The sequence below is a fragment of the Lontra canadensis genome, unplaced genomic scaffold (assembly GCF_010015895.1).
Source record: "Lontra canadensis isolate GAN:19392208 unplaced genomic scaffold, GSC_riverotter_1.0 scaffold19, whole genome shotgun sequence".
In the NCBI taxonomy this organism is placed as follows: domain Eukaryota; kingdom Metazoa; phylum Chordata; class Mammalia; order Carnivora; family Mustelidae; genus Lontra; species Lontra canadensis.
Genome location: NW_022631013.1, coordinates 1397185 through 1522652, shown reverse-complemented (window position 1 = coordinate 1522652; position 125468 = coordinate 1397185). Strand labels below are relative to the sequence as shown.

The 125468-nt window shown below is 39.0% G+C and overlaps 1 long non-coding RNA gene, 1 other non-coding gene and 1 pseudogene across 2 annotated transcripts; all 3 read left to right on the top strand.

The window, feature by feature from the left end:
• Nucleotides 1-13620: 13620 nt before the first annotated feature.
• On the top strand, nucleotides 13621-13727 carry LOC116869590. Its single transcript, XR_004383062.1, has one exon. It is a non-coding gene; the product is annotated as a U6 spliceosomal RNA (small nuclear RNA).
• Nucleotides 13728-32728: 19001 nt separating this feature from the next.
• Nucleotides 32729-32987, top strand: LOC116869554 (annotated as a pseudogene).
• Nucleotides 32988-52677: 19690 nt separating this feature from the next.
• LOC116869282 lies at nucleotides 52678-117475 on the top strand. Its single transcript, XR_004383020.1, has 3 exons — nucleotides 52678-52804; nucleotides 74427-74949; nucleotides 117424-117475. It is a non-coding gene; the product is annotated as an uncharacterized LOC116869282 (long non-coding RNA).
• Nucleotides 117476-125468: the final 7993 nt, after the last annotated feature.

Genomic DNA, 125468 nt, shown 5'->3' with positions numbered 1-125468 from the left:
GGGAACCTCTCCAGTGTAAATTCTGTAATATTCTTCAGCAGTTGTTTTTTGAGAATCTACAATAGATGATTTATGTGTGTTATTTCTAAACTTCATGTCATTGAAGGAATCCAGATTTGCATGTTAGGAAACAGTGGGGCATGTAAGGCTAAGTGATGGCATGTTGTATGTTGAAACCAATGCTGTTCCTCCTATGTCTTTGCACTCTCACAAGGAACACTAATTCTATGCAGGTCAGGCTCATCTTTCTCCACTAAAGGATTTTTCTCCTTTAACTATTTAAAAAATTGATCTGTAGTTCACATACCATAAAATTTACCCTTTTAAAGTGTTTAATTCGGTGGTTTTTATTATCTTTGTAAGGTTGTGCAGCTAATACTGTTACCTAATTTGAGGACATTTTTATTGTCCCCCAAAAGAAATCTTGGACTCACGAGCAGTTCATTCTACAACCCAACCACCTCCCATCTCCCATCCCCCAGCCCCTGGCTGTCCTTGATTTGTTCACCCATGTGGTAGTCTATATCCACATTCCATTCCTTTTCATGACTAAATAATATTCCCTTGTATGGATATACCACACTTTTGTTCCTTGATTCATCAGTTGATGGATATTTGAGTTGTTTCCACTTTTTGTCTGTTTTGAATCAGGCTGCTATCTCTTCATGGGTTTAGGCTGCACTGGGTGATGGTGTGTTTCCTAGTATGTGTCACATTATTTTATAATTATGATGTATTTCTATTATATTGTCTCTTTCCCCTGCCGTTCTGCACATTCTGCATGTACGAAGCATATTTGTCTTGCTAGCTGTTCTATCAAGCATAGCACACCCATGTAAGAAACATGTGAGTGAATAAATTAAAGAAGGCAGCTCTAGCTCTAGGTGGGAACTTTGAACTGCTCATCTAGCCTGCCTTCTGTCACTTCACCAAAGGGCTGTGTCCCTCACTCTGTTTAGAGTGTGCATTAATGGCTGAAGATCCTGCTCTAGATTTTTCCTGACATTTTTTATCATTGGGCGAGGAGAGGTTACATTGATACAGCAGCCTTACAATTTGTTTGGTTGAGTTGAGTGTTACCACCTATCTGCAAAAGTCAGAGGAAAGCTAGATTTGTTCTGACAGTTTGTGCTGGGAGCACTTGGGACATTTATTAGCAAGGGAAGTAGACCATGATCCCAAGTTTGTCTGTTGTCTTGCCAATTAAAACTGCCTGCCTGGGCATGTGTCATGGCCCCACCATGGGATTCCTCCCACTGGGGACACTGGGAAAGCCCATCGGTGTTAAACTTATTGTTTCCTTTGCTTTTATCCCTCTTTGTCTAACTCTTCCTTGATCATGTCAGAACTCATTCTGGCAGATTTTCTGTGGCTAGTAGAAAATGTTGCCTCCCTCCCAATTCTCTTTTTTCAAAGGTAATAGAACTTAATCAGGGCAAAGCCCTCTCATTTATTTCTTGCTTCAAATAAAGCCCTGGGTTTTGGGAGCCTTCCTTGTCGCTGGGACATTTTGCTTGGGTACTTAGCCCTATTTCTCGGTCTTGAACCCGCCAAGAGATCCCAAGGAACGCCAGGCACTTGGGGGGCCCTGTAGTGGCAAGTCTGAATGTGGCAAGTGCTCTAGCCGCCTCTGCTTTCCCCCTCCCTCCTGCATCTGCCTGCTCCTTAGCCTAGTGAGAATGACAGGAAGGGAGAAGGAAGCTGCCAGGTTTCCTGTATGCGTGTCTGTGGGAGGGAGACGAAGAGGGCTGGCAGCCATGAACTAAGTGGGCTCCATTCCATGTATCTTTTCTGATGAAAGTGAAGCAGATTCAGGCTGCTGCTTGTGAGCTGTGTTGGGAGCCATAGCTCAGAGACAATTCCTGGAATGACTGTTCTAGACATTGCACCCATTTCCACCCTGGAGCAACTTACAGGCTGAGGGGGTTGAGAAGTCTAAAGCTGTCGGTAGTGTGTGGTTGGTATTTGGATGAAAATCTCCATGTGCTATTATATAAACTTCAGAGAAAATACTGTGAAAATATAAATAAAGATGTCCTTAAAAGTATGTGTTTTTGGTGTAGCATCTCGTGGCTTCAATCTTTATGCTATTTTACGGCTGTCAATCTCTCCCATTTGGGGTAAGATGGGTTTGGCTTCCAAGTAGTTGTCATAAAAGGTTAAGGTTTAGAGACCCAGTGTATCCATTGTTTCATCAAGATCCAGTGAATACGTTGTTTTATTTCAACGTTTGTGCCTGGTTACTGCAACAGATTCCAGATCCTTCTGGATGGTTCTATAAACATTTATCCATTTTTGCATGAATTCGTAATTTCTCAGACCAGTCTAGGGGAGGACTGTCAAGAATGTGGGTAGCAATCGCAGGACGATAAAATCCCATCTTGGGCCTCCCTGCTGGAGTGTCAGGGACGTAAGGCCCCTTTCTCCTTCCTCCCATGCAGTATCCCATGTACAGACCTGGCACAGTTCATCAGGTCTTCCTGGGGAAAATAACATTCTTCTGTGGGCTCTGGGGTTAATCTCTACTCTGGCCATAGAATGTGTTAACAGCTGACACCTTCCTGTAGCTCATTTCCTAAAGATGTCACTTCTGTGCACGTGAGAACCATTGCTCTTCGTCTTGCTGTGGGCGACGGACCTTCTGTGTGCCCCTGTCTCTGCTGTTGCTTCCACAGTCACTTTAGGAACTGCCGAAGTCGCACAGGATGCAGCAGTCATATTGTTCTGCTCTCCTTTTCTTCTCCCCTTCTCAGAGGGCCTCTAGTGCTCTGACTATTTTTTTTTTTAATTGAACTGTTAGGTTAGTGTCCCACTCTTTGGAGAAACTTGAAATAAATTCCCTTGGGATGTATCAGAGGATACGTGGAGGCATTATGTGTAGCACTTCGAAGTGATCTTCTCAGTAATAGGGGTCCTGGGGTAGTTACCGTGCACTTCAACTCTTTCATATCAGCGTAAATCCCTTCATCATTTAAAAATGTCTTCATTTCTCATTAGACACAGCAGATGCCCTAGTACTATGTTTCCGGCCAGGGTGGGGCAGGGGAGAGAAACTACCAGGTGCTGAAAATGGGATTTATTGTGGCTTTACTCCAGATAAAATACATCTTGCTATGGTAACAAGCAGCCCTAAAATCTAGTGGCTGAGAACATTGTTTGCTTATACTCCATGTCTAAAGATAAGTAGTATCAGTGTAGTCGTTTAGAAGCTCAAGCTGATAGAGACTTCAGCATTAGGATGCCTCCATCTCCCCATGACATTTGGGGTTTGCAACAGCAGGGAAGAGAACAAGTAAATACAGCTCTTAGATGTGTTCCCTGGGAAATGATACGTGTCACTTCTGTTCACTTCGATTGGCCAAAGAAAGTCATTGAATAGGAATCTTGGTGAATTCTGGAAGTAAGGGGATGGGCTTGAGCCAGCAAATAGCTTGGGAAGAGGTTTGAGTGGGTTGGAAGGTATACATGCTAAGCCCAGTGCTCCCACAACTGATTTTCTGCTGATAGCATTTATCATTTCTTTCCAGGGAGCCTAAAGAAGAGGAAATCAATTGGCACGGATTCTGCAACTAAATGATGCTTTCGCAGGGGTAAAGCTCTTTGGAACTGCACTGCTTACTAAGAGCGTGAAATGCCACAGGAGTGGCTGAAGCATTGGTGGAAGTCAGCCTGTGGGGCCATTCTGCCACGCATCCTCTGTACTCTGCCACCATCAGGGGATTACTGGAGAGCGTGAGGGTCATTGAGTGCATGTGAGGTCCCACTTGCTGCCCCTCCCTGGTGAGCATGTACCATTTGCCCAGAGGAAGGACAACACTGTCTGTGGGTTTGAAGCGAGAGTCACTTACACAGGTAGTTTGTGAGAGGCATATGACACAGCAGAACTTGCTTTGAGTAAAATCAAAAACATCAGAAGAATGCAACTGTTTAAATGGTATAATAGAGTTTTCAACCATTGCCTTGTACTTTTCTAAGCCCTTTTATGACAGTATCTCATTCGGTTCTTTAAAAGAATAGAAATCAGGGGCACCTGGGTGGCTCAGTGGGTTACACATCTGCCTTGAGCTGAGGTCATGATCCCTGGGTCCTGGGATCGAGTGCCGCATCAGGCTCCTTGTCAGGCAGGAAGCCTGCTTCTCCCTCTCTCTCTGCCTCTCTCCCTGCTCATGCTCACTCTCTCTCAAATAAATAAAATCTTTAAAAATATATATAGAAATCAGCCTCCTTAACTCCTTCACACCTATCACCACCCAGCATTCTAAATATTTACCTATTTGTTTTATTTGTCTGGTGGCTGCTTTCTGCCTTGCCTGGGTGTAGGGAGGGACAAATTTCGACACACTATGGAATCACCAGTCACTTCCATGACCAGACTCCTCTCTGATATACTGGGTACCTCCTGTGCAGAGACCCTGCCTCTCTTCTTAGCACTTCACGGCCCCTTGCACCTCCTTTCATACCAAACAGCAGCACTTATTGAAGGATTGTGACTTGAAATTCATTTGCATTTTCAGCCTTTACTACTTGAATTAATATAAAATGTGTGCTCTTTCCTTTTTGAGAAACTTTAGGCATCACTAGCAGGAAAGGAGGGTTGTAGTCTTAGAGCCCAACTGTTCTGCATTTTATCAACAAATACATCTTATCTTTTAAGTTTGGACCCTCGAGTCACAACAGCTGCTCCATAGGTGAACCTGGAAGCATTCCTGATAGTGTCTGTTTGGTGTCTTGGGAGAAGGGTTAGAAGGGTGAGCCTAGGGGTGCCCTGTGTTTGGGGGAAGGGGACCTGGACAAGGCCAGTTTGAGGCTAGATGTTCGTTGCTCTCTGGACCTTTCCCGTCAACCTGTTTACATCTCCACCCCCCACACTCCTTTCCCTTCTTCTGTCTTCTTTCTTTTCACTCACCAGGTAAAAAAAAACAAACACAAAAAAAAACCACAAAAAAATGCAAACCTTTCTAATTGTCTCATGTCTAGCACATTAATTCTCTCGAATACCTTTGAGGTCCTACTTCTTTGGAAGTAGGTATTTTTCTCTGGCAAAGGTAGTTTCCTCACAAAAAAAGAATTCTGATGCCAGGCATTATCATAGTAGTTTTTGTAATCTTATTACATCTGTCACCTAAATAATCTCTTCTTTTCTTGTGTGTGTGTGCGTGTGTGCGTTTGGTGGGGGGTAAGTGATGACTCAGAAATTAAGAGTCTTAACTAAGTTCATAAAATTGTTTAGTAGCAGAGTTGAGATGATCAAAGTCCTTTCTCCATTCATGTTCCTTCTTTATTAGAATGGGCTATCTACAACGTTGAAGATCTATAAGTCTCCTTTGTGGGGCACAGTCCGGTTATTCTAAAATTAAGACAGGAAATGTTGGCAGTCTGAAGGTGTGTTGTTGAGGTAGAAAGAGACATGGAGACTTTAATTACTAGATACTCCATGTTGGGACATGGGTCTCACTTCTAAGTGCTATCTTTTTTTTTTCTTTTTTTTAAGGATTTTATTTATGAGAGAGAGAGGGAGTGCACGCACAAGTAAGGGGAGCAGCAGGCAGAGGGAGAACAGATTCCCCGCTGAGCAAGGAGCCTGATGCAGGACTCCGGGATCATGACAGGAGCTGAAGGCAAATTCTTAACTGACTGAGCCACCCAGGTGCCCCTAAGTGCTATTTCTTTTATGCAGCACTTCTCATTTGGCAAAATTGAATGGGACCAAATACAAATTTCCAGGTATGTTACATATTGTGATAAAATCACTTCACACTCCTGTCTGCTTTGTGCACAGACGGACCTGATTTTTCTTGTGACTCCTGTAAAAAAATTACATCGGCTTCAGTTGCATAAAACAATGATAATCTCAAAGGTTCAGGAGTCAGTATTCTGTAACCCAGGTGTCATCAGGACTGGGGGGCAGTCTGGAGGCTGTGGGGGAGAATCTGTAACTTGGCCTCTCCAGCTTCTCGTGGCTGCTAGCAACCCGTGGTGTTCGCCAGTTTGTGACACGGTCCAAACTCCAAACTCTGCCTCTGTCTTCACATTACCTTCTCGTGTGTGTGTGTGTAATCTCCCCTACCTGTCTCTTATAGATACTTGTGACCGCATTTAGGGCCCACCCAGATCTTTTAGGATCATCTGCTTATGTCAAAACCCTCAATTTAATCACGTCTTCAGACACCCTTTTTCCAGACGAGGTAGCATGTACAGGTCCCTGGGATGAGGGCCTTATTCTCTGTGGTGCTGTCACTTAGCCCACTGCCAGCCTCTACTTCAGTGCTGTCTTCTCATCTCTTCACAAGTTTTAAAAACATGTAGTACATTATATTCTATCACAATTCACCTTATTTACATAAATCTGTACTTTTTAAAACTTACATAGGATTTTTCTTTTTTCTTTTTTTAAAGATTTTATTTATTTATTTGACAGAGACACAGGGAAAGAGGGAACACAAGCAAGGGGAGTGGGAGAGGGAAAGCAGACTTCCCATGAAGGAGAGAGCCTGACGCAGGGCTCAATTCAAGGACCCTGGGATCATGACCTGAGCCTAAGGCAGATGCTTAACGACTGAGCCACCCAGGTGCCCTATTTTATTTTTCTAAAGTGGGGTAGGTAAGCTCTTCAAGCCCTCTAGGCTGGTGCGCCCTCCAGTTTCCATTGCAACTCCCCTTCTCTGCCCCAGAGTGTAGGGCAGGCAGAGCCAATAGTCAAAGAATGGGTGTGCTGTGTTCTAGTAAAATCAAAACCAGATTTGGCACACTGGCCTCAGCTTGCTCCAAAAACCTCTCTGCATCTCTTTTATTATTTCTACCTCTAAATTTGAAGTTTTTGATGTTTTACTTTAGTCTTCTTTGCTCTTAGAGATAGTACCAACCACTTATTTGTTTTTTTTTCCTACTGCCAGACTAAGACATTTGCACAGAAATGCAGTGCATTGCAGTTTGGTACTGCCTGGATGCATTTAAAAATGTTCCTTTTCTTTTGGCTCTGTCCTCTCACATCTCCTGTTTCATTATGCACTCACTAATACAACGAGTGTTCATTGTGAATGTACCAGATGCCAAGCATTGTGTCCAGCACTGAGAGCCACGTGACCTCAAGTATATTATGAAGGAATTTCAGAGCGGGAATTGTTTGGGAGATTTAGGGGACAAAGTCCTCGAGATTTAGTAGTGGGTGTGATTTGGACACACGAGGGAGAAAGATCTCAAAGATGACTCCTGTGCTTCTGACTTGACAATGGCTGGAGGGTGTTATCACTCACGGAGATGAACAATGCTGAAAGAAGTAGTTTTGGTGAGCTTGTAATTTGATATTGGAGGGGCTGACTTTGAGACATCTTTGGGGTCTGTTTGTCCCAGAGGCTTTTGCTCACTACCTACCTATGTAAGCATATCTTACTCTTAATTTACTGTAACCATTTTCCATGTATGTAAATAAATGTATGTGTGTATGTGTACATAAATATGTGTATATACAAAGGTAGATGTGTGTGTACACAAACACACCTATTACTACCAGTAATCCATCATGATCTTGACCCACTTCACACAGAAATAATGGTAAGAGATAGGATAGCTATTCTCACACCAATGTATGCAAAAGGAAAGAACTAAACTAACAAGTATTTCCTGAGCACCAGCTATAGATACATTTTTTATTTCATTCTTGCAATGAATTTATGATATATTTACTAATGTTTTTTCTGTTATGCTTTTATGTAAAGGGAGGCTTTGAAAGGTTAATAATTTACTCCACCTCTGAGTTAGGATTTGAACCCAGTCAGTTGTTTATTCCTGACTGGGCTGATAGACTTGTAAACAATTTGCTTATAATTTCACACATTAAATGAGACTACCTGGGAGGTCTTTAAAGAATACCTCCTCCCCAGCCCTGGAATTACAGTCTAGATGCCCCTCCTATAGACTCCCCAAATGTTATCTTTTTTTTTTCCATAGCATTTATTGCATGACCTTTTTAAAGACAAAGTTTTTCAGGGGCGTAGACTCTCTTATTTTTTATATTATCTCCTTTCCTACAACACTCATCCGAAAATCAGTGTTCAGCACATGTTTTCTGATTAAGAATTTCTTCTCTGATGAAGGGTTATTAAACCGATATGGTTTACCTTTTGTAGGGTCTTGACTACACACCACCACTGAATGGTTTGTTAGTTTGGGACATCCCTATTCCAGTGTTAAAGAGATTTTGTTGAGATCGCTTGCCTAAAAAAAGAGAAAAGCAAGCAGAGCAAAACAAAACAAAATGTAATAAAATAGCAAAACCCTAAGGAATGAACCTCAAATTCCATAAAGTCTGATAGGAGAAACGTTTTGAGGTAGTTGGTCCTTCATCTAAAGGAAAGCCAGCTCTTAAGTAAAAGACTGTACGTGACACAAAGTTGCCTTCATCAGCTTCAGGTATTGGCTGAAGCTGAGCTCGGTGGGCATTTGACAAAAAAGGAGCTTTCAAAGCCTCTTCTCAGACTTTGAATCTATGACTTCAAATACCTACCAACTGCGGCCCAGTTTTAGGTTACATGTTTTAGATCCATTGTCTCAGTTAGTCCTCAAAGATTTGTGATAAAGGTTTTATTATTATTTTATTAAACCTGGGAGGAAATGAGAGCCAGAGATGTTATATAATTTGCCCAGTGACACACAGCTGCTGGGTGGTGAGCCCAGGAGCAGCTGGCTGAAGCCCATGCTTTATGATGCCACTCTAAGTAATGACATTCCCAGGTGATCTGTAGATTGAGAAAAGGGGACAACCCTTCAGATTTCCCTAGAGCACTTCTCAAACTTTAATGTGCATCAAACTCACTTGGGGTTCTTATTAAAATGCAGCTTTTGAGTCAGTGTGAGGACTGCTTTTCTACATTTTTAACAAGTTCCCAGGTGATGGCAACACTGCTGGCCCTCGGCCCCACACTTCAACGCCCAAGAGACCGCCGACGTGAATCTCCACTGTGAGAGGGGAAATAGGGTACAAACTATACCCAGACAGCCACCAGTGCCGAACCGTAGGTGGAGGGAAAGTCGCTGTGGGAGTGAATCTCGGAAGCTTGTCATGCTTGGTGCTGCTCCTTAAGACAGGCTGGCTTACAGGTAAAGGGGAGATTGATGACACCGTGGAAGAAGAACAGAATAGAAATAAAATGAAGATTTGTCTGTCATATCCCCCTTCAGCAGTAACTGCCTGTGGCACGCTGGGTTCATTCCTCAGTGCAGGTTCACTGAGTTAGCTGGGTCTGTGAGAAGACGGTCATTTTAAATTCTCCTTTCATTGTGGTCGTTCCTGGAGATGTAGTCTTTTGTCAAAGCTTTTCCTCAACACAAGACTCTGGTGAGTTAGAGATGGAAGAGATGAGATTATGACCTCCCTTCTCCTGAAGTCTTTCTTCCCCATTCAAAATATGAGAGAGACTGGGGAATCTTAGCAGTCTCAGGGCTGGAGCGGAACCCCAAAGAAAAATGGATGCGAGAGATGGCCCAGAGAGTCGCACAGCTTCTCACTCTCCCGAATGCTTACTGATACGTGCTGGCTCTTTCCTTATGGATCAGGAAGTAGTGGCACAGCTGAGATTTCCCATCGTCTCCCGATAATGGATTTGGGGGATTGGGAAACTGAGCATCTCCCATGGAGCAGTGAATGTTTACTGACAAGGGAGAGGGGAGGAAAGTGAGGAAGGGGAAAAGGAAGGAAGAAAGAACAAAAGTAACAGAAAAAGCTTATTTATCATTTATCTTTGCCATTTCAATTGCTATGCAATAGTCTATTCTGTAGCAGGTGTTTGAAGGGATCTTAGGTACTTAAAAGCAAGTTTCAGTTTAAAGGGTGTTCCCTCCTCTTTTCCCTATCCTATCCATCTCTTTTGTTCTATGACAGTTATGTTTTATATAGCCTGTTAGAATGGATATAAATAGGAAATAGAATTGAGAGGCAGCATGAAATCGTGGTGCAAAAACTGACCTAGGGTCTGGAGCATGGGATTTTGGGTTTTTCTCTGCCATTAGGTGTTTCCCGTGGAAGTCAGCTGGGAGTCCATAGAATTTTCAGATTGACTGAAGCCTTGTTCCAAGAATTGCAGAATTGCAGAAGGCTGGCATCCTGGAGCCCTTCCCAAGATTTCCTTCATTTCCCTAGGAGCCAATGCTTTGGTCACCTTCGCCCCCATTTTCTGCTGCCGCTGAACGTGTGTTTTCTTTGCTCAATCTTTTATGTCCAACTAAATGAGGGCCCCTCACAGCAGTCACAGACGCAAGGCTGGTGCAGATTGCATATCCTTTGCCTGTCTGTCCATCATATCCCACACGGCTACCCACGGCTATGCCTGACCACCGCAGCATCACTGGCGATCTCTCCTGGACACTGCTTCTCCTCTCCGTTAATCCCGGAGCTTCTTGCCGCCGTGCTGCTTCCCTGTTCTTCCTCTTCCCTTCCTTTCTTTTCTTGCCTTGTAACTCACATGCACAAAAACAAGAATGAAAACTCGACTTTTCTTACAGAGAGCACTTTACCTCTAATACTGTTAAGGTCTTTTCTACCACAGTGAAGTACTTTTTATAAAGCAAAGAAGGATTCTAATGCCTGGTATTACTGTAATACAGTTTTGATCACATTACACATGTCACTTAACATGAAGTAATCTTTTACATTTTTCTTGTAGATGACGGACCAGGAATTAAGTGACTTAATTAAGTGGATGGAATTGCAGAATTGAGATGCCACAGAATCCTGTGGTTTTTGTTTTGTTTTGTTTTAAGAACAGATGTTCTATAAAGCCTAAGATTTGCAAATCTTATTCGTAGAGCATGTAGATGAATATGATCACAAGGGGTAGTGTCTGGGATTTGAAGGTGTGTGGTTAAGAGTGGAAAAGGCATGATAACTTCTGAATCCTTCTCCGTGAGGCTCAGGAACTAGGATTCCTTCCCAAGTGCTATTTCTTATGCAACAGCTTTTTTATTGGGCAAAACTGAATATGACCAAATAACAAAGTTCCAGGTACTTTAAATATTGTGATAAAATAGTTTTATTGAAATCAAATGGCAGTTAGAAATTCATGAACGAGTGAGAGAGCTTAAAAAAATGCATAGGTTCTTCAAATTATTGGAGCGATATATCAGTACTGGAGAAAATGTAAGGATAAGAGAAACAAAAAAGTAATTTGGAATTTCAATATCTAGAGAGAACAAGCACTGTTATTTTATACTTTCTTGTGGTCCTGATATGCAGCTAGTTTTGTACCTTGATTTATTTCATAAGCATTTTCTGAGTCCCATGTCGTTTTCATGTCACTGTTTCAGATGGTTATAAAACAGAATATTCGATCATTCTCTGTGGTTTACAATAAAGTTGTGTGTAATTTTGATTATTAAAAATAATTATGTGAAAGATGATCTATAAATAGATAGAATATATTTTCTTAGAATAAATTCCCAAAGGTTGAATTACCAAGCCAAAGCCTCCTACTAATACTTTATGCTTCTGCTCTGTGAGAATGGGCTTTCATATACCTTTATCACATAGAATATTCTAACTTTAAAATGGCTGATAACTGAAAAATAGTATCCAGTTTTTTTAATTTGTCCTTGACTATTAGTGAGTAGAACATGTCTATTTTTACTTTTTTCCTTTGAATTTAGTATTTCCATCCTGAGCATGTTTCTCTGTTGTCCTTTTATTGTTTCCTTGCCCATTTGTGGCTATCGAGAGGCTTTTTAGGATGACTAAGCTAAGCAACGCTTTGTTTAAAGCACTAGACTATTTCGGACGAGAGTTTTTTGCTACTAAAAGCAAAGGGGTGTGGAATTCCATTCCATCCTGGCATGTGCTGACTTTTTTGGCAGATTTCAAAGCTGTCTCTGGGCTTCATGTCAGTGTGACCTAGAAAGGAATGAAAGCTCAGCCAGCCCAGGTCACTGTCAGAGCTGTAACCTTCACTCTGATTTCCTGTTTCCCTGAGGTTGGCCTCAATATAGATTCTACGTTCTCCAGCAAAGTGCAGCATTAGATTTATTTTCTTTTTGCTTTGTCAAGGTGGATTAATGCACATTGAGGTTAGAGGCTGCCCAAGAATAAATGGTAAACAGACAAAACTCAGTTTGGGGGACACCCACCACCTCACTGACCAGTGATCTCATGCTGCCCCTAGAAGCTCCAGGATCTGCTTGCTGTTACCACATGTTCTGGACCATTTAAAGGCTTCTCCTGACCATTGAAACCTCCCTGTCAATTACCTGATTTCCTCTGAATCCTGTTGTCTGGCTGCCGTTTGCAGCACTGTTCTTAGGTGAAGTTGAATCCATTTTGGACTGCCCGTTTTGAAAGAAATGTATAAACAAAGGAGAGGTCTCTCTACTTGCATGTGTGTGCCTGTCTGATTTGTATGCTCTGTCACTATTTCCTCCATTAAAAATCCATCTTGTAAGATTCTTTGCACATATACTTTTGTCTAAGATTTTTCCCAGTTGCTTTTCCAATTGATTTTCCCATTTGGGTTCTATCTCTTTCAGCTTTGATCCTCCCTAGTATATTGCTCGCTCTCTTCTGTGGGCACATACTGAATTAGAGTAATTTCCATATGTATCCTTTCCCACAGTGGGTTATATGTGCTATAAAATAGAGATTGTGTCTATTTTTCTTTCTTACTTTCTCAATCAATGTATTTTCCTTATATAGCGAGTTGTTCATAGTTTTTTACTTGAATAATTTGAGTCGTATTAATGGCTAGAAGTTCAGGCACTATGGCAGGCTGAAGCAAAAGGAGACGTTTTTTACCTCATGTTATTTAATATAGTTGAATGCTAAACGTGGCTAGTGGGAAGGGCAGCCATTAGTTAAGTAAGGCAGTTCCTCAAGGAAAGCTAAAGTCAAGCTTTAGGTTGGTTTGGTGATCCTCACTCAGCAATATCCTTAAACATCCGTCTTCTATTTGTAGGTTGTAGGAGACAAAATTGTCTGTCAAAATGAGTAGGGAAAGATGAATACTTCCCTAACCACTAGGATGTAATTGTTCAGAAATTCACTGAGTAAAACGCTGTGTTCTTCTGCCACAGGTTTTTCTTTATGTCACTTGGTGTTACCAGGACAAGCAGTGATGCTGTGGGGATAGCATAGGAATTCTGATTTGTTCTTTGGGCTCTTGGCCATTGTGAGAGTAAAGAGCTGTCAAGCCAGAGCTCCAGTGTTGGCTCTTGGGGGAGACCCCGCTTGACTTACACAGGTAGGTCTCAGTATGCTCATATACGAAACTTGATTTCTGGAAGTGACCCTTTCTGCCAGAATTGCTACAATGCTAATGTGTCTTGATTTTTCACTGTAATAAATACATGACTATTTCACAACCTTTACTCTGGCAGTCCTCGTTTTTTAGTGGGCAAAGGATGAAACATTAAGGAGTTAAAACTTCTGCTTTAACATATTTCAAAGAAACTTTCTAGATTCATCCCTTCTCTATATTGTTCAATAGAGCACACTATAAACAATTTGAGTGTATTCGACCGTTTTTCAAACCAAGCAATTGTTTTTCAATAAATCTAGATTAATAACTATTAGCACTATTCCAAGCCCTAGGGAATGCTGGGACGATAAGGAGATATTGTCCTTCTTTAAGATACGTTTTGACTGTGCTCACTTCAGCGGCACATAGACTCAAATTGGAATGATACAGAGAAGATTAGCATGGCCCCCGTGCAAGGATGACACGCAAATTCGTGAAGCGTTCCATATTTTTGTGAATTGCATAAGACTTATGAGTCACAGACTTATATCCCTGAAACAAATAATACGTTATATGTTAATAAAAAAAAAAGTTTAGACCTTATTCTTCATAGTACAGGCCAGTCTGTGAAAAGCCACGTCCTAGAGGTCATGCTCCTAGGAGGTTTGTTAGCAGATGAAGAGAGGCGGGACAGAGACCCTACCTTGCCTCTCGCCTGCTGGCCTGTTGAACTTACTTTTCAGTGAAACCTTTAGGTCTTAGTTCACTTTTTAATCTTTGGGATTCTCTTAGAGGTAGACATGACATTTGGAGCAATGAACATAGCTGATTTTCCTCACTTTGGGTCAATAAAACAAAGGCCTAAGGCATATTTTTCTAGTTTTCTCAACTTCCAGAAAAATATCGTCTTCATTGTGATTGGTGCTTTTGACTTGTCAGCACTATAAAATATCATTTCTAGTTCCTACATCACCCAGCCAGTAGACCGTGGCAACCTCTCCCAAGTTTGTCCTCCCCTGCTCCTAGTTTCATTTTTGTGGTCTGACACACCCAATTGCTTCTGAGTTTTCAGTTACCATGAAGGCTGATGGTTATGGGAAGCTGGCAATCATATGATAAAACCTTTTAGACCCAACAAAATTCAGATGCCTCTGTTTACCTTGTTTTCTAATTCCTCTTTTCCCTCTCTTCTTTTTCTTATATTGAGATCCTTGCAGCTCAAAGCGGCAGAATCTTTTGCAGAAAGAAGGACACAATGACTGAATTTGAACCAAAGTACATTAAGGATACAAGGTCAGACTGACATTTAAGTTTTATTGGGTTCAAACTATAAAAAAATCTTCATTTTTGTTTGGGAGGTCCTGCCTTCTCCTAAGTGACTAAAAGATAGTGTCTGTAGTCTAAGCCAGGCATAATTTACACAATTGACCTTGACAATTACTGGGTTAGGAAGGAGTGTATGAACTTATTCTGGCCAGTGACAGAGGAGAAGATTGCTGGCAAGCAATTATCAAATGTTTTGTCTCTGATTATATATCATACATACATTATGACATATATATGACACAATATTTGCTGTATGTATATTTGCTATGTATATATAAATACAGGACACACATATATATAGATTTGTCTCTCTATCTGGGACACAATATTTGCTTTTCTTCTGGACATAGTTGTGTCTTTGTGGGATGCCTCTAACTAGGGTTGGCATCTTGGCAACATAAGAAAGGTTACGGAACAAGTTGGGGGACAGGCTGAGTTGGACATGCAGAGATAGGACAGCCTTGTGCCTATTTAGTGCTTGAGAGAGTGCTTTATGTGAGATAATAAATACGCTTATTGTCTTGACCATTCAAATCAGAGATTAAATTACTGGCAGTCAAACCCACCCTCACTGATAAAGTGTGGTTTGTTGGAGTTAGGCTGAAAGACATGACTTTACAGCTCATTTTCTTCCCGTACAGCCGTTTTTCCTAAAATTCTACCAACAGGCTCTTCTGTGAGTAAAACCATCGAGGCCTCTGTTAACTATAATTCTGCCTTTTGGAGGGTGTAACACATTCACATTTTATCTCAGTATTGGGTAAAGCTCTCTCATTTATCACCGATTTCCTGAGAAAGTAGCCAACGAAACAGCAAGGTTTGGTGAGAAAGGAGCCAGGAAAGACAGGGAGCATAGGATAATGCTAGGAAAAGCAGTTTGAGAGGATGCGCTACAAAGCGGGTGATCTGGGAACAGCGTTGAGAGATCACGGGGGAAGCAGTGGGGAGGCACCATGTGAAGAGCGGGGGCCAGAATGAGCACTAGGGACAAATACGGCTTATATCCCAAATGGAGTTCTACCATCCAGGGCCGCCCCAAATGGCGTAGTTCTGAGGACACCAAAAACTGCAGGGTTTCTCACTTAAACTTGCAGATTCTATGGTTCCTGCATCTCCCAGTGTACAGAGATGCTATCAGGTTTTACCTGTCTCGGTTTTTCCGGTTGGCTGAAGAAACTCAGCCTCTGCGACATAATGGAATTTAATCCTAGGGCAAAATATTTATTCCTAACAAGTAGACTCTGGGTCTAATGACTTTGGTGTATACAATTTGATTTGGGTTTGATAAGACATTGATTTCAAGTCTTGAAAAGAACATTCTCTTCTCGCCTTTCTCCCCTCCCTCCAACTATCTGCCATCCTCTTAAAAAGATAGAATCTTTTCTCCTGTGTGTTTCAGAGTAATAGAAAGTTGTATTTTTTTTTTCTTCTTCTTCTCTTGGTGGACATGGAATGGAAAAAACCCAACTTAAATAGACTCCGCATGAAGAAATATATTCTGTGGAGGCCGAGGACAGGTGCAGCTTCTGCAGTCATTCTAGATCTCATTTTCTAAGCAGAAACTTCCCAACTCTGCATTTTAGTCTGAAGCTGTTGTACTCACCCCCCCCCCCCGCCCAGGTGCTGCCCACACGAGCAGACCATATGGTTCTGCTAATGTGCAATAAAACTTGAGAGAAACCATTGAAGCCTGCTCTCTTCTGGGAACAGAGGATATTTCCAATCAATTCTCCAATGATCTACCCATGTCCTCTTGGCACCTCCCTTCTGGGTCCTGCCAAGCATTAGCTCCTGGCTGCATTTCATGTCTGCCTATTTGCTCCTAAGAGACTAATCCCATGTATTCCATTTGCTGCTTTTAGAAAGGGGAGGAGGAGGAGGTAAATCAAGAGAGTAAGTTGTTTTGGAGATCACCTTAAAGCAATTTCAATAATAAATGACTGCAGGGCTGAGTTTCACATCCTAATTATAAATGCCTACTTGAGTGGATGGGCTCCTCTACAAAGTGCTTGGAGTTATGGTTTTGCTCTTAGCTTGGTCCTATTTCAAAAATATGCCTTTGCTTTATTATTCAGCCCACAGAGTGACCAGTATAATTAAGTTGCCAAACAGCTCCCCCCACCTCTTTATCACCTTCTCTTTTCAATTACGGTAAAGTTTCTGAAAAATTCAGATTAGTGCCTTCAATTTCCTACTTGATCCAAGCAGACGAGGCCAGAGTAAACAGATGGTACCGCCGCATTCAGGCAGGCAAGAGGCCCCAGATGCCGCTGGACAAAGACACGCATGGACTGGGCTTCGGGCTCCATGCTGTGGACATCTCTTCCTCCACAGTTCAGAATCGAAAGTCTTACGGTCTGAGCAATGGGAGCATCTAGCTGAGCTCTGTGAGAGCGAGTGCCCAGAAGTAATGTTTAAGGGCGTCAACAGTGGGATTCAAAATTTTAATGAATAATTACACATTTATTAAGGTGAAAATTAGTTAATCTGGCACTCTATCCACTGAACTCTCAATTAAGTAGCAATTTTGCCCAATTATAGTAAAATACAATTAGTGGCTATAATGAGGGCCCTGAGTCCCTGCAATTATTGGAATGCCTTCTGAATCCTCCAAGAGGGATGCCACTGTTATCAGCACAGTTAGTGTGACTTTTATTATGCATTCCATTTTTTAAAGCATGGGGTTCTGTCCCTGACCTAAATGGTAACTCACAATCCACTGAAACTCTTCTGTCGAGGTGTGGTTGAAGGAACCCTCGTGTGTTACAAGGAACCCTGGTTATGAGGATTATAGGAGAAATTGTTTTAGATCTTGCTGATTATCTGACTTAATTAACTTGTGTAAATCATCATGTTTCTTGCTTTGCTTTGGCCTCTTGGAAGCTTGTGGGCTCTGGGCTATTATTGCATGCTTGAGATGGGATGCTAATCCTAATCCTTGAGTTTGTTCTCTTACCTATTTGTCTTTATTCTCTTGTTCCCCGAACCATTTCTTTTATCTTTATCTTTTTTTTTTTTTTGGGGGGGTATGTATTTTGGTTTGATGTTTCTCTTGTTTGGAGAATGACTGGAAATAGAAATGCTGTTTTCCCTTTCCTGGGTCGTGATTAGTTACATAGGGAATGGATTATCACCTAATTTTAAACAGTAAATGTCTGCTAAAAGTAAGATTTTATGAGTAAACTCTGAAATGGGACTTTTTTTCTTCATCCAGTTTCATGAGTAGGTATGTGCTGGTTTTTCTGGATGTATGTCTTTAAACATGTGGGAATGATTTACAGCTCATGAATGGACACCGGTCACTGCAAAGCTGGGAGATTCGAACTCAGTTTTCGTAGGACTTCTCTGTTCCATAACGTAAACCATTATGTGGCCCTTATGTCATAGCACTCTGATTCCAACACATGGAGTCGGATTTTCATAAGGCGTTGTAAGACATTCTATAAATAACAGAATAAATTATGCAGCTTTTTAAACCTTGAGTGTCCTGTCTTGGTTACAGTCTCATTATCTACTTTTCATGGAGCATTATACAGTATTAATACTCATTTTTCAAGTCTGTATCCTTTCTGTAAAATACGTTTATGCAAAAGGCTGAGGAAGACATTTTTTTTTCCCTATTTAAACTGATGATGACTAAGTGGGTCATACACTTGTGGTGGTGTGTTTTGGGGTGAGAGAGAGTGAGAACAGGGTGAGAATAACAGGGGTGTTCGGGTGAAGGCTGGAGCCCTCCCACTTTCCCATGTCTCCCTGGAGCAGTAATCCCCGTCCATTAGTACAGAATGAGAGGCCATTTGGGTAAATATAGTCACATAAATATATCATTAGGCAGTTTTGTAAAATTCACATTATTTACTCAAGCAAATATGTAATTAGAACATTTTTTAAAACACAGATTATCTACCAAAGAGACTCAAACTGTTCCTTTGGAGCATTTAAGCCTATTGGGTAAAACTGTAATTAGGCCATTAATTAAACCCAAATCATATTATTTATTAAAAGGTGCTTTGCTGATCTGATAAGCATTTTCTTTGCTCTTTTAAGGCATTTTAATAATTGATTATTGTAAACCCCTTGGCTATCACTTGCCCTTCATTCATTCCTTTCTGATTTGCTTCTTGTTTCATTTTATGATGATGGTTATAGATTTAGATTTCCCTGTGGATAATATGTGCAAAAATGCCTGATCTAGCATTGCCACCCTCTTTCCCTGTACACCCCTTCAAAGATGTGAGGATGAAAAATCAGCTTACTGTTTTTTTAAGCTATATCCCTTTTGAATTTTTTTTCCCCCCAGGGAAGTGGTTAGTAGTAATTGTCCTTTTATTTTTTCCTCATTGTCACACATGGACTTGATAAGATAAAAGTGTTTTCAAGTTCTGAAACATTGAGATTGTCTGAACTTTCTGGAAATGAATTTGTTCTGAACCACGTCCGCTTCCCTTGTTGGGCCAAAGCGTGTATATTTGTAAAACGCTTAATTCAATGTACTTTTCTGTTTGCTGTCTTGAAAAGCAGTGGTGACCCACATAGGGAGCAAACCTTCATTCCGTCTCAGGTTTGTAGAGAGCAGTATTGGCTTATGGTCTTCCAAGGAGCTCGTGTCCCAGAGGATTGTAATGGTGGATGTGTGGAAAGGGTAATGTGCTTTTTGCCTTGCCTTGTTCCAAATCCAGTCTCCATCTTATAGAGAGTGATATTTTTCTTTCGTTCTTTCTTTAAAAATGCAGTCTGATCAATTAGTTTCTGAAAAGTCTAGAGTTCTTTTCTGCTCAGTCTTTGTTTTTCTCTACCTTTTGTCTGGAACTCTGCCTGTCTCTTGAGTCTCTTTTGCTGAGGCAACTCAGAAACAGTACAGTGTGAGTTAAGAACACGGAAGTAGGAGCCAGACTGTCTAGGTTTGAATCCAGCTCCCCTTCTAACTAGCCGAGTACACTTGGCAAGTCACATATGTTCTTTGCTCCTCAGCTTCCTTCTTTACTTCCTCTTAGGTGGAGATCAGTGTGAGTTAATACATAATACATTAATGTGTAACATGATACATTAACACAAACATTAATACATAAAGTGCCTACATAGCTATCACTATTATTTAGGCCTTTTGTTCTGGGAAGCCTTCTTTAACCCCCCACAGGTTGGTTTTCCCTGGAACCTCTCCTGTTTTCACCCCGACTGCACATTGCTTTGTACACACTGATGGATTGCCTTTCTCTTACACTAGGCTAGAAGCTCTATCAGCAAAGAGACACCATCCATCTTCTTTAATGTTCTATCAACAGCACCTAGCACACCACTGGTAAAAGGGCTCCCTGTCCAGGAGCACCCACATTATTCAAGGTGCTGTGTTAGCTGCAAAAGATGGAGTAGGGAACAGAAAGAACATCGCTCCCCCTTGTGTAGCTTACAGTCTAGTAGGGAGGATAGATATTGAGCCAATAATTATGTAGAAAATATAAAACTACAAGTAAGGCATACTACAGAAGATAGATATATCATTTCATGGCAGTCTAAAATAGATCTCTCTGAAGGAGTGATACTTGGATACAATCTTAGGGATGAGTGGCTACTCAGTAGAAGAGAAAGGGAGAGAAACACATTCCAGGCAGAGCAAATGGCTTGTGCCAGTGTCCAAGATATGAACCCAGCAAGTGGGTAAATTGCAAAACGTTCACATCTTCCAAGTGAAGACATTGAGGACAAAAAGAATTACTGCATGAAGCCAGGGAAATAGATCAGGATGACGCATGGAAAACATTGGAGACCACCTTAAGAGGGTTTTCTCTATCACAAGTTTAATTAGAGACCACTAATCTGTTTTAAGTGGAAAGGGGACGTGATTCTATTGGCATTTAAAAAATACCACTGATCTGGACATGTTGTCTCTAAGGTGGAGAAGAGGTGAGATGAGCATCGCTGATGGAGAGGAGAAGTTCACAAAACCAAGTTCTATGTTGCTTCCAAGAGTCTAAGAGAAAGATGTTCATGACGTGGAACTAAGCTTGTAGTTTGTATAAAAAAAAAAAAAAAAAAGGCATGGGTATGAGAGGCATTTAGCTCCAAAGTCAGCAGGATCTGATGATGATTGGTTATGGGTGCTAAGGGAGAGGGAGTCACAAAATGAGGTCCTGGTATTGGTAAGCAAATGAATGGTTTTTTTCTACCATCTCCTGAAAGCAGACTGTATGAAAAGGATGATGTTTGGGAGGAAGATAACAAGCTTTTCTTTGGACATGTTGAACTTAAGAAGACTTTAGAACCCTGTAGATAGGATTTCAAATAGGAAGTTGGAAAAACAGTTCTGGAACTTGGAGATGAAGTCTGGGAAATTGACCTAAATCTAGGCATTGTTGGCAAATAGGTGGATAGTGAAGCAATGGATGTAAATGCCATCACCTAGGTAGAAACTCTCAAGGAAGATGAGGAAGGAGCCAGGGAATGAGTCCTAACAAGTCCCGAGAGTTGTGGACTGGCAGGTGGTTGATGAACTGGTAAATGAGTAATGAGAAACACACAGAAGGAGACAAAGAGCTTTATATTGCAGAAGCCCCTCAAAGAGCATGTTTCAAAAGGAGGGCAAAGTCTCTCCTGTCTAGAACTGCTAAGAAGTCCTTGGGGTTTAGTGACCCAGAGGTCATTGCTGACCTTAGCAAGGATGAAGCAATGAGTGAATTCACTGATGGAATAAATTTAGTAGAATCTGGATAATGAAAGAGAGAAAGTTTTCTTTAATGAGTACATTCTCAGAGCCTGTAATATATGATGTGTCATGACTTTCACAAAGTACTATATTCGTATGTAGGTTTTTAAACTTCATGGTCCTTGGAACCCTTCTTTTTTTCTGGTGCATCTTATACGACAGGATGTCCTATGGAATCCCAGTTTGGGAAATGTTAGACTAGAAGTAATATTTGGGTGACAATTCATGATCCTGCCAGTTTCTCATTTCACAGGGGATGGATTTTTATCTTACTTTCCTTGTCTAATGTTAGACTAGAGTGCTAGAATTTTGTGGTGATAAGAGAGAGATCTCTGAAGCTAGACATTTAAAGTTTAAAACCTCTAGCATACTGGGTGAACTTGAGCAATGTGGTCCTTAATTTTATGTGTCCACTTGACTGAGCTAAGGGATGCCCAGATAGCTGGTAGAATGTTATTTTGGGTGTTTCCAGTAGAAATTAGCATTTGAATCAAGAGACTGACTAAGGAAGGTTTGCCCTCACCAATGTGGGCAGGCACCATTCAATTGATTAAGGGCCCAAATGGAACAAAAATGCAAAGAAAGGGCCAAGAAACTAGTTATGTCATTCCTCGTTACAGTAAGAAGAACTGATGGCTCTTCTGATATTCTAACCATCACCATTAACGGTTTTAAATTGCTCCTTAGTGTTAGACTTCTAAATACTTTATACACATTAACTCTTTTAATTTTGCATAACTGTCACCATCTCCATTTAATAGGTAAGGAAACTGAGTCACAGAGCACTTAAGTAACTCACTTGAATTAGTATTCTCCAGAGAAACTGAACTAGGAGATTATATATATATATATATATTATTATATTTTATATATGTATATTATATATTTTTTATATATACCTTTGCACCCCTCCACTTCAGCTTTTTTTTTTTTTTTCCACTTTTGCTTTTTAAAGCAAATGTTTATTGGGTCTTTCTGGGAGAGTCTAGAATCAGCTTGACTCTGTGCCTGTATTTGTTTGGCATCTATTCGGGTGCAAATTGGGTAGGCCCCTTAAATTTCACAAAAGGGACTGGCCCTCTCTTCCATTCATTTGATTAACGAAGTCTGCAGCTTCCTCATTCACTTGTAATCCTTGTTTTTGCCAGGGAATATTAATTGTCTGCTGCTCAACTTTTCTCAAAACCTTTGTGAAAAAAAAAGTGACTGATATTCTTGGAGAATTACATAAAAGATAATCAGTTTGACATTTCCTTCAAGTTCCTTAAAATTGACTCCTAGATCATCAGGCTGGGAGACTAGTAGGTAGACCCCATCACTTGGGGCCTTGTAGAATTGTTCTCCACAGTTCTGTGTCCTGAGCCCTGGGTGTACCTGCAGGCATGCCACCAGAGGAAGTCCCTGAAAGTCACTCTCTGCCATTACCGTGAGAGATTTTTATCTCAGGCCTCTGTGCCTTTTCAGAAACCCCTGATACACTATTAATGATAAATGCTCTGAGGTTTGGAACTAATTATGTTTCTAAGTTTGTTCTGGCCGGTTGCTAATATGTCTAAAATGGAATATACAAGTTGATGCTGTGTGTTGAATGTCTTCTTACCCCTACCTTCTGCACGTGGCTCGGGGCTCCGGAACCTGACCCGTATGGACTGTATCAAGGGGATTCTCTGCCCTCAGGCTTCCATTGGATTTGGGCCATGAGAAGTGTCAGAAGGAGATCTAAAGGCAAGGAGAGAATGAAACTAGGTACTTATTCCCTGAGCTCTCTGCAGCCCAGCACCACCGGTTGGCTCCTTCCTTTTGTAGGTCCATAGTCCTATGGAGCATCCCCTCCCTGCGGAGCTCTTTCTCTTTGTATGGGTAACCACTCCCTCACCTTGCCCTTCAGGTCTAGATTAGTAAAAAAATTCCTGGTGGAGGTTTTTTGGTTATTTTCCCAGAGGCACTCCACTTACCCACTTTTTTCGTTTCTTAAATCCTTCCAGCACTTTTACAAATAGTCCCTTTATTAAACTCTCCTTAATGGATTCAGTTTGAATGTGCCACAGATTCCTGTGGAGACCCTGACTGATAGACTCTAGCAACTGCTGGGCACCGACTAATCACCTCTTATTTTTATTATGCCCTATTTCATTTATGGATTTATCTTTTATTCCTCTGAGATAAACCCCTCTGTTCTATAAAGCACCTCAAAATATTCTTTAGCAAAGAGTCAAACTGTAAATTTAAAAAAAAAAATGCATCTGCAAATAAATATGCTACGTCCTCTACTTTATGCTGGGATGAAAAGACAATTAAGGCTTAGTCCTTGAGGAGATCACTGTCTGTGAGGAAGATATTCAAGGAAGCAAATAATCGCAGTGCATTGTGCTGAGTTATAAAGAAGATGTAGGCAAAGTCCTCTGGAGACCTGCTGTGTTCCTTACTGAGCTCAGAGAAAGGGACAGAAACTGGTCAGAGGGACCAGAAGCACAATGGCCGAGGTGCTCACAAAAGGTGGGGTTGTTAAAAATCTCTCACTAGAATGGTGACAGGCACCCAACATGGAGGGCCAGTTATTTATCTCTCCAAAACATCCATGATCTTGCTTGATGTGTTGGGAGTTCCCATTCATGTCCTGTGGGATGGATTATTTATTATTTTTAAAGTCTGTTAACTTTTCATGCCTGTTAACTTTTCATGCCTTGATTTAGGAAAAAAAAAAAAACTTGGAAGATGCAAAATAATTGTTATCCTCCAAAGATTTATGTTTAACTCAAATGTGACTAATGAGCCTCACAATATGTGTCTAATTCCTTCCCCCTTTCATGTACTATAAGCCTTACATAAATCACATGCCGGCTTCATCAAAAGTATTTCTAAAAAGTAAGATAGATTATGACTGGGAATATGAGCAGCAGGTAAGTCATGTCTAAGTAGCAGAATACACATATTTCGGTTTCAATTAGAGGTGAACATTGTAACAGTGCTTTAAAAGGAAATTGTGATTTACTATCTGATCTTGGAATAAGCCTAAGAATGGTCCATCAAGAGCCTGCAGGCAGACACAATGTGTCCTGCTATGTGTACTAGAGCTGGCTATTTATTATCTGTCACATATGTTTAAAAAAAGAGACTGAGTGATCAAAATCTCTGAATTGTTTAATTTTGGATTAATCAGAAGATGAAACACGGGCTCTAGGTCTTTCATCAGCCTTCAAAATGAGTCCTGACCTAGTCTGCTAACTTAAAAATAAAACCGAATGCAAACCTTCCCTGCTGTGTGAAAAGGTTTGGCTAGCGGGCCTCCTGGACTTTTTTGTCTGTTGGGTTTTTAATGAGGACCAAAGTCTGGGTTCTGGAACATTGTGAATTTTGATTACAGTGGGGTTCCAGCCTGGTTGGAATGGGGGAAATGTCAGAAACCTCGTGAGCTCACCAGCCAGCTTCTAGATGAAAGGCATGGGAGAAAGCTGCTCAAATGCTTCTCAACTCTTGGTTTTTATCCAAACCCAAACTCTAAACCCACAAAGGTTCAGTAAGCACAAAACTCCAGCCAATCATTGGCTTTGTAAAATGCCAATTCCTCTTTTAGCAAACAATTATAAGGCATAATTGCTAGTAGAGAAAAATCAATCGACCTTCATAGATTTTTAATTGCCCCATTTTATTTTGCTTCCTCAGAAGTATCAAGAAGATGACATTGGATTTAGTGCAATATTATGTTTCTGTTAAAATCTTGACATCTCGAAAGCGAGGAGGAGCCTTAATGGTCTCCCATGATCAAAGTGCCTGTTGACAGCTCTGATCTCCAGGGAAAGCATGCTTCAAGAGTATACTGAAGCTAGAAAGTGCTCAGTTTCTTAGCTTTTCTCCGGAGACTTCTGCAGATCATGCCAATTAGTGACTTGATGGTTGGTTTGCATATATTGCTAGACATCGAGACATAAGGATCATTCCAGGTAGTGATCACTGAGCCACTCAACTATAAGATGTCTGTAATTAATCCTAACCCTCATCCAATTTAGAGTAGATAACCCTTGGTCAAAGTAAATAGCTAGATGTTACTATTGTGATCATGTATGTTGATGCTGCTGTGATAGGGCAATGGATCTCAGAATCTTAAATTTTTCAACCTATGTGGTGAGACAGAAGTTCTCTGGGCCAGTTTGGTTTTATTTGTCCCGACAAGGTGAGGAGACAGGTATATCAGCAGTGTGTCAGGGGCGGGGGGAGGGGGAGGAAGTAAATATTCTTTTTTTTATTTGAGTATAGTGGATGCACAATGTTACATTAGTTTCAGGCATAAAACTTAGTGATTGGACACTAAGGACACTAAGGATTGGATTTCACCTTCCACATGCTGTGCTCATTGAGAGGGTAGCTCCCATCTGTGACTATACGACACTGTTACAATATCATCGACTGCATTCTCTATGCTGTGTCTTTCATCCCCAGGACGTAGTCAGTCCATATCTGGAAGCTTGTACCTCCCACTCCCCTTCATCCATTTTGCCCATATCGCCACCACCACCCCTTCTCTGGCAACCGTCAGTTTGTGCTCTTTATTTATGGGTCTGTTTCTGCTTTTTTCATTACTCTTTTTTTTTTTTAAAGATTTTATTTATTTATTTGACAGAGAGAGATCACAAGTAGACAGAGAGGCAGACAGAGAGAGAGAGAGAGAGAGAGAGAGAGGGAAGCAGGCTCCCTCCCGAGCAGAGAGCCCGATATGGGACTCGATCCCAGGACCCTGAGATCATGACCTGAGCCGAAGGCAGCGGCTTAACCCACTGAGCCACCCAGGCGCCCTCATTACTCTTTATTAGAAGATAAATGATAAGGCATTAGAAAAGACAAACTGAATTGATAGCTAATTTTTATTAAATATAAATTAGCCACTTACTGTTCCTTCATTTTTTGAATACTTATTGACCTTTTAAGCCCTTTGCCAGATTCTGTTAACAAAGGTTAGCTCTTGTTCTTAATATAAATACCCTGAATGGTAAGCACAAAGTACTAGGGGAGTTCCCAAAGGAGCTGCGAACAGAGATCAGAGAGAGGGAGTATTCCCTATATCTCCTTACATTTGGCCGGCTGTGTTCCATCATAATCCTGGCTTAGCTGACTAGGTTTTGTTTTGTTTTGTTTTGTTTTAAGAATTTTATTTATTTATTTGAGAGAGAGAGTGAGACAGCACAAATGGGGGAGCCACAGGGAGAGAAGAGGGAGAAGCAGGCTCCCCATTGAGCAGGGAGCCCCACCTGGGACTTGATCCCAGGACCCCAGGATCATGACCCAAGCAGATATCCAATGCACTGAGCCACCCAGGCACCCCAGCTGCACAGATTTGAGTATGACCCTGGGATACCCAAATTCCCAGACAATGATTGAGAAAAGATAGCAAAACAGATTCAAAAATAGGAAAAAAGTATGAAGTTGTGTTTTCATAATTCCCCTTCCCCCACTTTCTTAAAGCACTGAGGTTTACTTCGGTTAAAGTGCATTTTAAATAGGGAGGAAGACACATTGTAAACTGTGACACACCTCGGTTTCACCCCTAGCCTCTGAGGCCTGAAATCTGCTTTTTAGAAAAACACACAATTCTGTTACTATGAAACTTTGTTTTTCAAACTGGCATGTAGGGTGAATTCTTTTTTTGTTATTTATTTATTTATTTATTGTTTAAGATTTTTATTAATTTATTTGACAGAGAGAATGAGAGACAACGAAAAAGGGAATACAAGCAGGGGATTGGGAGAGGGAGAAGCAGGCTTCCTGCTGAGCAGAGAGCCCAACGTGGGGCTCGATCCTAGCACCCTGGGATCATGACCTGAGCCCAAATGACTGAACCACCTAAGTGCCCCTAGGGAGACTTCTTTCCTAGGAGTCCACCAAGGCTTTGAGGACTGAAAGTTTTATGATTAAATTTTCAAAATCATTTTAAAAATTAGTAAAATATATCCTGCCTTATTTGGGTGGCTCTTTTTTTTCACCTTCCACTTGATTTGTGACCCAGTTTGCAATTGTCTTTGCAATCGTCTGTTGTGATTGCCGAAAGAGACAGCCTTTTACTTTTAGTACCGTGTTGTTTTTTTAACAAGTGCTCAGGTGGCCACTGATGTATTTCAGTTCACCCATGGTTTTCCCCAGCCCCCTCTTTTAAATGGTGGGGGAGTACTTCTTGGTTTTGAGAACGACTGCTGTAAAACATTTTGGAGTTGGTATAATGGAATTTGGGATCTATGCAACTGAGTCCTGTGAAGATTGACTGAGAGGGCACATTTCAAGTCATAAGGTAACAAGAGATGCTTATTTTCTATTTTCCTCAAGTGAAAGGTGGACGTGTGAGTATAGATATTGAGCACTGAATGTCTGCCAGCCTATATGCCAAGAATTCTACATACTTCCCTTGCTGAATCCCCAAACCTTATGAGACAGCTATTAACCCTATTGTGATGAGGAGGAGTTCAAGTTCAGAGAGTTTAAGTCTCTTGCACAATGTTACATTGTCAGGATTAAAATCCAGCCTCTTTGACCCAAAGGGCACGGTTGTTTGCCATATGGAAGTGATAGAGACAAAGGACAGAAAGTGAAGGGAGGGCAAATAGGTCTTTTAGATTTCAAATATTAAGTTAACTTTGCATTATCATCTAATTCTTTGTGATCTAAATAATACCTATATTTCAAAGAACTATGCTTGTTCATTGCTATAGTAGGCAATGAAAACTATACTGTCCCACATCAGTGGGTCTGCTTATTTCCCTACTGCCAACCTCTTAGATGCTTTCCAGTGTAGCTAAGAATGTTATTTCCCCATTTTTACATTGTTAATTCTTAAAGAGATAGTGTATTAAAAGGTTGCTAAGAACTAGATTTTTTTTATGTCTCTGAGACATCTTAAACATTTCATGGCTCAGCTGCATTTCAATAAATTTGGCCTATTTTCCCAGCTTCTTAAAATTCTGCAAATGTTTAGATAATTAATTCCTGCCACGATAAGACTGCTACTGTTCTCTGGATAGCATTTCTGTGATCTAGTGTCATACGGTCTCCCAAACTTTAGGTTGATTTAATTTTGCTTGGGACTAAATAGGAGAAAATGTTTTTGAGAAAACTCTAGACGTGGATGTAGTGCAATATTCTTATTAATTACTATAATAAAATGAGGAAAAAGAATATAACTTTATTATTTAACTGCAAAGCTCAGAGTTTTACAATGAGGGTGACTTTGAGTACGAGAAGCCCTCCAGAACAGGGACCAAAACCCTTATCAGTAGTCGGTGGATGTCTCTGTATTTACTTTTGGCATATCCAGAACACTCGACGGTCTTATTTATTTGACAGCTTGTTTTGGATTTGGCCATATGACAACTATCCCCTGAGGTATGAGTTTTACCAATTAGGAATTTTGAGAGCAGAGGATTCCACAGAGAAGTGCAAACCCGTGTAGCCATCTTGAGTTCAGTGTGGGAGAAAAATACTCACTGCTAGGAGATACAGAAAGTGAAAACTAGCTTGCCGTGGAGAGGCAGAAGAAAGAAGAAAAATCGAAATGCAAAAGAAGATGAGACATTTCTGTAAAATCAGGAAAGAGATAATCAGAAGCTTCCACAAACTATTTGGGTCTTATTTGTTAAGTAATTGCTTATGTGTATAATTGTTCACTCACCCTAAACCCCCAAAGCAAATTAAGTGGGTGTTTTCATCTCTCTTTGTATATGTTATGCTTTGTTCCGATTTTATACTTTCTTTGAATTGAATACCCTGGAAATTTGTCTAAATAAGTAATTCTAGGTTTTCACACAATAGTTTTGAAGTAGAAGAGACTTATGGCATGAAGAAAGAAACTGAAGAGAAATGTGTTGAATCCACATGTAACGGGGGCATCAACGTGAAGACTTGGGGAAAATTAAGGTGATTGTGGGGTTTAGAATGAATAGTAACATGGGGACACACAGGAATTAACATTTATTGAGCATCTTCTAGATGTCAGGTACTATACTGAGCTGTATGGACATAGGAGAAAACAGAGTTGGACCCTGTCCTCCTTATGAGGATATTAAGAAAGAGAGACAATGGCCAAGTAATTACAATTAGAGAGTTTTGGAAGAAAAGTACAGGGTGCTAAGAAAATACATACAGAGGGAATTTAGCCTCATCTAGGAATTCTGGGCGGTGTCACTAAAAAAAAGGATGAATGCTAATTAGTCAAAACAGTGGGGTTGTGAGGAGGTAAAGGAGCAGTGGAGTTGTGTGTCTAGGTAGGCATATCCTCCACCTCCGTGAAGGAGAGAGGTAATAAGAAACATAAATACCTAAGTACAAACTGAAAAGAGCTATAAAGAACCAACGGATCCTTGAGTAGAGGACCTATTTGATAAAGGGGTCTGTGAAGACCTCCTTGAGGAAGTGACAGTCCAGATGAAATCTGAAGAATGTGGAAAAAATCAGCTATGGAAAGAGCAGGGAGCAAGGTGATTCAGGTGGAAAAGACAAGACGTGGGGAGACCTTGAGAGGAGACAGTCCTTGGTATATTTAGGGAACAGAAATTAGGTCAGAATCCCTGAGCATGGTGTGTTAACGGAAGAGAGTAGCTTGAGATAGAATTAAAGAGGAAGGCAGGGACCAGATTTAGCAGGATTGGTCGACTCTGTATAGTTTAGAGGGGGAGTGTTTGGGGAGTTGTTGACAGGTGGCTTGACAACATGCATAGAGACCTCACAGTAACTGAAAGATGAGGAAATGGAGGCTGTGAAAAATTAAATAGGTCTCTAAATGTTTTTGCACACTGTAAACGACAGAGATGGCTTTTGAACCTAAGCTTACTTAACCACAAAGCTCCTGCCCATTGGGAAGTTATATGTGAGTGAGTCACTTAGACTAATAATTGGCAAGGAAGTGCCCTGAGAGAAAACTGTTCAGAAAGAACTTTGGGATTTTTCACAATCCCCACTCCCTAGAGAAGGACCCCATAAGTGGACACTCTTAGATGTTTTGGAACTGGCTGCACCCAGATCAAATGCTAAAGGAAGAACAAACTCTATTAAAAAAAAAAAAAAAAAACAAACCTAAAAACCCTTCAAAAAGTCCATACACAGAAGAATCCCTTTAAGGTCTCTTTATTTATTTAAATATGTGAAGGCAAAAAAGACATTTTTTTTTTGGACTGTGCAATGTTCTCATATTTTAGAAATGCAAATGAAATAGATTCTTCCCTCCTTTCTTACTTCTTTGTAGTCCACTTGTCACTTGTTTCTTTTTAAGTGTTGTGTCTTGGCTTTTGGAGTTACCCTAAAATTATGTTGTGTCCTTTATTGATGGTGACAGTCCAGTACATAGGAACTGGCACCTGCTTCCCAGTTCCCCATCTCTGTTGGCACAAAAGTGTGTCTTCCACGGGGCGCCTTGGAATAGTGATCAGGCATGGAGTGGGGTCATGGCCAATGAAGAGCTCAATTCCTCTAAGGTGGTTTTGGCTGTTTTCTCAGTTGTCTTCTTGAAGAATCTCCCTGCTTAAGAAAATACCACTGACCATTTCCCAGAGTCTTTAAAGAAAGAAGAATGAATTAAATCATTCAGTAGGGGCAAAGAGCTTGAACTAAAAACACAGCCTAATCATTGTGGTGAACACCGTCTGTTCACTGGTGATCTGGGCAAGTGAGGGAGTCCTGGAGACCTGACAGCTGGCTGGCAGATTTCTGAATGAGTGAGGAAATTTTCCAGTTCATCTGTGTAGAATTTAGTCCGACATTACAACATTAGGCTACCCATCTGTAGCCTGCAATTGGTATAGACAAGAGAATCACTATGACTTTGTGGAGACAAGCCACAAATCTGGAACGAGGCAGACTGGCATGCCTGTTTGGGGTTGGCAGGGCTGAGGTTTAGTCTATTGTTGTGGGCCTGCTTGCCAAAGGAGAGTGAGAGTCCGATTGTATCAGGCACTCATCGCACACAGTGTCTTCGAATGGACAGAATGTGGGGAATGAACTGAGAAACTGACTTTATGAAGGCGGCTGTTGACACTCGCTCGCCGTTTGAGCCCTTCCTAATGGGCTGGTGTCTTTTCACTCCAAAGGCCGTTCGTTACTGGAGTTGGATAGCTCTGTTTGGATGCTGATATCAGTTTATGGGTTATTATATCCATTTGCAAATCATGACTCAAAAGAGGAAACTCTGGGATGCGAAACACTCCATATGCCCATAAATCACAAATTGAATCAAAGTTGGCATCATGAAAGTGATTGTGTTGGGAGTTGGAAAGCCTCAGTCAGCCAACCTTTATTGAACCTCTGATATTATAGGCTACAGTACTTGGGGGACTGCAAAGGAAATAAAGAATATGGAAGGGTATGTGCAGAAAGGAACTTGGAGGTCATACAGTACAAATGCTTATCTCAAATAGAAGACTTAGTTCTTTGCCATCGGGCTTGTTTTTTAAATGGGAGGATAACTTTAAAAAAAAAAAAAAGACCTGTGTGTTGGCTCAAATAGAACAAATAGAATCTTCTTTTTTTTGCATTTCAGCAAAGCTGATGGGTTGATTCTAAAATGGTTATACTATTAGTAATATTAGAGGAAAAATAGTAGAAGCAGTTGCAATTTATAAAGCTCTTACCAAGTGTCAGTCACTAAATTTATAAGCATTGTGTTATGAATCTTCACAAAACTCCGAGGTAAAAATTAGCATTCGTTTCCATTAAAATGTGCAAGGGTTTTGAAGTGCACCTAGATTTTGTGACTTGCGCAAGGTCAGAGAGGAGAGCAGTGGACAGAGCCAGCACTTAAATCAGATGGAGAGCCTCAGCTTATCTCTACAGTGGGAGGGGAAAGTCAACGTGGAGGCATAAAAAGGAGATGAATACCTTTTCCAGCACTTCTGAGCAGTGTAAGCTAGGACAAACCTTTTTGACTCTGAGTCTCCGTTTACTCATTTTAAGTGGAAAAATAGTGGCCTTTAAACCCATACAGTGGTTGGAGGCACGTACAGAATAATGTATGTGAACTTGTTTAAAAATGCAAAAGCATTAGTAACATGAGCTTTGATTTAGGCGATACACAGGAGTTGAGTGCCTCCATTGTGGTCAGCACTTGCTAGCGCAGCATTAGAATAATGAGATGTGGTGCAGGCCACGGAGAACTCAGCTTAGTGTGGGAAGAGGTAAGCACATGATTCCACTGTGGTAATTGCCCTGGCATCAAGCACAGAAACTAGAACACTGTCTGGAGAGGTTGAAGATGACTTTATAGAGGAAATCTTAGCGTTTTGACAGATGGAGAAGTAGGCTTATGTCTGGCCAAGAAAACATCATAACGAGAAGGAGAGATAAAAGCAACATAATGTTAGCATAAAAGTGACGCTGAAAAAAATATATATATATATTGAATTGAAGTATAGTTAACATACAGTGTTATATTAGTTTCAGGTGTACCCCATAATGATTCAACTAAAATACATTTTTAAACAGGTTTTTTATTTTAGACTTACAGAAGAATTGTGAAAATAATATAGAAAGCCTGTCTCACGCTAGTGCAGTGAGAGGCGCTGCGGCCATGTCTGCCCAGCAATGGATGGTTATGAGGAACTGCTCCAGCTTCCTGACTGAGAGAAGCCGACAGACATACAGCGCTGAGCCGAGTAACCCGAAGTCTCACATCTCCTTCTTCTATAAGGGGCTGATTCACTGCAAGACTGTGGGTATGGAGCCTGGTGGGCAGAGGGAAAGGTGTAGTGGCGATCTTGAAGTGCAGATCCCTCCAGTGAAAGCCTGCCACCTCCTCCATGCAAACCGCCATTAACAAGACTGCTCGGGTCACCGTCAGCAACGTCAGACACGTGATCTACAAGAACAGTTAAAGCCCAGACCTGTGCGTGGCAGTTTACAGAGCCAGTGCCATCCCGTGCAGCCAGAAGCCTGTGAAGTGAAGTGAGGCCCACCCCACCAAGGGCTCTGGAGCTCCTGCCCACCCTCCCCACCTTCAAAGCAATAAATATGTCAACCACCTAAAAAAAAAATAGTACAGAGATTCCACATGGACTCCATTCCCAGATTCCCAGATTCCCCAGATTATTATCTTACATTAGTATGATAAAATTACTGTAGTTAATGAAGCAGTATTGACACCTTATTAACTGAAGTCAAATCAACCCTTTATTCCAGTTTCCATAATTTTTACCTTATGTCTTTTCTGCTCTGGGAACCAATCCAGGATACTACTTTGCATTCAGTCATAATGCCTCCTTAGGTTCCTTTTGGCTGTGACAGTGTTTTTTGTTGTTTTTGATGACCTTAAAAGTTTTGAAGCATACTTGTCAGGTAATCTGTAGAACGTCCCTTGGGTAGAATTGGTCTGTTTTCTTCAATAGATGTTTGATGATTTATCTATCACTTTTGATGTTAACCTTTATTCCCTGGCTTACACAATGTTTGTCAGATTTCTCTACTATACTGCTACTGTTTTTCCCCCTCTCTTCATCCTGTTTTGGATGTTTTTGGAAGAAAGTGGCCATTCACAGACCTCGTCAAAGGGTGGGGCGTTATACTCCACCTCCTTGAGCATAAGGTAGCTACATAAATAAGTGGCAATTCTCCTGCATGAGCAATTTGTTTATTGTCACGATTTATTTATTCAGTTATTTATATATATATTAGTATGGACCCATGGATCTTTATTTTATAGTTCGTATTATAACCCAGTACTCCTTTGTTCTATTGCTTAAATTATTCCAGCCTTGGCCATTGAGAGCTTCTTCGGTTGATTCGTCTGTCCCTTTGACTTACTCCTTTCATTATTATTTCCACTCCACCTTACTTTCTCGTACACTGAATGCTTCAGATTCATCCTGTATCTTTTGTCTTTTTTATTTTACTGAATGCTTCAGGTTCATCCTTTTTTTTTTTTTTAAGATTTTTAAAAATTTATTTATTTGACAGATAGAGATCACAAGTAGGCAGAGAGACAGGCAGGGTGGGGGGAAGCCGGCTCCCCACTGAGCAGAGAGCCCGATGTGGGGCTCGATTCCAGGACCCTGGGATCATGACCTGAGCTGAAGGCAGAGGCTTTAACTCACTGAGCCACCCAGGCACCCCCATCCTGTATATTTTGTCTTTTTTATTTTGTCCTAGAATCTGTCCTTTCTCCAAAGATTCCTGGTTCCTTGTTTTGGAGAATGGTATTAGAAATCAAGATCTGGAGGCTAGGTGTACTTGTTTCTGCTGCAGTGTCATTGCTTGCAGGCTTGATGGAGAAAGGAAATATGTATGTATAAACTAGACAGTATAGATGCATATATATATATATATAAAACTACCTGTATCAATATTGAGCTAAACATGACTTTGTACTCACATGGCCAACTTCAGTGCCATTATACCATGAATCATTCTATATTTCTTCTCTTGCAGATTCTTTGGGATTTTAGACATGGTAATTATGTCAAATAATAGTTGCATTTCTTCCTTTTCACCATGTATAGCTTTTATATTCAGGTTATGTGGTACTAGCTAGGGCTTCCATTAGGTATTGAATAGGAATGATGAGAGAAGACATCCTTGACTTCTTCCTGATCTTAGGGAAGAAACATTCAGCTTCTCTCCATTAAAAATGATGCAGAATGTAGGTTTTTGTTAGTTGTTCATTGTCGAGTTGAGAAAGTTCTCTTCTATTCCTGGTGGGTTTTTTTTTTTTTTAATCATAAATAAATGTTAGATTTTGTCAAATGCTGTTTGGGTGTTGATTGATAATATCATATAATTTTTCTTTAACCTTTTGACATGATGGATTACATTAACTGATTTTTGAATGTTAAATCTTTCTTGCATACTTGGAATGAATTTCATTGGTAGCATTTAGTTGTTTTTAAACATTAGCAAACAGAATCCAATAATATTTAATTGAGGATTTATGTCTATGTTTATGTGAATTATTCTCTGTAGTTGTTATTATTATTTTTTGGTAATGCTTTTACCTGATTTTGTTAATAGGGCAATGTTGTCTTTATAGGATGAGTTAGGAAGTCTTCCCTCTGCTTTTATTTTCTGAACCTGATTATGAAGAATCAGTATTATTTCTTCCTTAAATGTTTTGTAGAATTCACCAGTAAAACCATTTGGGCTTGGTACTTTCCTTTTGGGGAAGTTTATTAATTGAGACAATTTATTTAATAGAATTTTTTCAAGTTATTTATTTCTACACAGGGGTTTTAGTATTTTGTATCTTCCAAGAAATTGGTCCATTTCATCTAAGTTATCCCATTTGTGGACACAAAGTTGTTCATGATATTCTTTCATTATCCTTTTATGTCTTTGAGATAAAGAGTAATGAAAATTCCTTTCTTATATTGTTAATTTGTGTCTTCTTTTTTTTCTTTGTCTTTAAAAAACAGCTTTTCTATATTGTTTGCCTAAATTTCATTGATTTCTGCTCTAATTTTTATTATTTTTTTCAGCTTGCTTTACGCTTAAATTACTCTGATTTCCTAAAAAGGAAGATTATATTATTGATTTTGTACCTTTATTCTATTCTAATATATGTATTCAATGTTATAAATTTCCTTTTAGGCACTGCTTTTGCTACATCCCACATATTTTGATAAATTTTATTTTTATTTTCATCTAGTTCAAATATTTAAAAATTTTTCTCAAGAATTCTTTGAGTCATGTATTATCTAGAAGTCTGTTGTTTATTTTCCAAATATTTGGGGGTTTTTCCTGCTATCTTTCTATTGTTAATTTCTAGTTTAATTCCATTGTGGTCTGAGATTATATTTTGTATGGTTTCTATGCTCTTTTTGTGGAGTGTTTTATGGCCCAGAGTGTGGTCTGTACTTACAGGTATGAGTGGAGAAGAGTATTCTCTTGTTTTTGGATGGAATATTCTATAAATGTCAATTAGAGCAAGTCAAATGATAGTGATGTTAAGGTCAACTATATGCTTACTGATATTCTGGCAGCTTGATCTGTCTATTACTGACAAAAGTATGTTGAAGTCTCTGACTATAATAGTGGATTTATCTATTTCTCCTTGCAGTTCTATTGATTTTTGCCTCGTACATTTTGATGCTTTCTTGTTAGATGCATACATGGTTAAGATTGTTGTATCTTCTTAGAGAACTGATGACTTTATCATTACGTAATGCATTTTCTTTATCCCTGATAATCTTTTTTTCTGAATGTAGATTTGACAGATTTGTTAGTATACCTACTCCAACTTTTTCAATTAGTGTTAGCATGGTATGTCTTTTCTCAATCTTTTTTACCTGTAACTTATCTCTGTCTTTATATATACATTTCTAAAGATTTTATTTATTTCTTTGATACAGAGAGAGAGATCACAAGTAGGGAGAGAGGCAGGCAGAGAGAGGAGAGGAAGCAGCCTCCCTGCTGAGCAAAGAGCCCGATGCGGGGCTCGATCCCAGGACCCTGAGATCACGACCTGAGCTAAAGGTAGAGGCTCAACTCACTGAGCCACCCAGGCGCCCCTCTCTGTCTTTATATTTTATGTGGGTTTCTTTAGGCAACATAAAGTTGGGTTTTGTGTTGTTTATCCACTTTGACAATCTTGGTTTTTAATTGGTGTATTTAGGTCATTCACATTTAAGGTGATCATTGATATAGTCACATTAATATCTACCGTGTTTGTATCGGTCTTCTATTCATTACCCTTACCATTTTTTTTCCCCTTTGTTCCCTTTTTTCTCTGGTCTTAACTGAGCAATTTTAATGATTCCATTCTATCTTCTCTCAGCATTACAATTATACTTCTTTTTTGTTTATTAAAGATTTTATTTATTTATTTGTCAGAGAGAGAGAGCACAGAAAGGCAGAAGAAGCAGGCTCCCCGCTGAGCAAGGAGCCAGATGCGGGACTCGATCCCAGGACCCTGGGATCATGACCTGAGCCTAAGTTAGACACTTAACCAACTGAGCTACCCAGGAATCCCTATACTTGTTTTTAAATTGTTTTTTGCCCTAGGGATGCCTGGGTGGCTCAGTCCTGAAGCATCTGCCCTTGATTCAGGTCATGATCTCAGCATCCTGGGATCTAGCCCCACATTAGGCTCTCTGATCTGCAGGCAGTCTGCTTCTCCATCTCCAGCTCCCCATGCTTGTGTTCCCTCTCTCACTCTCTCTCTCTTTCTGTCAAATAAATGCATAAAATCTAAATAAATAATGGTTTATTGACCTAGAGTTTACATATACAGGTCCAGGAAGTTCAACAAACACAAAGCAAAATAAGTTCAACAAACACAAAACAAACACATCCCCCCATATGTGCGTGTGTGCATGCACGCATAAACCCTAGGCATATCATATTAAAACTGATGATTTTTTTTTTTAATTTCTTCAGACTGTTTTTTTTTTCTCTTGGATGCCTTAATTTTTGGCTGCTGTTGTGTTGTTGTTGAAAGCCAAATGTATTTTTTCAGAAATAGTATATAGGGGGCACCTGGGTGGCTCAGTGGGTTAAAGCCTCTGCCTTCGGCTCGGGTCATGATCCCAGGGTCCGGGGATTGAGCCCCATGTCGGGCGCTCTGCTCAGCAGCGAGCCTGCTTCCTCCTCTCTGCCTGCTTGTGATCTCTCTATCAAATAAATAAACAAAATCTTTAAAAAAAAAAAGAAATAGTATATAGTATATAGTATATATATAGTATATAGTATATATTTAGTATAAGGATTTATGTAAGCTGGCTAGGAATTTGGTCGGGTTTAATATTTGCTTTAGCTATAGGTGCTAGAGGTTTCAAATCTCTCTAGTGTCTGTGTTTTTGTCTCATTTGACCTTGGACTTCCCTAAGTACTTTTCCTTGTGGAGTTGGTGTCTTGTTGCTCTTTCAGCTGCAGTCCATTGTTACTATCCTGGAGTCTTGGTCTGGTGATATGTTATGGGGAGGGGGAACACTCTATAATTCTTTGATTAAATCTCTGTTTTATACAGCCTGTGTCTTGGGGGTGTAACTTTGGTGTCTTTCCAGTAGTATAGCTTTCCCCCAGGCCTCCACCTTCTACTTCTTTGCCTGGCTGCAGTGTTCCCTGTCTATTTACTTGAGATCTGGAACCCTGTTCACTATGTTTTCATCTTCTTAGATGAGACCAGAAGGCTAGAGGAAGCTGTAGTGGGAGAATGCCCTTTCCCAGTAGGGAAAAGTTCTGAAAAACCCGTTTTTATGAAGAAATCTCTGCTCATATTTCACAATAATTACTCTTTCCCTCCCCCGACCAGGACCCTTGAGGGGATCTTTCTTAGATCTTCACCGTGAGAACCTGGTGAGTTTCTTAGTGGTAAAACCCATGAAAGTGTGTCCCCCAACTCCCAAGACTGCAGCCTTCAGGAATTTCTCCCTCTCCAGTTAGCCTGCCCTCCATCTCCAGCAGCTCATCAAAATTACCATTTACTATTATTGCCATTTAAGTATTCCTACTGGTTTATGGCTCCAGTGGGCTTCTTTTCCAGATAATAAGATCTTGGTCGTGTTTTTCTATTTCTCCACCTTTCCACATTATAGCTTGCCCTGAGTAGTACCTCAGTTCTCAGATGATTCCAAGAATAGTAATTTTCAGTTTTTTTCAGGTTTTACTTGTTATAAGGACAGGAATGGTGACTTTAAGGCTCTTTGCTCTGTTAGGAGTTGAAATTGGAAGTCCAAGGAGATAATTTTCCTGTCCCTCGCACATAGGACGTATGAAGAGGGGGAGGGAAGCAAGACTGGGGAAATAGGTCTGGTCTCACTTTTCCAAAGCCTTTTGTGCCAGGTTCAAGGTTTGGACTATTTGCTGCAGGTCAGAAATGGGCAACTGTGGAAGAATTTTAGTTGGGCAGTGACACGGCCAAAGGCTCACACTGGTGGCAGCATAGGCGTTCTTTCCTGGGGACTGAAGGCCAGGGACAGACATGATCTGGTCAGCCTGAGACAATTGTATTACGCATTCTTTTTTTTTTTTTTTTTTAAAGATTTTATTTATTTATTTGACAGACAGAGATCACAAGTAGGCAGAGGGGCAGTCAGAGAGAGGAGGAAGCAGGCTCCCTGCTGAGCAGAGAGCCCGATGTGGGGCTCGATCCCAGGACCCTGGGACCATGACCCGAGCTGAAAGCAGAGGCTTTAACCCACTGAGCCACCCAGGCGCCCCTGTATTACGCATTCTTTTCCCATTTGGGTATCTGGGGTGGATTTAATGCTATTGTTCAATTGTGATTTCAAGAGGGCACATGTCACTGTTTACTTTAATTGAACTAGAAAGAAAGCCTTTCATGTTATCTTGTTGCATGCTGCCTTCCAATGAACTGGGCATAGCACATGCTGAAATAGTAATTAAACTGAGTGAACTGAATCATTCAGGAATTTTAGTGCAATTTCAGCCCAGGCTACCTCCAGCAGCTATGTTGGTGGAAATACAGGTTAGAGGTGAATTGATATATTATTTTCTATAAGCCTTACAAAGTCATTTTAATTTTACACTTATGGATGAAAGGGAGGCGACAAGAGATAGTCCCTGTCCTGCTACCTTTTTTCAGGGATTATTATGTGCAAAATTCTAAAAATAACAATATATAGCACCGTATATATTTATATGGTTAAAGTAACTCATGTTTTGGTGCCTTTGAGTCAACAGTTGTGATACAGTGGACATTCTCTCAGCAAAGCTCAGGAAATTATTGCATCAGATGCTGGTGGACTTCTTTCTACTCAATGAGCAATACATTGGCAGCATCGGTGAGTCAGGTTCTGTGCTCGGCACCATGGACCGCGATATGAAGCTCACTGGGCTGCCTTTAGGGACTGAAAACCTTGTGGGTTAGGCAGGCATTCCATGACCTATACTATCAGTCAGATTGTGGTAAATGAGCAAGTGATGATAAAAGTAAATACCTTCCTTCGAGTTTTTACTATAATGGAGCCAGGACCTATGCACAGCATTTTGTAAATGTAATCACAGTTCATTTTTGTAGGGACCCTGATATATTATTATTACTATTATACCCACTTCATAGATGAGAAATATGAGGCTCAGAGATCTTCAGTGTTTTGCCCAAGGTCACAGCGGGCAGAGGAATCAGGAATGGAAATGAGATCTTTCTGCCTCTAAAGCTTTCCCTTCCATCTGTTCACTCCACATTAAGGTATAGAACCCAGAAAGTGTGATTTAATTCTATCTGGATGAGTCAAGAAAAGCTTCACAGATAAGGTGGCATTTAAACTAGATTTTGATAGGAGTTGGATCCTGCCAGGATGGAAAGGAAGAAAGGAGCGTATTTAACCGAAGAAAGAGTAAGAGCAAAGGTATGCAAGGGTTCGGGACTGGGGAACCCTGCAGAACGGTAGGAGGATGGTACACAGATGGGATCTGGGGGGAAAGGACATGAAGGAACAGTGTTTGAATTCCATTGGAAGGCATGAGTCCCGAGCCACGAAGGGATTCTGGAATAGAAGAGTCAGTGACCTAATCAGATCTGAGTTTTAGCAAGGATATGCTGCAGGTGTGTGGAAGTTGAAGTGCAGAGAATCAAGGCTGGAGGCAGGGAGATCATGTTGAAAGCTGTTATGAAGTACGGGGAAAAGAAGTTAAAGACCTAATTCTTAATACCAAGTTAAAAATTTTTTATACAGAGGGTCAGAATATTTTAAGTTCCTTTACAAGAGAAAACTTTGATTCCCCCGAGATTTCTAGACATTTGATCTTGACGGTTGTCTTCAGACTCCTATTATTGCTTTCCTTAAACAACGCCAGGGCTCAGGAACCTGAACTTTGAAAGTTAAAACACGCCTGCTCATCGTATCTGTTACACCTGTTTTTGTGAAAACTTAAATGGATTATATTCACCTAAAATGTGTTTAGAAAGAATAGTTAATAGAGCCCATTTCTGTAGAAGAAGGAAGTCCAAACAGTTCTCTTATGTTTAACTTGTGTCTTTGAAGTTCTTTACAAAGCATGGACACATTTCTTTGTCAGGTCTGAAAATACAGTGTAGCCTGAAACCGGGATGAAATGTTTGGGAGAAATCCAGGCACTCACAGTAAGGATCTGTGGACTGTCCCACAGAACTGGCCGTGAGGGACCTCTTCCTTTCTGGAGAGGGTGGCGATGGAGCAGGGCAGTGGGCAGAGTCTGAGAAAAAAGGCCACACTGATTCTGTGTCGCAGGAAAGGACAGGTGTCCCTCAGCCAAGAGCTCTTTTAATTAGCACCAGGTCTGCTTGGGATTGGAGTGGTCTCTCCTCAAGTGAAGACAGACTGTCCTGGATGGGCCATCTGCTCTGTTTCCTCAGCAATGACCCTTGTTCAGTTCTTACCTTTAGAACCAGCTCCTCTTGATGAGATAAACAATATGTTTGAAGCACCAGAGGTGCTGGGCAGCTTAGCAGAGAAATGATGTTTCATGAAGTGCCATCCTGTGCAGCCATCTGCAGAGGCCACTTTTGACCATTCTTGGGAACTATTCCATTTATCCCAGGGTTCTGATGCCATCCATTGGAAACGGTCAGGATTTTTTGGTTTGTTCTTTGGTTGTTTTGTTTTGGTGTGGTTTGGTTTAAAGATGAGCATACCCCACTGCCCCTTTTTTTAGATGGAGCAACGTTTTTCATTCTTATACAATGATTTATGAATTAAAGAGTTACTAGAGGTGAATTATTTAATAGGAATATGATACAAAAAAGGATCATGCTTCACATCCTAACAAGAGTTACTTATAAACCTGTTTCCTGCCTCCTGTAAACTAATTATTCAGAACTATAAAGTACCCCACCTCAAGATTAGCTAGAAATTGAGTCAGTGTAAATAAATATATCATAAAAGAATGATATTTATATTAGTCATTAGCACATAATTTAAAACATTTTGAAATTTTAATTCATTCAAAACAATGTGACGAGACTGACAATATTTAGCACTGACAATAACTACAACCTATTGTTTTAATCCATTTCTGTATATCTTTATTTTTTAAAATCTGTTCTCTCGGGGCACCTGGGTGGCTCAGTGTGTTAAACCTCTGTCTTCGGCTGAGGTCATGATCTCAGGGTCCTGGGATCGAGCCCCACATCGGGCTCTCTGCTTGGCGGGCAGCCTGCTTCCTCCTCTTTCTCTGCCTGCCTCTCTGCCTACTTGTGATCTCTCTCTGTCAAATGAATAAATAAAATCTTTAAAAAATAAAATAAAATAAAATCTGTTCTCTCACAGAGCCACAATACCATTAATATACCTAACAAAGTTAATGATAATTCTCTAATATAATGTTCACTTCATGTTAAAATTTCCTCAGTGGTATAAAAAATGTGTATTTAGAGTTGCTCTTACTATATAAGGTCCACTCATTGCCTACAGTTACTGTGTCTCTTAAGCATCTTCTTAAATATTTAGTCTGGAATAGTCCTTCCTTCCTTTTCTTTCTCATGTGCTATTGACTTGGAGAAATCAGCCCAGCTGTCCTGTAGAATCTCCTATAGGCTGTACTCGCTTCTTGTGGCATAATCTTCCTCGTTCCCTCATGCTCTACATTCCTGAAGAAGGGACTCTCTCTAAGGCTTGCTAGAGCGCAGTAAATTTTTTTTTTTTTCTAAACTTCATAGATGTGTATTTGAGTCTCCGTTGGATGCATAGAATGTCTGGTTTCCTCACGTTTGTTACTGCTGAATGATCACTGACCGCTTCAGGTTTTCTCCCAGTAGTGTTCGTGTACATTTATGACAGTAGCTTCAAAACATTTTTTCATTAGACCTTGAGAAATGATGAATTTCTAATTCTAGCATTCTTCATGCATTTGTAAGCTATAATTATTCAGGACAGAAAAATTGCCACTCACTGGCCAGGTCAAAAAAGTTACGATCTGTGGTTGACTTGAGTTCCGCCGTTTTCCCTAAGAACTCCCCTTCCTTTTCAGAGGGAATGGGAATCAGAGATTGCATTCTGGGTTCTAGGGGTGCTCAGGGCTCCGGACTTGCCACCGCTTCCAGGCACATGTAGGCAGAACTAGTCAATATGTATTTTTAAACAAGGGAGATAAAAGAATTGTACATTAATATTTCTAATGCAATTTTAAGATGTAAGTTTTTTTGTTTTGTTTTGTTTTGTTTTGTTTACTTCTTGAACTTTTTTTTTTTTTCTCTGAAGCCCAAAAATCCTTGTTCCTGCTGACATTAACAGAATTACTTGCTCACTTTATCCTACAATATACTGGTAATAGTTTAAAAATAGAAACACTAGAGTTAGTACTAAAATTAAGTCTACAGAATATAGTTTAAGATTTCTGTTTCCCTAATTATGAACGAGAAATAAGCATTACAAACACACACCTCAGATGCATCTTAATTAATTAATTTATTTATTTTTCTGTGCTCTCTCTTCCTGTCTTTTGCCAGTTTTTGTATTAGGTACTTGATCATTTTCTTCTCAGTTATGGGGAGTGTTTTAAATACTAGGGATATCCAAACCCTGTGCTGTAAGTTGTAAACATCTTCCTCAGTTTGTCACTTATTTGCTTATTTTTAGAAGTGAATGTAACCTCGAGATTTTATTGTCCTCATAATAAAATAGAAGATGAAGCTTAGAATTGGATCTCTTAACTTTTCCCAGTTTAAAATATTTGCATCTTTTAATGGCCAGGATTCTCTTCCATCTGTGTTTGGGCTCAACACCTTCAAGCCTCAACACCATCTTCTTTGTAGTTTCAGCTTCTTCCCAAAAAACTGGCTTAGCCTGTCCACCATAACCACTCTGTTCCCTGTCATCATGGCATTTTTCTCGGGCATACAGAGAATTCTTGCCTTTCATGCCCTGTGTTACTTTGTGATGCTGGTGCTTGCTATCCTTTTATAGATAGTCCAACAAGTTTTGAGAAGATCCACCATGTTTTGTGGAAGTGTTAGTACTAAAATTAAGTCTACAGAATACAGCATGAGGAGAAAGCTCATTGATTCTTTTTTTTTTTTTACTTTGTATATAGTATTTTGTGATGCAAAATTTTTTGTCTTTAATTTTTATGTAGTAAAAAATATCAAGTTGTTTCTGACCTGCTTCAAGATTTTGAATTAGAGGAATTTTTATCCACACGTGGCTTATAAAAGAACACAGCTGTGTTTTTTCCTGCTGTGTTTGTGGTTTCTTGTTCTGATCCATTTGATATTCTTACAGGTGCGCAGTGTGAAGAGGAACAGATTCGGTTTTCTCTTACTCCATATGGCTTCTCAGTCGGCAAAACACTATTAAAGAATTTACTGTAGACCCTGACTTCTGTACAGAATGGACTAGCTTGTGTATTGATAAGACAAAGTAGAAACAGCAAAATAAAAATGATAATCGTACAAAATGAATTGTTTGCAGGTACCGCTGAGCTGTCATGTCCTTGGGACATGGAACTTGGGACGCAAGGGTCCCAGTTACTGGAAAGCAGGGAAGTGTATTGAGATGAACCAGATGTTCTCTGCCATTCTTGCCCTTGAGGAATCTGCTGAGGTAGAAGTACCCAGGACTGGGGGCCTGAGAAGCTGAGAAGCTAAGCATAACGCAGACTAAAATACTGAGAAGACCTTGAGTTCACAATTTAATAAGTTTTGACAAATGCATACTATCTTGTAACCAACATTCAAACAGGATATAGAATATCTCATCACCCCAGGAAATTCCCTTGTGCTTTGTTCCAGTCAGTACCCTGCAGAAGCTACTACTGTTACGATTTCCTTCACCACAGATTAGATTTGCCTATTCTCAAACTACTTATAGTGGAATCATAGAGCATGTACTCATTTACGTCTTTCTCATTTTGTCAAACATACTGTTTTGATACTCATCTATGTTGTTTGTGTCAGTATGTCTTTTGTTTTTAGATTGGCTAGTTTACTTTTGGGGAATAAAGGTCCATCCTAAACTGTAACCCAGTTGCCCAGGTCCTTGTATATCCTCTATGCCTGCCTTACTTATTTACATCCCGTCTGGGGCCAGACTTTTCTCTGTGCCCCTACTTGGCCTTACGTATACTTCTCCTGTGATACATATACTGGTTGCAGGCAGAGACAAAGGTTTAACCATTCTTTATCTCCAGGTTTAGCACAGTTTCTATTACATGGGAAATGGCCAGTATATGAAAGACTTGACTAGGATTCTGCTTTTCATGGATTGATCGTCTATAACTTTGGCACTGCCACTCCACATTTGGTCGGCTTTGAACCTCCCTTGTCTTGAAAACCCTCAAATTTGTTGTCTTAATTTGATCTGTTGAATCACTGCCCAACATTATAAGTGGAAATCTAATCTCTAATAAAACTGTAAACTGATTAACATACTACTTGGCATCCATTAGTTGCTTAGTAAGGTGGGGAAAAGACATGGGGCATCCAAGCACAATCCTTCTTGGGGCAATCATTGACATCACAGTTCTAACTATGGCCTGCAGCTATAGTTATAAAACCATATATATATATATATATATATATATATATATATATATATATATAAAAAACTTGGCCTGGCCAAGTTATAAAACTATTCTTATTATTTCCAAATAACAGCAAATTTGGTTTTCTTTCTTATTTTTCATTAAGAAACCTGTTCTGTTTATGTGCACCGTTCCTGTCTTCATCAGAAAATAAGTTCTTTGCAACAAGGAACTATATCTTCCAGTACTTTTTTCACTTGCCCTAGGACTAAGCTATGGTTTTATACACACTGGACACTCAAAAATATAGAGAAAGGGGTGATAATGAGTTCAGAACAGAATAATGAATAGATCTAATCCCCGAGGTGCTTGATAACATACAGTGCCACAGAAGAGCTTACAACAACTATCACTCCTGATAGCAGAGCAAAATGAACAAAAAGATAAAAATCAAAGAGAACATCTGGATAAAAAGTGAGAGGGAGCAACAGAAAAGAAACTTAGCCATAAGAATGTTCTGTAACGGTGGATTGCCAAACTCAAGGGAAAGGTTTAGAAAAATATGATAGACTCCACTTACAGGGAACTCAGTTTCCTTAGCAAATGGATTTGGTAATTGGAATTTTTGTTCCTTCTTTTCCTCTGGGAGTGTGTGGATGAAAGTTAATGAATGTGGTAAAATTGCACAGTGTCTTTGAAAATTTCAACTTCTGAAAGACCCGTTGCACTACATCTGTGTGATTTGCATGACGGTATGGGGATGGTAAAGAGGACCCAAACCTACCAGATGTTTTCCCTCTGAAGTTTCAGACTCCAGACTTAAGATCACATAACTGAGAAGAAATAAAATGGAAGAAGAAAAATCCTCCAGGCTTATAGCAGATGATTGTAAGCCAAATTGCATGGCTTTGTGGATAACTCTCACCTGGTAGTCTACTGGGGCAGCTTTTCAGATTTGCATACTCAAGTTGCATACCACAGTCTCTAAGTCTCCATCCACTTCATTAGCTTTTCTTACTTCTCATGTTTTCACAAGTTGTTCAAGTAACTACTGCTGAGCAATAAATTACCCCAAACTTAGTAGTGTAAAGCAGCTATTTTATAAAGCTTACAGATTCTGTGGGCCAGAAATTCAGACAAGAGAACACAGGATGGCCCGTCTCTGCTGTGCAGTATGTCAGTCTTCATGCTTGCCAGGGGTTAGTGGAACCATGGGGACAAGCATCTAGCGGCTTTGTTACTTGTTGTTACCTGATATTTAGGCAGGGGTGACTCAAAGCTGGGCTTGGCCGGGACTGTCTTTATAGCTTCTCTCAGCACTGTGGCTGGGTTCTTAGAGGGAGAGCCTTGAGGCCCAGCATTCCGAGAGAACCAGGCAAAAGCTCCTGGCTTTACTACCCAGCTGCACAAGTCACATATATTTACTTCTTTTATATTCTGTCTTCTGAGCAGCTTTAAGTGCTATATGAATCTAGGGGTGGCAGAGGACAGAGACCACATCTCTTGATGAGAGAAGTATCAAAGAATTTGTAGCCATAAAACAAAAACAAAAACACCCCAGCTATGTCTGTACATTAAAGAGCAAACAAACAACAACAACAAAAAAGGTATTTTTTTAGTCAATGCTTTCTCAGACTTGCTCAGAGGACAAGTTATGCATTTGTTTCTGGTCCTTTTGCCATGAATAATAATAAGTCCTGGGGTTCCTGGATGGCTTAGTGGGTTAAAGCCTCTGCCTTTGGCTCAGGTCATGGTTCCAGGGTCCTGGGATTGAGGCGGCATCAGGATCTCTGCTCAGCAGGGAGCCTGCTTCCCCCATTCTCTCTGCCTGCCTCTCTGCCTGCTTGTGATCTCTCTGTCAAATAGATAAATAAAATCTTAAAAAAACAAAATTAATAAGTCCTGTGTCACAGGGTTCTAGATTGAATTCTGACAATGAAGCATGTGCATGATATTTGGAAATTGGAAGAGAGGCCATTTTTAGTACCTGACGATGGTGGGCAGGTGGCAGATCTCATCTTCACTGCTACTGTTAGCTGAATTCATCCATGGCAATATCCTTAATTGTCCACAGCTTCCTAATTTCCTAAAACCCAGCAGTCTTTTCTCCTCAGCCCTTCCATCAGTTCTATAAGCACTATTTCCCTGTATTAAATTCCTTCTTCTTTGAGATGCCTAGAGAAATTCCTCTGTTTTCACAACTGACCCTTCAATCTATCTAATTCAATTACGTGTATTTCAGTGGATCAGGGAGTTGTTTTATAAATATCAGTTTCTACAAGTCGGACATATTCCACCTGGGGATTTGCAAAAACTGCCTTTGTAATGCAATAGCTAATTTTATTTACTCGACTAATTTATATTTAATGTCTCCAAATAATTTAAAATACTTAGGCAAGTAATTTTGGCAATCAAGTCATTTAAATCTGACAATTTCTGGTAAAAAGAAAAAGAATGTTTTGACAATAACCCATTCTGGGGTAAAATGCCATGAATACATAAGGAAAGCCTACGTAATTTAATAAACTCTTAAGTGATATAATACATACTGAATAAGTTATGCTAAATGCCCATGGACAAAAATACATTTGAAATAGTAAAGAAAAAATAATTGAGTTTAGTTTAGTCTTTGTTGGTGTTCTCTTTCAGTTAATAGTATTTATCAGAATGTCTGCATTACACTTAGCAGCATAAATATCAATGGCACTGCTCAACTATGAAAGTGGTAATGAGATATATCATGTGTTTTATTTTGTCAGTAAATGTACATGGAACATAATACACAACCATACTATTAGTTCTGTCAGAGTCAAAGATGGAAACAACACTGTCTTTCCTCCCAGAGATCCTATTACTGTTCAGTAATTTTAAAGACAATAAATAGGTTTTAAAAAGATTATAGTCAAGCTCGAATCTAACTGAGAGAGCGGCAAGGCCAAAGATTTTGGGCAAAATTTCTGACTGCTTGAAGGGAGTTCCAAAAAGTCACCCTTTATTCTTGATCCTCCTTATATCTAGACCCAAATCTGGACCCTGTGCCTGGAAAGTACGTGCGTGTGCATGTGAGAGAGATGTTAGTGTGTCGACCGTCGTGCATCACACTGCTCTGCTGCTGACAACATAGGGTTAGGACTGGATCATGGGTCACCTAGACCACTTAGACATGCTTTGCTGCTTGACCCCATTCATAATCTTTGCCAAGGACCTGAGTAATGAATGCTTTTGATCACTGGGGGAATTGAACAGAGACTGTTAATGTTTGGGAAAAATATACTTTAAAATGAGTATCTGATATTTAAAAATGAGTAAGTTTTGGGGGTGAAATAAGGGAAGGGGAGTTGTATTTATAGGGAACAATAAATGCAAGGCATAGGCCCATTTGGGAACTCAAGTAGCTTGGTGGTGTTTGAATATATGTGGTAAGCAGACCCTGGGAGAAGGGGCTCCTGAGAAAGGAAGGGGCCTTGAGAAAGGGAGAGGCTAGATATGGAAGAGCTTGTGCTTATCTGAGAGTTTCACTCTGTATAGAAAGGGGAGTCAGGAGTTGAGTCATCATTGTATTGCAAGGCCAGAGCTGTGCTTTGAAAATGATCACTCTGGCATTATGGAGAATGCATCAGAGTCAATTTGAGAGAACTTGATGTAGTCTACACAGTGATGGTAAAAACAGCCTTCTTAAAATCTGGATGGGAGTGGGGAATACCTTCAGGGACTTCTCTACTACATTTTCCCTTCCATTGTGTGTGGGGGTGTATGTGTATCCTAGGAGAAAATGGTTCAGGCATCATACCATACGTGTTGCTGTTTCTCTCTCAAGGAAAGTTTACGACTCTGATGCCTATCGCCTGCCTTTTACTGCACAGAGCAGACTAGAGCTACAAGAACAGAGAGGAGGGACAAAAATGAAGTATTTAAAAATAGAGTCAAGGTTGTAATAGTCAAACAAGAATTATACAAGCATAACAATCTCCAGTTTTGGTAATTCCTAAAATTCAACAAAGGGCTCAAATGTTTATGAACTAAAGTTCACCAGAAGACTCTTTGTGGAAAGAAATCAATAAGTGTAGTAGGATCAGAAAAACAATCCCACAGCTAGGAAGGAAAAGCCAAATAAAATGATGCCTGCTGAGATAGGTCAATCTAACTTAATTTGTGATGTCTTGAAGAGAAAGACAGGAGATTTAAGAAAAAAGAAGAGGTAATTAGAAATATATTATGCTTGGGGCGCCTAGGTGGCTCAGTGGGTTGGGCCGCTGCCTTCGGTTCGGGTCTTGATCTCAGGGTCCTGGGATCGAGTCCCGCGTCAGGCTCTCTGCTCAGCAGGGAGCCTGCTTCCCTCTCTCTCTTTCTGCCTGCCTCTCCATCTACTTGTGATCTCTCTCTGTCAAGTGAATAAATGGAATCTTTAAAAAAAAAAAAAAGAAATATATTATGCTTGCTAGTGGGAAACATTGCATTGATTTCTCCTAAATATGTTAATGGGCTCCTCAGAAGAGTTCTTGGCTCAAAATTTTGGGGACATGTTAGACTTTGTGAAGAAACTGAGACTTTTGCAATTTTATCAAACTCCTGGCAAAGTAAAATAACCCAGGACTTAAAAAATGCAAATACTAGCTATAAATGAAGAACTCAAAATGGATTAATTCAAAGACATTTTCATTCGGAAGTGCCAATGAAAGTAATAGAATACTCATTTGTGTGTGCCTGTGTATAATTTTGTGGTAATTAAAGTTAAAAATGAGACTTAAAGGACCCACGGGCCCAGCTGTGAGTTAAGGAACTCCCAGAAATATAGTGGAATTGAGCATTTAACCCTAGTTTTTTTCCTGAGTCTCTAAAAGTCTGAGATTGGAGCCAAAATATTTCATGTTCAGAAATTTGAATGTTTATATTTTTTTGAAAGTGATGTTCTAGGGGATGAGCTACCTTAACCAGACTCATATGAGAGGGTGAGCAAACCAGAGTAAAGCATAAATTTATAATGAGAAATGTAGCTTCCAAGCAAGTTGGTATATACTTTTGTCAGCTGATCTACTCAGTGTGGGAAAAGCTATGGAAACAGGCCCCATTCAGACAACTTCATAGTAAACTGGGATAGGAACAACCAGAAAAAGTGATATAATTCAAATGGCTGGAGTCTTGAGGGCATGATAACTTGGGAGGGAGTTCTCAAGTGATACAAATCAATGGTAGATACCCAACCAGGCTCACTGGCTTTTTCCTGAAGGAGGCTAACAACCTGTTTATAAATGTCCCCCCCGCCCCTTTGTGTACTTTTTCTGGGCACTGTATAGACTATTTTTCTTTCTAGTTCAGGCAAATATTAGGATAGAAGGACAGGAAGTCTAAAACACTTTTCATGAATTTAGTACAAACTAGAGAGGGAAGAGGTAGGAGTTTCCGAGGGCTAGAGTTAAAGTAGGCCTGAGGAATGGAAGGGAGTTATAAATTGAGAGCAGTTTTGATCTGAAGCAAGAATGATGAATCAAGTCTCCAGGGACAAACATCATGGAGGCTAGAATTGCTAAGAGCTGAGGGCACTATGCACTCGTTGATGATAGACAGCTATGATGTCAGTGGTTTTCACCTGAAGCCAGCAGGGTAGACATGGGGGAGAAAGTCTTTTTCTGCTGGAGAGCAAATAAGAAGATTAAGGGTTAAAAGAAGATGAGTAGATGGTATAATAGCCTGGGGCACAAAAAAAGAAGGAAAGAAACCTTGAGTGAGGTAAACATCTGTGAGGTTTTGATTATAGCTGCTTTTATTTTATTATTTTATTTTTAATTTTTTTTAAAGTAGGCTCCACGCCCAGCATGGAACCCAATGTGGGGCTTGAACTCACAACACTGAGATCAAGAGTCAGATGCTCAACGGACTAAGGCTCTGAACAATCTGGACTATTTCTAAAAGTCCTTAATGGCTAATAATCCATGCATTGAACTTCCTCAAGGAAAGAATGAACTTGGGCAGGAACTACAAAGTCAAAAACCGAACTCCCTAGGAGTGACCAGTAGTCTACCACACCCACATCCAAAGTTCGCAGAGAATTCCCAGGTGATGGGACAAGGTGTGGCTACCCATATGTGCTGGGCCAGGAGGAAATAGCATGTGTGCCCATATGTGAAAACTACTTTTTTTTACTTACTGTATTCCTGTGGGATATGAATGCCAAACCCCATTCACTATTAGAGCTAGGTGGCACAGGGTTCTGTCTGTTGGATGGCAGCCACAAAAGTTGGGGTGCTGGATGTGTATACAAGCTCCGTCCAGGGAGAAGCTGGAGAATTGGTTTTATTGTTGAAATGAGCCAGAAGGAGAATTGGTGTGCATATTAATGATGGTGTAGAGATGAAATTGTATTTTCACAAAGTGAGTGAGTCCATCCCAGCAGGTCTCTATTTTTCAAAGCATCATGCAGAATTGATGCCCAACTGTAGTATCACAGAAACAACACGAGGACCATTTAGTGGCAGATACTCTTCAGAGTGTGTTGAGGAAAGTAAAGGCTTTCTCGGAACGCAATTATTAAAGCCAGTATTTAACTCAGAGCAGTTTTCATGAAGAGACTATGAATAAGTGTGGTGATAAAAGAAAACATTGTTTCAGCCTAGGCTGGAACCAATATACACAACATGGGGCCCATAAAAGGGGTTTAGCAGGGACTATATGTTGCAAGGAGAAGAAACCAGGCTGGATTAGAACTGAGATGACTTTTTAATACCCTAACAAAGGATTTTCATTAACCTTTTAGTGAGAGGAATTGCCTATGTATTCTAGTCCTCCCGCTATAATAATTGCATGTGAGTATACTCAAGTTAGCTCTACAATAAATTGCATATACTTTAAATTTCATAGTATGAGTAAAACACCTTTAAACAAGTATTTTCATCCTTTCACAAAGTCTTAGTTAAAAGCAACAACAGCATAAATAATAACCACAAGGTTTGGGATTGATATAGATGGGCATTTGGATTGAGCAGCCTTGACTGATGGAAATCAAGGCTCTGGATTTCAGTGGGATAAACTAGGTGGGCTCTCGTTTTTGTTCGTTTGTTTGTTTTTTTAACACTTTTTTCTTCTCAGAGAGCTACATGCTGAAAAGGTAGAGATATTAGAAGCAGCAAGGGCCCAGTGCCAAAGCTGGGGACCCATGAAGGCAGATGAAAGACTGGCACGGATTAGGATTTAAGTCAAGGTCATGGGTTGAATGGTGAGTCTGCTATATTGGGCACACATGCTGAAGGTCATACTGGCTTTCCAATGTGTTTCCAGGGCTTTCCCAGGACACTAAAGAATAAATTCCTGCCTCAGCCCTAGAACATCATCTTTGGAACTGTTTTCAGATCTCGCTTTGTACAGGTAGGGGAGTCCAGTCGGCTGCTGGGTCTGGCTCTCCTTGACTCTGGAGCTAATGTTCACAGAAGCCAGGAAGGGGCCGCTGTCCGCAGGCCCTAAAAGAAAGTTAGTTTCAAGACCTTACCTGTTAGGTGGGCTTGGGTATGGGCTTGATAAGGGAAAATTTGTGCCCAAGGTGGCCAAAAGTTCCTGGCCATTGTCCTAGGGGACTTCCTGGTTCTTCTTCCCTACCCCATTCTCGCGGGCGCCTGAAGTACCATGTGTGCGGAAGTAGAAAGGTATAAATTACCCTCCCTCCTTGAGCTCGGGGCTCAGACCTTTGGAGAACAGCCTCTTCTGAGCCCGCTGGTGTTAAATCTCCGGTCCTCCAAAGCCTCCGAATGCCCCTTGGTTCTTCCGTCAGGACCCAGTCCAGGTTCCGTCAGAGGCTCAGGTGCTAATTTTAAAGTCGTCAGATTTTCCAGCTGGGCAGGGTTGGGAAGGTTTGGTCCGACAGCAGATGTGAGCATCCTGTAAAAACTGCCAGCCGATTGCAGCCGGCAGAGGATGGAAGTGCTCGGAAACTGATTCACTTGCGCTATCAAGGTCCTAACGCCTTGCTATTTATTATTAATTGTACTCCATAAAACTTTCGTTTACAAATCATTTAAATTAGGTTTTCCTCCCAAGGGCTGCTGATTAACTCACAGACTGGAAAGAAATACAGGGGGAACAAGTTAAAAGCCTGCCTGGGGTGACGCGTCAAGGCTGGGAGGGTAGAGCCGGTGTGAAAACGGAGGTCCCTGGAGTCTTCTGGGGCCCACCGAGTCACTGCGCTGTGACGCCCCGCAGCTCCCTCCAGCCAGGTTTGGGATTCTTCGAGCAGCTCTGGCCACAGGCGGTTTATAGATCATCTATTTGGTGTCCACAACTACAAATCATCAAGTATCTGAGCTGCAAAATAAGTAATAGACTTAAGATACCTTCATCTGACTCTGGAGTCTGGTAAAAACTGGTTTTCTAAAGGCGCCTCTATACTCTGTTTATGACTTTTCCAGAGGCCCTCCAAACCCCTAGAATATTCAAGGAAAGGAGGTTTGTATCTGAGTGAAAATATGTTCATCCCCAGCGTTGGCAGACTAGAATAAAGGTCTGAGAAACAGAAGCATGAGGGAACTGAAACAATGCCCTACATTTGACTCCCACAGTTGACAGCCCACCGCCATCAACTGATAGTGCCTTTTGACATACGTTCTTTTAAGTCAGCAAGGCTTTTGAAAAATATCAGAAAAAGATTTCATTCCTTTTAGCTGTTACCAAAATTTGGAATATAGAGATATATGGAGGTGTTTTTTTTTTTTCTAGTCACATAGTTGAGTTTCAAGATGATCTGTCTCTACGAAGTGTGACGTGATTAAGATTAAGGCAGCTTTTGACTTTTCTCTTTTGGTAGAGACTGTTAGACCCTTATCTTCTCCTATCTGAGTAGTCAAGAGGCAATGTTACATGGACAACTGGGAGCATGCCCCATCCAGGACACATTTTTGAGGTGTTTATCTGTTGTGGTCAGGGCCTTCGGACTTCTTGTTCCTCACCCCTGCTCTTTACTTCATCGTGCCTCTGGCTGCTCGGACCGTCCACGTTTAAGTTCTACCTAAGCATGTCTGTACCTAAAGCCCTTCTCCTCATATTCCAAAATTACTCTTCTAAGTCTCTATTAAAGTACTCATTACTCTGGGGATATCTCAATTGGAGTTTAGGAGGGAAGTAATTTAAAGCAGCCAGTGCATTCTCCATAAAGGACTTAATTGTTAAACTAATTCTCTTAGAGTTATTTACCTTTCAAAATGGGCTTGTTAACCCAAATGAATCTTGATTTGGTAGAATTTCACACCTGAGCAGAGGGAAAGAGACCTATTCAGGCAGTGTGGAGAAGACACTGTAGGGCAGTGAGATCTCCTTACTCCTTGTTGTTTATCCTGTGGACTGATCTGTGAAGTTAGAGAACTACACATATTGATCGAGTTGTTTGTAATTTTATCACTGCTGCCCTGTAGAATATCGATCAACTTAAATAGGTAATTTTGAGGTGACCTAGATGATTTACTAAGAGGCATCTGGCTTGTTGGTCTTGTTCCCAGCTCAGCCAGTCATGTATAAGGCAGATTCCTTGCTTGGACTCTAAGCTGCTCATAAGCGTTCTGCTTTGCTTGATATGGTCCCTTTCTCACCTTGCTTGAAGTTTGTTAGTGGGTCATAATACAAATAGAAATAACATCCTCGTTTAGTAGTGGGTTTCTCTCTCTCTTCTACAGTACATGGTTGAGTTGACAACATTCACCTCTTGGTAACTTAGGGTCCATAGGAATGAGATATAAAATAGTTCTAGGCCATGGGTTTCTCATGGTTGGGGTAGGAGGACAGCATATTTTCAAAGGAGCTGGTTGGGAGCTGTCATCCATGGGGAGATGGAAAGAGGAAGGCTGATGGCACACTTCATTCCTTTCATATTCCCTGCTCTGCCCACACCTTCCTCTCCCTGCCCACCCTGGCCGGGATATGCAGATTTGGTCTTAGGTGAAATGGATAACTTTCAGCATCTGGTATTGAGAATTTCAGTTCATTGTTCACATTCCTTTGAGTTTCTGGGATAACTTAATAAAGAAAAAGACCAATTTGGATTTCAGGAACGTGAGAAAATTTATACTGTTTGTGAAGCCAACAAGCCTCCTGGGAGGCAGGCAATTAGATAATTTAAAATTATTTCAAAGCTATGTATGTTGAATAGAATACACATATAGGTCACAGAAATCACTTCTTAAATTAGCATTACTTAAGTCTTTTAGTCTCCAGCCAACATTGTTACCTGAGAGGCTGTTGACATGGAGGAAAATATTTGTACGAGGGATGAGAGGATTCAATGACTTTGACTTTCGTTGGAATATTTTTTATCTTAGCATGTCCCCATCCGTGTTTTCCTCATGAGCTCCAGGCACCTCTCAGTGTTCAATTCTTTCCCATAAGGACTAGGTATTTCTTAATATCTTGGCAGTAATTTTATAGAATTTTATATTCTACTGCATAGGCAACCATATTGGATCAGACAAACACTAACATTGCTTACACCTTAGTTATCTACTCTAGGAAGGTGAGAATCCTCTGAGACCATAAGAAGTATAGGTTATAACTAGTTAGCTTTTTTAATAGATAAAGAAAATTAAAGATTTGAAGTTGATTGGGTCTAAATGGCAGATAAGTTTATCATGGTCCAATTCTGAAGAAGATAGGAGAAATAATTTTAATTGGTGCAGATTTGAATTCAAACCACAGCTACTTTCAGGTCATGGTCTGGGATAGGCTTCCTATAAGAACTCTATTGCCCTACACTCAGCTCTCACACAGATGGCTCTGGGATGACAAACACTGTGTTTAAAAAAAAAAAGAAAGAAAAGGAAAGGAAAGTACTTGCCTAGCTTGAGGTACCTGGAAAGCATGCACATGCTTAGTGGTCATTAGAAAAGTTTTGCAAACTAGCTCCAGTGAAGGAGCTCTTGCTGGCTCTTTAGTGAAGTAAAGCCACATCTCTGTCTCTTTATAACTCCAGGTTCTCCTGTGCACTGAATGCCTTCCCTGGAGCAGGGACAGAAACAGTCAATTGGGGAGGAGGGGTATGGTCAGAGTATAGAATCAATGACATTTTCTTTCTTGCATTGCCTGGCAGACTGCCTTCTTGGAACACACACATATAGACAGTTGTCACACATCTTAATTATATGGAGCACAACTGTAGATGACACAGAAAATATATTTGCTTCTCTTAGAAAATATTTGATAGAAAACATATTAACATCAATCTGAAAAAGCCCGCAGTGCTTGTGATATGGTAGAAATATCCTGTGGAGTTACTAGAATCCAGAGAGCCCTGCTAAATGCTTTGAACTGCCCTTTGACGGATTCCTTTCTTCTCCTCACAGAGTGAGCACCCGTGCTAGCTGGCATCATAGATGTCTCCTTCACTTCCCATTGGTGAAGGTATTTCCCAGTACGGTCTCTGCTCCCATTGTTTTTGAAGTTGTAAACCAAATCGTATTTGCCATTACTCAACTCAAGGAGAAATATTTTGATTATAATTACATGTTATGAGGCATGTTGATGTCCCTTTTCTCTTTTTAAACCTAATTCAGTTGGCCTAATAATACTCCCAACATTTGTCTGTCTTCACAGCACCTGCACTGCGGAAATCATCTTATTTTATTTGTCTGCTTGTTTGTTGTATGTGCGCGCCAACAGAATGTAAGCTTCATGGAGGCAGAAACCTTGACTGCTTATGTACCACCATATTCTGAGCACCTAGAGCAGTTTTGGTCCAGGAGGCAAAGAATAAATATTGGTTGGATGAAGGAATGGAACAAAGCCAGAAGATTGTCTCATCCCTGGCTACTCCTTGGACTTTGTGCCAGCCCTTGTCCTACTGACCTCCAAATGTCAGAGCTCTCCAGGACTCCATCCTGAGCCCCCATCTCTTTCCTAAATTCGCTCTTTAGGTGAGATACTATTTATTTCTTTGGCTTCAATTGCCTCATACATGCTGACAACCTCCAAATATATCCAACCAGCTAGGCCACCTACGGAGTCCAGACGTGACTATGCACTTCCTCCTTGATCTGCATTGGAATATCTCACAGCTTTACTAAAATTAACTTTCAAATCATACTCTCAAACTTCGCTGCAGCCAGCCAACCCCTCCCCCCAAAAAAGAACAAACGAAACAATAATCAAACAAAACCAGTCCTCTGCCTGTCTTAATCAGCTCTATAAATGATAACACCTCCCACGCTGTGGCTCAGAGCCGAAATCCAGGAGTCATTCTTGAGTCATCCTTTCCTCAAGTCCCATAGCTCCTCTATCTGGCTGTCTTATTGTTTCCACCACCAAAGTATATCTGGAAATGTGTTTGTTCTTTCTTTCTCTGGTGCCAGTGCATTTCCTTCCACTTTTTTTTTTTTTTTAAGATTTTATTTATTTGACAGAGAGAGAGATCACAAGTAGAGAGAGAGAGAGGAGGAGGCAGGCTCCCTGCCTAGCAGAGAACCTGATGTGGGACTTGATCCCAGAACCCTGAGATCAGGACCTGAGCTGAAGGCAGAGGCTTAACCCACTGAGCCACCCAGGCAGCCCTCCTTCCACTTTTAATAACGCTGCACCATCATGGTTCCCACTCCTGACCCACACCACTGTGTTCCACACAGCGACCGGAAACCAGATGACACTGTTCCCTGCCTTAAAGCCCTCCTTGGCATCAGAGTCCTTCCTCGCTGTGGCAGATGAAGATCTCAAGGATCTCATCCCGGTGCTTCCTTCCAGTGCCTTTCTCACTGATCATGCTTCAGTCATTTCTCTGTTCCTTGTAACAGCTTAGCTCTTGTCAGTCTTGGAATTTCCACCCATGTTCATTCTGACAGGGCTTCTTTCTTCTCACGATCGGACTGAGTTCTTCTCATCTATTCGTGTCTAAAGAGAATTTTCAGACATCCCACGTAAGGTGCCCCCCCCGTTTATTTGAAATTTCATATTGTGGTAATCATTGGAATTACTCACTGAATATTTTTGCATTTCTTTCATCTGAGCACACTGTGGTGCTGTACTTCTTCACTCTCTTCAAATTTAAATATGACCATGTGACTTGCTTTGCATAACGAGACACAAGTAGGAAGGATACGAACCACTTTGGAACAGAAACTTTAAGATCACTGTGGGATTTGCCACACTCCTTTTCCACTGCCGTGGAGACTGTTGAAAGCACTTGTTAAGGGAAAACATCTATCAGTCTGATTCTCTGAGTGACAGGGATGTGCAGACCATTCCCATAGACTTGCATTGAGCAAATTGCGTGAGTGGAGGGAAGAAAAGCTTCGCTGGTATGAAGCCATTGAGATTTGGGGGGGGTGCTCATCAACAAGGCGTAATCTTGCCCAGCCTGACCAGTACATATGCTGACTTGCTTGCTTTATTTCTTTGTTAGCTTTCTCCCACTAGACTATTAAATCTGTAAGGGCAGGAACCATGCTTATTTGATTCATCAGTGGTATTTAGTAAGTGACCAAAGGCATGACAGTGCTTTAAAAATAATCTTGAGTGTATGAAAGAATAAGTGAAAGTTCTCCCCCTTGGTGGCGAAACGTGACTCAAAATCATGTTATAAACATTTCAGTGAAGTTATCAGAGGTAGTAATGTTCGCATGAATTTAGACAGTACTTTACAAAATCCCATAAAAGATACTCACCCATTTGCAAATCTGTTGTGCCCAATATTTGGTATATGTGGTAAATCCCCGAAGTGCACAAAGGTATAGATAAAGGCATGGTGGTCACCTGAATGGAGTGTAACGAATGCAGTACAGTTCCCACACGGGAAATAATTACTTCAAGGTAAATCTTCTAATATACATGCTGTTCCTGCTTCCCTGGCTCTCCATGATGACTTTATAGTATAGGTGTATACTAGTATAGTATATCTGTCCCTGACTTAAAGGGAACAAGACACCTCTTCTTCCAAATATGGTGACGAGTTGGCCCTGAGAATGGACAGGACACCTCCTCTGTCCAGATATGGTGACCAGAACGGCACTGAGAGTGTTTTAAGGATGGTGGTGGACAGAGGGGAGTAAGCCTAAGGCTTTAGTTGGGTGTGAGAGATTCCGTCATATACCCAGAGCTTAACAAATTCTTAAAAATTTTATAGTTAACTTTAAAATTATGATCAATAAAGTTATTTTGCTAGCATTCTCTCACTTCTCAAAATAAAAAATAATCACTTAACTCCAGCATGTAGACATTTCTAACTCTACTTTTCATATGAGAACACTGAGATTTAGAAAGACCACAAGGTGACAAGTTGTAGCACAGCGGAAGCTCAAACCGGACTTTTACCTGTACTAAGCCTTCCTTCTGATGAACTTCTATATACCAGGTATTTTTAAATGAAGTCAGTAGTTAGCAAGAGTTACTGTTTTACAGATTAAGGAATTGTGGTTTGTTCAATCCCACGGTTACTTAGTAGCAGAGCTCTTGAAATACCGCCTGTCCTGCTTTCCTCAGTTTCCTCCTTAGACAATGGTTTTTGTATTTGCACGACTAGAGGCTGTTTTGGCCAAAAATTACCATGCCATCAGATTGTTGGCTTCTTCTTCTTACCTTTTTCCTTCCTTCTTCCTTCCTTCCTTCCTTCTTCCTTCTTCTTCCTTTTTCTTCATTATTTTTTTAGCTATAATAATTATCAGGTGCCTCAACAACTAATAACCCAATACAAACATTAAAAACCTCAATATAGCATTGTGTTATAATGTAACAGTAGTGTTAGGGTGCTTCCTGTAAAAGTCAGCAACATGAGGAGGGAGGTACTCATTGACAGATGTGCTAGTTACTAGTGGCTAAGTTCAACCTCAGCTGCCTGCTCCAGTGGCATTCTGTGGCATCTGTTTTTATCTGCCACCCGGAGTCAGAGTGTATGACAGCAGCCTTTTGACTTTTTTTTCCTCTTGAACATTTTAATTTTTTGGAATGCAGTGTGCATGTATGTTTTTATGAAATAATTTGACATGTAACCTTGTATAAATTTGAGGTATACAGTGTGTTACTTTGATACATTTATATATATATTTTTTATTTTATTTTATTTTTTTATTTATTTGACAGAGAGAGATCACAAGTGGGCAGAGAGGCAAGCAGAGAGAGAGAGAGGAGGAAGCAGGCTCCCTGCAGAGCAGAGAGCCCGATGTGGGACTCAATCCCAGGACCCTGAGATCATGACCTGAGCTGAAGGCAGAGGCTTAACCACTGAGCCACCCAGGTGCCCCGATACATTTATATATTGTACTATGATTGGCATTGTAGTGATATTTAGCACATTGCATAGTTATAGTTTAGTATTATCTGTATCCATTATACTGTGCATTAGATCTTTATAACTTATTTACTGATCGTTATAAATCTGTATCCTCAAACACCATCAGTCTTAACTCCTTACTCTTCTTCCCCTTGTAACCACTTTTTTACTTTTTCTTAAAAGTTTAATTTTTTAGATTCCACAGATAAGTGATATTGTACAATATTGGTTTTTCCTCTAATTTATCTTGCTTAACATAATGTGCTTAAAGTCCATCCATGTTGTCTCAAACAGCAAATATCCTTTCTCACTGCTGAATAATATTCCATTTTATATGCACAAACACCACATTGTTTTTATCCATTCACCTATTGATTGACATTTGGGTTGTTTCCCGACCTTAGGTATTGTGAATAATGCTGCAATAAACATGGGAGTGCATGTATCTTGTCAAAATTCTGTTTACATTTCCTTTGGGTATAGTCTCAGAAATAGAATTGCTGGATCCTATGGTAGATGTATTTTTAATTTTTCGAGGAACCTCTATATTGTTTAACACAGTGACTGAATGAACTTACATTCCCATTAATAATGTATAAGTAGTACTATACTATACATTATTTGCACCACATCCTTGCAAGCACCTGTTTTCCCTTGTCCTCTTGACAACAACCATTCTACCGTGTGAGAGGTGATGTCTCACTGTGGCCTTGACTTGCATGTCTCTGATTAGTGATATTGAGCATCTCACCATGTGGCTCTCCACATAGCAAAATAAATAATAGAATGAAAAGACAACTTACTGAATGGGAGAACATTTTTGCAAACCATAAATCAGAAAAGAAGTTAACATCCAAAATATATAAAATACTCATACACCTTAACAAACAAATGAAAAACTAACAATTTGATTTAAAAAAATAGACAGAAGGGGGTGCCTGGGTGGCTCAGTCCCTTAGGCGGCCGACTCTTGATTTCAGTTCAGATCATGATCCTCAGGGTCATGAGATTGAGCCCTGTGTTGGGCTCCCTGCTGAGCTCCCTGCTTAAGATTTCCATCTCCCCCTCCCCCTGCCCCTCTGCTCCCCCACCCTACTACTTGTGTTTTCTCTCTCTCTCTCAAAAATTTAAAAAATAAAAATGGACAGAGGAACCAAATAGACATTTTTCTAAAGTGGCCTGACTTCTTAATGGCAATTATGAAAACTTTTTTAGCTACCTAGAAGAATAGAGGGTTTTAGGGAATTTGAAGGCTGTAAATCTTGTTATATGAGCCCTATAATCAGTAACTATTTGCGACATCATTGCTTTCTTATATATTTTTTTTCTTCTCTAGAATGTTCTCTAAGGATTAAATATATATGATGGGGATTTAAATTGGTACAACCACTGTGGAAAATAGTACAGAGTTTCCTCAAAAATTAAAAATCAGAAATACTGTATGATCCAATAATTCCACTACTAGGTATTTATCTAAGGAAGCAAAAACACTGATTTGAAAAGTTATATGCATCCCAATGTTTATTGCAGCATTATTTACAATAGCCAAGATACAGAAACAACCTGAGAGTCCACTGATAGACTAAAGATAAAGAAGATTTTTATATATACACATGCACGCACACATGGAAGGACCTAGATGGTATTATGCTAAGTGAAATAAGTCAGACTGAGAAAGACAAATACCATATGATTTTACTCATCTGTGGAATATAAAAAAAACAAAACAAAACAAAAACCCAAACCCCAAATGGGTAAACAAACAAACAAACAAAAAGCAGAATCAGATCTGTAAATACAAAGAACTAATGGTTGCTAGAGGGGAAGGGGATGGGCAAAATGGGTAAAGGGGAGTGGGAGATATAGCCTTCCAGTTACAGAATGAATAAGTCATGGGAATAAAAGACAGCCTAGAAAATAAAATCAGTGATATTGTGATAGTGTTGTATGGTGACAGACAGTAGCTACACTTGTGAGCATAACATAAACTTGTCAAATCAAGTTGTATGCCTGAAAATAATGTAACATTGGGTGTTAATTACTCGTAAGTTAAAAAATTAATTGAAAAAATGATTAAACATATCAGTTCAAATTTTGATGGGAATGTCCTAGGAGCAAAGGCAGTGATGGCAAAACAAATTTTAGACCCTTACTGCAATAGAGTTAATTAATACCACTTAGTCTTGGTCCTTAAAGGTTCCCTTTCTGCCCTTACTATCTCATTTCCTAATATCAAACCAGGTACTCCCAGCTCTTTTCTATATGAGGGTGGTCCTTTGAATAAGGGCACTTTTTCAGTGGTAAAGGTGAGCCTGCATTAATATTAACGATTACAAAGATCTTGGAAGTGATTAAACCCAAGTTTTCTCATTGGAAAAAAGATGATAGTGTCAATTTCACAAAAGGGCAAGTGAAATGATAAATGTAGGTGTGTTTTGTAAAATGTAAAGGAGTCTGTAGTTTTTATTAATAGAGTAATATGTTAAATATAGAGATAACAATGTCTACCTTTAAAGCCTGTGGAAATTTTGAGAAAACTAATGAGATTATATTTATAACACTCTCAGGCTTCTTCATAAATAATTGGTATATAATGTCATGCATAATTAATGATTAGTTAATTTTTTTGTATTTGTACTCAGTTCAGGGAGGCAGTATCTTTTACTGTTTAAAAAAAACAACAAACCAATGGATAGGAAATGACCAGGTTGAGAAATAATTATCAATTTGATAGACCACACACCTAGACATACCAATAGTAGAATTCCCAGGATGTCATATTATCTTTGAGATATTGTACTTAAAGAGTATATAGTTCTTGTCTAGTATTACTGAAGTCTTTGTGAATTTAATGAAGGTAGTCTCAGCTGGTTTGGCATAGTAGAATAGAATTTGAAGTTGATTGTTAACCTTGTTCCAATGACCAAATTAAACTGCTATTTTAAGGAAGGAAGCTGGAATAAAACTTAAAAAAGTATTAGACCAATTGTGTATAATGCTGATCGATCATGAGAGTTGTTAACACTAAAGAGACTTGTCAAAGGAAGTTCTGAAAAATTCCTGTAGATATGAAGGGGGAAAGTAAGTATGAGTTAGGAAGTTTTTATATTCAAACTTCCACAGAAGAAGCTATATGAAAGATCTCTTATAGTCTGACTCTCTAATCATCACAGTTTAATAACTACTCTGTGCAACAACAACATCCATACTAGTCTCTGCTCCTCACATAATCATAACATGCTGTTTACTGATATTTCCAAATGTCTGGATCAGTTTAATAGCTAAGGCATGCGTATATAAGGACATCTAACAACACATGATTGAGAGTAAATGTTAAATGAATGATATGGGAAATAAATACAGATTTTGAAGAAGAGACCCTTGAGGAATGTGGTATCCAAGCTTACAAAAGTGGGAATGGCTTAATAGTTATGCATATGTGTTTCTTGGTACAGTATCTTTTCAATTCTTTTTTGTCCAATTATTTTTCATTGTGTTTATTTTTTATTTTTGATTTATAGGTGTTCTTTATATGTTATGGACACAAGGTGTTTATCAGATATATTATTTGAAAATATTTTTCCAATCTGTGTCTTATTTTTTTCATTTTCTCAGTTGTATTTTCTGAAGCACAAAAGCTTCAATTTGATGGTGTTCAATTTATCTGTTTCTTCCTATATGGATCATGCTCTGGGTATAGTGTTTAAGAACTCTGCCTGACCCAAAATCATGAAGCTATCCTCTCTTTGAGTTCTTTTAAAATTTTTTTTAAAGATTTTATTTATTTATTTGTCAGAGAGAGAGAGAGAATAAGCAGTGAGAACAGCAGGCAGAGGAAAAAGCAGGCTCCTCGCTAAGCAAGGAGCCTGATGTTGGGACTCGATCCCAGGACCCTAGGATCATGACGGGAGCTGAAGGCAGACACTCAACCAACTGAGCCACCCAGGCATCCCGAGTTCCTTTAAATTTTTAATAATTTCAGCTCTTACATTTAGGTATATCATTCATTTTGAGTTAATTTTTGTGTATGATATGAGATAAAGGTCTAAATTCATCTCTTTACATGTGGCTGTCCAATTGTCTCAGCACTATTTGTTGAAAAGACTATTTCTATCCCCCTTCTAATTGCCTTGGCATGTATCAAAGATTAATTAACCATAAATGTGAGGATTTACTGTTGGACTTCCATTTGTTTTCCTTTGATTTTACATCTCTTTCTTGAACCAATGCCACCTTATTTTGGTTACTATATCACTATAGTAAGTTTTGAAATTGGAAGTATAAGTCCTCTAATTTTGTTATTTTTCAAAATGGCATAGGGTATTCTCAAGTCTTTTGCATTTTAATATAAGTTTCAGAAACAGCTTGTGAATTTCTACAAAAAAAAACAAAACAAAACACCCCTGCTGGTGTTTTGATAGAGATTACTTTGAATCTATAGATCAATTTGAGGAGAATTGCCTTCTTAACACTATTGAACATAGATTACTTCTCAATTTATTTATATCTTCATTCCTTTCTCTCAGCAATGTCTTGTAGATTTTGGTGTACCAGACTTGTACTTGTTTTATTAAATTTCAGCATAGGTTTTTTTTTTTCACTTTTTGAGGCTATTGTGAATGCAATTATTAATTTCATATGTGGGCAGCTCATTGCTGATATTTAATTGATGTTTCCATATCGATCTTGGCTCTTTTGACTTTACTGAACTCCTATGTTCTAATTTTTTTTTACATGGATTCCTTAGTATTAGCTTTGTTACACTCTCTAAGACCCCTAGTATAAGGTTGAATGAGATAATGAGAGTGATCATCCTTGCTTTGTTCCCAGTTTTAGGGGAAATCACTCAATATTTCACATTAAATACAATATTAGCTATTGATTTTTCACAGATGCTCTTCTATCAGGTGGAGGAAATCCCTTATTTTCTTCCTAGTTGGCTTAAACTTTTTCCTAAATGAGTATTAGATTTGTTCAATATTTTCTGTGTCTATTGAAAGGATTATATTTTTTTTCATTTTTTCTATTAATATAATAAGTTGCAATGATCAATAGAGATACAGTTTGTTAAAGAGCACCAAATGCAAATTTTGGAGATGAAAAAATGTAACTGAAATAAAAAATTTGCTAGGGGTATCAACAGTAGATTTCAGATGGTAGAAGAAAAAAAGTCGGGAAACTTAAAAACAAAATTGGAATAGAGAAGAGGAAAAGGAAGATCTATGGTATACCATGATATATGCATAGTGGGCTCCCAGAAGAGGATAAATAGAAAGTGGGTGAAAAAATATTTAAAGAAATAATAGCTAAAACCCTTCCATATTTGAAGAAAATAATTTAGACTTCCAAAAGTTCAACAAACTTGTAGGATAGACACAAAGAAGCTCACATCTACAAACAGAATCAAACTGTTCGAAGCCAAAGACAACAAGAACATCTTGAAAATGGAAAGAGAGAAAAACTCACATACAGGAGGGAAAACAATATGATGAGCAACTGACATCCAAAATGATGAAGTTCGAAAAGTAGTGAGATAACATTCAAGTGCTGAAAGAAAAAAAGTAAACCAAGAATTCTATATTTATTCAGGAAAACTGTAAAAAACAACAACAACAAACTAAAAGTAAGTGCAAAGATAATATTATTTGGATATAGAAAATACCAAAGAATGTATCAAAAACTTCTGAACCTAATAAATGAGTTTAGCAAGTTTCCAGGATACAAGACCAATGACCCAAAATAAACTCTGACCCCATATACCAGCAAATAACATATATGATTTGATAGGATTTTTTAAAAATCATTTATAATAGTTCCAAAAAGGAAAGTAGTTAGATACAAGTCTGATAAAATATGTATAGAGTCTGTATGTGAAGGACTACAAAATGCTTATAGAAGGAATTGCAATAGATCTAAGTACATATTATTATTATTATTATTATATATGTGTATATATATATGTATATAATATACGGTGTACATTGAGTCTTTTTAATAATCTCTGTCACTGTTGATTCTCCATTTATTGGATCATTGTTGCCCTAGTTTCCATTAACTCTTTAGATGTGAGTTCCTTTAGTTCTTTGAACATATTTATAATAGCTCCTCTGAAGACTTTGTTAAGTCTGTGCCTTCGTTTCTTTTGACTACTCTTTTTCCTGAGTATGGTCATATTGCTTACTTCCCTGCATGACTTACAATTTTTTGCTGAAAGCTGGATATTTTAGGGAATACATTAGAGCAACTCTATTAGAATCCTCCCAGTTTATTTTTATTGTTGTTTGTTTGGTAACTTGCTTGCACTAAATCTGTGGACATGTTCTCCCTCATGATATATGATGGTATATGGACATTGGTATATGTGCTCAAATTTAAAAAAAAAAAAAAATCCCTCTGTCAGCATAACTTAGTGATTAGCCATTAATTGGTCAGAGTATCTTCTAAAATACAACCTCATTTGAATCAGTAAGGATTCTACTCTTTGCCTGTGGATCTGTGTCTGGATTGAGGAATGCAGTCAAAGTTGAGGCAGTTTATAAATTTAGCCCCCCCCCCTTTTTTTCTTTCCACTCTCATGTCTCTTCTGAGCATGTACAAGTTTTCATCTCGGGGTTGTGTATCTGGCTGGTTCCCCCTCCATCTCTTCTTGATCTTGTGCACAGCTCTGTAAATGCACACAGCCTTTCAGACCATCAGAGTATATAGGAGCTCCTCGAAGCCTACTGCGATGCTCTTGTTCCATGGATTATTACCCGGTTATATTTCTGCCTATTTAGCTGATCTGTTGCTTGCCACAATCAAAACAGCCATTTCAGTTTAGGTGTAACATCACCTACCATTTGGCTCCCAACTATGGGATGTTGTTTTCCCATGGTCTACTTAAAAATCAGGTCAGCCCCCTCTGGCAGCCACATCTGCTTTGCAGAGCGTACTTTCTTGTGGTAGAATTACCATTCTGATGAAGCCAGGGGAAGGTTGTACGCTAGCCCCCAGGCTAAAACACCACACACTCTTATTGTTCTTACCTAAGGTTCAGTAGCTTTTCCTGAATGAACACTTTCAAATTTGTTGTATGCCTGAGGTTGATTTCCAGAGCCCTGAAATTACTGTCTTTGACAACCTTATCAAGTTTGGTTGTGGAGAAGATTTGATAGTCTGCCATTCTGGAGGTCTCATTTCCCAATTAATCTTTTAAAAAAATTAAAACGTGAAAAGACATTGTCTATGTTTACTCATATATTTACCATTTTAGTGCTCTTCATTTGTGTGTGTGTGTGTGTGTGTGTGTGTGTGTAGATCTGAGTTTATATCTGGTCTAAGAATCTTCCCCCTGAAGAAGTTGAATGTTCTTTATGTTATAAGGTTGATAATGAATTCTCTTATCTTCTGTATTTCTGACAAATTCTTTGGTTATCTTATTTGTGAGAGATTTTTTTCCTGAGATTTAGAATTCTGAGATGAAAGTTTGTTGTTTTTTTTCTCTTTCAGCGTATTGAGGTTGTTGTTCCATTATCTTAGGGTCTTCATTTTGCTGACAGAAAATTGGGATACTCTGATCTGCCTTCTGCTGTGTACTGTGTGCCTGCTTTCTGCCTGTGTACTGTGTGCCTCTGCTTCTTATTTATCACCGATTTTTAGCAATTTGATTATGATGTGTCCAAATGTGGCATTTTCTGTGGTTCTCTTTGGTGTTTGTTGATCTTCTTAGATCTACAGGTTTACACTTTAAATCACATTTGGATACATGTAATCATTCTTCAAATCTTTTTTTCTGTGACCTCGTAACTTTTCTCCTTCTGGGAGAATTTTTTTCCGATTACTAACAATGTTAGCTTGATATCATTACATCTGTCACTGTATCTTTTTTTTTTCCTCCGTGGCTGACTATTTTCTATTGCTAAGTCTTTTTAATTCTGCTGTTGTCTTTAATTTGTTAAGGACATCTGGGATGGTTTTTTTTTCTTTCTTTTCAGGCACTGTATTTTCCAGCTCTGGAAATTGTGTGGTTCTTTAAAAAATACCTTCCATTTCTTGCCCCATCATATTAATGTTATGGCTGTGTACAGATTGAACATATTTTCAATAGCTGCGTGAAAGGTCTTGCCTACTAATTGCATCATCTCTGTCATTTTTTTTTTCATCTCTGTCATTTTTTCAGTCTATTTCTATTGATGGTTTTTTCTCTTGGTAACAGATAATATATTCCTGATTCTTTTGTGGCTGCAAATATTTTATTGGATGCTCAAGATTATTAATTTTACATTGCTGAGTAGTAAATTTTTTCGTATTTGGAGTTGGTCTTTGGTCTGGCCAATGACACCTATTTGTATGTGAGTTTGATTCTTTTGAAGCTTGTTGTGTATCTTTTTGTGATATATCTAGAGTTAGAATAACTCTAGAGCTATTTTGTCCTGACTATTAAGACTTCATCATTTGGGAGTCTTTTTTTGTTTTTTTTTTTTTTTGTTGTTGTTGTTGTTGTTTTGGTTTTGGTTTAAGATTTTATTTATTTGACACACAGAGAGAACAAGCAGGGGGAGCAGCAGAGGCAGAGGGAGAAAAGCAGACTCTTCACTGAGCAGGGTGCCCAATGTGGGAGTGGATCCCAGGACCCTGAGATCATGACCTGAGTGGAAGGCAGATGCTTAACCCACGTAGCCACCCAGGCACCCCCTTCTGGAGTCTTTACTAAAAGTCCTGAATACTTAATGGAATCTTCTCATTCTGATGTGTAGGGAGACTCTAGTCCTATGTGAGCTCTGGGAGTTATGTGGCCTTGATTTATATGCCTTGATCCTCCCCCCTCTTTTTTCTGGAAGTTGTTGTTTTCCCTGCCTCATGAAATTGTATCCTAAGCAATCACAGCCAAGGACTCAATGGATATTGAATTTGTAGACATCTGTTTCTACATAACTCCTTCTCTGTGGCACTCTGATTTATAAAGTTTAGCCATCTTTGCCTCCCTAAATTCCAATTTTTATTTGAATGCTCACTTTGGTTCCAGTTTTCTGGGATCTGTTTGGGTTCCCTTACCCTGAGCCATGTCCAGAATTGCCTCTAATCTGAAGCTGGGACTGTTACTGGGCTAATAAAAATACAGGTACCTGTAATTTAAAAATTTAAATTTTTATTTGCCTGAATTTAAGTAAAGAGCAGATACTTTCTAAGTATCAATATGTCTCAAATGTTGCATGGGACATACTTTCACTGACATTATTTGTCTGAAATTCTAATTTAGCCTAGCATCCCATATTTTACCTGGAAATCATATATTTATCATAATTTCTAATTGTTTCCTGTAGGAGGACATTTCTGTAGTAGTTACTTCTTCATTGATAGAAGCAATGTTACTTGTTTATGGATGCTGTACATTGTGAATCTCACATTGTTGATTTTCTCACCTTGTTGTCTTTTTTTTTTTTTTTAAGATTATTTATCTATTTATTGAGAGAGAGAGTTCACAAGTAGGCAGAGAGGCAGGCAGAGAGAGAGGGGGAAGCAGGCTCCCTGTAGAGCAGAGAGCCCAATGTGGGTCTTGATCCCAGGACCCTGAGATTACAACCTGAGCCGAAGGCAGGGGCTCAACCCACTGAGCCACCCAGGCGCCCTTGTTGTCTTCTTTTAAAGAGTGTTGAAATTTGTTTTTCTGACAGCTAAGTAATTTAAGGCTCTGCTTGATCATTTTGAAGCTTTTTTTTTTTTTTTTTAAGTTTCCTTCTGATGTTTCCAGAGTATTCTAGGGCTGTTTAGTCCATTATTAATACATGACCCTTCTGGAGTTTCTGTTGAACAACAAGTTCTCTCTCCTGTGGCTATTCACAGTGCTCCTCTCTCCCAGGCCTATGTGAACTTTGGGAATTGTTCAGCTCCAGTCTCTCTGATGGTTGTTCTTTTTCTGCCTTATAGAGATTTACCTTATATAAGCACAGATAATATTCAACCAAAGACTCAGGAGGATCCCTATGTAGATATCTGGAGTCCTTTCTGGTACTTTACCCTGCAAATTCTAACCACCTCAGCTACCCCACACTTTGATCTCTGTTCCTTAACTCAGGCCACGGTTCTCTCTCTGGTCGCAATCTCTTTCCCTGCAATGCAGTCTGGAAAGTGCCTAAAAGAAAGCATAATGCTGATGTGCCCATAGGGCTCACTTTATCTGATTGCCTTCTTTGGGGATCAAAGTCCTGTGCTACCTGTTATCCAATATCTAAGAACAGTCCTCATATAGTGTTTTCCATTCTTGTGTTGTTTATGGTGGACTTTATTATGGCCAGAAGTGGAAGTCTTATTTTTTAAAACATCCTTGATCTGTGAGGTACTGAGTGGTTCTTCAGCCTCTTTATAAATTCTGCATGTGGGGGAATAACTGTTTTATATTTATGTTGGTAAATTCATATGTATTTTGTTTCTCAGTTGAAAGCGAAACCAGGAAGAACACTATTCTAAAATATTGTTACATGTTGTCCATTGAGCTTTATGCTCTAGGCAGGTCAAATTATTTCTTACATCCCAGGATCTAGCATAGTATGAAGAACAGAGTAGATGTATGATAAGTACATAACGATTATAAGAATAAATTAATAAGTGGCAAGGCATGGAGATGGGAACTGGCAGCTGGTTCCTGATTTGCAGATCAAATAATTTCAATATTGCCTTGTGGACAGTTGAAACCAATATAAATAGGGATGAGATATGTTCAGAATGGTGCTCTTTAGAATTATGATCTGGAAGAAGCTTTAGAGAGAGCTACAATAGTGTGACATGTTTAGAAAATCAGAAGGCAGGCAAATAAAAGAAGCCCCCATGAAGAATAATCCACAAATCACACATTTCAGTTAAAGCCGGGTTTAGGATGGACCTGGATTCTGAAATCAGGTGGATTATAGTCCCAAGCGTCTGGTCACAGGATAATGAGAGCCAAAGAAGGTCTGACAGACTGTTTGTTGTTTGTGCTATGGAAAGTGTTCTGAAAGTCAGTTGACAGGGGTGCCTGGGTGGCTCAGTGGGTTAAGCCTCTGCCTTCGGCTCGGGTCATGATCTCAGGGTCCTGGGATCGAGCCCTGCATCGGGCTCTCTGCTCAGCGGGGAGCCTGCTTCCTCCTCTCTCTGCCTGCCTCTCTGCCTACTTGTGATCTCTGTCTGTCAAATAAATAAATAAAATCTTAAAAAAAAAAAAAAGAAAGTCAGTAGACATTAGGGCTATCTGATCTTTAAGATTCCTTCCATTTCAAATATTCATTCATTAATTCATCACGTATTTATGGTTGAACATGTCCTATGTTTTAGCAAACTGATTTAGCAATACAGAGAAGATCAGAACTTGCCTTTGTCTTCAAGGAGAACACAGTATTATAGGAAAATAAATGTGGGACTATTTGCAGTAGAGTAAGACAATTCTTGATTGAAGTCATTTTTCCCTTTGAAGGTCACAGCTGGGGGTGGCAGGGCAAAGAGGCAAGAGTTTACCTGGGGTCTAGGTGGTTCTGAATTAAAATGGTGACATGGGGCCTGGATTAGACTCACACTGCAGCGCTATGTCAACACTTTGTGTAACTCGTAAGTCATCAGATAAAAGACAAAACTGAGCTGAAATGTTGTGAATAGATATTCCTAACTATTGATATTTATTCTGTGCTAGAAAAAAAGACATGCCTAAGCCACAGTAATTATCATACTATTTAGTATTAATCTGCATAAGTATAATTGCTTTATTAAAAAGCTGATTAGATTAATGCTATTATCATGATAATGGCTAGAATCACTTGAAAAAAATACCATATTTTTTTAATAAAAAATAAAGCCCAGAATCACTGCTGTTGACAAGAGTCTGAGAGTAGATGAGACCCATTGGTGTTCAATTCACTCATCATACAGGCAGGAAAACAGTTCGGGGAGGAATATGAAAGAACATTATCTTACTTGGTGTGCAGATTATTTCTCTGAGTTACTAGTTAGCCCAGTAAACTTTTCTTTCATTAATGAGAACATTGAAATTTATTTTACTCTAAAAAGTTTCTCTTCTTTTCCCATGAAGTTTATTTATGCTTTTCATTAGGAAATTAAATATTAATCATACAGAGAAAACCGAGAACAGTGAAAAGGATAAATATCTATTCATATTTTCCACTGTCTAAAATAATCACTCTTAATAACTGTATCCTTACATTTCTTCTCTATTCATATTTATGCATTTTTATTGTTTTATTGATTTGACATTGTTTAAATTGCAATGCATCAAAAACTGTATTTTTTTTTACCTTCACTGTTTTAACATATAACGGTAAATACACAGCAGGTGTATCATGCTTTTCATATCTCCTATTACTAAGTCGCTTAGCAGCAGGAGAAAAGACTGGGAAAGACTCAGATGAATTCTGTGCTTGTTGTTATGTGCCCCTTTAATTAACTCATTTAATTGACATAACAACCATGTAAGGAAAATGTTCCCCCTACTTTAGAGAGATGATATCTTAGAGAAGGACTTGCCTGAGTTTATAGAGTAACCTCATGGTTACCTTGGGTATCCTTGAGAAAGGAACTTAGGGCTGCAAGTCTCCTAAGAATGTTCTTATACATCTCAACAGAAGCAAGAGAGAGAGAGAGAGAGAGAGAGAGAAAATGAAAGAACCAACTAGAGAGTTGCAGAATGGTTGGCAGAGGAGTGAGGGGATAATGAGATAATAGGTTCTTTCCAATGAACAAAGGTTTTCTCAGTTTAACCTACCTGATCTAAAATTTGAGAGAATACAATCAAATAAAGGGAGCAATGGGAGGAAGAAGAAGTAGTTCAAGTTCTAGTACCGTTAAACAGTTTTTCTTTTAAGCTGAGCAGTCATATGGCCACTTGAGTTATATTTTTAAACTATCTTTGGAACCTGATTATTTTAACAAGTGCTGTCCAATTGCTGTATTATTTAAAAGAGAAGCTTCTTAAATTTCTAATTAGTATTTATTTTTAAAATTTCTGTCATTTTAAGGGCCTGGTGAAGATAAAATTTTTTCTTTCTTTAGGTTGATTCTGCTTAGGCAAACTCATCAGAGGTAATTTAAATTTTATTGTTTTATTGTTGGGTAGTCAGGGTGCTAGTCTGAGAATCTGAGTTGGTAATATGCTCTTTTCCTGAAAACATAACTGAGAGATCATCCCACTTGCATGTATCTTATGAAATTCGGAGAGAAATGAGGTGAAGACTATGCATCGTCTTTTTTAGACAAGTTCTATACAGAACACCTTCTGTAGCTAACCATGGTGAATTCTCTGCTGAGAGTGATTCTGCCCCCACAGGCTCTCTGGCAACGTCTAGAGACACATTTGGTTGTCATACCTCAAAAGGAAGGGAATGTTCTGGCATCTAGTGAGTAGAGGGCCGGGACACCATTAAAGATCCTATGAGGCCCAGCCCTGCCTCCTCAAACAAGAAAGGATCTTCTCTACAATGTTAATGACGCTGTGGTCAAGAAACCTCCTCCAGAAAGGTCCTTTGAATTCTCCTCTCAGTATGCAACCTGTATCATCAGAAGATAGAAAATGAAGAAAGAAATGCATAAGAATGAGGCTTAATCGGCTTAGAATAAATATTGCTTGTTTTTCTCAGTCTCCTTTACTTTCAAGTTAGGTGAGGATGGCTCCAAGAGATTCCCTCAGGGATTTGAAGGCGGCAGCTGCAAGATGGGAGAATGTTCTCTCACAGTAACTGGAATTGTGCTGATTGGCAGAGACCAGCCTCCTCATCGGATTCTGACACAGGAGGAAGGCGAGGATGGAGAGTTCTCAGAAGTGCTTAACATGCATTCCGAGTTTTAGAGTATACACGAATAAAGAAACTCCTATGGAGTCTCTTGACGGCTGCCTGGAGAATTGTAAAATTGAGAAACGGACTGGAGTGGTCTGTGATAGGCGGCCCAAGGAGGGGGCCAGTAACCAGCAGGTGGAGACTTCAACTCTCAGTCTGACAAGAATAGATGAGTTTTCTCTGGGCTAATTGAGCACCTTAAAAAGTCACTGGGCTCAAGATATTTTGGTGGGCCCATGCCCAGGGGGATAGCCTGCCTAGGTGAGAAGCCCCCAGCAGCATGAAGTTAGAGGATACCTGCCAGTAGCTGGAGACGAAAGGTGGAGCGCCACAAGAGGTCAGGTGGGTATTGTTTTGCTTGCTTGAGGACAAAGTAGGGTAAGAAGGTCACTGCAGGGCCTATGGAAGAGCCGTGAACATGGTCCCCAAGCCAGGGAGTGTGTAGGCATCTGCCATACTGAAGGAACAAAAGATTAGATGATAAAGTGCTCTGTCCTATTTCCCACCCCATGTCTGCCCCTCAGAGCTACTACAGTGGGAGAGAAAGGAGACCACACAGCCTCAGAGAGGGAGAAAAGGAGCAAAATAAGGGGAGGAGGGAAGGGGAAGTGAAATAAGGAAGAGTGAAAGCCCGTCTTCCCCACAGATGTCTCTGAACGTGGGTCATCTGTAAATTGATGTGATGATAGACTGAGTTGGGTATGAAATCGCAGTGTTGGTGTACACTAGGCTTTGTAACATCTGAAAGCCACTTTCAACTTCCAAAGTGTGACTTTTTTCTCATAAATGAAGGGACTAGAAGGCGGAAGGAATCACTGAAAGTGTTGTCCCAGACCAGAAAAGATATCCAGCTCTGCGTGTCTGAAGGAAGTGGTTGGAGGAAAAAATATTTCTGGCTGGTTTCCTGTAGAGTTCGACCCGTTTTTTTTTTTTTAAATGTCAGTTCTATTGGCCTTTGTTCCCACACCTCATGTGGGTCAGCATCTTGTTTTAAATGTTTATGGGCGCTCAATCATTTAAGCTTTGCAATATCCCCAAAGAGAATAATTATTATCCCCATTTAAAGATGAGGAGGAAAAGGTCTGTGCAGGGTAAATAATGTATCATAATGAAAAAAGGGGATACATACTTTGTAGGTTCTGTGTTTTGAAAGTTTCTCCAATCACTAATAATTTAGGAAATAATGTGGCTGCTTCTGGAGTTCTGAACACCAGAGAAAGGAATCTTAGCATTAATAAAAAATTATTCCGATATGGAAATTAACAGGGCAGTTTAACTATAAGAAAAATGGTATTTGTTCTGCTTTTCACTCAGAGTCACGTGTCCCTTGTGAGCTCCTCAGATTTTGCCCTTTCTTACAGATTTAGAAGTTCTTCCTTTACATACTGATATAGCCATCCCCTGAAACATCCTATCCTTTAGTACTAGGGCTGTTTGCATTCTGAATTATTAAACAGGCTGACAACTGAGTTGAGTGAGAAATGAGTTTCTCTGAGTTGCATTGGAATTTCTGCAGAAGGGCAGAAGAGCTCATTGAGGTGATGGTTGGTTGATTTAATATCCAGTCTCTGGTGTCCATTTCTCTACCACCAGTTACATGGCTGAGGCTCTATGTGTGGCAAAGAGGTGCTAAAATACAGCAAATTAAGAATTAGTTTTTATTAGATCCTGCTGTTTGTTTTCACTGTTTGGATCTTAAAACTCCCAGAGAGCTCTGATTCCAGGGGTGAAATGAAACCATTTTGCTACCTTATTTGTCTTTTACAAAGCCTACTAAACTAATTGTTAAATAACAAAGCATGCATCCACCGGTGTAGTAGGACAGAAGTTAATACTCATTAGCCTGAAGACTGAAGTCTAAAGTGGGCTTCTTTTAAAGCATTGACAAGGATATGATTATTTACAACTGTTCATCTCCTTGGGTAAAATCAGTACCTATAAAGTATGGAAATCTGGGTTTGCATTCTTTTTTTTTTTTTTTTAAAGATTTAATCTATCTATTTGACAGAGAGAAAGAGATCAGAGGTGGGCAGAGAGGCAGGCAGAGAGAGAGGCGGGGAAGCAGGCTCACCACCAAGCAGAGAGCCTGATGCGGGGCTTGATCCCAGGACACTGAGATGATGGCCTGAGCTGAAGGCAGAGGTTCAATCCACTGAGCCACCCAGGTGCCCCTGGGTTTGCAATCTTTTTTTTATTATTATTTTAATTAACATATAATGTACTATTTGCCCCAGGGGTACAGGTTTGTGAATCGTCAGGCTTACACACTTCAGAGCACTCACCGTATCATATATCCTCCCCAATGTCCATAACCCAACCACCCTCTCCACACCCCACCCCCACCAACCCTCTGTTTGGTTTGTAAGATTAAGAATCTCTTATGGTTTATCTCCCAATCCCATCTTGTTTCATTTTTCCCTTCCCTATCCCCCAAGCCCTGCATTGTGCCTCTCAAGTTCCTCATATCAGGGAGATCATATAATAATTGATCAAATAATACTGTCTAGTTCCACTCACGTCATTGCAAATGGCAATATTTCATTTCTTTTGATGGCTGCATAGTATTCCATTGTATATACATCTTCTTTATCCATTCATTTGTTGATGGACATCTAGGTTCTTTCCATAGTTTGGCCATTGTGGACATTTCTGCTATAAACATTCAGGTGCACGTGCCCCTTCGGATCACTACATTTGTATCGTTAGGGTAAATACCCAGTAGTGTGATTGCTAAGTCATTGGGTAGCTCTATTTTCAACTTTTTGAAGAACCTTCATACTATTTTCCAGAGTGGCTGCACCAGCTTGCATTCCCACCAAGAGAGTAGGAGCGTTCCCCTTTCTCCACATCCTCTCCAATGTCAGTCATTTCCTGACTTGTTAATTTTAGCCATTCTGACTGTGTGAGGTGGTATCTCATTGTGGTTTTGATTTGTATTTCCCTGATGCCGAGTGATGTGCAGCACTTTTTCATTTGTCTGTTGGCCATCTGGATGTGTTCTTTGCAGAAATGTCTGTTCATGTCCTCTCCCCATTTCTGGATTGTATTATTTGTTCTTTGGGTGTTGAGTTTGATAACTTCTTTATAGATTTTGGATAACATGCCTTTATCTGATATGTCATTTGCGAATATCATCTCCCATTCTGTCAGTTATCTTTGGATTTTGTTGACTGTTTCCTTTGCTGTGCAAAGGCTTTTGATCTTGTTTAAGTCCCAATAGCTCATTTTTGCCCTTGCTTCCCTTACCTTTTGTGATGTTTATAGGAAGAAGTTTCTGTAGCTGAGGTTGAAGAGGTTGCTGCCTTTGTCCTCCTCAAGAATTTTGATGCATTCCTTTCTCACACTGAGGTCATTCATCCATTTTCAGTCTATTTCTGGGTGGGGTGTAAGGAAATGGTCCAGTTTCATTCTTCTGCATGTGGCTGTCCAATTTTTCCAACACCATTTGTTGAAGAGACTGTCTTTTTTCCATTGGACATTCTTTCCTCTTTGTTGAAGGTTCGTTGACCATAGAGTTGAAGATCTATTTCTGGGCTCTCTATTCTGTTCCATTGATCTGTGTGTCTGTTTTGTGCCAGTACCATGCTGTCTTGATGATGACAGCTTTGTAATAGAGCTTGAAGTCTGGGATGGTGATGCCACCAACTTTGGCTTTCTTTTTCAACATTCCTCTGGCTATTTGGGGTCTTTTCTGGTTCCATATAAATTTTAGGATTCTTTGTTCCATTTCTTTGAAAAAAATTGATCATAGTTTGATAGGGATTGCATTAAATGTGTAGATTGCTTTAGGTAGCATAGACATTTTCACATATTTGTTCTTCCAATCCATGAGCATGGAACGTTTTTCCATTTCTTTATGTCTTTCTTAATTTCTTTCATGAGTACTATATAGTTTTTTGAGTACAGATTCTTTGCCTCTTTGGTTAGGTTTATTCCTAGGTATCTTATGGTTTTGGGGGGCAATTATAAATGGGATTGACTCCTTAATTTCTCTTTCTTCTGTCTTGCTGTTGTATAGAAATGCAACTGATTTCTGGGCACTGATTTTATATCCTGACACTTTACTGAATTCCTGTATGAGTTCTAGCAGCTTTGGAGTGGAGTCTTTTGGGTTTTCCACATAAAGTATCATATCATCTGCAAAGAGTGAGAGTTTGACTTCTTTGCCAATTCGGATTCCTTTAATTTTTTTGTTGTCTGATTGCTGAGGCTAGGACTTCCAGTACTATGTTGAATAGCAGTGGTGATAGTGGGCATCCCTGCCATTTTCCTGGCCTTAGGGGAAAAGCTCTCAGTTTTTCTCCATTGAGAATGATATTTGCTGTTGGTTTTTCATAGGTGACTTTGAGGATATTGAGGTATGCACTCTCTATGCCTACCCTTTGAAGAGTTTTGATCAGGAAAGGATGCTGTACTTTTTCAAATGCTTTTTCAGCATCTACTGAGAGTGTCATATGGTTCTTGTTCTTTCTTTTATTAATGCATTGTATCACATTGATTGATTTGTGGTTGTTGAACCAACCTTGCTGCCCAGGAATAAATCCCACTTGGTCGTGGTGAATAATCCTTTTAATGTACTGTTGGATCCTATTGGCTAGTATTTTGGTAAGAATTTTCGCATCTGTGTCCATCAAGGATATTGGTCTGTAATTCTTCTTTTTGATGGGGTCTTCATCTGGTTTTGGGATCAAGGTAACGCTGGCCTAATGACTTGAGTTTGGAAGTTTTCCTTCCATTTCTATTTTTTGTAACAGTTTCAGGAGAATAGGTATTAATTCTTCTTTAAATGTTTGGTAAAATTCCCCTGGGAAGCCGTCTGGCCCTGGGCTCTTGTTTGTTGAGAGATTTTTGTTGACTGCTTCAATCTCCATACTGGTTTATGGGTCTGTTCAGGTTTTCTGTGTCTTTCTGGTTCAGTTTTGATAGTTTATATGTCTCTAGGAATGCATCCATTTCTTCCAGATTGTCAAATTTGCTGGCATATACTTCCTTATAATATGTTCTTATAATTGTTTGTATTTCTTGGGTATTGGTTGTGATATATCCTCTTTCACTCCTGGTTTTCTTTATTTGGGTCCTTTCTCTTTTCTTTTTGATAAGTGTGGCCAAGTGTTTATCATTTTATTAATTCTTTCAAAGAACCGGCTCCTAGTTTCATCGATCTGTTCTACTGTTATTTTGGTTTCTATTTCATTGATTTCTGCTCTGATCTTTATTATTTCTCTTCTCATGCTGGGTTTTGGCTTTCTTTGCTGTTCTTTCTCCAGCTCCTTTCAGTGTAGGGTTAGTTTGTGTATTTGAAACCTTTCTTGTTTCTTGAGAAAGGCTTGTATGGCTATATACTTTCCTCTCAGGACTGCCTTTGCTGTGTCCCACAATTTTTAAACAGCTGTGTTTTCATTTTCATTTGTTTCCATGAGTTTTTTCACTTTAATTTCCTGGTTGACCCATTCATTCTTTAGTAGGATGCTCTTTAGCCTCCACGTATTTGAGTTCTTTCCTACTTTCCTCTTGTGACTGAGTTCTAGCTTCAGAGCACTGTGATCTGAAAATATGTTTGGAATGATCCCAGTCTTTTGGTACTGGTTGAGACCTGATTTGTGACCCAGGATGTGATCTGTTCTGGAGAATGTTCCATGTGCACTAGAGAAGAATGTGTATTCTGTTGCTTTGGGATGGAATGTTCTGAATATATCTGTGATGTCCATCTGGTCCAGTGTGTCATTTAAGGCCTTTATTTCCTTGTTGATCTTTGGCTTAGATGATCTGTCCATTTCAGTGAGGGGGTGTTAAAGTCCCCTACTATTATTGTATTATTGTCAATGTGTTTCTTTGATTTTGTAATTATTTAGTTTATATAGTTGGCTTCTCCCATGTTAGGGTCATGTTAGATCTTCTTGTTGGACAGACCCTTTGAGTATGATATAGTGTCCTTCCTCATCTCTTATTATAGTCTTTGGCTTAAAATCTAATTTATCTGATGTAAGGATTGCCATCCCAGCTTTCTTTTGATGTCCACTAGCACGGTAAATTGTTTTCCACTCCCTCACTTTAAATCTGGAGGTGTCTTTGGGTCTAAAATGAGTTTCTTGTGGACAGCATATTGATGGGTTTTGGTTTTTTATCCATTCTGATACCCTGTATCTTTTTATTGGGGCATTTAGCCCATTTACATTCAGGGTAACTATTGATAGATATGAATTTAGTTCCATTATATTGCCTGTAAGGTGATTGTTATTGTATATTGTCTCTGTTCCTTTCTGGTGTACTACTTTTAGGCTTTCTCTTTGCTTAGGGGACCCCTTTCAATATTTCCTGTAAGGTTGGTTTGGTGTTTGCAAATTCTTTTAATTTTTGTTTGTCCTGGAAGCTTTTTATTTCTTCTTCTATTTTCAATGATAGCCTAGCTGGATATAGTAGTCTTCTCTGCATATTTTTCTCATTTAGTGTTCTGAATATATCATGCTGGTTCTTTCTGGTCTGTCAGGTCTCTGTGGATAAGTCTGCTGCCAATCTAATATTTCTTCCATTGTATGTTATAGACTTCTTGTCTGTAGCTACTTACAGGATTTTCTCTTTGTCACTAAGACTTGTAAGTTTTAGTATTAGATGACAGGGTGTGGACCTTTTTTTATTGGTTTTGAGGGGAATTCTCTGTGCCTCCTAGATTTTGATGCTTGTTCCCTTTGCCATATTAGGGAAATTCTCTGCTATAATTTGCTCCAGTATACCTTCTTCCCCCTCTCTCTCTTTTCTTCTTCTGGGATCCCAATTATTCTAATATTGTTTCATCTTATGATATCACTCATCTCTCGAATTCTCCCCTCATGGTCCAGTAGTTGTTTGTCTCTCTATTGCTCAGCTTCTTTATTCTCCATCATTTGGTTTTCTATATCACTAATTCTCTCTTCTGCCTCATTTATCCTAGCAGTAAGAGCCTCCATTTTTTATTGCACCTCATTAATGGCTTTTTAAAAATTTTAAATTTAAAATCTAACTTGGTTAGATTTTCGTTCTTTTAATTCTCCAGAAAGAGATTTTATTTATCCAGAAAGGGTTTCTCTAATATCTTCCATGCCTTTTTTGAGCCTGGCTAGCACCTTGAGAATCGTCATTCTGAACTCTAGTTCTGACATATTACCAATGTCCGTATTGATTAGGTTCCTCGCCTTCAGTACTGCCTATTGTTCTCTTTTTTGTGGTGAGTTTTTCTGCCTTGTCTTTTTATCTAGATAAGAATATATGAATGAGAGAATAAAATATTAAATTGGTTGCAAAGACCACTGAAAAATGTATGCTAACCAAATCATAAGAGACCCAAAACCAGGGGGAGAAGAAAGGCGTAAAAAAGAAATTAAAAAAAAAATTATATGTATATGTATATATATGTGTGTGTGTGTGTGTGTGTGTGTGTGTGTGTGTGTATGTGTATATATATATTAGACTGGTAAATAGAACAGAGTCACCCACATAATTTTGGGAGTATCTTGGTCTCTTAGAAGAAACTACCTCCTAAAAATTTTTTTTAAAGATTTTATTTATTTATTTGAGAGAGAATGAGTGAGAGAGAACATGAGAGAAGAGAAGGTCAGAGGGAGAAGCAGATTCCCCAAGGAGCTGGGAGCCCGATGCGGGACTCGATCCCTGGGATCCTGGGATCATGACCTGAGCTGAAGGCAGTTGCTCAACCAACTGAGCCACCCAGGCGCCCTACCTCCTAAAATTTTAAAGAAGGAAAAACTTATATACATACAAGAATAAGAGTAAGCACAATGAAGGGATGGAATATGAGTGTAAAGATGAAAGCTTAAAAAAGTTTCTAAAAAAGAGGAATTGATATGTTGGTTGGATAAAGGAAAAAAAAAAAGGAGAGAATGCTCAGGCTGGAGAGTAGGACAAAGCCATGTGCTAGATTAGCATGTATTTTGATTTAGTAGAAGAAATTTATCCCAAGTTTTTTTAGAAAAAAAAAAACTCCCATATTTATACATAAAATAAGGTTAAATACAATGAAGGGATAAAAGATGACTATAACAGTGAAGGCTTAAAAAGTTTTTTTTTAAAGGTATTGTTAAGATAAAGTAGTTAAAATTAAAAGAGGAAAGAGAAAAAGCTAATAGAACAAGAAAAAAATAAAATAAAAAAATTTTTACTTTGCAAGACTAAAGGATCATGGGGAAAAAGCCATGAATTGTATACGTTGCTTTCCCCTAGCTCTGGAGTTCTGCTGTTCTCCTTGATCAGTAAGCTTGGTCTTGGCTGGATGTTCTTGCTGATCTTCTGTGGGAGGGGCATCTTGCAGAGATTATCAAATGTCTTTGCCCAAGGCAGAACTGCACCGCCCTTGCCAGGGACCAGGTTCGCTCTCGGTAGTTTTTGTTCCCTGAACATTTTCTGTAGAGCTTTGGAGGATGGGAATGAAAATGGTGGCCTCCCAGTCTCCCACCCCAGAGGAGCCAAGAGCTCAGGGCCCCACTCCTCAGTGTGCCCCCAGAGATAAGCAGTCAATCCCTCCTGTCTCCCTGGTCTCTGGCTGCACTCCGAGCTCACCCAGATTGTGACAGAGCATTTCTATCTCTGTCACACAGCCCTGCCTGGAGTCTCCAAACCCAGCAGATTCCTGCCATGCTGCTCCTACCAGAGCAGGACGGTGAGTATCCTGGATGTGCCATTTGTGGGGTCCCTGCTTGAAGAGCAGTGGCCCAACAGTGCCTTGGATCATGGTTTAAGGGACCTGGAGCTGAAAGTTCACTCGTCTCCAGCTCCGTCTCTCCAGCCGGCTTCCACTCTGATACCTGGGCACTCTGCCACACTCAGGCACCCCCAGTTTTCTGCGACCCTGTGGGTCCTGAGACCACACTGTCCCCACAAGAGCTCTACCCCCGCTTAGCCTCTGGAGCAATGTCCCTCAGTGGAGCAGACTTCTGAAAGTTCTGATTTTGTGCTCCGCTGCTCCACCGCTTGCTGGGAGCCACACCCCCCACCCGTCTATTTTCCCGACACTTTGGATTCATTTCTCTGCAAAGGTAGGACTACCTTTCAGAATGTGGTTGATTTTCTGTCCCTAGAATTGCTACTCTTCTTCTCTTCTTTTTCCTGTTGAGTTTGTAGGTGTTCAGAATGGTTTGATACCTATCTAGCTGAACTCCTGGGATCTGATGTCATTTCAGTCTGCTACTCCTTTGCCATCTTGCCTCTCTGGGTTTGCATACTTAAGTGAAGTTTTCAAGCCTCGGGACTCTTTTTCTGTTGCAGATTTTATCTTTGCTCTCCCTTTAACCTCTCAAGTACTAGATTCCCTGAAACTGGGAGACACTCCATTTTGAGTGTAAGATTTGCCATGCTTAGTGATGAGAAGGATCCGTTCAGTTCAGTCAACAAAGAGTTGCTAAGGACTCATGTGTCTTGGTGTCAAGGAGGTTGATGTCCCTGTAACTTCTGGACTTGGAACTCTTTTCTGATCCCTTACTCTCAGATAAGTAAAAAGCTATACCATCTACCCAGCTTGTACAGACTGAATTCTTGGTATCACCTGTATCTCTCCAAATTTAGTCAATCATCTAATTCCATTGATTCTGCAAGTTACTATCTCAGGAATCTAGACCCATGTCACCCATCTCACTCTGCTAACTTAGTCCAGCCCACTGTCTTCTCTTATATGGGTTATTTATAAGAGCTTCTTAATTGAACTTCTTGACACCTGTCTTTTCCACTTTTCATTCATTTTACAAAGTGATATTTATAAAATAAAAGTTTTATAGGCTTAGCTCCCCCACCAAACAACATCTCAGTAGCATTTTATTGCCCAAATTATGAAACCCTAAATCCATTGCAGATGTGTAAGTCCCTTGTGACATGGCTCTGCTTTCCTCTGCAAAATCCCTTTGAACATGATCATCATCCACTCGGCTCAGAGGCTTAGGGGAAGATTAATTATAAAGCAAAAAAGACTATTGTTTTGTTCTGTTATTCTTTCCCATTATTTTTCCAGCATTCTCTTCCTGTTTCCTTGCAACACTCCTCCCTAACTAAACCTGGTGAGTTTTCCATCATCTTTAAGTTTCACCTCATGCATTACTTTTCACTTGGGCCGAGTTGGGTCTCTGGTTACATGATCACCATCATTCTGTATTACCCCCTCTGTCACACCATTTACCACATTCTCCCCATCTGGTCTCTCAGCTCTGTGTGGTGGACACTGTGTCTTTTTTTTTTTTCCCCTCACTGAATTATGGTAAATAATATTTGCTAATGTAATGATTTTCTCTAAAACCTAGTACTTTTGGAGATTTCTGATCTAGATTTTGAAAAATATTACATATTGATAGATATGTACACACATACACACACACACTCTCTCTCTCTCCTTTCTTCTGGTTATTATATTTTGTGTACCATCCTCAGAGAATCTGAGAAGAGTGCTATATGAGTCCAGGAACAGGATTGGACAATGATTCTTTACTTAATTGGGTTGTTAATCCTACATGCCTGTGGTGATAAACCCCAGAAAATCTGGATAATCCTGTATAGTATTCAGAGAGAGCTGGAAACAGCTATAAATACATATCAAACTGTCAAATACCATTATCATTGAGACAACTCTGCAGTCCTTCCAAATTATATTAGGCTATTCTTGTTTCCCAATGTCTTCCCATGCCTTTTCCTATTTTGTCCTTGTTATTCCCTTCACTTTCTATGTTCTTGCTCTGTCTACCCAAACTTCTCCCATTTCTCCCTTTTCTTTCTTCCTTTGTATTTATCTATCTATTTATTGACATTTTTCTCATCTGCCTCCATGATTCTGCCTTCAGGAATTGTCATCCTTTCTCACTCTTCTTGCTTTTCTCTCCTGTCCATCATTCCCTTACCGCGTTTCTTTTAGGGGTGGTAAAGACTTCTGGGTCTGTCTTCTCTCACTCCGTTTACATTGTCTTCTCAGTCTTCTTCGCTTGCTCCACCCTCTGGCCCCTGTGGGGTACTGTGAGCACCGGACTGTGCCTCCTGGTGTGGAGGGCTGTTGCCTGCCGGCCACAGTAAGCCCCAGCATTCTCCTAGGCAGCCCTGTTTATTCTAGATTAGCATCCATATGACTCACAGGCAGAAAAAGTAGTTGAAATTCCATAGATAAGCAAATAATTCTTGGCAGTTTCCAAATGAAAGCAACTGTACTGCCAAAAGGCTTCTGTTTACCACACAAAACAAATGTTGTTCCTCTTTCAATTCCAAAAAAGCATCTTAAAAGCATCCTTTCACAAGAACATTGTTCTAGCCTTTATGTCTAATTAGATGTAAAGAAAATCCTTTGTTATTTTTGCTACACAATTTAGGCTTGGCTAATAACCAGAGATAAATAATAGTTTACCCCTGCTGGGTTCTGCAGCAACACGCTTCTGAATAAAATAAGTTCACCGGCTCAGTACAAATTCAGTGAAAGGCCTTTCTTTCCTATATTCCTTTCTCTCTCTTCCTTGATTCCTTTCACCTCATAGTAATCCTTTTTTATTTTTTTTCTTTGGGAGCTTGGCAGTATGGTTTCCATAAATATTTTGAGGAAAACAGCCTAGTTCCTTTTTTTTTTTCTTCTTCATTGCCCCATTTTATATGTTTTCATCTAGAAGGCACCTTGAGTCTATTGGCTTCTCTAGTTGTAACTTAGCTATTCTGTTGAGACTGGATGCGATGGGTGGTAAGTAAAGGCATCAGAACACAGGCGGTTGGCCCATGCAGCATTGGCAGGGTAGCTACACCAATGTTTGAAGTTTTTTTGTTTGTTTTGTTTTGTTTTTGTTTTTGTTTTCCTCCATATACACAGTCTTTTCTTTTTTCTTTTTCCTGAAACTGAAGTAAATTTCTCCTCATTTGTGCCTTTGTTGAGATTCCTTTGCTCAGTACGCTAGTGGTGTTCTTTACTTCCACAGTCTTCATTTTGTTTTTTTATCCAAGTCACCCATTGCATCTGCTCTGAACACAGTGTCTTTGGGTGCCCACCTACTTGTGTTTGCTGCTTCTCTGATGTTCAAGCACAGATGAAAGGGCAAATGTGTGGCAAGGACCCCAGACCTGGAATAGATCCCTCCTGGAGCTAAGGCAAAGCATGCATTCTAGTACATGGCCAAGTCAGGAGACAGGGCTTTGGTTCTGACTTCATCATAGACTGCCATGTGGCCTTGAGCAAATCTCTTGTCTGATCTATGCCTTTAAACTTTTATCCTCTTTCCCTACTTGGCATTCTTATTACGGAATCAAGTGAGATGCAGTGGTGACATTTTTGAAGAAAAAATTTAAGTATTATTTTGACATGAGTTTTATGCTTCTGGAAGGATAAAATTTTTCATATTATTTAACCCTCTGTCAGTGCTACTGCTCTATGGTTCTTCTCTTGAATTTGGAACTTGGAATGGAGAGAAAGCGAGAGCACATTTGGTGTTGTATGCCATTAATGCTGATGGTGCTAGACCCATGCAGCAGTCCCACTAAATGACCCCAATGGCTGGGTATCCAAAGCATTGATTCTTGAATTCTTCTACAAATGTCATTCAGGTACTCTGCCTGCTTTCCCTTTTTTGAGTAAATCTAGCCATTTCATTGACTTGGGACCAAAAATATCTTAACAACTACAGTCAGTTATAACATGATTGAACTTTCAGTATAAGCAAGCATTGACTTACTTCATATTCTATGTCATATAATCTTCACAATAACCTAGTGGGTAGATAACTATTATTATTTCGATTTATTAGATTAGGAAACTGAGGTTGACAGAAGGTAAATAATTTAGTTAAGGTTACACTCAGAATATGAAAGCTTTCCGATCCTACACTGATGACCTTAGCCTATATGCTACATTTATTTAAGGCAGCTTGTTTATGTGAGCCAATATATTGCAAGAGTTGGCATTGGAACATGGAAGCAGAACAAAAAAGGAATTGTGTTGTTAGAGAAGAATTTGTGGTGGGTAGGGAGGTTTAACAAGCCTTTTAGAATGCTGGGAAAAGCAGAATGGAAAATTCATATTAGCTCTTGGGAAGAATTTCTTGACCATAAGGTTTGTAAGCAAGGGAATAAGTTACTGAGGGGATAGTAAAATTAAAAGGTCTAATAAAATATTAAATAACTATTCATATGGAGTAGTTTATGTAGGCTTTAATATGAAGGCAGGGAATTGGAATTGAATTCAGCCTTGAAAAATGTTGTGGACTCTTACAAGCGTAAAAAATTTAATAGCAAATAAAAAATTTTTTTCCCAATAAGGAGATGCATGGCTTGTAATACTACAAATATCAAAATTATGTATTTTACTCTAAGCATGAATGATCAGGAGTAGTAGCTATTATAAAGATTGGGATTAAATGAAATTTTAAATTCCTTTGCATATGTATAAATTGACATGAAATCATACTGAATATTTCTATTTGAGAAATCATGGAAATGCCCCTAAAACTGAAGATAAATAAATTCTTTTATACTTTTTCAAATTGGATAAAATAGGTTCTTAAATCTGTAGGCCAATAGCCTTGATCTCAGTCCTCCTGAATATTCTACACTATAATGAGAAAACCTGGAAAAGACCATGATAATCCCTAGGGACCAGGATAGCTTCACTAAGAAAAATCTCTTACTCTCATTTCCTTTTTGGAGACGACGCTACTAAGTTTGTAGCAGGAGAAGGCCAGTGCTATGGAATATCATGACTGTAGCAATGAAAGAATTAAATGGGAAATGGGAAAGTATTGCCAGTATTTTATAAACATTTGAAATTAATTATCAACTATTACAAGAGTATATTATTAGATTGGTCTCCAACTTGGAGGGAAGGTTTTTTTTTTTTGTTTGTTTGTTTGTTTGTTTGTTTTTGTCTTTTGTTATGTTTTGTTTTGTTTTGTTTTTGGAGAGAGAGAGAAAGAGAGAAAGCAGGGGAGGGGCAGAGGGAGAGAGAGAATGCCAAGGAGGCTGCATGCCCAGTGAGGATCCTGACACAGGGCTCGATCTCACTACCCTGGGATCACAACCTGAGCTGAAATCAAGACTCTGATGCTTAACTGACATAGCCACCCAGGCACCCCATTGGAGGAAAGTCTTTAGTGGATTTTCCCATAAATCTTGTTGTTACTATCTCCAATCCAGAGGTGTCATCAGAGGATTTGAAATGTTAGTTTTATAAACTTTATAAATTGAAGTGTAATATATATACAGATAAGTGCCCTACACATAAATATAACTCCATGATTTTACATAAAGTTAAGCCACCCTTGTCGCCAGCCCCAAGAGCAAAAGAAAACATTACCAGGATTTCAGAAGGTCTCTCATGCTACACATTTCCCATTACCAGATGCCCCTGACTTCTAATACAGTAGATGAGTTTTACCTATTGCTCAAGATTATATCAATGGCATCGTATAGTTGGTATTCTTTGGTATACAGCTTATTTTGCTCAGCATTGCATTGGTGAGATTCATCTCTTGTTGCCTGAACAATAATTTGTTCATCCTCATGGCTGTTTGTAGTGCAACAATGCACAAACATTGCCACAATGTATTTAATGTGTTCTACTGTTGATGGACATTTGGCTAGTTTCCAGCTTGGGGATATGAATAGCACTGATGTGAATATCCGTGCAATACTCATGATGTGAATTGTTTGAACATACTTACATACTTCTGTAGCGTCTGTGCTGAGAGAATTACAAGATCATAGGGTGTGCATATTTTCAGTTTGAGTTGAAGCAGCTAAGGAGTTTTCAAGGTGATTGTTGCAATTTGTAATTCTACTTGAAGTGCTTGAGAGGTTCAGTTGTTACACATTTGAGCAACGTAAGGTAGGCAGCCACTTTGATTTTAGACATTCTGATGGATGTGTTATGGCATCATTTGTTGTATTTTATATTTTTAGAATTGGGGTGTAATGCAAATACCATAATATTTACCATTTAAAAATGTACAATTCAGTGCACTTTACAGTATTCATGATGTTACACGACAGTCTCGTTATCTAATTCTGGAATATTTTCATCATCCCAAAAGGAAACCTCACACCTCTTGGCAGCTAAACACCATTTCCCTCTACCCCAAGCCCTGAAAACTACGTTCTGTAGTACTTTCTGTCTTTATGGACTTGCCTATTCTAGACACTCTGTATAAAGGGAATCTTACAGTTTGTTTATAACTATCCTAGTTGGTGTAAACTGGTATTGTATTGTGGTTATGATTTGTATTTTCCTAATGCCTCTGGCTAATGAATATCTTCTCATGTGCTTATTTTCTATTTGCATATCTTCATTGGAGAAATGCCTATATAAATCCCTTGCCTGTTTATTAATTGAGTTGTCTTTTTATTGTTGAATTGTAATATTTCTTTATAGCCAGCATATTAGAAGTTTATTGGATGTATGCTTTGCATTGATACATGACTTTTTCCCCATTTTTATGAGTTGTTTTCAGCTTTCTGGATGATATTCTTTGGTGCACAAATATTTTTAATTTTGATGAAGTTTAATTTATCAAATTTTTGTTTAGTGGCTTATGCTATTGGTGTCATATTTAAGAAACCATTGCCTAGTTGAAGGTTATAGAGATTGACACCCATATTTTTGTCTGAGAATCTTACGGTTTTGCCTCTTCCACTCAGTTCTTTAATTAATTTTGAGCTTTTTTTTCCCCTTTGGATATAGTGTGAAGTAAGCTTCCAAATTTATTCTTTTGCATTTGGATATCCAGTTATTTCAGCATTATTTATTGAAAAGACCATCTTTCCCCCGGTGAATTGTCTTGGCACCACTGCTGAAAGTCAATTGCAGTAAATGCTTCTGTGTTTTCTGGCTTTATTTTAATTTTCCCTAAGTCATCATACTTAGCAACTATCCCATATACTTTATTACCATTTAGAGATACTCCTTTGTGAAGCCTTTTGCAAATCTCTGCCATTGTCTTAATTGATTTATAGGAACCCTATGTATTTTTGTATATTAGGTTTTTTTTTAATTTTAAAAAGATTTTATTTATTTATTAGAGAGAGAGAGGGCAAGCACAAGCAGGAGGAGCAGCAGGCAGAGGGAGAAGAAGCAGGCTCCCCACAGAGCAGAGAGCCCAGTGTGGGGCTCTGTCCCAGGACCCTGGTATCATGACTTGAACGGAAAGCAAAAGCTTAACGAACTGAGCCACACAGGCACTCTTGTATATTAGGTTTTTTGTCAGTATATGTCTTGTAAGTATTCTCTGCTACCTTATGGAATGATTTTTGACCCTTTTGATGGTGTCTTAATAAATAAGACTTCAAAGTTTTAGTGTAGTTCAGTTTATCAGTTTTCCCTTTATAGTTAGTGATCTGCATCCTTATTAATTAATTTTAGCCAATGCAATTTTTGAAAATATTTTATTTTTCTAAAATGTTGAACATTTTACCTTTCACAGTTAGATCTCCAGTCCGTCTGGAATTGATATATGTGTATAGCATGGAGATAGATTTAGTTTTGATATATGGTTAACCAACTGAATCAGAATCATTTATTAAAAAGCGCCCCTTTTCTCTACTGCACTGGAGCTTCACTTACGTTATAAACAAGAGTACTGAGTATATACTGAGTACGTTATAAACAAGAGTACTGAGTATTGAGTCTTCCTGTACTTCCTCTTCTATATCATTCATGTCTGTTTCTCATCTCTCTCTCTCTCTCTCTTTGTTCCATTGGTCTATTTTTTATCTCCATTCAGCAGCAGCCTGCTATCTAAATTACTATTACTTTATAATAAGCTTCGATATTTGGATAAATCTTACAGCTTTGTTCTTTTTCAACATCGTGTTGGCTATTCTTGATCTTTCATTTTCAATGTAAGTTTTAAAATCAATTTGTCAATGTCTACACAAAAATAAATCTCTCAGGGATTCTGATTGAGATTGCATTGGATCTGCAAATCAATTGGAGAATTGATATCTCTATAATGAGCCCTCTAATCCATGGGTAACATATGTACCTCTATTTATATTTTCTTTAATTCCTCCCAATATTAACTTTAGGTTATTTCCCTGACGAGGTCTTCTGAATCTTTTGTTGGATCTATTACAATGTATTTGGCTTATCTGATGTTATTGAAAATGGTATCTTACTGGTTTACCGTTCCTCTTTATCATTGAGAAATATCTTCCTTTATCTCATTTATTGTCTCAAATCTGTTTGCTTGCTTGGTTAAGGGTGTCCCATTTCTTTTCTTTCTTTCTTTCTTTCTTTTTTTTTTTTTTTTTTTAAGATTTTAGTTATTTATTTGACAGGGAGAGACTCAGCAAGAAAAGGAACACAAGCAGGGGGAGTGGGAGAGGGAGAAGCAGGCTTCCCGCTGAGTAGGGAGCCTGAGGCGGGGCTTGATCCCAGGACCCTGGGATCATGACCTGAGCCTAAGGGGGAAGCTTAACGACTGAACCACCCAGGCACCCCAAGTGTCCCTTTTATTCCCAACTTTTTGGTATTTGTATATTTAAGGTGGCTTTCTTGTAAGCAGCGTGTAACAACATTTTCCTTTTTTATCCAATCTAATAATAATATTTACTTGACTAGTTTACTTTTATATGTGTTTATTGTTCCTACCGTTTTATTATTTATCTCCAGTTAGCCCACCTGTTTTATGCTCCCTTTTCTTCTTTACACCTTAATATTTAAGTATTTTATCAATCTGTTTTTCTCCTTGACTGATTTGTTAGAGATCCTTTGGTTTTGCTCTCATTCCTAACATTTAACTGGTTAACCTGAGGATTATAAAAGGCATTTTAGCTTATTAGAGTCTAATGAAAATGATTACTTTGACCACTTGCTTGATATTGTAAGGACTTGACACACTTTAACTTCATTTACCACCTGCTGCTCACAATTTGTGTTGCCATGTATTTCAATTAGGGCATATTAAACATATTGTGGTGCCTTTTTTTTTTTAAGTTGATAGATTTTGACTTATTCCATGTGCTTACCACCTCCATTTCTGGTTGTTTCTTCCTGAATTTCCATGTTTACCCCTAGGAGTCATTTTTCTTCTGTTGGGGAACTCCATTTGCCATTTCTTTCCATGCGTGTCTGGTGGGGACACATTTTCTCATTTTGGGGGGTTTGTTTTGCTCTCGCTTTTGCTTAGAGGTAAGGAACAGATGATATTAGCAATCCCCTCTTCCCTTTTGCTCCCACTCTAGCTGTAGACAAAGCCTATCCGGGGGACGTTATGATTCTGCAGAGAAGATACATTTATCCATTGTCACCTTCTCATAATCACAGGCAGAGAGGGAATGAAAGAGAACCAATTATTGATGTCTTGACCTTTGAATAGATTCAGTCCTAGAAACTGAGAAGGATGGGCCAATGGCTATCTTTCATCAACCAAAGGGTCAATTTTGCTTCAGTAGAGTGACTCCACATGAAAACTTGAAGAAAAGGGGGGGAAGTGGTCTCCTTAAGTGGTCTTGCCTGAGCTGTTTCCTTACTTTCTTAGCTCCTGCTTCTTTTAACCCACTTGTCTGAAATATTAAGTCTGTCAAGTCCTGCTTCCATTTGCATACGTTGTCTCCCCTAATAATATGGAATGCTGAGCATCCTCCTTGAACTGCTGGTTTTGGTATGAATTTTGCCTCCAGAAATTTTAGAAATGGATTAGAACAGCGTACTGATTAAATCCTACCAAGGTCTCACTGTCCTCAGGAATGAAAATTCATTGCGTCTTCAGTTATCATTACAAGCTTCCCAGGTACGTAGTCCCATATAGGTCGACACAGTTTACAGTGAGTTTATGACAAATATTAAGTCATCCTAACAATTTAAGGCCAGCAATATATGGAAGTACACCAGATTTTAGTACAAATTCATTCTTCTATAGGTTATATATATTATATAATATATATTATATTATTATAGAAGATCTATAGATTTTCCAGGGTGAAATTAAAGCTTTAAAATGAAGTTGCAAGTTTAAGTTTTTAGAAGTCGAAGCCTAACTCTTTAAAGTCTGGAATCACATTTTCTTGAAATTTTCTGTCAAAAGACCAGAAGAATTAACCTGAAATTCATTCTTGCAAATTTATTATTTTGCTTTGTCTCTGCAGCAGGGACTTTGGTGTGGTGCTTTTAAATTCTTAGAACAGAGATGGGAGGCCATGGGAGAAAATTCGTAATCTTCTAGGATATAGCCCTGCAGATGCACTGGTGGCAATTCCCTTTGTGTCAATCCTAGACTGAGGACGTAGAATTCTATTGCTACATTGTCTAGTTTTTAGTTGCCAGGTAACCAGTTGTTACATGATAATCAGCATTGTTTTTTACAGACCTAAGTCATCTACCAGTAGGGGGCAAAGTGGTCTCCTTTATACATGTTATTGAAATTGTTCATCTCAACATTTCTTCAAAATGTATGACATGCAAATATATGTGTATACAATGTGCCAGAGCAAACTACATCAAAAAAATCCTACCCAGCTACATAGGCATATTCCATTCTACAGAGGATGAAGCAGGAGAATAACATTATTTTCATTTTTATGAAGCCATGTGTAGGGTCAGTGGACTAATAAATGAAATCTGAATTATTCATCAGTCTGTATGTCATTTAGATCTTTAAAATCAATGCTGATGGAGTAGTAGAAATGCTCCAGCTCTCTCCAAACCAATATAATTGTCTCCTTCCTTCTCTCTCTTTCATTTTTAACCATTTACTTTTATTCGGGATTTTGGAATCTGGATAAATTTCCATACATTGCCCCTAACAACCATAACAGACATTAATAATTTATGGGCCTGTAGTGTGGAGGGTGTTTGTGAAGGAAATTTTCACACGGAGTGTAATCTCACAGAAGTAACCCCAGATTTCTGACTCACATTAGTTAACTTAGGCAGAGACTAACTTATTAGTTTTCTGTATTAACAGGGTATCTGTGACTTCTTTGGAATTTATTAGAGATGAGTAGGACTTGGTTTCAGTGAACAGATTATTTACTTCGTTTTTTTTGGTTTTCATACAAATCTACTTGGAAGAAATGGAATTCACATGATACGGTGATTTATTGATTAATTTCCTTCCATTTCCACTGATTTTTTTGATTTTTGGCTCTCCCTTCACCCCTATAGATACATATCTCTGTGGGGTTTTTTTGACTTTTTGAAATTGCCTGTAATAAATGCTCAGAATTTGCTAAGCATTTCTCTCTCCTTGTGTTGCATTAAAACATGCCAAATTAAAAAGATATTCATGGCATTGGAAAGATTAATTTCTGAGCTACTAAAATGTTATTTTTCATCTTAACTCGTTTTTTTGTTTTTGTTTTTTTTTGGGGGGAGGGGAAGCTTACTTTCTTGGACAACTGCAAAAGAAAGATTTCTAATTCAATGAATTACTGAGAATATAATTAGAAGAGGGAAAATCCCTTAATGCTCCAGCATTCACCGATTCTATATTGTGGACGTAGATTAACAATAATTCCCGATGCTAATAATGATAACTGACATTTACTGAGTACATACTGTATGCTAAGTAGTGTTTCAAGTATTTTACATTTATTGTAAGTAATTTTCATAATAACCAATGAATAAGACTGACGGTTGTAATACCTCTTTTATATATGAAGATTCTAAGGCACAGAGAGGGTAGGTAACCTGCCCAAGTTCACCCAGCTCTTAAAACGAGTAGCCAGATTTCAACTCACTCTGCCTGGCTGCAGATCGTTCAAGCTGCCACTTCTTGGTGTTGGGGCAGGCAGTGCCCCATGTATCATTCAATGATACGGAGTCATTTTCTTTCCAAATAAATGTTAATGTCTGTTCTGGGTGTTCTTCGGCATGTAAATTGAAATGCTCCCCATTATGCTGTATTCTCTGTATCTGAGGATGGGTGATATGCACACGAATGGCGTTTTCGTGCAGTCTTGAAGGATTCAAGACCTATATTCGTTGGGGGTGGGAACCTAGAAATTTATACTTTTCCTAAGTTCCCCAGGAGATTTTGATGCAGTTACTTTTCAAAGAAGCCTCCGAGAATGACTGTTAGACATCAACCTATGAAAGAACATGCCCCTATCAACACAATAACATATAAGGTTTTGGCTAGGAACCAAAAGGCACAGATGGATGTAGGTGGTAATTAGTTCAACTAGAGCTCCCCTCTACAACCTTCATCTCACTGTTGGTTGCAAAGCAGTGTGTCTTGTCCCCAGAGGGCTGAAATGTCGACTGCCAGTTTTTTAGCGGCTCAACCCAGCCACTGGGGGATGGTGTTCTGTTCACAGTGGACGCCCAGGAAATCCTATAATGGTAATAATAAACACAAACTTAGCGTTTGCCACCTGGGTGCCACGTGGAGTTCTAAGTGGTCCCATACATTGTTCTTTTAATCCTTTCATCCTCCCTCCGAGGTAGTCCTTTTCTTGTCCATTTTTCTCCTCAGGAAACTGAAAACAGAGATGTTAAGAGCAAGAAATAGTAGCAGAACTGGGATAAGATTGACTGTGAGCTTCAAGAAAATGTCTCAAGTCATAGCTTGAAAGCAGTCACCGTGCTCCTCTTCCCCTTGCCAATCCAGAGATGAAGATGGGATTTCATCTTACTACAGTTTTAAGACATGTCTGTCTCGATTTAAGCACTTCTTCCTAATACACTTTATCCTTCCTCCCCTCTCTCCATCCTCATCTCCCTACCTCTCCTCTCCTTTTCCTTCCTTCTTCCTTCTCTTCCTTCCTTTGTTATAATTAAAAATGTTTATCAGAGTGCACATTTAGTAAAAGAGAAAAAGCAAATAATTCTTACCCAAATACATTTGAAAGTATTGTTTTCACACGAATGCGACTTAGATATTAGCATAAACTTTGAACAGTTTTTGAGACAACTAGCCATTTCTCTGAGCCAAGTGAATGAGGTGAATAAGGAAGCACCGTGATTTTCTGTATGTGGTTAGCTGTGGATCTCCCAGGAATAGTTAAGATTGGAGGAAGTGTTAGGGCTTGGTAAATATTTCAGCTTGCCTGAAGGCTGTTTTAGGCGATCACCTTTTGTATTTTTAATATTATAAAGGGTATGGAGACTGGCAGAAAAATTTTTTCCCTGATTTAGAGAAATGATGAAAATATTCTTTTGAGCCTTCACCACCTGGGATTTCTGAGGCAACCTAGGGGTAAAATCCTGGAGCAATAATGGTTGAGCTTCGCATTGTAATTCATTCAAAGTGTGGGGCTTCCATGTTCCTTCAGGCAGGACTATGGCCTTTATCTCCGTATCCTTCAGACTGAAGATGGTAGCTTATATTGGCTACTGCGGATAGCCAATGAGATACGTTTTCACTGAAAATAAATGAGTAGATTTATCCACTTAATTTCCAAAGCACTGATAGAGAAGCATTTCCAACTCTTCCTTGCATGTCTTAGTTTAAACCCTCATCGTTCCTCATGTACGCCAGTGTTTCATTTCTTTTCTTTTCTTTTTCTTTCTTGTTTTTTTTTTTTAATTTATTTTTTTATTTTTAAATAAGCTTAAGTAACCCAGCATGGGGCTTGAACTCAGGGCCCTGAGATCAAGAGTCACATGATCTACCAAATAAGCCAGCCAGGTGCCCCAAGCCAGTGTTTCTTAAACTTTTGTTCTGTATGTGTCCCTTTTTAGGAAAAATAAATCCAACAAATGCCAAGTATTCATTTGAAATTATTTTTATCACACTACATAACACTAGGTATAAACTCCTTGGGCTTATACTTTCTAATTAAACCTCAAATCCAAACAAATTTAGGAAGTAAATACAAGCAGAACAGCAAAACGATACCATTTGAGATAGGAGTTGTCTCAGACCCTTTATTTTTCCTATAGAAATCAAGATGCCAAAGTTAGATTACTATAGAAAATGTATTATTGAATTTTGTTTTATTTATTGTCTGCTTAATTCTTTTCACTCTAAATATAATAAACTATCATTTATGGCTAGTCACCATCACCATGATATTAGGCCCTTTTCTTCTTCTTCTTCTTTGAGAGAGAGAGAGAGACAGAGGGAGGGGGCAGAGAGAGAATCTTAAGCAGGCTCCCATAGGCGGTTCAATCTCACACGCTGAGATCATGACCTGAGCTGAAATCAAGAGTCTTATACTCAACTGACTGAGCCACCCAGGAGGCCCAGGTCCTTTTCTTTTTTAACAATGGTATTTTAACACCTAAGTAATTGTTTGGATAGGTCTGTGACCTTAATGGCATATCACAGATTCATTAGCATGGAGATGTAGTGAAAAGTTCTGTTATGGTTTATTTACTGATAACCTTCTGATTGGAACATCTGATGAAAGAAATTGTGCTTTTGATGCTACAGTGCTGCTAACTTTGAGTTTATTATACTTGCAGTACTGTGTGCTACGTGGTAATCAGAATTTTTCATCACCATTTCTCATCTGAAAATTCATCACTTAAAAATGTCTTTATTCTTTTATTATTTTCCTTTAACAATTAAAGTAGTCATTTCTCTCTATCACATCACTCTTGTGATAACAAATCTAAGTCTCATTTTATTAAATAACTTAAGAAAATAAAGCTTTAGTCTATGAAAAATGTTTTTTATAGATTTTTATTTATTTATTTGACAGACAAAGATCACAAGTAGGCAGAGAGGCAGGCAGAGAGAGAGGAAGAAGCAGGCTCCCTGCTGAGCAGAGACCCGATGCGGGGCTTGATCCCAGGACCCTGGGATTCTGACCTGAGCCGAAGGCAGAGGCTTTAACCCACTGAGCCACCCAGGTGCCACTGAAAAATGTTTTTTAACTCTAAATTGTAATGGCAAAGGAGAATTTTATTTTAACTGGTAAAAAAGAATACAAATATGGGTTTGTACCTGAGACCATTCTTGTCATTTTGACATGAAAAATATAAATGCAATAACAGGGTTCCGAGGTGATAATTGGTTATAAGATTGTACTTTATATACTTAAAAAACTAAGAAGAAAAATTATTTTTTATTCTTTTTTGGATCTCTCAGTTGTATAAGAATTTATCCACTTTAAAAAGCCTCATTTGGGTGACTTTGGCCACCTTGTCTTCCTGTCTGTGGCTCTGATCTCATTTCCTCTGCTTTTAGACTAAGACTTAAATAATTTATCTGAAATGCAAGGCTGTTCAATCCATTGCCTATTTAAAATCTTTCAGTAACTCCATCTGGCCTGAAACCTAAATTCCAAAGTCTTAATGTGACATAGAAGGCCACCGTGTGGCTCCAGATTCCTTTTCCATCCCATTTCCATTCACTCCCCTGTGAGGGCCCTTCATGCTTCTTAAGTGCATCTTGTTTTTTTCAGACTTCCGCTCCTCCTCATGCTCTGTTCTTCTGCCTTAAGTGCCCTCACCCTTCTCAGACCTCCCCTTCCTAGTCCACATCTCTGGGAAATTTTCCCTTCAAAATTCTATTCTGGACTGGGTTTTCTCAGGGAAGTCTATCCTTAGTGCTACCAGGCAATGAGGCCATCTTTGTGCTTCTATAGAAACTGAACATGCTCTGCTCACTGCCGGTGTCAGACTGTCAGCTGTGTCTTCCTACATACACAGTTGTCCTAGTGGAGGGTGACTTGGTATCAACAGAGGGTAAGAATACTAATTAGGTCAATGTTTACAAAGGAATGGGAGTAACAAGCAGGTCCCTCCCCTTTGAAAAGAAACTCTTCAATCAAGGAGATTTGGTAACTAATTTCATGCCTTTCCATGACCGTCTTTCCATTTGCCCTCAGAGGCCAGATAAAGTAGTTGTTAAGAGCAGAGGTTTTTGGATTCAGGTACACTTAGATTCAAATCCATGCTTTTTCACTAATTCCCTTCATGACCTAAGGCTTGTTTGTATCTCCTTGCTGTGCAAAGTTGTTTTAATAATTAAATGAGATGACATAATGGTTAGCACATAGTAAGCATTCAATACAAGTTAGCTATCATTGATAATAAAATATTAATCTATACATTTACAAATCAAAGGGGAAAAAATCACTCAGCAAATCCTGACTTGGGACATTAAATAAGATCACCTTTATCAAAGACTGTAGGAAAATCTGTTTGCCTCTTTTCCATGCCAATACTGCACTGATGACAGACTGGGAAAACAGGCCATGAGTTTATTTTGTGTTACTGAGTTAATCATTTTTCACTTCTTTCTCCTACTCCCTCCCCTATGCCAGTCTCCCACCATTTTGGATTCTCCATGTGGAATATAGTCTGTAGGGTTAAAATTTACAAGTAACTGGCAAAGAAAGTAGATCTTTTGTCCTCTACGCCTTGAAAATACAATGAATTCCTGGGGTTTGGGCTATCATATATGTTCTGTGCCTTTCTCTCAGGAACTGAATCCAAGGCACATGCATAATGTGTCTGTTTAAAAAAAAAAAACAAAAAACTGAAGAAGCAAAGTTGTTGGTTCCCCCCCCTTATATCAAGAAGGTGTCATTTGGAATCTTGGATGAATCATCTGTCATTGCTGAATGGCAAGATAATGGTCTTATGTTAGTAAAGAGAGAGACATAAATGATGTGTTGCAAAGTAATAACAGAAGATTGCTTAACAGGTATGCGAAAATGGCACTAATGCTTACAGATACAAATGCAATGTGACAGCAATCTGCTAGGACACGGCGCTACTTGTAGAATGCACATATGGTCATGTAATGGATATATTTTAATTCTCTTGAATACCGTGTGTCTATGCATTTATGTGGGATTTATAAACATGGCATAATACTGTTTCCGAGTATCCTAGTTTAGAGTTAACATGGGTGTAATAAGCATTCTCTCATTTGTTCCATATAAAAACCCTGTGAGCTAGGTATCCCTGGAAAAGGAAACTGAACCGGAGAGATAAAGGCATATGTGTGAGGTCACACAGGTAAATAATGATGGATAAGGATTTGCCTTATCCAACTCCACGTCACTTTCCTACTATATAACAGTCTGTTTCCAACATATAACAATCTCTTCTCTATACAAACACATTTGAAATCTGTAAACTTATAACTGCACTGAGTCATGTTTACTCAAGAATTAATATAAAGCATTTTCCTTATTTTTATTCCCGGAAAGATTTGTGATTTGATTTTTTCCTCATAACAGGTCACTTGGTTCTTCTGCAAGAATATTATCAGAATGCAGGACACAGCAATTTTCTATACTGTGACTTTAGATTTATAACCTAAACTCAGATGAGCTTAATGCTCTATAAATGAATGCTTTTTGGTGACGGACAAAATGATGAAACATTGTATGGCTATATTAAGACAAAATGGTAGCTTCTATTTGGCAGAAAGGAACCCACAAACTGATTTTTTTTCCCATTTGTTTTCAAGATATTTATTTTCCCTTTCAATTTTTATTTTTGTTATAATTGAATTTGATGTACATAACAGGCACTGATACATGTTTAAGATATTGGGCCATCCTTTGGGCACTTTATAAGGAGGGCTAAGATCAAGAGGTTTGCAATCTAGTAAGATACTGATGCATAAACTGTATGATACTGAGCCAAATAAAACAAGATTATTTACATTATGCTGTTGCAACCTTTACCAAATTAAAGCTACTGTATTCCAGTTTACAAAACTTGTGATGCAGCTAGTCAGTTTTGTTCCATAGATGAAATTTTAATAGTGTACTATATTTGGACACATTAAGACAACATAAGTTCGAGGTTAGTAGAGAGAAGAGAGTTTACTTACTTCTAAAGCCATACTCGCTTTGTCATTTCTTTTGTGCTTCTATTTGCATGAAATATGAGTCAATATTTTTCAAAATTTTGGTTATTTGGGGGACTTAGAAATATATTAAAAGTATTTACTTCCTTTACTTTTTGCATACTTTACCCACCTGGCTATTCATCTACCATTTTAATATCTATATAGTATTTTAAGTGTTATCTTGAGAATATAATTATGATTTATTCTCTATAGTTTGGTTTTGATAGTAATAACAATATAAAAATGAGCAAAAGTTTAACATCAATTTTTCCTTGCAAACATTGTATGATTATACTTATTTGGGTGGTCATAAGGGATTGTGGCAGTCATGCAAATGTTCTGGTCAGCTCTCCAGCTGTGAGGAGGAAACGTGAACATCCCCAGCTCCTACCCCTCTAGACGTCCTGCCGTGTTCACTTTGAGGCTATGATTCCTGTGGGCTGCCCTCAGCCAAAGACTGGGCAGGGTGGAGATATTAAAACAGGCCTGTTCTGGCAAAACAATGGGCTTAAGAGTCTTTGGCTGAAACTTTTTGCAACTGTGCTTAGTCCAAGAGTTTTTCTGCCCCATCCTTATTCCTTCGTTCTCTTTTCCCATTAAGTGTCAGACCCACATTGCAATCTGAGGGCTCGCCTCACTCTTCCTGCTCTCTCTGTAAATAAATGTCTTGAAATTCTATTCCTATCCTGGGCCCTGCCTCTTGGTGGACCACCTGGTCTTTAGCTTCATTTTCCTCATTCATACTTTGAATATACTGGTACTTCAACTGCTTATTGTCAGGACCAAATATTAGAATATGCAATAAAAATACTTGGAGTTAGAAATTGCTATAAGTTATTATAGACTTTCATAACTTTTTTCTCTAGAAGAGACTTTGTTCCTGCAATCAATTTCTTTTTTGCTCTCTCACAGCTCGGAGGAAATTTTTTGGTCCTAGTTATCATATGAAAGTTCAATCTCAATTCATCTCTTTCTGTATCTTGAACTAGGTATGTATTAGAACCAACTTTGCTATATTCTGGGATTCTATTCATGACAGAGAAAAATTCATCAGAAGGCAGGTATTTTTTGGAGCCCATCCAAGGTACCGAAATTTCAAAATGACCTCCTTATAAATAAACCTCCCTGGAAGTTGTCTTCCCTGTAGGAATCCCAGCAATATAGCAACTCTAAGCATTATGATAATTTAGGGGGATTACATAATCTGTCTATTCTAATTATTTGGGGAAGAAAGTGTAAGAGGTGGAGGAAGAAGAAACAGTGACTTCACACTCCAAATCATTTTGTTACATGGTGTAAATTTCACAAATTAATTCATTTTTAGAAATGAACCTGTTTTCCTGGCTTTTTTGAGGACCGAATCAAGGCAAGGAGAAGAGGCAAATACTGGCTTTGAGAGAATAAGATTAATTGATTTGGTTCTCCTGGTTTTCTGTCTCACAGCATAACCTGACTTAATAGGCTCTCTTGTATACATACTTGGCAGCACAGAAAACAGGATTGAAAGCAGAACATCTGTGTGATTCTAAGTCCTGCCCTTAATTTTATGGACAGCTTTGGGTGAATCACATCATTGTTGTTCATTTGGGATTTCTTTTTAGTTGAGTATATGTATCTTATCTCCCCAATAAGTGATAGCTATTTTCCATCATTCACAGACAGGTAATGCTGAGTGGGAAAACCTAATCCTTTCTCTTCCTGTGCGTGTCTTTTACTATTCACACAGAACACAACACTTCTGACACTACTGGTCACCAGATGTGTGGCTTTTTTCTGGCACCAAACAATTCTGAGAAGCCAGCTGGGTGTCCTACAATTTCACTCCGTTCTGACACTGTCTACCTAGAGATAGCATCAGACCGTGCAGGTGAAAGGCTCAGTCCCACAGTGCTCCTTCCACCCCACTTCAGAGACCAGTCACAAGTCCAGGCTGACCCCTGCACTTTGGACTAATGGCTGTAAATCTGAGCTTCCCACGACCCCTTCCTAAGGTTTGATTAATTTGCTTGGGTGGCTCACAGACCCCAGAGAAACACATTTTGCCAGTTTATTAAAGGATATAATAAGGGATACAGATGAACAAGTGGATGGAAAGATACATGGAGTGGGGTCTGAGAGTGTCCTGAGTTCAGGAGCTTCTGTTCCTTTGGAGTTAGGATGCACCACCCCTCTAGTATGTGTGTGCGCTCACCTACCTACAAGCTCACTGAACCCGGTACCATTGGGACCTTATGGAGGCTTTCTCCTGTAGGCATGATTGATTATTAAGTCCATTTCCAGCCCCTCTCCTCTCTCAAGTATGGGGGTGGGTAGGCTGAAAATTCTAAGTTTTTAATTGTGGCTTACTCTTTCTGGTAAGTGGTCCCCATCCAGGAGCCTGCCCACGGTTGCTTCTGTAGAACAAAAGATGCTCCTAGTGCTGTGATCACTTAAAAACTTGCAAAGGTTTTAGAAACCCTGTGTTCGAGACAGGGTCAAGGACCAAGAGATATTCTTATCACTTAGGAAATTACTGGGGTTTTAGGAGCTCTGTGCCAGGCAGGGGGGTGGGAGAGAGGAGACAGATAGATAGACAGATAGGTTTTATTATTTCACAGGTGCTATCTAATTACAAATTCATGGCAGTAGTGGGGAGAAAACATTTTAATCTACACACCCAACCAAGCTCAATGTTTGGATTCTTCCAGGAGAAGAATTAAAGGTTCAGAAACTTCTCACAGTGGAAAGGTATGGCACTGGAGTAAGCCATGCTGTAAGTCAAGTCCTGGCTTTTACATTTTCTAAGAATTGGGCTGGTTCCTTGATTTACCTGAGGCTTTAATTAACATTAACTCTTGGTGTGAAGACTAAAGGTAATTCTGCAAAGACACTTAGCAATGCCCCATCTTCCCCCCGCCCTCATTTCCATAAACATCAGTGTAGGTCTTTCTTGGACCCCAGCTCATCTTGAGCCCAGTTCTCTAGAGGTTGCATCACAGTCCCAGGTGCTTAGTGGATATTTGTAGACTTGAAATACATATCCTGACAGTGTGGAAAAGCCTGGTGTCAGGAGACATCAGGAGACTGCGCAGCTGGTAATAACTTGGCATTTAAGGCACTGATTGTGTCACCTGAGGCAACTTGCTAACTATCTCTGCTTTCTAGTTTGTTCATTAACAAAACATAGATTGTAATAATACCTGTTTCATAAAGGTTTTGGAGAATTAAATGACAGGCTATATATGAAATGCTTAACAAAGTACAAAGCACAAAGTCAACACCTAATAACTTTTGGTAAAAGTATTATCTGGGAGAAGGTGAGATTTCTCATTAAACTTAGAAATCAAATATAGACAAGTAGATATTTGTCAAGTTGTATTAGAAAACTGAAATAACACTTGATGAAATGAAGCAATTGTTCTGACCAAAAGATAAAGAAGTACGGGGTGGGGAGATGGGTTGAAAGGCAAATGACAGTCTCCTCATCACAAAATAAATGAGACAGGGAAATTAATCCTAAGTAAAGTTGGAGTCAACAGGGGATTCCTAGATATCTCTTCTCAACTCTGGAATCCTATGTCAAACTGTCTGTTTTACAAATGTAATGAAAAATCACAGGCATCTCAAACAGTATGTCCAAACCCAAATTCCAGATTTTGTCTCCTAAATCTGTACTTGTCATGGGCTTTCCTTTCTCATTAAAAAAAAAAAAAAAAAAGACTATAATCTATATCTGCATTTCTTTTCTTTTACCTGAATACTTCGTTGATTGTCTACTCTCCCCATGGGATTGGTTCTACACTTCTTTCCTTTTTTAAGATTTTAGTTATTTAAGAGAGAGAGAGCATGAGAGAGAGAGAGAGAGAGAGAGCAAAAGAAGGGGGAAGGTTTAGAGAGAGAAGCAGACTACCTAACGAATAGGGAACCTGATGTGGGACTTGATCCCAGGACTCTGGGATCATGATCTGAGCCAAAGGCAGATGCTTAACAGACTGAGCCTCCCAGCCACCCGAGGTTCTACACTGCAAAAAGGCAAGGGTTTTGTATGTTTTGTTTACCCCCAGAACTGTTCCAACTCATAGGAGCTTTCAGTGAATGTTGCATGAAAAAAATAAACCCAGAATGCAAGTTATTTGTGTAGAGGAATGTATTTTTTCCCATAGTAATGCAGGAACACAGAACATTGGTGTTGACTAAAACATTAATATGTGGAGCTGTGAGGAAAAGGAAAGAGAAATGGTTATTTGTTGACCTAATGTCTATGGAATTGCATGACTCTTGGGCTTATTAGCATATGTGTTCCAACTCTGGCGAACACAATATGAAGAAATAGTTTTAAATAACCAAATGGGGATCCCTTTTAGGCATAGAGGTAGGCGACATGGGGTGTCTAAACATTGGGATTACTGACAATTTCTTTCCTCTAGCTCTAGGAGACAGGTTACACTTTCAGTTCTCTTGACAGGGTTTTGGGAGGGCCATGCCTGGAGGCAGAATTATGTACTTGAATGCCACATGAGCTTTCAAGCCTAAGGCTCCTTGCCCTGTGAGTCTGTGAATTAACACATCTCTTTGAACAAACTTGTTTGATAGTTTGTGAAAGAAAACAGACTTTTAAAGAGTAGTTTGGTAAAGTCTGAAAGCATGTGAAAGATCCTTTTTTTTAAAGATTTTATTTATTTATTTAAGAGAGAGAGAAAGAATGAGCAGGGGGGAGGGGCAGAGGCAGAGGGAGAAGCAGACTCCCCACTGAGCAGGGAGCCCGATTAGGGGCTCAATCCCAGGACCCTGGGATCACAACCTGAGCTGAAGGCAGACACTTAACTGACTGAGCCACCCAGGTGCCCTGAAAGATCCATTTCTGATAGAGAACTTGGAAAATTCTCCAGAGTAGAACGGTTATGTCCCAGACAAATCGTTTCCCAAACTTGCTCTAAAAAGTGACCCCTTCTGTTCCATATCTACCAGTTTAACCACTTGGGCATCCAAGTGTAAACATGTACAAGTGACGTAAAGGAACAATGACTGGAAGTGGAAATAGCTTCAAAGGAAATGGATATTTTTGCTGTAATCGTGACATTTACAGTGACATAGATTTAGACATATATTTAACCTAGGCTGGCTACGGGTGTTGCCAAGATGTGAATCAGCTAAGTTCGGAGACAAATCTGCAAGCTGGAAAACGTCAAAAAACAGGATTGTTCCATAATTTTAGAAAGCGTTACAAATTTCTTCTGGGTTGGCTTTCCTACTTAACCTGCTTGCCTTCTATGAGTTCTGCCTCTTTGTTCAGGGAAAATTCTCCTCCCGCGTGATAGAGGGGAGGTTATTGTGGTGGTTTTCACCTCTGTGTTCTGGCTTCAAGACAGTTCTTAAGAGAACCTGGCCCGATCTTGTCCATGGGAATTCATGCCTCCAAGGGCCCCATTGCATCTCTAAATTGAAATGCCTCTGATCAGACCCAAGAATATTCTAAAAAAGGTCCCCCATCTAAATTCTAATTTAGTGTGCTGCTGTAGACACCAGCTTTGGGTGAGCCAGCTCAGCATGTGTCCCTACTATTTAATGTCAGCCCATGACTATTCTTAGCCTTGACACCTCCAAACAGTTTACCAGAATGAACAGATTTCTCCAACCCATCACATTTTCTCTCCATTGAGTTGCAGATGGAAGAGGATAAAAAGGATACATATATGAAAGGGAACTGGTACACGTTTCCCCCACCCTCACAAGCTAATCTCAGCAACTGAGCTAGTGTCAATTGCATGTGAAAATAGGCTTTTTATTTTTTATTTCTTTCCCCCTATGGCTGGTTCTGGGAAATGAAACATAGGGATGACAATAATGTCTCTCTGCCAGTTTCGGGTGCTTTAGCTTTCCAAGTTGGCAGATACTTAACATCAAGGGAAGACTTTCTAGCTAAAGAGGAAGGACAACTATAAAGAGATCGAAGTAAATGGGCATTGGCTTTTTTGGAGGACAGGAAAATCCATTTTGAAATAGGAGCTAATTGATGGTATTGAATGTGAAGAAATTACCTGCATATTTTCTGAAGTACGTTCTGAGAAACTCTACTACTGCCCACAGAATCTCAGTGAATGATGAATAGAAAATTGGGTGGATGGGGTTTCCATTTTTGTCACGAATAATTCTTCAAGCTCTGAGAAGCTGACGGCTTCATATAGTTTCTTTCTTTTGGGAGGGGGTTGGGGAGAGGAGTTGTTTGTCAAGTAGAATAACATGGAAATATCAGGAAAGTATCCAGACAATACTTAAGGTAGGGACTGTCCTAGAAGGATTCACTCCCTATATCTCACTTACCCTTCCATCTTTGTTATTCCAAATGGGTCAGAATCAGAACTTTGGCCCCTCAACATGCAGGGAAAAGTGGGCAGGGGTGTGAGCCTGGATGCAAGATCAGGCTTCAGAGAAGAGAGGTTTAGTAGATACTTTTTACCAAGACGAGTTAGAGAGGGGGAAAAAGATGAGGTAAAAGTGATTTTAAAGAGAAAGAGAGATGCCCTTCAACAGACGAATGGGTAAAGAAGATATGGTCCATATATACAGTGGAATATTACTCAGCCATCAGAAAGATTGAAAACCCAACTTGTGCATCAATATGGATGGCACTGGAGGAGATTATGCTTAATGAAATAAGTCAAGGAGAGAAAGTCAATTATCATATGGTTTCACTTATTTGTGGAGCATAAGGAATAGCATGGAGGACATAAGGAGTAGGAAGGGAAAAGTGAAGGGGAAATTGGAGGGGGAGACAAACCATGAGAGACTGTGGACTCTGAGAAACAAACTGAGGGTTTTAGAGGGGAGAAGGGTGGAAGGATGGGTGAGCCCAGTGATGGGTATGAAGGAGGGCACATATTGCATGGAACACTGGGTGTTATACACAAATAATGAATCTTGGAACACTGCATCAAAAACTAATGATGTACTATATGGTGACTAATATAACATAATAATTAAAAAAAAGATAAAAAGAAGTAAAGGGAAATAAAAGAAAAAGAAGAACCCGGGTCAAGATAAGAAAAGCCATGGAAGTAATTTCTGGAAAGATTTTTACCTTCTTAGAATTGGGAGACAATCCCCCGCCCCCACTCCAAGAAAAATACTGGCAAGCCATTTCATTTCATTTCAGCCATTCATCTTCAAGAACTGCTTATAAAAATAAAATAGCCAGCTGCATCTTTTACTTGACAGAGAGCTTACCCAGAAAATATTTGAAACTGTAGACTTTTCATTTTTCAGAGTTCTTGGTGTAATTAATATTTGTTGATTTTTTTTCTCTTTTACTTGAACTGTTCTTGAATCTGTGTGGCCCTAAGCACTTTTTCATGGAGTCATAGCTCAGAGAGCAGAAGGATTAATCCAAAGTCATATAAACAGATAGTCAGTGGTGGGACTAAGGCTACCAAGTCCTGTGATGTCATTGCCACAATGTACTGTTATCTTTTCCCCAGCAAGTCCTTGTGAAGTGTGGTTACAACTTTTAGCCAGGGTTCTGTTCTTTTTGATGCCAGGTTCCTAGTGATTATGAATAAGGAATTATGTTAGCGAGACATCTTTGCATTTTCATACTTATGCATGGCTTGGTATTTTAATTTAGTCTTTGGGTTTTCAGTTGATTGCGTTTTCAAATCAATCAGGATACATGTTTCTAAAATATGACAGGAAGTTTTAGAATGAATTGTTTTATTAGTAATAGAAAAACAAAATTTTTCAGCTAATTTGTTGGTAACACTGGGAATTTAATAATGTAAAATTTGGAGAGTAAATTTCTAGGAAATACCAAGGCAAATTAATTTGATTTGTACAATTCCCTGGTGTATGTACATGTGAAATCATGATGGAAAGGTAGAAGATAATAGCAATTTTTATAAGAAATATATATTTTCCTATTCAAAGTCAGAAATTAGCATATAGTAGTTCCTCATGTATTGGAAGATGTGTAACTATATTTTTATGTGGGGGAAAAAAACATGTTATTTCACTCACACCAAGTTGAATATTTTACTAACACAGCCTTACAATCAGTTTTTATAACATTTGGACCATGTTGCATTTGTAAAATGTCACTACTAGTTATATGCAGATCTCACACACAGATGACTGAATTCTGTTCAAGTGCCCAAAAGTTTCAGAAGGCTTTGATTTTCCTGCCTATACACATTTTTAAAAGGTTCACGTTCATCACATATCACCCCAAACTTGGCAAACAGAAGAAATAGATTGAACTTAAAACATAAGAATTGGTTTTTGGATTGGCCTTGAATAGGTGACTAATCCACGTAGCTACCTGGTAGAACATATATTTCTTTAATAACAGACAGAAATAGAGCTAAGATGCAGGAGAAGAAAAAAGAGCCATGAAGTAAGTAACATTATTGTATTTGAAACTACTTTAACTTATGCTATTGGCTCACTGTGTCCTACAAGGCATTTACTATACAAAAGTATTACACTTGGGGGGCCAAAGATTTTCTCTGTGTCATTGGAAGACCTCATTACCTTGGACTTATCTTGATTTAGAATTGGTGATTACTCTAATGGGGCTGGTACTAGCTCCAGAAATCCTTTTGCTCATTGTAGAGATAGTCAAGTGGAGGTCAGATTCTTACATCTAAGCAGATAAAAAAGGAGGAGATTATTGGAAGGCAAGAAGTGAAATGTCTGATATTGGTTGTGTTGATGTGGAATTATGTGGAATTTCCCCTTGTTTTCTCTAGTTTTATATAATGTATTTGTGTTATTTTATAATGAAAATATACTTTTATAAAACAAAATACCCAGAACTTTTTGGGCACTTTGAGTATCTGAGAACTGTCCAGTTATCTGCAAACAATTGAAATAATTCATTGAAAATTATTGAGATCTCTCATTGCAGTCTTTCTTACTCCACCTCTTAAGGTCGAAAATGTTATCATTATTTTCATCAAAACAAATGATAAACACACTTACTTTCTCCCCAGTGGATATTAGTTTCAGAAGAACTCTGTAAACCCACATAAAACATGTTTTGAAAGGGTGCTACCATTTTAGCCATAATTGAACATGTTTCAAGGATGTAAATTTAAGTATTATCTTGGACCTCTTAAGCGTAAGTTCTCTTAAGTCACAATAGAGATTTGGGATCATTTAAAACATGTACTTCAATACAGAACTGGGTGTTATTGAAGTAATGGAGACCTTAGGACAGTGCAGTACACCTAGTCTGTCCTTGTGGTTTTGTGACTTTATAAAATCATATTTTCAACCTCTACTTTCTTATTTCTACAGTCTTCTGGGGTATTTTTTAAAATAGTGAAATATTGTGGCACCTGGGTGGCTCAGTGGGTTAAAGCCTCTGTCTTCAGATTGGGTTGTGATCCCAGGGTCCTGGGATCGAGCCCTGCATCGAGCTCTCTGTTTGGCAGGGAGCCTGCTTCCCCTCTCTCTCTGCCTGCCTCTCTGCCTACTTGTGATCTCTGTCTGTCCAATAAATAAATAAAATCTTTTAAAAAATAGTGAAATATTACTAGACACACATATATATTTTTGAGTTTCCTCAAATGTTATTTGGTATGAAGACACTTCTAACTGAATAGCTAACTGGCTAACTTACTAACTAGATTTATTAATTTATCATGGGAATTTTGTTCTTAAGAATGTTGTAATTTTTTGTATAGTGAAGCCTGTCAATCTTTTATCAGTAAGTGTTTGGCATCATGTTTAGATGGGTCTCCTTGACTTCAGAACTCTAAGACTACTGACTAATTTTCTTTTAATATTTTGTTTCATAATTAGATTTTTATCCATTTCAAATTTATTTTTAGTATTTTGTAATGCAGGAGCTCAAGTTTGTTTTTTAAATAGTATCCAGTTATCTCCTCCTCATTGATTGGTACAGCCTTTTTAAACTTATATATTTTTAAAGATTTTATTTATTTTTTTGGCAGAGAGAGACACAGTGAGAGAGGAACACAAGCAGGGGAAGTGGGAGAGGGAGAAGCAGGCTCCCCGCTGAGCAGGTAGCCCAATATGGGGCTCGATCCCAAGACCCTGGGATCATGACCTGAACCAAAGGCAGATGCTTAATGACTGAGCCACCCAGGCGCCCCCCCAACTTTTCTAAACTTATTCATACCACTTGTATTTTACACATTTCCACATTTTCATTATTACCTCGATTGGTGTGTTTGTTAATAATATATTGGTGGATCCTATCTGAGTTGTGTTTTGATCTAGCACAATCACTACAATAAACAAGTGAATGAAATGACCGTCTTGAAAACCCAGGCTAAAGAAAATGCAAGCCTATACTGACTGAAGCAATTACTCCCAAATAGCTTTAGATGGTTTCTTCATTTCTTGCTTTTCTTTGATTTTAGGTAGAAACTTGTTCTCTTAAAATTAGTATTTGGGAAAGATGTGTTTCTGAAATATGCCCAGACTGACAAGCATAAACTTTGGGTCACAATGATACTTCCCTTGGCTATGTTTTGAGTGAAGGATGGGCTTGTCACAGAGTCACAGTGGTAGCTCTATATACCTATCATTTTGAAGTGCTAGTTCTGCAAATTTAGAAGTTGAAAAACTATCAAGCTACATGTGGAAGCTATAAGAGGACTAAAGTTTATGGTGTCAGTTTTAGCTTATGTAAATATTTCTGAGATTTATTTCAAGAAAAGTGTAAATAGAAGTAACAACATATAACCCTTTGGATATGCCTTTACTTCCAAGAGGCAGAATATATACCTGGGCATCTAGATAGCTTGAATTAGTAAGTGGCAATGATTGTTTGATTATTTTGTACTTTAGATATTATGAAGCAAAGTTACTTATTTCTCGACTGGTTTTCTGATTCTTAGAATGAGATGGGTTGATTCTTTTGAGCAAAGTTTCTTCTTATAATCCTGTGCTGGCTTCAAATTCTCTAGTAAGTTTGGAATGTGATTACATCTCATGTATAGATCTCGGCTCTCCCTGCTCTATCCCAGGACTGCTTCTTTTCTGTGGGGCTGCTGAAAGGAATCTCTTACGTAGACATTATCCTCAGTGCCACTGAGGAAAAGGGATTTGCATCCGATACCTGGTTTCCATTAGATGACTAAAGGCAATTAGCTACACAAGAATATACAAATAGACCAATAGAACAATATGGGGTCCAGACGTAGATACATAATGATACCCCTCACTGTCACCAAAGGCAGCCAGCAGAAGGTTGAATAATTCTTCAAAGAGCTTATAATTCTCTAGAGCTACTCCAGAAAAGAGAAAAAATAGAAAGCCTCCAAGAGAGCATTATCTTCTTAATCACCAACTGGTGAAAGGATAGTTTATAGTTATTAAAAGAAAATACACAAAAGGAAAACATTCTTGTAGGCTAGCTTCATATGTGAGAAATTTTAAATAAAACACCAACTAGTGAAATATAACTGTACATTAAAAATTATCATATCTTGAATATTTAGTGTGTATCCCAGGAGTGTAAGAAATGGTCAGCATTAAGCAACTTGTTAATAAAATAAAGAGATTCATAGTGAAAAAGCTATTGTGAACGTAAGTGCTGAAAAATTTTAACATTGAACAATGCTTCCATTAAGAATCTCCTAGCAAATGAATAGAAGCAAACTTAATGAAGTTGATAGGTGTGTTTTCCAGAAACAACTGTATACATTTATATACATCTAACACTTTTTTAAATTTTTTTTATTTTTTAAGTAGGTTCCACACCCAGTATGAAGCCCAATGTGGAGCTTGAACTCATGACCCTGAGATCAAGACCTGAGTTGGGATCAAGAGTCAGAAGCTTAACTGACTGAGCCACCCAGGCACCTATATTTTTAATTTTTTTAAATATATTTCTATACATCTACAGCTTTATATTTTCCTTTAAATATTGCTATAATTCTTTTTTAAAAAGATTTTATTTTTATGTAATCTCTGCACCCAATATGGAGCTTGAATTCACAACCCCAAGATCAAGACTCGCACACTTCACTGACTGAGCCAACTGGGTGCCCCAAATATTGCTATAATTCTATTTTTTTAAAAAGATTTGAGCCAGCATGAGCAGGGTTTGTGGGGGGAGTGGCAGAGGCAGAGAGAGAGGGAGAAACAGGCTCCCTCTCAGCAGGGAGCTCAACACGGGGCTCCATCCCAAGTCCCTGAGATCATGACCGGAGCTGAAGGCAGGTGTTTAACTGACTGAGCCCCCCAGATGTCCCTATAATTTTATCTTAACAATTTGATTTATCAGTTTTTCATTTTCATTCAGTTAAATTTTTTTTTTCTGATTTCCAGTGTGATTTCTTTTTTGATTTATTGGTTGTATAAAAGTGTATAGCTTCTAAACAGATGGGGATTTTCTAATCTTTTGGATACTGATTTCTAAGTTTGGACTACTGTGAAGAGAATATAATGTGCATAATTTCATTTTTTAAAAATTTTATTTATTTATTTGACATACAGAGATCACAAGTAGGCAGAGAGGCAGGCAGAAAGAGAGGAAGGGAAGCAGGCTCCCTGCTGAGCAGAAAGCCCTACGCAGGGCTTAATCCCAGGACCCTGGGATCACGATCCAAGCCTAAGGCAGAGGCTTTAACCCACTGAGCCACCCAGGTGCCTCCCATAATTTCATTTTTTAATATTGTTGAGACTTGATTTATGGACCAGTAGGTGGTTAATTTTGGGAAATGGTACACTTGTTCTTGGAAAAAAAGTGCATTTTGTAGTGGTTAAGTGCAGTGTTTTATTTAGTTGATTGGGTAAATTTTGTTAGTTATGTTGTTCATATATTTTGCCTCTGGTCTGATTTCTTTTGTCTGCTTATAGCTACAGTTACTGATAAATGTATTTTAAAATCTCCCATTGAGATTATGAATTTACACATTTCACATTTTATGGAATTCTGATTTGATAGCACATTTACACATTTACATTAAGTGCAAATAAGTTTAGAGTTATTACATCCAGTCAAGTTTTTCACTTTACCTGTAGTCGTAATTTTTTCTTTAAAGACTCTACTTATACTAATAAATGAACTATACCAGTTTTCTTTTGGCTAATGGTCTCAGGGTATATAGAGTTTTCTTTCCAAAGTTTCTTTGGTTTTGGATTTTATTTATTCATTTATTTTTATTTATTTATTTAATAGTTTTAGATTTAAATCTTTCTCCTGTAATAAGAAATTTTTTCATTTTTTTTCTAAATGATAATTTCTTTCTTTTGTTTGGAGCATTTAGTTTATTTACATTTAATCGCCATTATCAATATTAACAGTGATTTGATGAGTTTGTATCTGTCATGTTATTACTATTTGTTTTCCATCTTTTTTTTTTACATTTTCCTCTTTTCATACTATGCTTTATTTTTATTCCAGTTGTCCTTTATAATTAGTATCCTTTTTTTCAATAATTTCCTTATAGCCTGCATACTTTATTAGAGTTTAATATAAATTTATACTTCTACATTTCCCCAGAAAATATAAGGACTTGAGACAATTCTGTTCTACTCTTCTGTTTCTGTCCATTTGGTTTATATATTTTAATCACGTCTGTTATTATTATTTGTTATTATTATGGCCTTCTACAGATCATATTTTTAGATTTATCCTTTTAATGATCCTGTGTCTGATAATGCTATAGTCTAGATCCCCTTTGGGTGATTTTCTGTATTCTGTTGTTCCTCTCATTTTATGATCTTATTGACCTCTAATTTCACAGCTTTGATTATTTACACTGTGTGCCGGATATGATCCTTAAAAATTGTAGAGACCATGGGTTCCTGTATCTTTCATGAAAGAAGTTTGAGTTTGCGTTTGGCTGGAGGGAAGGAGGACAATCAATGCTTCTTTTAAATAGGGATTGCCTTATTTCAAGTAGGGATTGAAAATTATTTGGGAGCTTTGGTCCCTTGGCTCTCTAGTCTATTTCTGTTCACGCTCAAACCTAGAATGAAGATCTTTCGGTCCCCAACTCAAAGGATGGGGTTTTATTAGCCACCTGACCTTCCTTGGTGGGCCCTGGACTGTGCAGACTTCATTCTCTCTGCTGAGCTTCTCAGCCTCTCAGGTTCCTTTTCTCAAGTAGACAGAAGCTTCCCAGAGTAAAAATGGTTGCCAAGTGCCTAGTATTTCTTTATTCTTCTAGATCTTGGCCCTGCACTTTCTAACTGCCTGTTCAGCTCGGCAGTATCGTTTAGCAGATTTAAAATCTACATCGTCCACATAGTTCTCAACATGAGCATCACTTTGCCTTACCTAGTTGAGTTTTAGAGGAAGTGATCACTTTATTTCTTTAAAATCTCTCCATTCTCTTATTTTTAAAAAATTAAAATCTGTAACTTTCCAATAATAAGAAAAAATTTGAGAAAGCTCCTAGCTTGGTCTTCTTTCCAGTCCCATAGTGCTAATAATTGTTTTTTAATTTGGGGTTTTTAATGCCTGTATTTCCTACTTTTTCTTTCCCTTGGTCTTAGCTACTTTGAAAAGATCACAACAAACATCGACTAGATGTTTAGTAACTTCTGCTTCTTACATCTCATACAGCATTTGTATTTATGTTTCCTCTTTCTTAAGGACTTAATTCAAGACTGTCTTACAAGTGTGTATTTATGTGGTAAAATTTTGAAGGTGTCTATGGCTGGGAATATTTTTTTAATCATTACTCTATATTTGAATCATAGTCTGGCCAGATACAAAATTCTTGGTTCAAATTCCTTATTCTCAGTATTTCAAAATATACCCCATTGTCTTCTTGTATCCACCGTTCTGATTTCTTTGTATATACTATGCTCTGTCATTTTGAAATTATTAAGGTAATTCTAAGTTTTGTCATTAATAGTCTTAAATTTCCTCTATTTTACATGGGAGTTGTTTGTTTTTTTTTTTAATATTCATGCTCTGGCATTTTATGGAACCATTAAATCTGTTTTTCATCTTTTTTTTTTAATCATGAGGGATTTATTATTTTTTCAAATATTTCCTTCTCTCCACTTTTATATTCTTTCTTTCTGAATGTCCTATCTTCTGGATGATAGCACTTTTGTTAATCTTTTTTCTCTTAGTATTGTTTACACATTATCTGTTTCTTTTTCCTTCACTTTTTTTTCTTGTAGGAGAATCTACAATTTTGTCTTTAAACTGCTCATTATAGGGACACCTGGGTGGCACAGTGGGTTAAACCTCTGTCTTTCACTCGGGTCATGATCTCAGGGTCCTGGGATCAAGCCCTGCATCAGGCTCTCTGCTCAGCAGGGAGCCTGCTCCCCCCCCACCCCACCCCCTGCCTGCCTCTCTGCCTACTTGTGATCTCTCTCTCTGTCAAATGAGTAAGTAAATTAATTAATTAACTAAAAAGAAAAATAAATTGCTCATTTTAAATTCTGGTGCACCTGTTCTAGTTTTAGACTTTGTCAAGAAAAGTCAAAAAACAAAACTATCTAATCCAGTTTATGGTTTTTATTTCAAAACAGTTGTTCCCTCAAATGTCTTAGTTTTTAAGATCTTTAACCCCCTTTCCTCCTGGGCTCATTGTCCACTCTGCAGACAATGTATGCGTAGGAAGCTGGGGGCTTCTTTTCAACTAGATGAGCAGAGTCAGGGAGGTGTTGAATGTGCCCCAGGGGAGAATCTGGCCTTTGAATGTGACTTTCAATCAGCCCTTACCCCACAGAACCACTCAGGTTAGGGCTTGCTCCATCCTTAGCTATATGAGGCAGAAGCACCATTAGAGAAGCAGACTTGTTAAGGGGCACCTCTCAGCCCTGGGGATCTGAAGAAGACACAGTGGGGAAGGAACTGCCCTAGTCCAGTCTTTCCCTTTATTCTCTGAACTCCTCCACAACATAGGACTCATTCTTCCTGGTTTTTCTCCTCCTCACGTTTACAATAGTACTAGAGGTCCGAATTGTTACTGTAGAAACAAGTTCTCCTTATCCCAAGGCAATGGTGGAAGAAAAGCAAGAACGAATGCTAACAAGTCTGCTTTATCTTCCCATAGCTGTGTTGGGTTGCCTTTACTCCAGACCCAGACCCAGCCACCACTTCAGATAAAGCAATTAATACAGCTACCCCACCCTCCCACCCGCCTCTGCTCTCCACAAGGCTTTTCAAAATCTCCTCCCTAAATTGAATTCCCTCTATATTTCTCTGCAGTTTGCCTCAAGAAGAAGAGCCAAGAACCTTGCCAGTTCGACTTCTTGGTAGGATGCTTTTGTCTTTTTTTACCTCATTTCCAGTCAGTATTCCTTTTTCTTCAACTTTTCCTTTTTCACTCCTTTCACCCTTTTCTTTCTCCTTAGTTTCTTTGAACATATTCACCATGCCTTTTGTGTTCCCTCCTGAAGGCTCCCTGTGTCAGTTTCCAGTACGTGATCCTCTCTTAATAAATTCTGTCCATGCCGAGTCCCTCCTGTTCCTCTGCATAGTTCTATTTCTCATGCCTTATTCTTCCCTTCCCTTTCCTTCTGTTCCAAGGTTCGCCAGCTCCCACTGCATTCTTCACTCTTTTTTTCTTGACTCTCATTCAGTGGTTATTGACCCCAAATTTCTAAGACACCTTTCTCTTACAAGATTAATCAATGTTTCCCCCCTCCCCCCAAATTAACTTGGCTGAGTCCCTTAGAGGTAAAATCTAAATTTAGTTTGACATCTCTGGTGCTTTAATATGTATTAAAATGTTTAATGTTTACTAGATGACTAACACAGATTCATTGAAAACACACCAAAAAGTGAATTAATGCCAAGAAAGACTTTCTAGTTGGGAAGAAATAAGAGATGGCTTTTTGAATAAACATCACATAAGTAATCATTTTCATTAAGTTTTATCTGGTTTCTAAGCCTCTCCTCCACCCCACCTGACACCCCGGTCTATAATACCCACTACTGATTCATTCATTCAAGTACCCATAAATGGAGGAAGTGATTTGCACTTTCAGGCTTTCTGGATATCTCAAACTCATGTTCATCCTCTTCTATGTGATTTTTTTTTTTTTTTTTTTTTTTTTTTTTGTCGTGGCTGTGGATTCTAAGAGAGACGCACAAAAATTTGTTTCATGATAGACACAATAAAGTAGAAGACCTTTGGATTGGTTAAGAAACCCCTCTCATCAGAGATATCACAACACATCCGTCCCCAGGGAGGACTGGTTCTTTTTCCTCCTAACTCTGGTATGCATTGACTGTCAGATTTTTTTTTTTTTTTTGTGCCTATGTGCTAGTTAATGTATGATGTTCAGCACACTGCCAGCTTGTTCCGTACTCGGTGGAACAGTTGATCTTGAAAGATGTCATTTTTTCCCTCATTTTCTGACTCGTTTTGTTACAACAGTGTTGCTTTATTTTGTACTTTTGACAATCCGAGTTTTTTAAAGAACTGATCATATCTCAGAAACTTTAGATTAATGAATTAGATGCTGTAAGCAGAGGGAAAAAATAATGTCTGAATCTCTGTCTCTTCTTTTCTTTGCCCCCCCTCATCTTTACTTTTCTTCTCCTTTCCTTTCTCCCAAAGCATAAATAGCTGTATCCCTATTTCTCCACCTTAAATACAAATGTATTTAAAGAGATGCACAATTAAAAGAGCTAATTAGACTCTCAGAACCACTGGGGCTTGTGCTTTATTTCTAAGGCCGGACTCTCGTTCTCACCTGAACCTATTTAGGACGGATTAGGACCAGAGAGACGGGGTCACGAGCCCTCTGACCTCCTCCCATTTACTTGTGGTTTTAGGCCTGTTGTAATTTGAATGTGCATTCAGTTGCGCCCTCTGTGTAACTTCGTCTTCCCATCAAGGAAGAAACATTAATTAAACTTAAGAAACACTTTGGTGGGACGCCTGAGTGGCTCTGGCTCAATGAGTTAAGCATCTGACTTCAGCTCAGGTCGTGATCTCAGGGTCCTGGGATCGAGCCCAAGTCTGTCCACGCTCTGCGGAGAGTCTCCCTGTCCCTCTGGCCACTCATGCTCACTCTCTTTCCCAAATAAATAAATAAAATCTTGGAACAAACAAACAAAAAACATTTTGATGGGTTAGTGACTGACCAAATATCTGTGTTTAAAGAACTAGCCAGAAGTGAGGTATAAAATCAGTATTTGGTGCACGGATTATGAATTGGACAAATCTGCACTTTCTTTTCTTTTCTTTTTTTTCAGTGTTTGCTTCCATTTTTATGAAATTACCAGAATTTACCAGAAATTACCAGAAATCTATAGAGACAGAAACCAGGGTTAGAGGTTTTCAAGGGCTGGGGGAGGAAGGTGGGGAGTAACTGCTAATGGGGACACGCTTTTTTTGGAGTGACAAAAATGTTCTAAAATTGATCGTGGGGATGGCTGCACACTCTGTGCACAGTCTTACTACCAAACTATATGCTTTAAAAAGACGAATTTTCTGGTATATGAATTGCAGCTCAGTAAAGTTATTTTAAAAATCTATTATCATATTAATCTTTTTTAAAATTAGCATATAATGTATTATTTGTTTCAAGGATACAGGTCTGTGATGGTGGGAGGGATGGGAGGCTGGGTGATGGACACTGGGGAGGGCATATGCTACTGCAAGCGCTGTGAAATGTGTAAAACCTGCATTTCTGATTCTGGTTCCAGTGCTGGGTTGTTGGTTGGGCTTGGGTGAATTGGGATGAGTCTGAATTTCAAGTTTTTGGGTCTTTTCAAAATGCTTACTGTAGGGATAAGAGTACCTCAGAAATACTGTGAGGATTAGAGGTGCCTGGGTGGCTCAGTGGGTTAAGCCTCTGCCTTCGGCTCAGGTCATGATCCCAGGGTTCTAGGATTGAGCCCCACATTGGGCTTCCTGCTCGGCAGGGAGTTTTTTTCTCCCTCTGTCCCTCCCCCTTGCTTGTGTGCTCTCTCTCACTGTCTCTCTCTCTGTCAAATAAACAAATATTTTTTTTTTAAAAGAAATACTGTGAAGATTATATACATACATATATGTATTTATAAGCCATATAAAGTATTTAGCCCAGTAAAGTCTCAGTACATGGCAGCTTTGATTATTCTTGTTGTTTTGATGCTCTATTGTTATCATAGAGTTGGCTTTTAATGCCCACAGAATACTAAATAAGCATAAGAACTAACTTAAATTCAGACTCAAATTTATCAAGGGAAAAAAAAATGGAAAACTGAGTTTCAGATAATGTTTCCTTCCCGCTATATAGCGATATTAATCATTTTTAGTTCTGAGCGGTCAGTGATCTTCCTGGAAAAGCAGAGTGGATAAGACCCAGCCTACCTACAGAACCAGATGAAAGGAGAAACATTATGAGCCATAAATGATTTACCTTTACATTTTGTGTTTCATGTAATTTTGAAACAATTTTATTTAAAAATATCCATGGAGAAGCAGAACCATGGAAGAGAGATTATAAGGAGATAAATTTTTTTTTTTTTTTTTTTTTTTTACTAATTTTTGTTTGCCTCCTATTTTCCCTCCCTTTTACTCACAGCTCCAAATTACAGAAAGTTCTACATTCTCAGGTGCAATTTTCACAGTCCCACTGATGGTGATTAATGGGACTCCGGCTAGGTTATGTATTTCATCATTTTACTATTTAAGGTTGAGAGATCAGTAAGCAATTTCTCTTCATTGAAAGATAGCTCAATTAAAAAATAGCCACTGATACCTTATTTGTGAGGCTATTTTTCAAAACTCCTCAAACTCACTGATTTCGGAAAAAGGCAGGTCATCTTCTTGTTTGTCATTTGTCTTTGTGTAGTTTACTAGATAAGTAAACAAGAGAAAATTCTACCGTTCCGAGGGGGAAGAAACCCAACATTTTCTGAAATGTTTTCCTTTCAATTTTTTCTTCTTTTTTTTTCCCAAAATACATTCTAGGGCTTCAGGTTAGACTATTTTTTTTTCTTTGCTATTAAATGCAGACTAGACTGGTAGTCAAATGATCCTATTTTGTCATTTCAAAATTGGGACTAAACTGTAAGCGTTGTTTTGTAGTCTGGTTTATTCAGCCAACAATATATCACAGACATCTTTGAGAGTCTTTACATATTCTTCCAAGACCTCATTATTAATGGTCTCGATAGTAGGCTATTGCCTGTGCTATCATTCATGTAACCAATACACTTTGCACCTTCTTGATGCAGTAATATTGGCGATATTGTAAATAGAGTCATTTGGAATAATTTATTCATATCTGCATTTCCTCTGCGTTTCTCAACCTGATTTATTTGCAGCTCTGAGAAATGGAACGTATTCTATTTTGCTCTGAATACACTGAGGATAAACTTAGGGTCCAGCCTGACGTAGTGTGTGTGTGTGTGTGTGTGTGTGTGTGTGTGTGTATGTGTGTGTGTTCCGATATGTACACGTGTGGTATGGGGGTAGAGTAGAGGTTGGGAGTAACTTTGACCGTAATCAGAGCAGATAAAGACAAGAGCAAGAATATGTGACTGCTAATCCTTTGCAAGTCTAATTGCCTCACAGTTTCAGGTTGGGAAATATCAAAACTGTGTGGACATGGCTTTTTGTCATGAAGACATTTTAGAAAGCAAAGAAAAAAAAATACAGGAACTCTGAGTTAGAGAGTAAGTTCTTATAAAGTTTTTATTATATGGAAAAGGAAATTATATTCAGCCCCCAAATCATTTTGCTCTACTAAAAAAGTGGGAACTGTGCCCGCTCTCTTCTATTTTAAATGCATAGATCTAGCACTTGCTTACCTTCTGGAGGCTGTTAACCAGAAGCATAATCTCTATATAAACACAATGAATGCTATAGATTCCACAGTTCTTTTCTTTGGCATTTTCATCACATTTTCTCTTTGGCATTGAAACATTATCACAAATGAAAAGAAAAAAAAATGTGCAGGTTTTTCCTTTTCTTTTTCTTCTTTTTAGCTCGGCTTCCAAAAACTCAGGGAGAAAAAAGTTAGTTTGTTCTCAGGTACAATGGCATCTGAGAGTTCACAACTTTTCGCTCTAATCACCCTTTTCTTTCTCTGAGTGTTCATGGCTAACGTTCCCAGCGAAGAGCCTCCGCTCACTCGTCATTCTCTAAGCCCCGAGCAACAATCAGTGTGTACTCATGTGGCAAAGCCCTGGCCTTTCCTATCAATTCTCTTGACAAGAATGTTGTCAAGTCTCGTTTGTTCTTTTCTGAGCTGATGAACTTACTTCAGGAGGCTGGTAGTTATATTTCACATCTGTCTCTGATGAGACCTTGAGGCTCTGTATCTTCTTAGGTTTTTGAAGAGACTTAGCAGAGATTATGTGAAATAGGCTTTGATGACTGCAGGCACAGGGTACCTATTCCCCATTGTCCAAAGAGTGCAGAAAGCCCCTTTTGTGTGTGGTGAAGGGGGCCTTAGTATGCATGACCATCTCTCTTCCCTAACTTCTCTTACTGCTTTTTATTTTTTTAAGTGTGTCAGTGGATAGATAGCTCTGCTCCCACTGGATAGATGGCTACCATTTTGCTAGATGAATAATATGTCACAAGCTCTCTGGCATGTCGTGGACCAAACATCTCAAAGAGTTCTAGAAAGCTGGTGAAATCGCAGACCCCAATGGTGACGATTCAACTAGTTCTGACAATAAGTCTTTATGTAGTGATGCCCATGTGTTAGAAAACATTTTAGCTAAGTAACATAATAAATTCAGTGATCCCACCTTTCCACAACTTGGTAAAATGAGAAAGGCAAAGGCAAAATACCAGATGACCTCACTGTAATGTGGTGAGCTCTATGATGAAGGAATAAAATGGTGGAGGGGTACTCAATTCTCCACCAATCTGGAGATTAAAGAAAGATATCCCAAAGGATGGGATTATTCTTACTTCCATTTTTTTTTTTTTTTAATTTTCACTTTGGGTGTCAGAATCTATTTTCTCATTTTGGTGTGGCTGTATTAAATTTAAAATTTCACAAATGCAGACCCTGGGTGGCTCTAGTCAGTTAAGCGTTTGTCTTTGGCTCAGGTTGTGATTCCAGGGTCCTGGGATCAAGTCTCACATCAAGCTCCTTGCTCCCCCTCTTATGCTCTCTCCCTCTGATAAATAAGTAAATAAAATATTTTAAAAAATAAAATAAAATATCATATGAATATAGCGTATGTGACCCCAAGACACCTGTAATTGGACAACAGAAGTAGCTCCTTCACAGGAAGTTTGTGTTGTTACATTATATATTTTTGTTTCAGGAATCCCCAGTTCTCTATCTTATTAGCTCAGTGACCTTGGCAACTTATGGCCTCCCTCATACTCATTTTCCATGTGCCCATACTTGTGCCGGAGTCCATACTCATCTGTCAACTGGGAACAATATCACCTCTGTCCAGAGTTTATGGGGTACGGGTGAGTCTCCTAGCAGAGTGTTTCATACTTTGGGAAATTCGTGACACACCTTTATGTTCCGCTTGTGAAGGAAAAAAAAAAAATCACCCTTTGGATTTTAGGCGAGTGATATGTATACAGCTCGTGTTATGTTCTCAAGTCATGTGTATTGCTCCATCTCTGGTTGTTTTCATCATTATTTCTACGACACACCCATCTTCTACAGAAAAGATTTCAGGCTCCATTCTATGTTCTCATCTCATATTTAAGAAGTGTGATGTTGACTCTAGAGCAGAAGTTAACGATTATGTAGGAAACACATCAGGCAATCAGCAGCCACAGTCTAACCAGGGATGATACTACATACTTGGGTCAGATTCACTGTATGCGGTACTTACCAATATGTTCTTGGGTAAAGGAACTAAGACATCAATCACAAATTTTGCAGAAATTATCCATTTATGAGGAGTTGTGAATGGCAGATGAGAATAAAGTTCTAGAAGAGTAACGATGTTGCGTAGGTATGGCGGTCTCTGTCAGATACAAATAGCCAGAATCCTGTTTTTGCTGCACATGCTGTCTCTTTGGAGAAATATGAATGTTCTTGCTTAAAAATATGTGTCTTTGAGAATTATATTTAAGATTAAAGTAACACATGAAAATCGTGGACTTACTTGCTGCTTCTTGACTTGGTCTTCATCTTTATGGTGTCTAACGAGGACTCTGTCACTAAGTGGCAAAGTGACCTGTGTCTGGTCCCCGACTGCTCTGCCACTCAGATTTTCCCATCTGGGGCTCTACCACTTAGGATTTTATGTGTGGATTCCTGACTTTGTGTGTGGGGAAATGCATCTGTAATACCATTGATTACATGCTAATTAATCCTATCTGGACTCCGGTGTGTCTACGTACACACATTACACACTTACCAGGGCATCCCTGATTTGAATGAAAACAAACAAAAACATAGTGCCAGTCTTTCTCTTTATACCAATTTAATGCCATTCCCTGTCCTTGATTTTTGATCTTGCCACTTGAAATTCTGAAGCAATAGTGGCTAAAGATCACAGTTCCCTTTTAAATGCCTTTTTAATGTGTTGATAAGACATAATCATTGGCTTGCACTGTCCTCTCTGGGCACTTTAATGATTCATTACTGAGATGATTATTTGGTGTTTATTCTAGCCTACCTGTGTTGTCTCATTTTCTCCTCACCTTGAATAGGGGTTGGGAGATGAAAACAGGATTGCATGTGATTATTTTCAGCATTTATTTCAACAGCTATGAATGTAGTTAAAATGTTGCCTGGCTAATAAACTTTAAAAAATCAGTGCAGCCACTTTGGAGAACAGTGTGGGGATTCCTCAAGAAATTAAAAATAGAGCTTCCCTATGACCCTGCAATTGCACTACTTGGTATTTACCCCAAAGGTACAGATGTAGTGAAAAGAAGGGCCATCTATACCCCAACGTTTATAGCAGCAATGGCCACAGTTGACAAACTGTGGAAAGAACCAAGATGCCCTTCAACAGACGAATGGATAAGGAAGATGTGGTCCATATACACTATGGAGTATTATGCCTCCATCAGAAAGGATGAATATCCAACTTTTATAGCAACATGGACGGGACTGGAAGAGATTATGCTGAGTGAAATAAGTCAAGCAGAGAGAGTCAATTATCATATGGTTTCACTTATTTGTGGAGCATAACAAATAACATGGAGGACATGGGGAGACGGAGAAGAGAAGGGAGTTGAGGGAAATTGGAAGGAGAGGTGAACCATGAGAGACTATGGACTCTGAAAAACAACCTGAGGGTCTTGAAGGGGCGGGGGGGTGGGAGGTTGGGGGAACCAGGTGGTGGGTATTAGGGAGGGCACGGATTGCATGGAG